The sequence below is a fragment of the Sesamum indicum genome, linkage group LG13 (assembly GCF_026168435.1).
Source record: "Sesamum indicum cultivar Baizhima isolate 11 linkage group LG13, ASM2616843v1, whole genome shotgun sequence".
NCBI lineage: Eukaryota > Viridiplantae > Streptophyta > Magnoliopsida > Lamiales > Pedaliaceae > Sesamum > Sesamum indicum.
The window spans coordinates 12602599-12746777 of NC_142669.1; the positions used below are offsets into that span (position 1 = coordinate 12602599).

Sequence of the window (144179 nt, forward strand, 5' to 3'; positions counted from 1 at the left end):
TTAAAAAAAATTGATATAATTTTTAAGTATATTTATATGTATTTAATATATTTTATAAACAAATATTTAAATATATTTAAATTAAATAACAATTTAGTAAAGTATTTAATTTAATAAAATTTTAAAATAATAAAAAAATACTAAATGTTTAATTTAAATATATATTAATAGTTTTAATATAATATTTTATATAAGTTTAAAAAATTGATATAAATTTTAGATATTTTTATATTTATTTAGTATATTTTATAAATAAATATTAAAATATATTTAAATTAAATAATAATTTAACTTAATTAATAATATAACATTTTATAAAAGTTAAAAAATCCGATATAATTTTAAGATTGTTATATTAATTTACTATATTTTATAAATAAATATGAAAATATATTAAATTAAATAATAATTTAATTTAATCAATAATATATAATATTATAAATGATTTTTATATATATTAAATAAAAGGGACAAACTGAAAATTTGCTCATTTAAAATTGTATTTTTGTGTAGTATGTAAGGGGATGTTAAGTTGTACATGTAGTGAAGGAGAAGGGCATCTTGGACAATTGCACTACCAAAAAATTTGAAATACGGCAAAAAAAAGCGCCTACTCTCATTTCCACCGTGTGTACAGCACCTTCCGTCGATTTTGGACGGATGGGGTCTTTTTTGCAGGATTTCAAAATTCACAGGGTCTTTTATGGCTATTTATTTAACACAGGTAAATTTTGTGCAATTTTAGCATAACACAGGGGCATTATACAATTTTCTCAAAAAAAAAAAAAAAAAAAAAAAACACTAGTTGGTTCTAAGATAATCATCAATATGTTAAAGATGTTGACAAGATATACAAGAATTGCAAGATTACACTGTAGTTGTGGGATTTCTTTCAATATTGCAAGGTCACACCTTTTTGGATAGAAGTTGATCAATGAACCTCCAAGATCACACAAGTACCCTCATAAACCCTTGTCCACGCCCACAAAAGGAATGAGGCTTAAACACCTCATAATAAATAAGAATTAGTTAAAATAATTAAACAAAGTTAATTCTATTTGTGAAGGAAAAACTATTCTATTAGTCATAATTTCTCTAAATTACTTATATATAATTTTCCAAGGAAGTTGAAGTTAAAATATAATAAGAAGGCAAATAATGTTCGATCCAATTAATAATTTTAAATTTTTAAGAAAATATTAAGTTTAAATGCATATATATAATGACGTCTAATGGTTAAGTTTTAAATCAACTGCATACGAATAATATGTAAAATATAAAGTTAAAACTTGAAAAAAATCACAAAATATATTTTTTAAATGCAACAATTTATCCCATATATTTTTTAAAAGGAAAAAATGCAAGCAACCCCCTTGTGATATTGTAAATGAGCAAATTACCCCCTTATGAAAAAATAAATAGCGATTTACCTCCTTGTATTTTTTAAAATACAACAATTTATCCCTATGATTTTTAAAAATGAAGCAATTTATCTCCCTGTATAAAGAGGTAAATTGCTTCATTTTAAAAAATACAAGGGCGTAAATTGAATATGTTTTTCATATGGGGGTAATGTGTTCATTTTCAATATCACAGGGGGGTAAATTACTATTCACCTGTTTTTAAAATGAAGATTACCTCTTAACGAAGGGAGGTAAATTGCTTTATTTTAAAAAGTATAGGGAAATAAATTTCTAGTTTTTTTATAATAGGAGGTAATTTGCTCATTTGCAATATTGTAGGGGCAAATTGGATTAACCCCTTTTATGAAATGGAATTAGATACAGATTTGGAAAATAATTTTTCATATTAATCTATTTACATTTCCGTCTCAAATTCAAATAATATTTATTTTGTATTTATCTATCTTTATTTCCTCATCTGAATTCAAATTTGTGAATGGAATTAGCGACGGATTTGAAAAATAATGTTTTATATTAATATATCCTTATACAATTTATTAAAAATTGAAAAAAAAAAAAAGCCCGCGCTTTCGATCTCAAAAAAACTTCCCCTTCTCCCTTCTGCATTTGTCTCTACCCACCTTACCCTCCACCGCCGAGACCAACCGCCTACCGCCGCCAACACCGCCTTCGCCATAGCGCCGTTCCTTCTATTTCATTTCCCTTATCATTTCAATAAGGTAACAAATAGGGAATAACAGGGATAGTCGAGAATATAAGTGAGAAATAGTTTAATTGTTTGGTTTTCTGTTGCAAAATAGGCGAAACTATTGTGTGTCAATGATTTGCTCTTATTAGGAAGAGTCCGATCGAAGAGTATGGGATGGGATGAGTTTTTAACTACTCAGGTTTATTTGGAATTCATTAGTCTGTTTCTTGCAATCTGTATATATTTCCGTCATCCATTTTCTCCTGTTATATGTTTGGCCTCTTGTTGGTAATGTTGGGGATGAATTAAGTCCATTCAAAAGTGAGGGCCCTTCATCCATTTCTTGGCACCTCTCGCATTTATCTTCTGCTACGTGAGATTTACTTCATGATTGTTTTGCCTTAGGTTAAGATGATGGCAGTTAATCTCTGTGAATCTGGAGAATCTTGGCCAAACAGGTCATGTATAGCCAATTTTATCATCAAATTATAGGTTATAAAATTGAGCACCAGAGGATAATTCAGAGGAGTGGGAGGAATATAATGCCAAAAAAAAAAAAACTTGTGACTGAATGATGTCCTTGTCCATGAACATGTTTGGAAGTTTACATAATCAAAGTTCTCTTTTAGTGATCACTGATGTATAATTAATTATCACTAGTGATATTGTGTTCATTTCTTAAGCTTACATCAGCTAAATGTTTCCTGATTGTTGGCAGTTCCACTCAAGCAAAGTATCTTATCTTAGATATTTTCTAAAATCAGTAATTATATCCTTATTGAACTCAGTTCTCTTGCCTAGCTTTTTCTGATTTTCCCTTTTGTCATGTAACTTCTATTTCACATCAATGAAATAAAACATTGGTAAGCAGAGTGCAGTTGTAGATGATTGTATGGTAGCGGCAGAACAACAGAGAGTTAAATGTAAGAAATGAAGGGACGAGGATCTACTGATGAAATGGTTTTCAGGATTTCATCATTACAATAGTGGCATGTATCTGCAACTAGTGGCAACTGGAAATAATAATAAGATTATTTATTTATTGGGGGTAGTGGGACATGAATCAACTATTTTACAGGGCTACTGCACAGGGATGCCGCATAGGGACATGTTCAAGGAATGGGACGATGATGCAAAAAGTTGAAAAGAAAAGCTACTACTTTGGTGCAAATTGCTTGTCTGAGAAAATATTAGAAGTGCTTCAAATTAGAAGAATCAAAGCTCACAAAGAATATACAATATGGTTGTCAAATTTGAGCACACTTTTTCCAGTTAAGAATGTATATACTTAACTTGAAGTCATTATGTTTCAGGTTCAATGTCACACTTAAGAGAAAGTAAGGAGTACTTTGGCATTTGTTGTTACTCTAAGAAAGGCTTCTAATCAGGTCTCTCTCTCTCTTTCTCTTTCTCTCTGACACACACACACATTCACTCACTCTCTTATACTGTCAATAAGATTGTTATTCTTTGGGTTCAATAAACTAAACTGATTTTGCATTCTTTTTTCCTATTGAGACAAACCAACCTTTCGCTTTTTTCTTACAGATGCAACAAGAGCAATTGGTGGAAATTTCAGTTGATTCATTTAAGTTTCTAGTTCAGGTATAAGAATGTGGAGAGTAAATATTCAACTCTTGTTTAACTCTGAATTTTTTTAAATCATTGCTTTTCTCGTCTATGTCTTGGATGTTCTAGTCAAAAATAAAAATCTGTTCTTTTATGCAATTTTGGTATCTGAGCATGTTAAACTAATTTGTATAAGTTTCTTTCAATTTTTTTTTTGGAATTGATCTTACATATGCTGATTCAAACCTCTAACTTTGAAGCGCAGTTGTCAGTTGCCGTTGGGATCAAGTCGTTCTGGCCGATGCAGCGGCGACCAGACGAACCATTATCAGCAGTTATTTTTGCCTTCATCAATGGGGAATGTGGTCGGCTCAGTTTTCTCTGGATTTGCTCAAGTTATTGGCAAAATTCTCGGTCATCCACTTGACTTCCTCTCTGGAAAATCTTGCAAGTAAATGTTCTTGCTTCCTAGTATAGTTACAGAATGCTCAATTTTTCTTGCTTATCTTTGTTCTTTCTGTAACTACCATCCACATTATTGATTATCAGTAGGTTGTAGTGGTGAAATGTAGAGACTGTTATGTTTTGTATGTTGCTGAAACTTCAATTTCATCTGATTTTTCATGCAGCTCAATATGTGGTTCAACATGGGATATCATCTGTTACATCGAGAACTTCTGTGTGGCGCATCTGCTGAAGTTGGGCATGGTGGCAACCTTGTCTTACTTCGGTTAGTGATAACATGTTTAAATTTCAATTATACAGTTGAATTTTTCGCCAAAAACATCTGTAGTTTTGATGATGTTTTACTCATTTGTTTGCTTCTGACAAGAAAATGCAGTTCTCTTATTCTTCTACCTGTTATGCAATTTGGGAATCTGCCAATGCATTTGTCGCACTCTTTGTCGAGTTGTATGGGCTTGTTTTGCTAGTTGTTTCTCAGCATTAGACTTTTGTTGCACCTACTTGTGTTTCAAGCTTCGAACAATCAAGAGAAAACGCAGGAGGAGAAAGAGAGACCTTGAAGAGTTTGCTGCCACTAGTGAGGAAGACTGTGAATTAGCGGAGAGAACTGTTATCCAACAAACTAGAAATCTTGAACATGGGAGATCACAGTTTAGTAAAAGGAGCAACTACAAAAATGTGCGTCTGAGGAGATCTTTGAGGCCTAGTAGTCATCGACCACGAATGAAGTTATCTGGGAGTTCCATTCATCAGCATAGGAGAAAGATTTTGATTAATTTTGGTGATCAGAGTAGCCCAGTTCACCATCATATTCGAGTAACCAGGAGTACAAAAGGATCTACGCATAGAACAGGGATTCGTCACAGGAGGCCGTAAATTCGAAGAATGTATGAGAGCATAGCTCTGATCTTACCCACAAAACCATATAGCTACTTCTCAAAGTATGGAGTTATAGTCGAGGTTGATGGAATAAATACTCAGCTGATGTAGATTGTTATGATACTACGTTATCTTAATTTTTATTTAACTAGTGTATGTAATATTTGTGCAAATGTGGTGCAAGAAAACCGTTGGAATTCATTCAGAAGGATTCTTAGCATACTTTCTGCCCTGTTCTTCCAGTCTATTTTCACTTGAGCAGAAGCAATAGGTGATATTTTTGTTATTTTCAGTATGTTAGTCTGGATTCTAAGATTTTCCGTACACTAAAGAACCTTTATGTCTGCTAAAACAATTTGTCATTTCTCTAAAAGTCAATTTTCTCTTAAAAAATCAAGGTTAATTAGACTTAAACTTCATTTGAAAATGTAGAATTGTATTTTCTCCCAAAAAAGTTTTAAAATTACATTTACAACCATTTAAAAAATTTTCATTTACACCCAACATTCTTCCATTAGTGTTTGGATGAAATGTTAACGCTAACAAAAAAAACTTACATAATTTTTCAATTTCTCCCCTAATTTAACGTTTTCGTGTATATTTTTTCACTTATAAAGGGATAAATATAATATATATGTATGTGTGGAGTGAGGTTAACTTAATTAATCTTTTTTTAATTATTACACAAGAATACTAAACAAGGGGTAAAATTAAACTATTATGTAACTCTTTTTTTCTAATATTAGTATTTTTCGGCAAAACACTAACGCAAGAGGGCCAGGTAGAAAACAATGAATTTCGAAGGGGGTGTAAGCATAATTGTAGAATTTATTTGGGAGAAAGTATAAGTTTATATTTTTTAAAGGGATCAAACTGTAATTAACCCAAAAATCAATGTTCAGGAAAAAGTTCTGTCCAAGCACGCTGCATGAGTTTTATCTACAATGCACGGACACTCCAAAAAATTACCTGATGAAGTGTCGGACACGTATCGGACACGGATACGGTATCGACATGTTTGAAAATAAAAAGATAAAGAAAGAGTAACATGGTGTTGGACACGCCAACAGGTGTGTCCGACACATTTTAATTTTTTTTTTTATAATTTTAAAGAATTTTGGGTTGTCTTTAAGAGAAAATGAATTTTTATGTTAATGAAAACAAAAAAGCATTAATTCACTCCTCTTAAACTAAAAATATTATGATGATATTACTAAAAGTTCAAGAGATATTCACGATAATTTAACTAATTTAAATTATTAAAAATTCTTCATTGCTTTTCTTTTAAAATAATTTGATTATGTATGTTTTTTGAAGTCACATTCAATTAATGCAGATGTAAAGGCATGCTTATTTCATATTTTATCTTTATAATTTTCATATTACATATTTTAGTTTTTATGAAAAATTAAGAATATATATAATAAAAATATATTATATATAGCCGTGTTAATGTCGTGTCGTGTCCTAATTTCTTTATTTTTTTGTATCCCCGTGTCTGTGTCATGTCGTGTCGTGTCCGTGTGCATGCATCACAGGTTTTTATAATATATTGTTCTTCTTATATCGATTGTTACAGTGATGGCTTCATATAGGGTGACATGCAACTTGTCTTTCTGTGCTAATGGAAATGAACAATTTATCTCTCTGTAAAAAATAAAATAACAATTTACCCTCTTGTGTTATAAAAAAGAGAACAATTTACCCCCCTCCCCCCCAAGCGTCTCATAAATCACATGCGTCCTTTTTCTATTATTTTAATTTAAAATTATAATAATATTTATATCCTTATAATAATCATTGGAACTTGATCAATCTATTATTTAAATTTAACTACTAAATCAACAGTGTAGATTTTATCTAATTTAGATCAATGATTTAAATTTAAATTAATAAAATTATATCTATATCTTTTGTATAATTAAATTTGAATATATATTTATACTTTTATAATAAAATTATTTATATAGACGTATTTATATATATAGAGCGGATCTGGGTGCGGGGGAAGGCCGATCTGGGTGAGGTGCAGATTTGGGTGCAGTTAGGGGGCGGAGGAAGGGGTGGTGAAGGGTAGGAGGAAGGAGGAAGGGGGAACGGGGATGGAGAGGGGCCGGTGGCGGTAGAGGCACGAGGGTAGGGAGATGGTAGCGGTAGGAGGGCACCACATAAAGACAAAGAAGAAAGGAAAAAAATATATATTATTTTTATATAACTAATATATAATATTTAATACATTAAATATTATTTTTATAATATGTATTAATATATTAAATATATATATATATAATATTCTTATCGGTTAAAAATATGCCTAGATGCACATTAGGTGCGTGTCGTGCACCGTTGGACTTGGTGGGACATTTTTCTCTATTTTTGATAACACATGGGGATAAATTATTATTTTATTTTTTACAGAGAAGTAAATTACTTATTTTTCTTAGCACAAGGATATAAATTGCATTTTTTCCACTTCATATATTTTGTGCATGCATTCTTCGTCTAACAGCTCGTTAGTTACTCTTGTCTAAACTCCAAGCAGAGGAATTTATTGTTAGAAAAAATCAGAAAATGATATTGATGTGTCGTGGAACAACTACTATCTTGAAAGCAAAATTTTTTATACGACCATGGTGCAATTGTTCCAACCTTTTGCTTTTCAAAGTTAACACAATACTGTCTAACATGTGCACTCATGCTAGAGAGTTCGAGCAACAGCAAAACACTCAAAAGAGGAAGAAGAAGAAAACTGTATTGAGGAGAGAATTGATGTTCGAGTGTGTATCTGAATTGAAGAACTGAGGCCTATTTATCGAAGGAAAGGGCTCGGTTTGTTGAGAATTAGCAGGAGAAAATCTGCACAAAAAGGCTAGAAGGCCTTGAATTTTCCTCAACAACCGCAGACTTGATTAGCTTAAAAGATTGGATAAATGTAGAATTTAAAGGTATTTTCAGCAAAAAGAAGATAAATAATCGTGCAACCTACCTTGGCCAGACCAAGATAGGAAGGAGGGTAGGCGTGCGCGCGTGGTAATTCTTCCAAAACCCACATGCTCACACTTCTCAAACCAAATGTATAAGGATGGCGTAATATAAAGTAGTTGAAAGTTCATTTTGAAAGCAATGTGGGACAACAAATATAACTTTACTAGTTGTCATTTCTAACAATTCCCCACAAGTAACTAACTCGTTTAGAAAAATGATTTTCTGAGTGAAGGAACACATACTTTAGCATTAATGTCGTAAGATCAAATTAATGCATAGTGAGGTGCGCAACAACTCATCTATTGAAAATGAAATAAATCTTGAACTTTCAATAGCTCAAGTTGAGACCCCCACAACACGTAGTATTCCTTAGAGTGTTGTTCCATGATAAATCTACAAGCACTATTAATGGTCTTGCGCTAGTACATTAGTTTTTAATGAGTGCTCTAGATGAACTAATTTCTTTGATAGGTCCAACTTCACATTCATTTTTTGGATAGTTTTATCAAGTCCATATTACTACAGACCACGCAACAACTGACCTATAAAACTACCCTCCCGACCCATACTTTGACAGGATTTTCCATCAAGTCCTTGTTTTGGACCACCCAAAGCATAACATAGGGCTATGGATACTCATATGTGTTGTTGCTATGGCCCATGACCTTAAAATCGGTAGGCCACTTCAAGCCCAAACCCCAAGCCCACCCGGCAGCCCACAGACGGCCCATGACCCGACCCACTACCGGTACTTATATTCTCTAGTATGTTGCCCTAACCCACTTTGTGTATCTTGCGCCGTCTGCCTCTCTTCTTCCCCTTTCTCTCTGATACTCACCGAGATACTCTTTCCTTCTTATGTCGCCGGTTTCCATGGAAGCTTTCCTAAACCAAGATAATGGTTTAAGGAAAGCTTCAATGGCTTTCCTTTCTCACCTGTTTTCTCAACCGTATAAATAGGAGCTCTCTCCTCTCTTTTCGGTGAACTGAAATTGAGAAATACCCGAATCATCTTAACTCTTCTTTGTGAGAATCGTGAGCCTTGAGGTGTCCTTTGCGACTGGGTGAGATAGTGATCTGAGTGATCCGGTTCGTTGAGGTCGTGTCTCCTTGTGGTGTTACCGTGGGCTTGGTGCCGTTTGGGAACGGAACTTACAGTGGCCGTGTCCCTCTCATTCTTGGATCTGGTGTTTTCTGAGCCGACTATTTTAACAAGAGTTTGTCTCTGTTGATTCTCAGTTTTATTCATTCTGTTATTTTATTATACTGCAATATTGGGTTGTATAATTTTAAGGAGTTTCGTACTCCAAATCGGTTTGTAATAGTTGATAGGATTGTTTTGATATCCACTCTACAGTGGTATCAGAGCCACTCCTTCCGATCCGACGGCACTCTGGTGGTGGTAACTTGCTGAAACCCCTCCTTTTACTTCCGCATTTTATTTCTGTTATATTATTTCTCGAACCATTAACTGAGGTGCTTGTTCCCCCTGATTACCCTCCTGGCCGGACCCTTGAGGTCGTCGGGTATCTGGACTGGGTGTTAGGCTGGAGAGGCCTCAGCTTCTATTTTATCCGTGATACTAACTGTTGCAATATCCTGAATATTATTTCGTACACTGTCTTGTGGGATTTCTGAAATATCTGTTATTTCTACCTTGTGATTAATCTCTTAAGATTGTGGATATCTCGGTTTATGATTGATATACTGCTGCGTGCTTGTTCTCGGTGAACACTATACTCTGTGAAATTTTGGACTTACCATATCTTTTAAGGCCCTGTGCGTGACTCACTGTTGATTCTTGTTTACTGATACTTTGAGGTTATAATCTGAACTGTGTGTCTGCGTCGTAATTTCTGTGTGCTCACACTTATCTGTGATATTTCATAACTGTTGGGACTTTCTGCTGTGATTTCATAATTGTTGGGATTTTTCTGCTGTGAATTTTCATAACCCACTGCAACTAGTTTTCTTTTGAAAATCCTTCCTTCTTTTCTTAAATTCGATTTTTTGAAAAGTTTTTTAAAATGGCCGGATACAATTTGCAACCTTTCGATGGAAAAGGTGACTTTTCAATTTGGCAACAGAAAATGAAGGGCATTTTAATTCAACAAAAAGTTTTCAAGGCCATTGATGGTCGGTACTCTGATTCTATTTCTGAAGAAAAGGTTTTAGAAAATGACGAATTTGCATATTCTTCTATAATTCTAAACCTGTCTGACAATGTTTTAAGAAAAGTTGGTAAACAAGACACAGCAAGAGATGTTGACTTTCTATCTTTCTCATCCGGGATAGGCCCCGAAAAAGAAAGAGCTGCGAAATTGGAAAGACTAGCACAAAGAAGCGATGACTTTCTCTTCTCGGGCCAGTCACCTTCATTCGATGCGTATAGTTTTTGCTAGAGTGGGCGGCGATGTCCTTCCCTCAAAGTGCGGTGGAGAGATGTGAAGGTGGGAATGACTAGCCACGGATTCGCAGGCGAGATAGACGAGTTGATATTGGCATCTCTAACAGAAAGAGAGAAGTGCGTAAGGATTTTTTATTAGCTTAAAGGTAGCGGGCTGCTAAAATAGTTCTCTTATGGGTCGAATACACGAAGAGGTCTTGGCTCGCTCAGAATAGAAGGGGGTTGGTTATGGGGGACCATCCCGTAGGTATCTTTGGGGAACATAGCTAAGCTATATTCCTCCTTGGAATGCGACGAACAAGTCCCTAATGCCTTCGCGTAGTTTGTACTGCTCATGGGGTTTAGTAGTTTGCCGCTGGATTATCCGAAAAAGGGCTGCTAGACTAGACGGATATAGGAATTACGGAGTAATTCGAGGAACTTTGAATAGAAAGGCTGAGACAAGGACGGGCAAATGAACGAGGCATCAACACCTAACCGTCGCCGCCTCCGGGTGAATTCCTTCTCTCTTTACCACCGTGGTATAAGGGGTGGGACTACCGGTTTGGGTCAGGAGGAGGGAATATTGATTGAGAAGGCCCGGGCCCGGATGGAACGTTCATCGATTGCTGGAACATAAGTAGGAAAGACCTTTATTAAGGAATGAGTGTTATGGGAAAAACTAGAGGATCTTTACACTGATGTTTCACTGCCTAGTAAACTATTCTTGCTTGAAAAGTTTTTTAAATACAAACTCGACTTATCCAGAACCATTGATGAAAACCTTGATGATTTCACTAAATTAGTGCAAGATATAAAACTGACTGGTGATAAGAATATTGATGAATATTCTCCTATTGTGCTCTTGAATGCTATACCTGATACATATTCTGATGTGAAAGCTGCGATTAAATACGGTAGAGATAGTGTGGGTCTTGATATTGTTGTTAATGGCTTAAAAAGCAAAGAAATTGATCTTAAAACAAATAGACCTAGCAATAATCATCATGAAGTGAACTCTGTTAGAAGTAGGTCTAAATTTAGGAACTCTAGTAACAGGTACAACAATAGGAGTAAGAGTCGGAATAAAAACAGGAGTAAATCCAGAAATAAAGATTATTCACATAAGGATGACAAAATTAGAGAAAGAAGATGTTATAATTGCGGTATAAGAGGTCACTATATCAAGGACTGCAGAAAACCTAGACGTGATAATAGGGATAACCATGGAGAAGAAAAAGAACAAGTAAATAATGTTACTGATGAATCTGGAGAAGTCTTTGTGGTTTCTGATGTGAACTCCGTGCTTCCTTTGAGTATGCATGAATGGCTTGTTGACTCTGGTTGTACTTTCCATATTAGTCCTTTTGAAAGCATTTTCTCAAATCTCAAAATTGGTGATTTTGGCTCTGTGTCTATGGCAAACGAAAAACGATGTGATATCAAAGGTATTGGTGACATTTCCTTGGTTTTTGATAATGGTTATAGAATGACTCTCAAGCATGTTAGATATGTTCCTGAACTTAGTCATAATCTTATCTCTTGTGCTGCTTTAGAAGATGATGGGCTAGAGGGTAGATGGGGAAAGGGCATTATGAAAATCATGAAAGGCTCCCTTGTCGTTTTTAAAGCTGAAAAAAGACGAAATTTATATTTATGCTCTATGACATATGATTCCTTGGCTGCTTCTGTGAACATGCATGACAAAACCGTTCTTTGGCATAAACGTTTTGGGCATATCAGCCAAAAAGGACTTGAGTTTTTTAAACAAAGAAGGCATTTTGAGTGATAACATTGATAAACTGCCATTTTGTGATGATTGTGTTATGGGAAAACAACATCGTGTACATTTTCCTGCTACACCTTCCCCGAACCCTTCTATGTCATCTTGCATTCTTGACTATGTTCATGCTGATGTATGGGGTCCCTCCAAAGAACCTACCCATGGTGGGAATCAATATTTTTTGTCTATTGTTGATAACTTTTCTAGAAAGGTGTTCGTTTTCTTGCTTAAACACAAATCTGAGGTTTTTGAAAAGTTTGAAAAATGGAAAACCTTCGTTGAAAATCAAACTGGAAAAAGGCTTAAATCTTTACGCACTGATAACGGTCTTGAGTTTTGCAATAAGCATTTTGATAATCTTTGTGATAAGTTTGGTATTAAGAGGCACAAAACAAACCCCTACACCCCCCAACAAAATGGTGTTGCTGAGCGTATGAATCGAACTTTACTTGAAAAAGTAAGATGCCTGCTGATTAGTTCAGGTTTACAAAAATCTTTTTGGGGTGAAGCCGTGTTAACTGCTACATATCTGATAAATTTATCTCCATCTGTGCCTTTGCTTGGAAAGTCTCCTGAGACTGTTTGGAGTGGTAAAAAACCTGATATCTCTTTATTGCGCACTTTTGGCTGCTCTGCTTTTGTTCATCAAACTACTGATAAACTTGAACCCCGCTCCCTAAAATGTGTTTTTATTGGTTATCCTGATGGGGTAAAAGGGTATAGGTTATGGGTTAGAAGCCAACCAGGTTTTAAGGTCATCATTAGTAGAGATGTAACTTTCAATGAATATGAGATGCCCTGCCTCCTAAAAACTGAAGTAGAACCGAAAAACTTGACCTTTAATAAGGTGGAGGATAACCAAGAAGGGGGAGAAAATGTAGTTGAGACCAATAATGATGAACAAAACTTAGAATTAGAAGTTGATCCCTTAAGAAACTCCTTAGAGAACTATCAACTAGCTCGAGATAGGAGTAGACGAGAACGAAAGATCCCTACTAAATTAAATGATTTCCAAGTGGCTTTGAACATAGAAAACATAGAACCCGCAAACGTAGACGAAGCCCTTAGGTCAAAAGAATGGCTTAGTGCAATGAATGAGGAGATGAAGTCTCTAAAAGACAACCACACTTGGGATCTAGTACCAAGACCTAAAAATTGCTCCCTAGTTGATTGCAAATGGATCTTTAAAATCAAACAAGAAAACCCTTTGAAATTTAAAGCTAGATTAGTAGCTAAGGGGTTCACTCAAAAAGAAGGGATAGATTACAATGAAATATTTTCGCCCGTTGTGAAATATACTACCGTTCGTATTATTCTTGCTCTTGTTGCTCATTTTGATTGGGAGTTGAAACAAATGGATGTTAAAACTGCTTTCTTACATGGTGACCTCGATGAATGCATATACATGCGACAACCTGTTGGTTTTATTGAGAAAAACAAACCTGATCATGTTTGCTTGCTAAAGAAATCTCTATACGGTTTGAAACAATCACCTAGACAATGGAATAAGAAGTTTGATATGTTCATGCTTTCTTTAAACTTTAAGAGGAGTGATTATGACCATTGCCTTTATTTTAAGTTTTTGGATGAAGTACCTGTCTTTCTTGTATTATATGTTGATGATATGCTCATTACTAGTCCTAGTTTAAATCTCATCGAATCTTTGCAAAATGACCTTTCCAACAACTTTGAAATGAAAAATCTTGGTGATGCAAAGAAAATCCTTGGCATGGATATTCACAGAAACAGAAAATGTTTTTCCATCCTTTTGAATCAAAAATCCTACATTCACTCTGTTCTGAAAAGATTTTCTATGGAAAATTCAAAACCTACATCGGTTCCCCTAGCTGCCCATTTTCAATTATCCAAAGATCAATGTCCTAAAACTTCTTCCGAACAGGACAAAATGAGTAAAGTTCCTTACTCAAATGTGATTGGGTCTATAATGTTTCTCATGGTATGTACTAGACCCGATATTGCATATGCTATAAGTTGTTTGAGCAGGTACATGTCCAATCCAGGACCTCCTCACTGGGAGGCATTAAAATGGCTCCTAAGGTACCTGCGAGGTACCGATAACATAGGTATAAATTTCTCTAAATTTTCTGATTCTGTTAATCTCATTGGTTATGTGGATTCAAATTATGCAAATGAAAAAGATAGTAGAAAATCCACAACCTCATACATTTTCACTTTGTGTGGATCATGCATTAGTTGGAAATCCCAACTACAACACATTGTTGCACTTTCTACAACTGAAGCCGAATACATTGCTACTACCGAAGCTTTCAAAGAAGCTATTTGGCTCGAGGGCCTTATAAAAGAAATTGGTTTTCTAAAAAATCGGCTTACTGTTTTTTCCGACAGTCAATCTTCCATTCAACTTTGCAAAAATCCAGTTTTTCATGATAGGACTAAGCACATTGACGTTAGATTCCATTTTATACGTGATATTGTCAGTAAGGAAATCATCAAATTGGAGAAGGTAAGATCTGAGGAGAATCCTGCTGACATGGGCACAAAAAGCCTTCCGGCTGAGAAATTCATAAATTGTTTAAAGATTCTAAATTTAGTCCCTGACTAACGTCAATATTTTTCTTGCAGGTACACAGGGGTAGATCCCCCTAAGGCTATGATGAGTAACCAGGTCCAAACTAAAATCTCCAGGACCCAGTACCTTTAAGGTCTGGTCCAAGGTGGAGTATGTTGTTGCTATGGCCCATGACCTTAAAATCGGTAGGCCACTTCAAGCCCAAACCCCAAGCCCACCCGGCAGCCCACAGACGGCCCATAACCCGACCCACTACCGGTACTTATATTCTCTAGTATGTTGCCCTAACCCACTTTGTGTATCTTGCGCCGTCTGCCTCTCTTCTTCCCCTTTCTCTCTGATACTCACCGAGATACTCTTTCCTTCTTATGTCGCCGGTTTCCATGGAAGCTTTCCTAAACCAAGATAATGGTTTAAGGAAAGCTTCAATGGCTTTCCTTTCTCACCTGTTTTCTCAACCGTATAAATAGGAGCTCTCTCCTCTCTTTTCGGTGAACTGAAATTGAGAAATACCCGAATCATCTTAACTCTTCTTTGTGAGAATCGTGAGCCTTGAGGTGTCCTTTGCGACTGGGTGAGATAGTGATCTGAGTGATCCGGTTTGTTGAGGTCGTGTCTCCTTGTGGTGTTACCGTGGGCTTGGTGCCGTTTGGGAACGGAACTTACAGTGGCCGTGTCCCTCTCATTCTTGGACCTGGTGTTTTCTGAGCCGACTATTTTAACAAGAGTTTGTCTCTGTTGATTCTCAGTTTTATTCATTCTGTTATTTTATTATACTGCAATATTGGGTTGTATAATTTTAAGGAGTTTCGTACTCCAAATCGGTTTGTAATAGTTGATAGGATTGTTTTGATATCCACTCTACAATATGGTTATCACCATATCACATCACTCTAGGGGTTGAGGCCCATTGCTCTAGAAGTCTCAAGAATAACTCTCCTAGTTAGTCTCTTTTTAAGAGGATCTGCTAAGTTCCTCTCGGACCTCACGTACTTCAAGGAGATTATTCCATTTCTCAAAAGCTCTTTTACAGCATCGTGTTTCGTGCAAATATGTCTCCTTTTGCTATTATCTCAATAAAGAATGTAGAAAATATCCCCACATCATACCCTAATGGCGGGTCTTGATCATAATAACTTATTATTACAAACGAGCAGGTCGTCCTGCCAAAATGTAGGCTTACCATGTAATGGTTTTATCTAGCTGCTATTTATTTTTACTATGAATTGAGCAACCTGATATGCAATGCCCTCAGCCGATCTGATTTTCGTGATATTGCCGTATATGTTACAACATCACATTGTGAACAAGAAAGAAACTCTAACGCCGTGTTTATTTAAATGGATCATGTTAGATAGGGGTGGGCGAATGGGTCGGGTTTTCTGGGTCCCGACCCGACCCATTCGGATAAAGACAAATCGGATAGGTTTTGTCGGATTTTTTTACGAGTTCAGGTTAATCCGAAACTCGACTATTCCCAACCGGGTTCGGGTATTAAATCACACCCTAAGAATCCGCTCGGGTACCCAATCAGGAGAAGGGCAAAAAGGGGGAACAGTTATTCCAAGTCAGAAAAATAGTGCACTTCGTTCCTTGGCCCTTGCTAGCTGCTGCTGCCGTTTCTATTTCTGCCCTTTCTTGCTGGGGCCGTTGCTGCTGCCGCCGACCAGACATCGCGCAGGCAACCAGTCGCTGCAGCCGCGCCACCCACCAGACGCCGACGACGACGAGCTCTCCTTGTTCGCCGACAACCAGTCGCTATTTTTGTCAATTTTCAGCATTGTGCCAGGTAATTTTTCAACGATTGGAGTTGCTTTGTTGATGTAATCATGTAATAGTGATGTATTTTTGTTGAAATTAGATTTTTGGTTAGTTGGGTTTGTTTTACATTTTGATTTTGAAGGTAAATTTCTGTGCATACTTAGTGTCTGTTGAAATGTCACATTGAAGCACAAAGCTATTTGTATACATGATATATAACCATTCACTTTGATCTTTTACATGCTTGAGTTTGGTTTCATTTGAGTTGCTTGATCTTGATGTATTAGTACAGTTTGATATGAGGTGTCATATATTATGATGCTTCTGATGTTACATGATATGCTTTATTTACAATGTTTGTGTTTTAAAACACTGCTAATTTGGTGGTTATTCAACTTGTTGGCTCACCACAGCATGTAGTAAAATCTTCAATTGTCCAAAAATTAAAACGTAGCATTGATATAAAGTACATTGGGTGATTGAGAATCCTTTCCAACAACTGTTTCCAAGTTCAAAACTTTTTAGTAATTCTCACCTAAAATTTGTGCTAATTAAAGCTAGATATCAAAATGTGGACCAATGAAGCCAAATAAATCATCATATTCAGTAACTGCAAGAATCTGGGCACTGGGCTATGCTCACAGAAAACATTACATTTCATGTGCTACAGATGAGCAAATTCCGTGGACTGAGAAATCAAATTGATTTCTGGAGTATGGTTGATGAAGCATTGCTTGAGGCAACTCTTAAGCAATGTTACTCTGATGCTTTCACAATTATGTCGTTCCTTGTCAATTGTCTAAGAAGTATCCATTTATGGATTTGCAGTACCTATTTCAGTCCTGAGAATTTTTTATCATCTATTTGCTTTCTGTTAGTGAACACCATGAGACAGAGACCTTGAGCTATTCTAGGTTGATGGACACTGTTCCACTGACTTCTAAGCTGAATACAGGCAGCTGGATGCTGTTATTTTAATGGTGGTAATTCCCTTTGCTTGCTGCCTCATGTGTTGCTTAGTAATCGTCTAAAGTTTTAAGTATTTGTGTCCGTAAATTATATTTTAGACTTACATGGATATATTTTAGTGAATGACCTCATTATGAAAAATTGACCTCTCTACATTTTTGCAAGCATACAAAACCCTAACCCGACTGTCGGTTTGGGTTCGGGTTCATTTTTTCCAAACCCGACATGTCGGGTACCCGATCCGAATAGCCCGAGCCCGAAAAATCCATCCCGGCGCCCACCCCTAATGTTAGATATTACGAGAAGAATTATAATATTTAATTCTAATGGTTAATAACAAATAGTTGTAGCAAATAGTTAATCACCACAGTCATGCAACGATTGTTGATTGTGATTTTACCATTGCTAAAATCCATACCTAATGTTTTAACCATAGCCCTTAGCCATGATAGATAATTTTTTTCATGATGGAAAAACTAATTTTTTATATAAATTTTATTTAACCGTAATTAATATTCATATTCCCATAATTTAGCATTCACTAATCTATACCATTTTAATCTCATCACATAAAGTAAACGAGGTCTTCGATCCGAGCGAAAAGTAAAGTATAAGAAAAATCAAAGTAAAAATGGATTGATAAAAAAGGTTTCATGTGCAGTTTACAATGGATGTTCAATTTAGTTTCCGTCTAAAATTAGGGAGAAAATTGAAAGTATAATGCGCAAAAGACAAAAAAGTACACACATTTTTATTTATTATATTCTCCATTTATACAATTTTCCTTAAATTGTTTTTCTCCTCCTGCCGATAATACGTGTACATAATTTTTTAAAAAAGATAACAAAATCACCGGACTAACTATGACGTAGTTGATTATTGATAGTAATTTTTATTGTATTTAACCTGAATAGTTTAGAAGAAATGCACAATGTCGTCGGATGAATGTATCTTTATCAAAAAAAAATTCTTCTTGTTTGATGAATATTTTTACTAATAAGAATGTACTAAAATTATTCAATATAATATTAACTTGTTTATTTTTTTAATATAAAATAAACAAAAATGGTTAATCAGTAATATTACAAAAATAGTCGGTTTTTTTTCTCAATTTAGTTTCTCTCGTACCAAATAAAAGAAAGTATTGAGATTTACTCCCCTTCCAAACAAACCAAATAACTTGAAGAAAAATTATCATTCTTTCACTCTCCCTTGTCTTTTCATTTCCCCTCCCTCTTTCAGTTTTTTTTTATTTGAATCAAACGAATCTTATGTCAAGATATTTCAATGCTAGCTTTAAGCAATGTTTTAAAATCCAATCCCAGACCAGCCTGTCGGACCAATTGAACCGTCACTCGATCCATAAAATTGTCTGATCCAACCATAAAAATCGAACTACCCTAAAAAATCATTCTATTTTTCATAAAACGCTCGAATCACTAGTTAAACTGGTGACCCAGTCCCAAATCATGTGAATGAAATTTTTTAAAAATTTTCAAAATATTCATACAATTTGAAACTGAAACCATGATATTTTATAAAAAAATTGAGAAAAATATCAATAAACCAACACCCACGTTATAATAATTATTTGAATTATATATTACTAATTGAACAAACTCATTAAGCCTATAAACCTATGCTGCTAATTAAATTATATTAATAGAATCATACTATCTATAATTTTAAAAATCGGAGATGCTAACTATGTATTGAAAATAAAATTTAGCTATAACTTAATTATAATTCATTATTTTTGTTGCTCATGCAATTCTTCTATTTTAATTCTTCATCTAAGAATTTTAATATGCTGATTTTACTATCAAATCTTGGGATATTTTTAATTCGAAAAATATGCAAGCAATCCCTCGTGATATCGCAAATGAGCAAATCATCCCCTTATATAAAAATAAATAGTGATTTACTTCCCTGTATTTTTTAAAATACAATAATTTATCCTTTATGTTTTTTAAAATGAAGCAATTTACCTCCCTATATAAGGGGGTAAATTATTTCATTTTGAAATAGATAAGAGGTAAATTGCTATATCTTTTCAGAGGGGGGTAATGTGCTCATTTTCAATATCATAGGGGGATAAATTGCTATTCACCCTTTTTAATTCCTATAGTAGCTTAATTTTTGTTTATTATTTTAATATATTAATTTTTATTGTAACATCAATGTCTGGCATATTTGGTGAATGTGGTCCTACAGCTGTTTGAACCTGATAAAGTATCATAGGACCTCCTGCCAATCATTTATTTATACTTTATTATTATTTTTATTTGTTTTTTAATATTTAATTTATTTATTATCTAACTCACCACTTTTTCACCATCTTTTGGTAGTAAATTCTTTTTAGTCTGCATCTTTTTTACCTCTAAAATTATATCTTTAATTTTTTAATCAATATTTTCTTATAAAAATCTAATATTTACTTGTTATTTTAATATATTTTATTAAATAATTAAAAAATTATAAATATTTTGTTTTAAATAATATTAAAAAATAACACATACATGTAGGATGTCCCACAAATTACTAGTATTATATATTATTAGAGAAAATCCTTTCGATGTCCAAATAAATTTTGGTCCGCCGTTTTCTTAAAGATTTTAAAATTAATTAATTTTTTTTTAACTTTCCAGGTCATCAGGGTTTTTCACAAGCACCTTTCGGTATTTCCTTTTTTTCTCATTCATTTTTTTCTTATCTTATATATATATATATCATATATTTTATTTTATATATTTTAGGTTATTTTTAACTATACAAAAAATGAATAATATAGTTCAAAAAATAGTTTATTTTAAATACTTTATAAAAATAATGGACATACATAAAACGTGCCACACTCATCAGTATATATATCAAGTCAACGTAAAATTTTGCATATAAAAAAGTTGTATCATGCTCTCATTTTCAGTATCAACTAATTTATCCAATCTTTCTTGTTTATCGACCTCCGTACATGGTAAATTGACCATAATGCCCCTAGCTTTCCAAGGCTTTAAGTACACATTCCTTTAATAGTTCCATTATTTCCATATTTGAGTAGTGACTGCATTAATTATGTTTTGGTAACCTGCTTTCGTTCATTTTTCGTATCATATAAACGGAAATAATGTAATGTATTAATATTTTGAGAAATTGAATAACTAAGTAATATAATTTACTTATGATTGTTTCGATTGGGATGATATTTATTGTGATCGACTTTGCATTTTTTGTATTTCATTATACAAATACATACGACTAGCGATTGGACCATCCTCAACGTATGTGCACAGTAGAAAATTTTATATACCTATTTAATGGAATAAAAAAGAAAAATAAAAAAATAGATAATTATAAAAAATAAAATAAAATTTCAGGAGGATTTAAGCGATTGCTAAATAAAAAAAATTGGTAACCTATGGGACGACAACAATCTTGGCATTGGCGAAAGAATTGTGCATGCCCACTTATGGGGAATAAAGATGAAATTTGAGATTTGAACACGCTAAACTCTTGCACTAGCTAGAAATTCATTCTCTTGTTCCGAAAGTTCCTCTTACAATGAAATTTGGGGATATTTATACTACTTGATCCGGGTCGAAATCTACGCGACCTCCTTGGTTCGATCTCCCAAGCGGTTCGAGGTCGCTCCTCTCCCAGACTAGTGATTGGGCCCTGAGAAAAGAAGCAGATCGTCAGGCTTGCTGGGGTGGCCCCCAGCTAAGGCCCTCCGATGCTTAAGTCAGTGTTTGGTTGAGGTCGAAATATGGGGTCGCTGAAAAAAATAGCGAGCTGAAGGTAAAATGCGATCAAGACGACGTACCTTTAATACACTGACTGGGAGGTATTTATAGAGAGCCAGGGGGTCTATCGACCCGCTACGCGCGTGCCACGTGTTCTAAGTCGTCGGGTCGGGTCGCGACCCGACCCAGTAAAAGTGGCGCGGGTCATGCTGGCAAACTTGCGATTTTGGGCCCCATCAAGGGCAAAGTTGTCCTTTTATGAGAGAATAGGGTTTTACCCCCATCACTACTCTAGCAATAAATGCTACGGGGTATAAAACCAATTCTACCCCTTTACCTACCACTCAATTCTGGTTACAATTCAATGCTAAGGTTAATATTGTAATAACAAAATAACTTAAATTGCAAGTAAATAAAGGGTTTATAATTAATCCAAAAAAAATTATCATTCATTTAACTAAGGTTAATTTTATTTCCCATTTAGTCAAATACTCGAAGTAAACAGGGTCTAAATAATTCGTTGTCAAATTGAAATACAGTATTGGGACATCATGCCACAACGGAGGCCCTCTGTGTTGAGGAGCTTGCCCATAAGATTAACTTGCAGACTGCTGTTGCAATGGTTGAAGATGATGATGAGAAAAATGATGACAATTTCAGCCTTGACGCTGGGTAGCTAATGGCGTGTTTTCAAATGGCGTTTTCTTTTGTTTGCTTTGTGTACAAGCTGACTCATTTATTCTGTTTTTCATTGATTCATATCATCACTCCGATGATTATTCTATTATGGTTAGTTGTGATTAGGCAACTGTGTATTTAATCTGGGGATTGAATCCAAACAAACTGATTTGTACATTTTGAAGTTTGTCAATGGAGTTCACAGATTTTTTGCACTCTGTTTCTTTGTCTTCTGTTTCTGGTTCAACCACAGACTACAACACTCTGCAGCAACAAATTTAGCAAAATATATTAAATTTGTCCTAAAATAATAATTTTAAGAAGAGAGCGTGTAAAGATAAGATATAAATTTAATTACCCACAGTATAGGACCATTCGCTCTCAATCCATAGGCAGATATAGTGGCGTTGTGTTTCCACTTCCTTCGTAACCATGAATATTTAATCTAGTGGAAACTTGATTTTTTTGGACTATTTTGCCCTCCCTCAAACGAGATGGATTCAGAGACAAAATCAGCCAAAAGATCTGAAATGGATATATAACAACACATGATAATGTTACTGATGGGTTTTGAGATGGAATTAGAGATGGATTATTTAAAAAGATTGAATTTAAAACAGATTAGAGATGGATTTAAATATAGCTTTGGTCTAACTTTGTTTGAATAGAGACACGGATTCAGCTTCTGAATCAGCCATTGACTTTTAGCTACAATTTCATATGAAAATTTTCCGTCTCTAATTTTTCAAACACTGAATTATAGGCTTTCCGTCCTTGAAACCCTGTTTTCTTGTAGAGAAGGTAACATTTTAGAATCCCTTTGCTTTGTTTAGCACGTTGCTTTTGGTGCACTACCATTTTTGCATCAACAATTATGGCAATATCAGCCGAACGAGAAACTGAATGAGACGTGGATGGTTACACAGCCAAGGAGGTCTTGATCTAGTTATAACACATAATGAGCAAGTACAAAGCTTTGGAAGAGATGAAACAAGTTCACAATCAAGAACTCTTCAAGACTTGGCACCAAGTTATAACGTTGTCCTGTCACTAAGGGTTCATAACAAGTTGAATTTGTACAAATGTCATGGCCGTTTCACATTAACCATTACAAGTTTATATAAAAGCAGAGGTATACTAGAAAAAAAAAATGATTAATGGACAACCTTAGAATTGTGACAGATCAAGTATAAACCGTGTTATTGATATAAGAAGACAAGGAGAAAACTAGGTCGAAGAACATCCTTAGCTAGTGCTACTTGGCATGAGGTCAAAGTTCCCGAAACAACAATTTCTATTACATTGTAGAATAACTTACAGCCTTTTAATCAATAAGCATATGCACTCCACATGAAATTGTGCAAACCATAAGCCCAAGCATGGCCAAGAAACCATATTTCCTGCATCAGGAAAGGTTAAGACGATGTCAAGTGTAATTGCTGTGTGCAATGATTACCAACTGAATAGTGTGAAACGATGTCATAAAACTCAAAACGGGTTGTGTCTGGACAAGATTCAATAGGCGGCGACAGTTTAGGAATCAATATATCACCAACACTTAATTAAAAAGAAAAATTGCAGTAGGAAGATGTATCTAAAAATGAAGCTTAATCACTACGGACATTGACATAAACAAGCAGAAAGCTTAAGAGGGCATGCAACCAACAAGGTCGAGCCTCATTCATTTGCCAAAAACAGAAAATTCCAATAATGAGAACTGAACTGTACAAGATGGAGGATTTAAGTAAAGTTGTAGTTCACAGTCTGGTTGCCTTGCACCAAACAAGTCAGCCAATTTTGTTCATCACTTCATCTATTGCACACATGCAACTCCGTAAACCAGAACTTATGTCTTGTTGAAAAAGGTAAATGCAGCTCTCCTCTCTCTGTAACAACTCTTTCATATTGTGGTACGTACCAGGTTATCTAAATTGTTTTGTAGGGCTGTTTGTTTGAAATATCAAGTGCGTTTCTTTACATTATTTTGTCTTGTGAGACTCAAAAGAGCGGAGAGTAGGTTCCCACGCTTTGTTCTCATTATCTCCTTATACTTCTTACAGCAAATACCATTTCTTAAAACTCATGCGTACATTGTGCTAGGATTTCTGGAAGAATAATATTGCAATGACCCAACTTCAGCTTCTTTCGTTAGATAACTCCATTTTTTGGTCGCTAAAAGAAAGAAAACACAACCCCTATCCCTCTTTCCAGCAAAAAGCACTTATTACCTACTTGATTCTAGATACTTTTATTATGTTTGAGCATAAAATAAATGTTACAGATTCGGAGTCCTTAATGGGCAAGAGAAGATAAAGGAGATGATAAGCTGAACATTCTTTTCCTGCCTCGATCATTCTCAAAAGAATTATAGGAGGATAAAACTGATGCTTATGAGGACAATGATTACTAGTAACAATAATATATGGCAAGATATCCACATCTTTTGACTGTTAAAATTCAAGTCAGAATAACTCCAAAGATCAAGAAAGTGGTAATCGATTAATGCAACAACAAATACTCACCCGATCGAAAGACGTTTCTTAGGATCACCAGTGGAGTAGCCTTTGAAATAGAAAAAACGCGTAACAGTGTAAAGAGCTCCCAGTGATGCAGCAATCACAGGGTGCCTAATTCCTCCCAATATCATCAACATGAAAAACGTGGGCATCATTTCCAGTGAATTCTGGTGCCCCCTCTGCACCCACAAGTTTTCAAATTTTAACTTTTTTTTCGAACAGCAAAACAGCAGCAGATTATAAGACCACCAATTTTACATTAAACAAAAGAAAAAATACCACCTTAAAATCAACTATGCAATCAAAACAAAGAATTCCAACATAGATAAAGGAATAACATGGAATAATTTCCAATAAATTCCATGAATACGCAATTAATAGACAGCAAACAATTGACCTGGACACAGTTAAAGAGCTTGGCGTCCTTGCTTTCAGCTTCCGTGGCGTACATGGTCGGGTAAAACACCTTATACCTGCGCTCAAGATCAAACAAAAATTACTGCTCAGAATACCAAATTCACAAAAGGGTTTCAAATTAAAACCCACCCCCCCACCCCCACCAAAAAAAAGAAACACAAAAAAAGAAAAGGAAAACAGAAACCAGAACATTACTTATTGCGGGCTCTGCCCACTTGCGAAGCCATCCAGAAATTGAGAAAGCAGTAGGCAACCAGAACAAGGACCACGTATCCGTACTCTTTTGGCAGTAATTCCACTCCAGCCATCCTGTTCTCTTGATTGATGGGGAAATTCACCCTTTCAGATTAAGGGGAAGCTGGGAAAGAAATGCTGATATTGGAGATTTTCTCGACAAACGAAGAGATTTTAATGGGTTCAGTGAGGATGATCACCACTTTGGTTTCGATGTTTATAGCGGAGCTTTCGAGCAGTAGCTACTCTTGGTTTAGCTGGCTTTAGCTTTTCTCCCAAGGCAGGATCGTAAACGGGTTATGACTTTGGTTTGTGGGCTGTTTCTAGTTTCATTGACTTTGAAACCTGTGGTTCCTGCTCCGGATGACAATCGAGTTAATTATTTTTTTATTATTAAAAAATAAACAAATTATATTAATATAATTTTTTTTAAATATAGTAGTAATAATATAACGAGTTGCGGTTAGAATTAAAACATAATTTTTTAAAGAAATAAATTGTCAAGTCATGATTTTAAATCACGACTTGAGGACTTTTTTTATTTTTTTATTTTTAATTCATTTAGTTAAATTTTGTATAAATTAATTATATAAAATTAATTTTTAACAATATATTAAAACTAAAAAATCATAATATTAAAATTATATTAATTTAAAAAATTACAATTAAGTATACAAATGTAATTATGTATAATTTTTTAAACAATTGTAAAAAGTACAATAGAGTATATAATTTCAAATGTAAAAAATGTCCACCCGTTCCACAATTGCGTCTGTAGCGTTGACGCCGAGGTTTTCTTATTTTCTAGCCCATATTTTGCATTGGCTCATTTTGCGTCTCATTATCATCACCACCGAACCGACTTGATGTTGTTGCAAAGTTAGACTCCACATTGTCACGATATGCATTAAACGATGAAAATGAAATTGGTGAAATTGGAAGATCAACAATTCCTAAAGGCATCACCTCATTTCCCCTGAACCCAACTAGTGGGGTGTGAACTTGTTGTATACTTGTGATCCCTAGATCCACCTTCCTCAACACTTCCATTAAAAGAATATGTATGGAACTACCAATATCCACAAGTACCTTATGAAATGCGAAGTTAGCAATATCAATTTTAATCAACATGGGATCATTCTGGGACCCCACTACTTGTCCCAAATGTCTCCTACCAAAGTAATCTTTTCATCTTTTACAATACTTGGACCCTATTATCCTACCTTATCCACTCTAAAACTCCTAGCATATTTTTTGTTTGCTCTACAAGAGCCTCGTCCTAATGGTCCTCAGGCTATTGTATGGTTAACTCTTGCCATAGGAGCCTTGTTATGCACTCCTTCCCTTCTCACTTCTTTCTCCTTGCTCTTGGATCTATCTCACTGCGCAACCTACTTCTTGATCTCTCCTTGAGGTTCTTCTCATAGTCCCTATCACGTTTGCCTCTAGATTCTCTCTTCACATATATTTTGAAGTATGTTTGCCTCAACAACCTCTCTATCTTGTCCTTTAATTGGTAACAATCTTTTGTATCATTCTCTTTATCCTCATGAAATTTGCAGTACTTGCTACAGTACCTTTTGGCTGGTGCATCTCGAGTTTTCTAGGCCGCAATACATTTACTTTCTACCATCATCGTTGCTCTAGTTCTAGTGATACTTAGTGGGATGTATCCATGACACTTAGGGTGGTAAAGCAGTTTTTTTTCTTTTCCAGATCTGTTTCCCCCATTCCTCTCTCTCTTATCTCTTTCCCTATCTCGACCTCTATCACGACCATGAGAGTTTAACCATTCCCCATCTTTCGTAGCATTCATTTCCTCTTCATCAAAAATATTTTTGAGCTACTTTCATTAAGTGTTCTATGTCCTCTAGAGGATCCTTATCTATGCTAAAGCAAGGGTTCCTCTTTTAGATCATGTGTTAAGATATTTACCATCATGTCTATGCGGAGGTCTTGCACTTCTAACCTTTCATTTTTGAACCTATCTATGAAGCTTTTCAATAACTCATCATTCCTTTATCATACTATGAACAAGTCGGTAGTTGATCTCTTTACTTTTTTTCTTACTTGTAAAGTGGAAAGGGATTTTTTTAATTAACCCAAATGACTGAACAGTTCCACTTGGGATGCTAGTGAACCATTCTTGGGCTTTTTCTGTCAAGGTCGTCATAAATAATTTTACATTGATAGAATCAGATTGACCATACAAAATTATTACCAATTCGTAGGTTGTTACATGTTTGTAAGGATTCTTAGTTCCATCATACTTAGGTAGGTTAGGCACCTTGAAGCTGGAATCTACTATATTGGTAAATATTTCTTTTTGAAAAAGGTGAATCCCTATTTTGTGCCAGCATCTCTCCCCATCATTTTAATTCATCAATCTGCAAACACAGACGTTCTATCTATCAGCTGAAATCATCTACCTCTACCTTTGAAACATGTTCTCTTCTCTTTCCCTTTTTACTTGACTCTGCGTCTGACACTTCTCTATCGTGGCATTTTCTATTGCTTTGCTTGTCACCTCCCTTAGGTCCTCTTCAATCTTCCTTTCCTTATCCTTGAATAGTTTTCTCCTAACTGGGTCATGTGCTGTGGGTGTAACTGTCCTCTCTACTATGGCGTGTTTGCTTGCTTCCTCTATCATGACTGCAACTTTCCTCGCTCTAAATCAACCATTTGCTCTTCTCACCTTGGGGGAGTTTTTTCTCCTTTGGCTCCCTGACTCGCTCTCTCATAGACATCTGTTCCATCTAGATACGAGTGGGCTTTTCTTAGCGTTCTCACAAACGGTGCCAAAACTGTTCTCATTAGGAGGTCGAAGTCTCTCTAAGGGTATCCCGAATGAAGTCTGGGACTTGAAAAAAAAAAAAAAACACCTTCTGAGGCTTAAGTTAACTCGAAATCAATAGAAGGTATTTAATGTTGCTGTTGTAATACATGTGCCTTTCCATAAAAAAAGTGCAATGAATGTATTTATATGGTTAAATGTATCCACTTGCCTAGGACGTGTGGGGCAATCTCCAGCTAGGAGCTGTTCGATAATCTACGACCGACATGTTGGGTCAACCAAGTTGAGTCCCTGGAGTGGATTGGGCCGACTGACTTGACCTAAATATGGAAAACGCATATCTTTGTCCTTTTGAGGTATTTTTCTTTGATGGAGGGGCATTTATGTCCTTTAACCAATAAACCTGGTGTATCTGTAGCACCCTCTAATGACACTACGATTTTATCTTTTCAAAATATCACACTTAAAGTAAATTCCGTTTAAATATATATAATATGCACATAATTTAGTCCCTGTGAAATACATACGTAATCTCGTCATCACAACAAATACAATTAACTTCTCATCCATTAGATTATATATATACAATACACATATCAAACACCACAAAATAAAACGATTATAATTAGTTCACATACCAACAACATTTTTAATTCGTATTTGTACATTCTTAAAATGTGATTTCTATTTTTACTGACAGGTGAGCAGAAAACTGCATACTGGCCTGATCTAGCTAAAATGCAGGGTTTGACCTAGCCTGATGGGTAGACACTGCAAGATATATTCCTGAAAATATAAGTAGAGGAACAAGCTGTAACTTAGTGAGTAAATAACCAATACCACCTATACGTACATCAAATATAGTCCGGACAAGATATCATGAACAACATATGTAGAATATAATTAATTTAATTGTAGCACGATTAACATTATTTCAAAATGCAATCATCTCATAACAAGACAATTAATTAAGCACCTCTTTTTTCCTATTCTACTTATCAGAAGGTGATATAGTGTTTTTCTCCATCAACTCAATCTCACTATTCATTACATAATATTTAACAAATCCCCTTGACATGCCACACATGCTCATCAATCTCATTTGTAATTATAGCATTTCATTTCGCATTAAAACTCTTTTTATTTCGCATCATAGCTCTTTTGATTTCACATCCTAGCTCTTTTATATCGCACCATAACTCTTTTCATTTTATTTTTTCATATAGGCTATTCAATAACATCCCTAGATATTCATATCACAATTATATTCAATTTTCATTATTCCCTTGGTTCCACATATCACTATTTTTATCTATAACACATCATTCAAGAAATGTAATATTTCGATGCATTTTCTCATTTAACTTTCGCAACATAATCATTCAATTTAAATGATGAACCACTCATACAACTTTAAATACATTAGTTCCAGTACGAATCATAGACTTACATAAAAGTAATATTACAAGTAAAGAAAATGCATATAGATAATACTGATTATTTACTTACCCCAAACTTACAATAAATTAATTAGTAGGTAGAGAGTTGTTCAATCCTCTGTTTTGTCCCCGAGCTCAATAATCAACGATAAGGCATATAATCAATATATTTCTCAAATACAATTCTCTAATATCTCTATCCTCATTTCATCAATTTCTCGCTATTATAGTAACTAATTAGACACTTACCCAAATAACCAAATATTCAATTAATCAATTTTGTTAAATTGAACAAATTTTTATAAAAATGATTAAATCTTCTAACTTAAGTAATTAAACTAAGGGTTAGTTACATTTTGCTATCCGAACTATGACTATTTTTACACTTTAGCATCTAAACTTTTTTTTATGTCAACTTAACGATATTTCACACTTTGCCATTTCTAACTATTTTTTCATCAAGATTTTTTTCGAAAAAACATCACATACAGTGCACATGTGATATTTAAGAGTTATGTGATGCGATATTTTTTACATATGCACAACATGTATATTTTTTCGACAAAAAAATCAGCCAGAAAAAGGTCATATATATATGGTAAAGTGCAAATTTCGTAAAATTAAGATGTTAAGTCGACATAATAAAAACGTTTAGATATGAAAGTATAAAAATTGATATAATTCGAATGGCAAAATGTAATTTACTCTTGAATTAATTAACTAGCTATAACATTCCTATTTCAATGAGATCCTTAACCAATCACTAATTTATAAATAATCAAACTCATAAAAAAATTTCTTGTTAACCATTAAATCGAATAGTATAAACTAAATTTTGATGAATAGACTAATTAAATAATATAATTGTAAAAATTAATAATAATTTAAAAAATATTTTTTTCTTACGTGTTTGTTTCTCCCGAGAGTATGTTAATTGTATGTTATATAATTAAGTGTGTGTTTGTGTTATCATAAAAGGGTGGGTGTGGCAGCACCCATCATTATCCTTCCTTTTTTTTTTTGTTTTTAAAATTTTTTTAAAATATCCATTGTGTCCCTTCTAATTCTCTTTTAATATAATTTGCTCCTAAATATTTTATAAAGCTCAAATTTACTCCATTCATGCTTATATAATCAAAACTTGAATCTATAACTTTTTACTAATTAATCTTTTTTTAAAAACACTTACTAATTAATACCATAATTATGTATTAAAATTTTTGGATGTTATAATTATCCCTTCCTAATAAAAATTTTGTCCCCGAAATTTGATTAAAGTACCAACTATGGACTATAATATCGGTACCTCTCTTTCATATTCTCCTCAACCTTCCAGGTGACATCACTTGGAGAGTGGTGACTTCACTTTACCTTCACCATTGGTATTTCTTTTTTTCTCAATTTCTCATGCTCGATAATTTTTTTTTTCTATAGGCTCCTCTACATACGTTAACCCTTCCGGTATTTCTATCTCCTGTTCATGCAAATATGGCTACAATTTGATCAGTATCGTCGTAGCATAGAAATACGGAACACCTTATGTATCTGTGATAATTTTGCTGATAATGCTAATCGATAAGATAGTTGTCTAACTCGCTCGATAATTTCATATCGTTTAGTGTACCTTGACTCAACTTTTCTTGCTTACGGATTCTTAAAATTCTCCTCTATGGTGATACCTTCAGAAGAACCTTTTCTCCCCCATGATCATCCCAATTTCCTCTAAATTATATTATGCAAGCTCTCAAATCCTCTAACGTGTAAATTGTCCTTTCTAATTGTCCATCTGTTTGAGGATGAAACATTGTATTGAAGAGAAATATTGTACATAGAGCCCTTTGCAAGCCTCCCCAAAAATGAGAAGTAAATCGAAGATCTCTATTAGAGACTATAGAAGTAGGAACAACATGTAATCTTATAATTTCTGAAACATATAATTCATCCAACTTATTCAAAGAATTATTTTGCCGTATTGCTAAGAGGTGAGCAAATTTAGTCAATTAATCCACAATCACCCAAATAGCATCATATTTCCTATACATGTGGTAGCCTAATGATAAAATCTATAGTAATGTTTTTCCACTTGCATTCAAGTATAGATAAAGGACGAAGCTTACGAGCTGGTGCTTGGTGCTATGCTTTTACCTGTTGACAAGTTAGACATCTGGCCACAAACTCTGCAACATCTTTCTTCATTGTTGACCACCAGTAGTGGGGCCTTAAATGTCGATACATCTTGGTATTGTCAGGATGCATTACATACAGTTCATAGTGCGTATTCTGCATAATCTCCGATTTTAATTCCTCTACATTCGGCATACATATACATTTCCCATAATAGCATACCATCTTCATGTACTACAAGTTGATCGCTTTTTTCTTCTTGCATATTGGCTTTCATTTTCTGCAAGTATGCCTTATTTTGTACATCCTTAATTTTGTCCTTAAGGGAGGGCTTCACTTGTATAATAGCCAATAAAATATCACCATCAATGCTAAATTGCACATCCATTGCTCTGAGGGATGTTAAATACTTCATATTATAGCTAATCATGTTTGCAACTTGGTTCACTGTCTTTCTAGTCAAAGCATCTGCCACAACATTAGCCTTTCTAGGGTGATAGTCAATAGGGCAGTCGTACTTTACCTCAAGTTAAACTCTTTCTATGTTGGAATATACTTTATGCTTTTGCGATTGTAAATATTTGAAATGTCTGTCCATATAGATAATATCCCAGATTTTTAATGCATGTACAATAGTTGCCAATTCTAAATCATAGGTTGGATAGTTTAGTTCATGCGGTCTCAACTGCCTCGAAGCATAAGCACAATAGTTGCTAATTCCATATTATGGTTTGGATTGTCTAGTTCATGTGGTCTCAACTGCCTCGACGCATAAGCTGTAACTCTTCCATGCTGCATCAAGACACACGAAAATATTTGTCTCGAGGCATCAGCATATACCATATATCCTCCATTTCCAGAAGACAAAGCAAGAACAAGTGTGGAGGTAAGTCTTTTCTTTAACTCTTCAAAACTCTGTTCACACCTGTCATTCTAGTGTAATGATGCATTCTTCTTTAACAAATTTGTCAGAGGTTTCGCGACCACAAAGAAATTCTTTACAAATATTCAGTAGTAACTAGTCAATCCCAAAAAAGCTTCGAACTTTTGATAAATATTTAGGTGGCTCCCAATCCATTACTTTTGATAAATATTTAGGTTGCACCCCTTGTTTTGAAACAACATGCCCTAAAAAGGCAATTTCCTCATCCAAAAGTGAAATTTGCTAAATTTAGCATACAATTTTTTTTTCTCTCAAAATTTATAAAGCCATCTTTAGGGGTTCATTTGGTTCAAATGATAGGAAAATGGAAGTGGAAGGGGGAGCAGAAGTGAAAGGGGGAGGAGAAGGGAAATAATAATAGTTTTCCTTCAAATTGTTTTATATGAATGGGGGAAGTAAATCTCAAATACTTCTACTTTTTTTGTACGAGTAAAACATATTGAAAAGAAAAGACTATTTTTATAATTTTGTTGAATAACCCTTATCTTCATTTTCTATTAATAAATGAATAAATTAATATTATACTAATATAATTTTAGTATATCAAAAAATTTAAAAATCTTGTTAATAAAAATATTTATCAAATAAGAATAAGAATATTTTTGTTAATAAAAATATTAATCAAAATGAGTATTGTTCATTTATTCTAAACTCTTTAGTTTAAATAAAATAAAAATTACCAACAAGATTGTTTACCTGATTGTTGACTTCGACGTAGTAGCTTTTCAATGACATTGTTATCTTTTCTATGGCAATTATGTACGGTATTATCAGCGGGAAGGAGAAAATAATTGGAGAAAAATTATGTATATAGATATATATATATGGGTAATAGAGTAAACAAAAATAAAAATTGTACTTTTTTGTCTTTTTGACCTTATACTTCCACTTTTCCACTCAATTTTGGACGGAAACAAAATTGAACTCTAGAGGGTCTTCATGTATATTGAGTTTTACTTCACCTCCATCTCTTCTCCTTGACCAAACACCAAATTATCTGTAATACATTTATTTTTACTTCGATTTCTCTTATACTCCCATTTTTCACCCCAACCAAACACATTCTAGATGTTGCTCATGTTCCTCATAACTACTAGAGTATGTCAGAAAATCATCGATAAACACAATGACAAAATTGATCGAGAAATGATTGTAATGACTAGGGGTGGGCGTTCAGGTAGGGTAGTTCGGATCCTGACTTGACTTGATCGAGTTCGGTTTCTTTTTTCTGATTTTTTTACTAAAAAATGGCTATCGAATAACCTAATACCCTAATTAAAAAATCGGATTTGGGTTCGGGTAGGATTTTCCTACAAATCCTATCCGAACTATCCGATCGGGTACCCAAAATTTAAAAAAATAAAAAATTGTGTATTCTTTTTGCCTAGCCTTTTAGGGTTTTCTCCTGGTTCTCTCTTATTCTTCTTCCTCCCTCTTCTCTCTTATTCTTCTTCTCCAAAGTCCCAAGTTCCCCCAACAACACCAAGAGCCAAAACATCCAACCCCATAAAAATTATAAAATTTTAAAATGTCACAAGAAGATGATGAATTAGTATATCAAATCCAAAGGTTAGTATTGTTTTTTTTTTTTCCTTTTGTTGTTTAGTTAATTGTATATTCAATTTCTTACTTATTGTATGTCAAAGAATAAGTATATTAAAAAACAATTGAATGATGAAATTTAAAATTGTATATTCAAAGAAATTGGAAAAAAATAAATCAAAAAATACCAAAAACAGATGCATAATGTTTGGTTTTGTTTTTAACTTGTTTTGGGGTGTTTTATGAAGATAGAGAGAGAAAAACAAAGATAAATAAAAATAAGTTAGAGATAGTGTGTATGTTTGGATTTATTTTTGGAAAATATAAAATAAGTATGGTATGTTTGATGTTGGGTAGTGGGGAGACAAAAAGTATTGTTTCATTGTCAAATTATATATCTTTTACATATATTTATATATATGTATGTGTAAAAATATATATAATTTATTTAGTTGTGAGTGATTAAAATAAATATTATTTTTTAATTAATTATTTTTTGTCCAAAAAAAATAATTAAAACTATTTTAAAATAATAAAAAATATATCCAAAACTTACAAAACCAAACAAGACAAACATACACTATATTTTGGCCCATCTCAAATATGGGCCAAAATTGAAACCAAACATACTGATCATGTTGTTCGAAACAATCTTTGTTTTTGGTAGAAGTTGTTTAGCAGCTGAAACAACTTTTGTTTTTTTTTTTTTTTAAGCTGTTTCAACTTCTATTTTACAAAAGCTTCATCTTCTATTTTACAAAATTTATGAAGCTTATTTAAAAAAAAAAAAAAGGAGAAAACTTCGGGTACCTGACTATTGGGTACTTGATTTAATCAGGTACTCGAAAAAAATTGGATTGGGTAAATTAGGTACCCTATGAAAATCGGGTCAGGATCGAGTAGCTATTTTAGCTATCGAAAAGTTTGGATACCCAACCTAAACTACCCAAACTTCCATTACCCAGACTGACGCCCACCCCTAGTAATTACTTGTTCATTAGGGACATGAAAGCGGCAGGGGTATTTGTCAACCCAAATGGTATAACATCAAATTCATAATGACCATACCTAATCCTGAAAGCTATATTTGGAATAGACCCTTTATCAATCAACAGTTGCCAATACCCTGATCTTAAATTAATTTTAAAAAACATGATTGCATCCTTTAGATAATCAAGCATATCATCTATCCGTGGTAGAGGCTACTTATTTTTAATTGTAATCCAGCTCAATTACCTATAATCAACACATAATCTCATATTTCTATTCTTCTTCTTTACAAATAATACTAATGTTCCCCGATGAAATACATGGTCATATAAAACCTTTATCTAACAACTCTTCTAATTGCTTCATCAACTCTTTCAATTCTTTGGAGCCATTTTGCATGGTGAAATTGAAATAGGTGCTGCCCCAAGACTAGTTTCAATCTCAAAATCTACTTCTAGATGAGGTGGTAACATAGGTAATTTTTTTGGGAAAGCTTCATGGAATTCTCTCACTATTGGAATGTCTATTACCCCCAAATTGACCATCTTAGTACCATGTACTTTAGTTAGATATGCTTCTTTACCATATCAATGAAATTATTATAATTAGCTCACACGCCAACCACAATTTTAATTCGTATTTATTCATTCTCAAAATATGATGTCTATTTTTACTAATTGATGAGGAGAAAATTACATATTGGATCAACCTGATTGAAATGCAAAGGTTTGACCTAGTCCTTAGTGGGTAGACACCGCAAGATCTGCTCCTAAAAAACATAAGCAGATAAATGAGCTTGCAATTTAGTAAGTAAATAATCGACACCATCTATACATGTACATCAAATATAGTTCAGACAACAAAATGAGCAACATATATAGAATATATTTATTTAATTCCAACACAATTAACTTTATTTCATAGTGCAGTCAACTCATAACAAGATAATCAGTTAAACTCCTCTTTTCCTGATCTGCTTATAGAAGGTATTATTGTATTTTTCTCCACCAACTCAACCTCGTTATTCATTACATAATATTTAAGTGAATCATCTTGATATGCCACATAGGCTCATCAATCTCATTTCGCACCATAGCTCTTTCATTTCTCGCATCAAAACTCTTTTCATTTTGCATCACAACTCTTTTCATTTCCCATCATAACTCTTTTATATAAATCATATATCTTTTTATTATATTTTCCCACACAGGCTATTCAATAATATAAAAGGGTATTCATGTCATAATTATATTCAGTTTTCTTCACTCCCACACTTCTATATATCATTGTTTTATAAGCAATTAGTCACGTAAAATCCCATATCGACATATTTTCATTCACAGGCACCAACATCATTCAACAAATGTAATATTTCATTGCATTTTCTCATTTTATTTTCACAACATATTCATGCAATTTAAATCATCAACTACTTATCAATTCAAAATTGATTAATTCCATGAGGAATCATAGATTTATATAAAAGTAATGTTACAAGGAAAGGAAGTATATATAGATATACTTATTATTTATTTACCTCGATCTTACAATAATTTAATTTGTAAGTAGAGAGTTGTTCAGTCCTTTACTTTGTCATACATCCTATAATAAGTTATATAATTAATATATTAAGAATACGGTAATTTCTAAATAAACTATTAACTATTATCCATACAATTTCCAACATTCTTTTAATATTTCAATTCTATCAACATTCAAATTTTCGTTTTGTTTCTTCTAAATAACTAGACAATTTAGGCTTTCAAAGATATATATAGTTTGTCAAATAATTCATAAGAATCTATTGTCTTTAAACCCCACATATTTTAGCTACTATAGTCAATAATAATTTTGGATTAAATTATCTCAAAATCTTATATTCTTTTTGAGTAAATTTTATATTCTCAAATATACATTTTTTAATATTTTTCAAATATAATTTTCTAATATCTCTATCATCTTTCACCTACCCATATAATTAAATATCCGATTAATCAGTCCGATTAAATTGAACAAATATTATAGAAATAATTAAATTAATTAACTATAACATCCCTAATTCAAATTGGATATTTAACCAATCACTAATTTATAAATAATCAAACTCACAAAAGCTTTCCGTTAAACATTAAACCAAATAGTATAAATTATATTCAATAACTATACTAATCAAATAATATAATTATAAAAATTAATAACAATTTAAAACACAATTTTTCCTTCTCTACTTGTCTCTCCTGAAAGTCTGTTATTCGTGTGTGTGTGTTATGTTATACTTAAGTGTGTTATCACAAAAAGGGTGCGTACGGGTACCACCCATCATTATCCTCCCTTTTTTCTTATTTTTTATTTTTAATTTTTTTTAAAATATCCATTACGTCCCTTGTGATTTCTTTTAATATAAATTTACTTTCAAATATTATAAAACTCCAATTTGCTCCATTCAAATTTTAATAATCAAAATTTGAATTTATAATTTATTTACTAATTAACTCTTCTTTTAAAAAATACTTATCAATTTAACCCCACAATTATATATTAAAATCTTTCGATGTTACAATATTCCGATTAATATATAGCTCAGCCTCAAATGCAGTCAATGGTATGATAGAGAGAGTGCAATGAAGGGGGTTGAGTTGTGGATTGTTAACACTGATACTCAGGCCATGAGGACGTCTGTCGCCAGTTCCCCTACAGCATCTTGCAAGAGCTGACCCGAGGACTTGGTGCTGGTGGTAACCCAATATGAAGAAAGCAAAGAATCTATAGAGGATACAGTTTATGGATCAGACCGTGCCAAATCTGCCAACACGACAGTTGAGAACAGAACACGGTCGCGTTCTCCGACTCCATTAGTTTTGACCTAAAATCGTAATAATTTGTAAAAATTAGCAATCAAAATCATGCCTCGAAAAATTTACAAACCAAAATCAATTTTAACTCAAAATATAGGGACCAAAGGTGTAATTTACCCAAGTTTGTGGAAATGTGTGTGACATGAGTTTTTCTAGGTCTTTTAAAAGATTATATATTTCTGGTTTTCTGTTACAATTAACATAGAAGGGAGAGCATTTTTTCACTGGCCTGCTCTTCAGCATAGAAAATCCACAAGAAGCTTCAAATTGCAGCCATCTCTCCATACACCCAAACAAAGTACAAAATGTAGGATAGACTAAAATACAGAAGTTTTCCTTTATCACAAAGGCCCCTTCATGAATGTCTAAAAGTCTTACTTTCATGTAAAAGCAGAAATGAATTTTAAGATCTTTGACTGTGCCCTTTCCTTCTCTTCCGGCCCATCAAGATCACCGATATTGTCGTGGTATTCCTGTGAAATCAGAGCGGTGTGTATTAACATGTGTATTCAATGAATACTTTGACAAAATTAGAAACAAGCACACTGCAGAACTATGATGTGAAACTGTCAGTTAAATGATTAACTTCTATACCGTCAAATGATTCATATTCAGTTTCCAAAGGTCAAAGTAAGAGGTTGCTTCCAATGACATATCAATCATTTAGCTTCTATACCATCAAATGATTCATATTCAGTTTCCAAAGGTCAAAGTAAGAAGTTGCCTCAAATGACATCTCAATCATTCAAAGAACGTACACAAACTTGGTGCGTTCCGAAATGAATGCTTTTGTTTTTTGTGAAATTTAAAAATGAAATCTGCACTTCAAAAATCAAACTTGACAAGACAATTTATTTGTTTTTCCCCTTCAAAATTTCCAATAAAGCCCCCTCCCCCTTTTCTACATTACCAATATTCACCAAATGCAGTTAGCTGTTACGTAATGGAAAAATCAGATGAGCATAAGATATCAACTCAAAAGAAACTTTAGCAACACCCAAGTGTACCATACATTTATTTAATTTCAATTGCAATACTGACGAGTTCTAAACAGTTAGCTTTTACAAAACCTTCACAACCAGCAGTAATCATGAAAGGAATAAACCACTGTACTTTTATCACTATTAAGTTGAGAGGCTAATACCTGAAGTATATCTTTAACATCCTTCTTAGTTAACTTATGCTGCTTCAATAATAGCTCAATTCTTGCTCTCATTCGGGAGTGCCTGGAGAAGACAAAAGCACCAATTAGAAATTGAGGCCAAGAAAATGGCAGCTTGAAAGATCATATCCACCAAGTCATTGATACATAAGATGGGCAGACTTACTCGGATGTCCACAAATGCCCCAGAATAACAGCAATTAACTGCAAAAATAGAGAATGATTCAACATAAGAACAGAGTAGAAAGTTAAATTGCTAAAAAACATAACCAAGAGAAAAGGGGGCGATGGAGATGCCTGAAGAGTATAGAGTCCAGAGTCTAGCTTTCTATTATATTTCTCCTCTTCATCAATCTGCAACAACAAAGAAGAATGCACATTCACAAGATATTTTCCTGAAGTTGATGCAAAGCCATAATGATCGGAAAGAAGAATCTAGATATTAACCAACCTCAAGATCGTCAAGTTCTAGTTCATTGAGCCGTTCAGTCTCTGCTTTGACTCTATCTGAATATCTAAAAATAATAGTAAAAATAAAAGTGATCAGAAGACACCATCAGACTAAAAAAAAGAAGATAACAAAATGCCCAAAGAAGAAGAAGGGCGGTTTTTTTATAAATAATTAAAGGCAGTGCAAAGTAATGACCTCACGTAGAGTTCCATAAGCCGGTCTATCTTCTCACATTCATTCTCCACAAATTTACTTAACAATCTTTCCCTTCTAGAACCCCTCAAGATCCCACCTGGAGTATGATAAGAACTGCCATGAGTACAATGACATAATTGGAGAAAACAATATGCTATGACACCATATTTTAAGTAAAAGTTGATGAAGTGCAGCATTTTGAGTGACTGAAGAACGCAAATTAACATTACAACTTTAAGCCAAGAGAACCAAAACATACAATTACAAGAAATAGATGTTGAGTACACAAACAGCATTTTAACGTAAGTTAACAACATACATGTAGACCAAAAAACATAAAAATATGATCGATTAAATATTACACTGATTTGAGGAGTAGATATGCAAGAAGTTGATGAGAACAAGATCAACCTTATGTTTAGGAAACTGAATTTCCATACAAAATCAAATGACACGAACAAGATGAAAGCCTAATAAATTCCAACAGTGTCATACAAGGATGTATTCATCTTACCTTAAAACCATGCATTTCCCAATATCAATCTCAAAGACTAAAGAAAAGCAGTCTAAACAGAACTTGCCTTCTTACCAAATAGTGACGCAATTAGTGATATCAGACGTTCCTCCAACTCTTCTTTATAGCGTTTTTTCTTGTTCTTCTTGCTCAAAGGTATCTGACAAGCAAGAGACATAAAATTTAGACATAAAGGCTAAAAAGTCTTGGATACACAACAGCTACTCCAAAATCATCAATTATATCTTATTGCTACAAATTCTGTTTACTTTTCTTTAAAACTTATCAACAGAGAACAAACACCACAAACAATACGCATACAAGAATTTTATGGCCGATATTCCAACCTGTGTGACTTTGTAGTTATTTCCGAATTCCGGTTTCAGACATCAATAACAACTATAAATGAATTTTTTCTTTCATTCATGCGATAAACCAATAAGAAGCAAAGCTTAAACCAAGCCAGTCACAAGTGATCCATGAATGAAAAGCATTCATGCGCACAATCAGTCTCAGCAGATGCCGCATAGGGAAAGGGAACTGAACTTGCCTTACCCATAAAAGCAGGGAATGCAGTCTTTAGACCCATCACATCAATAAACCGCTCGCATGCAGGCGGATAATTAGTCATGGCAAAATCCAAAGCCCTGATTGCGGACCCATAACACAATTTCTTCTGATTCATAATAATGATCATCAATTCCACCCCTTCTGCCTTCACAAACCTCTCCTTATTCTCCAATGGCATTAACAAGCAACACAAACAGTCAAACAAATTCTCCACCATCTCCTCCTCATCACCCGTCTTCGGGTCCTTAGACTTATACATAGCCACGGCCTGCAACAATGTGTCAACTCCGTTCATCTGACCAAACCTCTTCTGATTAGCAATGCTATTCTGCAACAAAATTGCCAGAATCTCAGATGCATACTGCTTATTACTATCAAATTCACGTATCTTAATCCGCGCCTGAAGCCATTTCAATAACTTGGTCTTCTCGCAAACTAGCTCAGACACAGAAGGCTTGACCTCAATGAGGTTCTCGATAGTGGACAATGTATTATAGATGGCAGCTGATTCATCGGGGTCGGAGTCATTCAACCGAGCTAAATTCTGCACAAGCAATTCGACCGCATTATTCTCTATGAGCGCGTCAACAAGCACCTGCGCCGGCTCGTCGTTGTCTTCGATGACATCAGCATCAGTGAGGTCCTGCAAGAGCGTGACGGCATCAATAGCAATGTCTGTATTGTCGTGGTTGAGGAGTCCAGTGATTGAATTAACGGTTCCGAGGCTGACAAGGTCCGGGTACAGCTCTGGTGCGCCGGCGAGGATTTTGAGCTTCTGGAGCTCGTCGTGGAGCTCGAGTTCGGATTCAGCAAACTTGTCTGGGTTGTCTGGGTACTTGAGGCGGGCGGCGGTGTTGGCGTTGAGGCGGCGCTCCAAGGATAAGGCAAGCTTTTTTAGGGTTTTAAGGTCGAGGGTTTCGACGGCGTTCTGTTGGGATTTCTCAAGTGCTTCAAGTAGTGAGAGGTCAATGGGGGCGGCGGAGGGTTGAAGCGATGGCGGCGACGGGGGAGAGGGGGAGCGTTTTCGTTTCTGAGGAGCGGGGAGGTCCATTACGTCGGCGTTCAGTGTGGCTTGGCTTTCCGGGAGGGGAGGGTAATTGAGGGAGTGATGTTTTCTGGGATGATAATAGACATTGGAAAGGTAATTGGGCCTTCACATTTTTGGCCCGCTTCATTTCATCTTTAAATGGACATTTTCAATTTTATACTATTTTACAGTGAGTTAGTACTCTCCATTGTATATTTACTTATTTTTTTTAATTAATAAAAAAGAATTGAAAATTTTAAAAAACTTCCTCCACCTTCGGATGATTTATTAAAAAAAAGAAAAATTATTTAATTAAACGTAAATAGAGCCTTCTTATTAAAACAATATATGGGTTTAATTTTATTTTAAAACATTTTCAATCTTATTGAAAATATCCAATTTTATTAAAAATTATGCCACACAAGTTCATTGAAAATGTTTACTTGTATACGTTTGTAGGGCCCTGTCAGCTCTGCCTTTTTTTTTTTTGTCTTCTTTGATTAATCTGCATAATTAAAATAGTATAATGTTTTGGGAGCTGAATATAATGGCTTAAGCCCGAGTTTGTTTACGGTAGAAGCTTCCATAAATAAAGGCAATCGGACAAAGACTTCAAATGTCTTCTTTTCACTTACAATTACCTTAACACCCCTGTTACCTGACTTTAGCTCACTAATTATCTTCGAGGCAAATGCATTTTTTGTCCTTAAATATAGTCACTAATGCGATTTTGATTCTCAAATAATTTAGAGTTGTAATTTTGATTTTCAAACTTTAACTTTTTAGGCACTTTTGGCCCTTCCGTTAATTAAACTTTACGAAAATTTCATTTAATGTGGAAAAAATTGCTATTTTCCTCCCATTTTGTGGTACTTTTAAAGTTGTAATCCAATGCATTCAATTTTTCTATTTCTCTTCAAGCTTCAAAAGAGAATAAACCAAAAAAAAGATGAATTTTTGTTAAGTTTAATGAAAAAGTTAACGGAAGGACCAAAAGTGCCAAAAAAATTAAAAATTGAGGACCAAAATTGCAATTCTAAATTGTTAGAAGACCAAAATTGCATTAGCAGAGGACCAAAAATGTATTTATCCTAATTATCTTCTTTAAGCAATTGTTGCTCACTCCAAAGGCCGAAGCTTGGGGAAAGACTGTGAGCAGAGTGCGGTTCTAGGAGCTCACAAGGTGACTCTAGCCTAATTCTTTTTTTCTCATTAATGCCTACCATTTGTCTTGTATAAGGAGTTGACTTTATAATTCTTGACGTGTTTCATGATTTTACTTAATGAGCTCAAATATGACATGTTTCATTTAATTTTTTTTATTTTTTTGGATTGAGTTTAGGAGCAATAATAGTGCCTACACCAAATATGGTAATGGGTGCAAGGTTCGAACCATTATTTTAGCTTCTTCGTTTATTTTTTTTTTGAAATTTATTTTGTGCTACTGTGCAATCAATGGTGTGGATATGTTTTCAACATTGTGAAAGATTAATTTTTTTTTACATATGCAACATTTTGAATATGTATATTGCAGTGTGATATTTTTTATTGTTTAATTTGAGAAAGTTCTTTAAAAAGAATTTATTTTGTAAAAGTATCATACAATGCATTGGTAATATATTTTAAAGTTGATATGTGGGTAAATGTGATTGTAGATATCTTGTAGAATAAAGGGTAATTTTTCATGTCAAGATATGATTCAAAGAGAAATCAAAAGTCTTGGTTGCAATTCAAGACTTTTTGATCGAAGCTTTCAAGATGCTATGGTTTTTTACCATTTGTATCGGTATCGGAGGTCTAACTAAAATATACCCGTGCACGACGTACCCTAAGCTATAGCCTTCAAACCCCAATATACCTTGACAAGTCCAATTAATGAGGAGACTAGACCAAATTAGTAACACAACATGCATTGATAATCTACGAATGAGTTAAAATACATTTTGGAGGTTGTCCCTCATCTTGCAAACTCAAGGTGGATTGAGAGATTCTAAACACATTTTTGTAAGTGAGTAACTATGTTTCTAAGCATCATAGCACATCATAAGAAAAGCCGTATTGTGAAATACGAATTCATGCAACCTCATGCATCGTAAGTCAACATTTCCATCAAGTTTTGAATGTTGTTTTGAGACTACACTCATTGTTGTTAGACAAGGCTATCCCCGTTCCATCAAACAGTGCGTATACTAGATGAAAATTGTTTGAGGACTCTCCATTGCCCTAATCTGGCCAAATAGTCATTCTTGCCCCCTGTTCGTACTTGCGTGATAGCATTATCCATGGTGTCAGTTCCTTCCATGTTCACTTCCCTCTGTTTCTCCACCCTCAAAACCATAGAGTACGCGTTGTTGACTGTAAGTACTGGATCCATTATCAGCAGCTAATCACGCAAATGATCAAAGGTCTCACTAAGTCCCATAAGGAACTGTACAAGTCTGGTAAACACAGCCCAGTCTGCAGTAGCCTTAGATGCATCACAGGTGCAACCCCTACATGTACATTATGGAGTAAGAATCAACACATTTAATTCATTCCAAACCATATATAATCGCGAGAAATACTCAACCACTGACATATTTTCCTACGCTACGGACGCGATTTCTCCCTGTAGCTGATAGAAAAGAGGTCCATTACACTCTCCATATTTCTCTTCTAAGTCTAACTACAGAGTCCTCGCAGACTTCGCGCACATGAAACTACCAACAATCTCCTTAGATATGCAATTTAAAATCCATGTTGTGACCATGCTATCAAGGCGTATTCACTATTCAAAAAATGGATCAGTTATACTCGGCTTCGTAGACTTAACATCTATGAAGCCTAGCTTCATTTTTGCTCATGAAGCTCTCTTTACAGCATAACTCCAGGTAAGGTAGTTGTTTCTGGTTAAGAGTGTGCTCACAAGGATCATACCAGGATGGTCTTGTCTGTGTAACTGCAGTGGCTCTGGTACTTGTTGTCTGCTGCCTTCGCCCATCTCTGTCGTCGCTTGTGTCGAACGTCTACTACCTCAACTGCTTCCGCCGTTGCAGTTGATCAATCACAGAGACCTTCAAACAAAAACTTTGATACCATGTGAAATATCAAATCCCTTTGAAACCAAAGCTGAAATCGTAAGGAAGAATTGGAAGAAGTTTCATTTCTATAAAACCATATCGAAGAGAAAATCTATAAACGACCTTATATACAAGAGATGATAATAATCGTCATCTAACTAACTCAACAACCCAACGGCAAAGAAAACGTATTCTAACTAATAAAAAACGTATAAAGGAAATGTGACAAAAGAACAAATAAATGTTAAAGATCTGGAGCCTCCATCTCAGCTTCAACCCCTGCATTTTGCTACATTTGTCATTTTCAATTTTTGTTTATATATATTAAAAAACAGAACAAGACTTGTGATTGTATATCACAACCAAATTGTGTTTGGTTCAAACCAATTATTTTAAAAAATTGAGTTACTTCAAAACTCTAATTTTCTTTATAATTGTTTCAACCCTTCGTTTTCTTTTCTATTTTACAAATCTTTTGCTATTACATAATAGTACAATTCTATTAGTGTAAAGAGAAACTTCATAGATTAGTGCTTAGTGCATTAACCTGACGATTGTTTCATTCTTTTCTTTCCATGTTCAACTTTATATCTCGTCCGGGACGTTCTCTTTGTTTCTTCGTTAACCTTCTTTTCTTTATGTTTTACTTCTTTTTCTGGTGAATCTACAATGAAGTGTTCTTCTTTCAAGTTTTAAGGCTTTTTAATATATGAGTATTTAATAACAATTAAACTGTGATTCTTCTCAAATATGATTTTTCTCAATTGCTCACAAGTTAAATAAATTTATTGCTTAATAATAAGAAACTTATTTTGCATAATTAGGGTACCTAAAAAGTAATTTGCAATAATCATTCTGCTTTCAATAATTTACCCCCTTATACTTTTTAAAATGAAGCAATTTACCTCATTATACAGAGAGGTAAATGCTTCATTTCAAAAATCATGGGGGGAGGGGGTAAATTATTGTATTTTAAAAAATATAGGGAGACAAATCGCTATTTATTTTTTTATAATGGGGTAATTTGCTCATTTGCGATATCACAAGAGTGTTACTTGCATTTTTCCCTATGATCAATCAACACATATTAAATTTTATTTTAGTAATATATTTAAAATATTTATTTTGCCTATATGTCATTAATTAATGTTCTTTTCTTTATTATTTATATAAAAATAATAAAAAATTAGCGTATGTATAGGATTGGAATGTGATCGGAGCTCTAGCAAACAAATTGTAGATATAGATGCGTAGATTCGATGAGCCTACAATTAGTCATCCCTTTGACATCATTAGATATATAAGATGACAAACATTTTGTGATTTGGTACAGTTGTTTTTTTCAGGGGAGCTTAAATTCCATGAAGGAAGCTGTACGTATTTAATGGAAGGGAAATGTCAAATATGCGACTTTGAAACAATCAATAAACCTACATTATTCACGACTTTTCTGAAAATCAGAGGCTTCCATGAAACATCATCCAAGAAAGTTAAACCACCTCATATTTGACATATATGCATATATCCACTTCAAATATACATATTTGCTATTATATAAACAATAACATATAATACAATAAGTTTTCTTGATATATTACATAATTGCAAATACCTTATCGTTGCTTGGAAAATTACCAATACCCCCATCCAATTTTCACAGTTGTCTAACAATTAGCACAATTCGTTAGTATCCGTTACATTTTCCTCCAACTTTTTTTGTTGAACGGATCAAAATGCCCTTGTAAATTATGAATTGTAATTCTTTTTATTTTTTAAATTTTTTTTGAAAACCTCTTGTGGACTAATTAGTGGATAATTTCTTTTTTATAAATTTTCTTTTCATCCACTTTGTTACTTAATAAAGTTCACAATTCTAGACATCCATCCAAAGATTTTCATAAAAAAAAATCAGGAAGGTATTTATAGTGTTTCAAAAAATTAAGGGGTATTCGTTCGCAACTATGTCTAACTTAAGAGAAGCTCGTCATAATATACCTTACCTTATAATTGCTATTTATTTTTGTTCATGGAAAAAAGATTACTGTTCAACAAAATACATCCGGGGGACGAGTTAAATTCAATCTAGAAATTCTTGAATTATAGTCTGGTCATAGAAAATAAAAGTCGCAGGATTTAAACTAATGATGTTCACATTCCAACTTGAAATGGCAACAAGTCTGCGCAGTTCCCCCTTTCCATATATGTTGCATTATAAATACAACTCAATGATCTGTTCCCAATACACAAACCACAATTAACATGAAGACTTCATCCATTTCCACTCTTTTCTTCATTCTTTTTGTTATCTTTTCGTGCTCGTCGGCAGCTTTTGCTGATGATCATGATGATTTTCTTGAATGTCTCTCTGAAGAGTTCCACAACTACACCTCAATTTCCAGGGTTGTTTACACCCCAACCAACTCATCTTATCCCTCCATTCTTCGATTTTCTATTCAAAACCTGAGATTCACGTCCGAATCCACCCCGAAGCCGCTGGTTATCATAACCCCGGAGCACGAATCCCACATTCCCCCTGTCATCTACTGTGCAAAAGAAAATGACATGGAAATTAGAACTAGAAGTGGGGGGCATGATTACGAGGGATTGTCTTATGTATCTCAACTCCCGTTTGTGATCATTGATTTGATCAACCTTAGTGAAGTAACAGTTGATGCTGAGCAGAAAACTGCATGGGTTGAAGCTGGTGCAACCATTGGATCATTGTATTATAGGATCGCGGAGAAAAGCCCAACGCTAGGGTTTCCAGCCGGTGTTTGCCCAACTGTTGGTGTTGGCGGGCACTTCAGTGGAGGAGGCTACGGCACATTGCTAAGAAAATACGGGCTGGCTGCAGATAATGTTATTGATGCAAGAATAATAGACGTCAATGGCAGGATTCTCGACAGAGAGTCTATGGGTGAAGACTTATTTTGGGCCATTAGGGGCGGTGGAGGTGCCAGTTTCGGTGTGATTCTTGCATGGAAAATACAATTGGTTGATGTTCCAGAAAGAGTCACTGTTTTCACAATCCACAAGACTTTGGAACAAAATGCCACTCAATTGATTCACCGCTGGCAATACATCGCGCATAGATTCGACTCGGATTTATTCATCCGAGTCCTCATCAGAAGGGTGAATTCCAGCCAGGATGGAAGGAACATGACTATTCGTGCTTCTTTCAATTCAATTTTCCTTGGCGGGATCGATAGATTGCTCCCTTTGATGCAGAAAGGTTTTCCCGAATTGGGCTTGGTGAGAGAAGACTGTACAGAGATGAGTTGGATCCAATCCATCCTGTATTTTGCTGGATTCCCCATGGAATCATATGAAGTTTTGCTGAATAGGACACAACCCAGCGTGAGATACTTCAAAGCAAAATCCGATTATGTGCAGAAACCCATTCCCGTAAACGGGCTGGAAGGTATCTGGAGACTGTTCTATGAACCCGAAGCCAAGGAGGCCGAGGTCATCTTAAGCCCATATGGTGGAAGAATGGATGAAATTTCTGAATCCGCAATTCCATTTCCTCATCGGGCTGGTAATCTGTACAAAATCCAACATCTGGTGTACTGGGAAGAAGAGGAGGCTCAAAATTCCGACAGGTACATAAGCTGGATTAGGAGGCTTTACAGCTACATGGCTCCTTACGTTTCCAGGTTTCCAAGGGCAGCATACATCAATTATAGAGATCTGGACATTGGAGTGAATAATAATGAAGGGAAGATAAGCTATGCACGAGCAAGCGTTTGGGGCATCAAGTACTTCAAAAACAATTTTGATCGATTGGTCAGGGTGAAAATTGCGATTGATCCAGAGAATTTCTTTAGGAATGAACAGAGCATTCCTCCAAGATGGACAAAGAAAGATGACTAATTAAGATACATTGTTCTACAAACATATACTTCTTATATGCTTCACTTCATTTCATTTCTTTATTTAATGTATTTGTATGTGAATAAGGCATTGTAGTAATTATTTGATGTCATTTGTAGCATAATGATTTGTCTTTCCGTCATGATATTGTACTAATAAATTGATTCATTGGTGAAAAATAAACTCTAATTTAGGCCTATTGGTTTGTGCTTTTATTTTCAATTTTCAATTTTCAATTTTTAAGCAATAATAAAAGTAAAAGCATGTTTATACATGCGTACTTTTATTGGAATTATATTAATTTGACATCGATCACAATTCAATATAAAATACAATTTTATTAACTAATCCAAACGTATTCTCATTTTAAATGAAAATCTTTACAAGATTAAAAATACATATTTTTCACTTAAAATTAAAAATAAAAACACGAACCTAAGAAAAGTTGTTCCATCTTTCTCAAACCCATAACATTTTAATATGTATGCACGAAAATTCTAATATATGAAAAATTCTTGTTTATCCTTCCTTTTTATTAATCTTTTTTTTTTTTTGAGTTGAAAAGTACTATAAGAATTTATATATCAAAGTCTTTTTCCTATGGAGGATTTCTAATTTCATCATGTACTTAAATGGGAGGGAAAAGTATTATTTTAGTTCGCTAAGTATGCCTAATTTTAATTTTAGTTCGATAACTATCTCCATTTTTGTTTAGGTCCATTAATTTACGAAATTGCTTATTTTTAGTCCTCTTGTAGATTTTCGAACAATTTTACCCCTATGAGTGCATATGGACTAAAACTCCCTTTCAAAAGTTGCATAGAGGTAAAATTGTCCGAAAATCTGCCATAGGACTAAACGTAAGCAATTTCGTAAGTTACTGGACCTAAATAAAAATGAACATAGTTAATGGACTAAAATTAAAATTAGACATACTTAGCGGACTAAAATTAAAATTAGACATACTTAGCGGACTAAAATAATACTTTTCCCATTTTTTTATTAATGTCATTTTGATAGTTAAGTAATTATAAATAATTCAATTAGTATTTGAGTTTTTAATATTAATATCACTTTTGTAATTAATTCATATTTTTTATTATCTTTTTATGTAATGACTATTTTAGCTGTAAATACTTAAATAAAAATAGTTAATATACCATTATTCATTTCTAAATCAAGATCCCTGTAATTGAAATAATTCTCATACATCTAGGGTTTCACTAGATGCTACCGACAATGCATGCCAAATTACAGGCCAGATTTGCAATTTTGGGCAAATTTTAATATTAGAGTGACAATTTTTTAAACTTGTAGAGTTCAATTGTCAAATTAATGTTAACAAGACTAAAATTCCACTTCTATAGTTATGGACCAAAATTGTAAAATTTTCCCATTTAATAAAAAAGTTAGATAATAAAACAAAGTTGATGGGCGTATGAGAAATCATTGATTGTGCTTAGGGAGATCAGAGACGACGAGAACCGGGAATGGTGTGATTTTCACGGCCATGCCCACAACTTATCACTTGGCATGATGAACCAGGATGTTGCGACTCGTATTCGGGACTATCCAGGAAAACTTTAGGATCTGGATATGGACGGAATAGGGAACACTCGGGGTTCAACGATCAGAATCAGGGTTAGCATCGATGTCTCCAAACCCTAACTAGGGCCATAAAAATCCGATAATGCTTCGGGAGGTGACCATTTGTTGTCTTTCTCATATGAGCTCCTCCCGAATTTCTTATCTTTGTGGCCGTATGGGGCATCTCGTCAGAGTGTACGAAAAACAGTTCAAGTTGGGACAATTTGTCGACCCACGGGACGATCTTCCTTTTGGCGAATGAACAAAAGCTCATGGGATACGCCTTTAAACAGGCAAAATGTCGAATTTTGTCTCAAAAACATCGTTGAGTTCCATCAAATACTCCAACTGGGGAAAAACCCAAAAGGTAACGGAGGCGTGCAAAGGTTTCCTCGGGCCGGACGGAGATTGGCCCTCGAGTGCAAAGGCAGAAGGGAGCTTGACTGCAAGATCCACCCGTCGAGCAGGGACGAAAGTCGGCCTTAGTGATCCGACGGTGCATTTTTGGAGACTTTTCTGCAGACTCGAGCTCTGAGGTTAGATGGCATCCCACATCAAACCAACTTCAGATTTAGAAGACATTATTCAATGCCTGAATTTCTTTTTTCTATCATGATGATAGAAACAGGATATATACTTTGCTCATTTTTTAAAAGGTTGGAGCGATCGATCTAAATTAGTCTTGGAACAAATCAATCGGTTGACGTTATTCTAAAAGTATGTAATAAAGCCTCTAAACACTGGCTTCTGTGTACATTCCCTTTATTATGTACATTTTTAAATTAAGATCCTAGTAATTGAAATAACTCTCATGCATCTAAGGTTTCGCGAGATGTAATGGACCATGCCAAAATACAGGCCAGATTTGCAATTTTGAGCAAATTTTAATATTAATGTGACAAGTTTTTCAAATTGTAGAGTTCAAATTAAATTCCAACAAGACTAGAATTCTACTTCTATATATAGTTATGAACCAAAGTTGTAAAATTTTCCCATATAACATGATGAATTATATTGAAAATCCTCCATAGGAAAAACGACTTTTATATATATATAAATTCTTAGAGTACTTTTCAACTAAAAACCAATTAATAAGAAGGAAGAAGATTGGGATGAACAAGAATTTTTCATATATGAGAAATTTTGTGCATAGATATTAAAAAAATTATGGGTTTGAGACTTTTCTTTCCGGTACTATTACGCATTTGGTTGTGTTCCATTTTCAATTTTAAGTGAAAAATATTTATTTTCAATTTTGTAAAGATTTTCATTTGAAATGAGAATACATTGTTTATATTGAATTGTGATATTAAATTAATATCACTCCAATAAAAGTTTGTATGCATAGACATGCTTTTACTTTTATTATTGCTTTAAAAATTGAAAATTGAAAATAAAAACACAAACAAATAGGCCTAAATTAGAGTTTATTTTTCACCAATGAATCAATTTATTAGTACAATATCATGACGGAAAGACAAATCATTATGCTACAAATGACATCAAATAATTACTACAATGCCTTATTCACATACAAATACATTAAATAAAGAAATGAAATGAAGTGAAGCATATAAGAAGTATATGTTTGTAGAACAATGTATCTTAATTAGTCATCTTTCTTTGTCCATCTTGGAGGAATGCTCTGTTCATTCCTAAAGAAATTCTCTGGATCAATCGCAGTTTTCACCCTGACCAATCGATCAAAATTGTTTTTGAAGTACTTGATGCCCCAAACGCTTGCTCGTGCATAGCTTATCTTCCCTTCATTATTATTCACTCCAATGTCCAGATCTCTATAATTGATGTATGCTGCCCTTGGAAACCTGGAAACATAAGGAGCCATGTAGCTATAAAGCCTCCTAATCCAGCTTATGTACCTGTCGGAATTTTGAGCCTCCTCTTCTTCCCAGTACACCAGATGTTGGATTTTGTACAGATTACCAGCCCGATGAGGAAATGGAATTGCGGATTCAGAAATTTCATCCATTCTTCCACCATATGGGCTTAAGATGACCTCGGCCTCCTTGGCTTCAGGTTCATAGAACAGTCTCCAGATACCTTCCAGCCCGTTTTCGGGAATGGGTTTCTGCACATAATCGGATTTTGCTTTGAAGTATCTCACGCTGGGTTGTGTCCTATTCAGCAAAACTTCATATGATTCCATGGGGAATCCAGCAAAATACAGGATGGATTGGATCCAACTCATCTCTGTACAGTCTTCTCTCACCAAGCCCAATTCGGGAAAACCTTTCTGCATCAAAGGGAGCAATCTATCGATCCCGTCAAGGAAAATTGAATTGAAAGAAGCACGAATAGTCATGTTCCTTCCATCCTGGCTGGAATTCACCCTTCTGATGAGGACTCGGATGAATAAATCCGAGTCGAATCTATGCGCGATGTATTGCCAGCGGTGAATCAATTGAGTGGCATTTTGTTCCAAAGTCTTGTGGATTGTGAAAACAGTGACTCTTTCTGGAACATCAACCAATTGTATTTTCCATGCAAGAATCACACCGAAACTGGCACCTCCACCGCCCCTAATGGCCCAAAATAAGTCTTCACCCATAGACTCTCTGTCGAGAATCCTGCCATTGACGTCTATTATTCTTGCATCAATAACATTATCTGCAGCCAGCCCGTATTTTCTTAGCAATGTGCCGTAGCCTCCTCCACTGAAGTGCCCGCCAACACCAACAGTTGGGCAAACACCGGCTGGAAACCCTAGCGTTGGGCTTTTCTCCGCGATCCTATAATACAATGATCCAATGGTTGCACCAGCTTCAACCCATGCAGTTTTCTGCTCAGCATCAACTGTTACTTCACTAAGGTTGATCAAATCAATGATCACAAACGGGAGTTGAGATACATAAGACAATCCCTCGTAATCATGCCCCCCACTTCTAGTTCTAATTTCCATGTCATTTTCTTTTGCACAGTAGATGACAGGGGGAATGTGGGATTCGTGCTCCGGGGTTATGATAACCAGCGGCTTCGGGGTGGATTCGGACGTGAATCTCAGGTTTTGAATAGAAAATCGAAGAATGGAGGGATAAGATGAGTTGGTTGGGGTGTAAACAACCCTGGAAATTGAGGTGTAGTTGTGGAACTCTTCAGAGAGACATTCAAGAAAATCATCATGATCATCAGCAAAAGCTGCCGACGAGCACGAAAAGATAACAAAAAGAATGAAGAAAAGAGTGGAAATGGATGAAGTCTTCATGTTAATTGTGGTTTGTGTATTGGGAACAGATCATTGAGTTGTATTTATAATGCAACATATATGGAAAGGGGGAACTGCGCAGACTTGTTGCCATTTCAAGTTGGAATGTGAACATCATTAGTTTAAATCCTGCGACTTTTATTTTCTATGACCAGACTATAATTCAAGAATTTCTAGATTGAATTTAACTCGTCCCCCGGATGTATTTCGTTGAACAGTAATCTTTTTTGCATGAAAAAATAAATAAATACCCCTGGATTTTTTTCATAAAATTATATAACTTTTCAACGAAGGTTAAGAATTGTGAACTTTGCCCATATTGAACTTTTTTCGTTTTTGTAAGAAAGTTAAAAAAAATCGAAGGAAGTGGATGAGAAAATTTAAAAATTTGTAAAAAATATTATCTATTAATTAGTCCATGAAAGGTTTTCAAAAAAATTTAAAAAATTAATAAAATTATAATTCATAATCCACAAGAACATTTTGGTCTGTTCAATACAAAACTTGGAGGAAAATGTAATGGATACGGCTAATTGTTAGAAAATCGTAAAAATCAAAAAAATGGGAGAATAATTAATAATTTTTCAAACAACGACAGCAAATTTGTATATTTGAAGTGGATAGATACATATATGTCAAATGTGAGGTGGTTTAATTTTCTTGGATGATGTTTCACGGAAGCCTCTGATTTTCAGAAAAGTCGTGAATAATGTAGGTTTATTGATTGTTTCAAAGTCGCATATTTGACATTTCCCTTCCATTAAATACGTACAGCTTCCTTCATGGAATTTAAGCTCCCCTGAAAAAAACAACTGTACCAAATCACAGAATGTTTGTCATCTTATATATCTAATGATGTCAAAGAGATGACTAATTGTTAAGCAATAAATTTACTTAACTTTTCAGCAATTCAGAAAATTCATGTTTGACAATATATAAGAAACACCGTTTAATTGCTATTAGATACTCAAATAAAAAAACCCTAGAGATTGAAAGACTTTAATGAAAATCATCAGGTTAATCGCACTAATTTATGAAGTTTCTCTTTACATTAATAAAAATAAAAATATACTATTACGTAATAGCAAAAGATTTGTAAAAATCCAAAAAAAAAAAAAAAGAAAAGAAAAGAATGGGTTAAAATAATTATAAAGAAAAACTTTTTTTTTTGAAGTAACTCAATTTAAAGAAAAAAATTGAAAATTATGACTTTAATTTTCAAAATAATTAATTAATTTGAACCAAACACAATTTGTTCTCACATAAAATCAGAAGTCATGTTCTATTAAAAATAAAAAATATCAACAAAATCTGAAAATAAAATACCATACATTCATACAGCATGAATATCTTTTTATATGTAATATATACAATCCTATGAAACTCATAATATATTTATGTTAAAGTTTTGATTGAGAGATAATAATAAAATCATTCCACTAAGAAAAAGAAATATTTTCATGGAAGAAGATGGCAAAATTATTTTGGATTTTGACAGTACGTAAGGAAAATTAAATTAAACAAATTGGAAGATAGCACCTCAATTTTTAAACAAAATGGTGCCATTAAATTTTACAACTTGGATAACAATAGAAGATTTAAGAAGAAAATTCGATTAGAAAAACTAAGGGAAAAAGTATGTTTATTTGCCTGAAATTATAAATTTAATGTATTAGTTTTAGTGAATTAATAAAAAGAATGGCAAAATCAAATATATAAGTTCTAGAAAAAATTATATTGTACTTGATAAGTGCACAATTTACCATATTTTGATGATGATTATACCTTCTTTTTTAGCTAAAATACTCTTAATCACATGAATTTATTGCATTTCCATCTTAAAAGATTTGATGAGGAGTAAAGATGGAAAATTTGAGCTAAAAACAGCATTCAAAAGCATTTAAAGAAAGACGGAGTAAATTGTGACATATTTGTTGATCCAACTAGACGCGCATATGCTTAGTGTTGCAGTCAACTCTGATGAAAAAGGAAAGATGCGGTTTAAGCTGAAGAAAAAGGGATGATTGCTTTATGATTTTACAAAGCTTTGGGATATTTGGCCAATGTAAATGAATGATTAGTTAACTTTTTAGGACCAATTATATACCTAAATATTTTCTATGTCTAGATTCATGGAATGTTTATAGTATAAATAGGAGGACATCTCAAATCGATTATTCTATGCACTATTCTATCTTTTGAATTCTCATTAGTTTTAATACATTACCTAATTGTTAATAGAATTCCACTTCTTTTTAGTGTGTTCTTCTATTAACATGTTAGGCTAATTTTCTTATTTTTTGATTAAGTTTAAGGTGATTGCTTGATTCCTAAATGTTGTGATATCTAATTTTGTGCTTACTACTCTCGTTAAAATAAGTATTAATGCTATTGTTTGCGTTTTTACTACAAACATCTGATTTATGAATAATGTGATTACTTCTTCATTATCAAAGAGGTTTGCTTAGCTAATTGAATTTTGTAAATTCATGTAATTATTTGTTTAGTTCAATAATTAGTAGCAACATAGCATGATTGATTATGCCACAGTAGTTAATTATGTTATGGAGAATTTTTTAGTTATAATTAGACCTTTCTAATTCTTAATACTATTGATGGATTGAATTTTGTGGGCATTCCCATGGTTGTTCATTTTTAGGGATTTAGCTAACAGTCGTACCTTAGATGATGAAAAGGTAAGAAAATGTGAGATCGTTAGGTCATACCAATGATCATAACTGGTTTATTTATTTAAACGAGTGTTATATTAGCATCAATGATCAACCACCTTAACCGGAAAAGGCTTCTCTTATATTTATCTCTTTTAATTTCATTATCTCTATAGTTTAATTTAGTTTTTTTATTTTTCAAGGACTCGACTTGAAGTCAATCTCTGAGGAATCGACCTACTCCCACTTCTACAAAAGTGTCCTTAGGAATTATTTTTGGTGGTCTTGACACCCATCAAATATTGGCGCGTTGCAGGGGATTGGTGTTTTTAAGTTTATTTCTTCTTGTTTTCTTGTTTTTGTTACTTAGTTTAATACTGTAATCTTCCCATACAGGTGAATTTGAATCTGATCCGAGATTGAGGATACTGCACAGAGATTTTAAAAGAAAATCAAGCAACAAGTTGAAAAGACATTCGCCTCTTCTAAGCTAGGGTTAGCCCTAGAGCTAGTGGACACCTCATGCGAGTTTGAATTCGAAACTATGGCACACAACCTAATTGCAATCATGGGGCCAACACTCAAAAGTTTGGTAGATACGGCAATTCACCGGTTAATGAGGAAGAAGTTAAATTTATGGTAAATTATATTTTGTCATCCGAACTATACCCAGTTTTATACTTCGCCATCGAAATATTTTTGTGTCAACTTATCATCTCAATGTTGCAAAATTTACACTTTGTCATATATAACCGTTTTTTTGTTGATTTTTTTGTTGAAAAACATCACATGCTATACATATGTAAAAGTTATCACATCACGCAACTCTTAAATATCGCATGTGTACCACATGTGATGTTTTTTCGACAGAAAAGTTGATTGAGAGATAATTGATAGACAAAATTCCGTAAAATTAAGATAATAAAGTATCGAGCCCTAAATAGAAGTTAAATGCATCTTATTTCACCATTAACTGTGCAATGCATATAATTAGGTTATAGCAATAAATACCTATTTTTAATATATTTTATGGTTTGCATTTGAACTATGTATTTGTGTGTGTGTATGTTTTTTTTTTTTTGGTGCATTATTTTATGTTTTTACAAAAAAATATGAAGTACTAAGACTCAAAGGTTTTTTGGGCCATGTACTATTTTGCAATTTGTTCCTAAAATCTATTTTTAATTCATGCACACATGTAAGGTTAGTTTGGACATTTTACAAAGTGAATTAAATTTATTCAACAAAGTAAAAACTTGCTAATATTTATTCTACAATTTGAATCACTCATAGTATCTAGCAATTAATTCTAACCTCAACAATTAGAGAGTCTTTTTACCAAATTTATTTAAAAGATGTTATAAGTTCAAAAGATGTTAGGTAAATTATATCGACACTTTTTTAGGTTAGTTTAAAAATACACATATTATATATTTTTTGCAAACATCACTTAAGGTTATAGTTGCAATTACAACTGCACCACCTATTCAAATGCAAAACTTACACAAATATCTCTTGACAAATATTACACTAACATCCATCAGGGGGTGTAACCGTAAAAAGACTACACTAACACCTCCTAGGAGGTGTAGCTGTAATTTTACAAAAGATAGGGGGTATTTATGTAATTTGATCTAATCTAAGGGGAGTCAATATAAGTTACCCTAAAATATTTTTAGAGCTCATAAGATGTAAACTTTTATTTTAAAAATAAGTTAATGAAATTTTTGAATAAAATAAGATTATAAATCTTATAAAACTTTACTAATGGCAATTTCGTAATTGATTTCAAGTAATTTCTTAAGGTTTAGAGATCAGTTGGCAACTAACTCCAATATTTTTAGTGTTACATTACACCCCTAATTTATTATCTATTTACCACGAATCATTCATATCTTTTCATAATTATAAAAACTACTTCTAACAGTCGAAAAATAAGGATAGTTTGTGCAATGATCTTAACATTTCTAGGGGCGTGTGTGTAGTTTTCAAAAAAGTAAGGGGTTGTTTGTATAAGTGATAATGATATTTTGGTGGGTGTATATGTAATTATGTAAAAAATATGAATAGTTTGTGTAAACAGGCCATAAATCAAATGGTGTAAATATAATTATTTCTTTTTTTCTTTAAGAGTTTATAAACTTGTAACATCTTATTTTTAAACTTTATAATTTTTTTTAAAAAAAATTATTAATACTTTATAGTATTTTATAAACTTTCAAGCATTTTATAAAATATTTTAATTCACCCAAACACTTTCTTAATCTCAAACTATTCTATCATTCATTTATAAGTAATTCAGTCCGACCGTATTGATCATTTATCACATACGCAAATGCCGCCAAAATTAGGATGTGGGCAAGTATTTTCTCTCCATTTTGCCAAAGTTATTTTTTTGTTTTTTTATCGCAAATTTGCATATTTGCCCTTCGGACAGGGATTTTCTGTAATATACCAGAACATTTTGCAGAATCAATTTTCAGTATCACAATCTTTTTCATATCTGTTTAAATTTTCGTAAGCTGAGCGGAGATTCATCCTCAAATTTCCTCCACAGACAGTCGAACGAGAAGACAATAATAAGAATAGAGTGGAGTGAAGAAAGTCTTCATCTTTACTTCTAAAGGAAAAGAAAATGGCAGGCCAGAAAAGGGTCCTCTTGTTGTGCGGAGACTATGTCGAGGATTACGAGGTGACGATTGTTTCTGTTGGGTTCTCAGTCTTTTCTACTGTTTGTACGAGTGTTTTTGTATTTGATTGATGGAGGAGAGTGTGATGAAGGGATTTTGATTGCTTGCTTAGGTGATGGTTCCATTCCAAGCGCTGTTGGCATATGGGCTGTCAGTCGACGCAGTTTGCCCTGGAAAGAAAGCCGGTGACATATGTCGGACTGCAATCCATGACTCTCTTGGCCACCAGGTTTTGTAGAACTATATTCAATATGGGTTTGGGTTTTGGTTGTTTGTGGCGTTTTGTGGAGTTCTGGTTGTGGGATTCTAGGAAGTTGAAATCTTGTTTTTATTGTTTGATTTGGATGCATTTCTTAAGCTTAGTAGCCTAAGATTTTTGCTTGAGATGTTGCTGTGTTCCCTTTACTCACTTGTTAGTGCTGGAGTTATTTGAGTTGGAGCATCATATTGAAAAGAAGTATGGTGGATTAAGTGTAGGGATATGAGGGATATATGTAGTCTTCTTGTCTGATGTTATTGCTATTGTCTGTATTCATCAATTTTTAGTTACTTAATTGGGAAAAGTGAAGAAGGGTATCTTTGTCTTGTTGCTGGGAGATGTTTGGTTTATAGTATGTAATTGGTACTTTTGATGTCCGTGATGCTTTGATTTCTCTCCGAAAATGTACTTTTCTCTGGAGCAATCCAATGAATTCCAAGAGGCGTTTATGCATCCTGTTTCGAATGCAAAATTTGGAGATGCTCTGCTGTGCAATTGCTGCTTTTTTGTGTATATACTATGTAATTTGCATGATTAGATAGTAAAAGGTTTGGTCTTTTGGAGGTTTGGAAAAAGCAGAGTGCAGCAGTAACAGTGGAACGGAGAGGCAATTAAGTTTGTACCTGTGGACGGAATTGATTTATGTATTTCATTTCTTCGTCCACATGCGTACTTGGTCATGTACGACTTTTTAACTCAAAAGGAAAAATGAAGCTGAGCTATTATCTTGTCTAATGGACATGATTTGCGTGCTTACACCTTATCGATGACAAAAGCATGAAGGAGGTGTAATCGGCTACAGCAACAGATTTGCATTCATTGCTGACTCCGTGTTGACGAAATTGTTTTACAAATTGAGCTAATGGCTCTGTCAAAGTACTTGTACATTCGTGAAAGTCGGTCAAATGTCTTGATGTTCTACTACAATAATGTTTTGGTATGAAATATAACTTGAACAGCTGGGGAGGTGTGTTTATTTTGTAAGTTTTGTCTATTATTGAATTATTTCCTGATGGTCTGTCTAATTGTTCTGAACCGTCAAATTGAAAGCCTGAATATGGATGGACTTACAAGGTTGAACGTTGAATGCCAAACTTTCATCATGAGAGTTTGCCTTTTTCGCTCTTTTCTTCTGGTTTAAGTTTTTATTTCAACGGATCACTGTCAATGCCCTCTTCAATGACTTATGAGCATGCTGAGAAAAATCTTTGTTTCTTTCTTGTGTTTCAATAATGTCAATGGGGGTAGAGTGGCTGTATTATCTTCTCTGTGATTTTCTAAGATAATTTCTTGTTTGACAAATGAATGTAGACATATTCTGAGTCCAGGGGACATAATTTTGCGCTCAATGCAACTTTCGACGAAGTAGATGCCAGCAAATATGATGGACTGGTCATACCAGGAGGACGTGCTCCTGAATATCTTGCAATGAATGGATCTGTTATAGATTTGGTTAAGAAATTTGAAGACTTGAGAAAGCCAATTGCATCTATCTGCCACGGACAATTGATTTTGGCTGCGGCTGGTTCAGTTAAAGGCCGGAAGTGTACTGCTTATCCTGCTGTTAAACCTGCACTCATTGCTGCAGGTGCTCATTGGGTAGAACCGGAGAGCATGGCCTTCTGCACCAGTGATGGGAACCTCATAACTGGGGCTACGTATGAAGGACATCCAGAGTTCATTCGGCTTTTTATCAAGGCACTCGGAGCCAAGATATCTGGTTCTGGCAAGCGAGTTCTGTTCCTCTGTGGGGTAAGCTTCAATGGTTTTATTTTCAAGTTCATAGCTTTAACCTAGATGAATGTTGAGACTAACTAATTTTCAGGGAATTATAATTTGTTTGTACAGTTGTGTCTAATGTGATCCTTATTGGACTTTATGTGATGTATAAAAAGTTGCCCTCTGACAATGTGTATTTACTGCTCCACACATGCAATAATTTTATTTAGCATTTCATCCCTACCTAATCATGTTGATTTTCCCCTTTATTTATTTATTTAGTCTTTGTATGTATAGTTAGATCGTGCCTATCCCCCACCAGTGTTTTGGGTGATCCTAGTCCAATTAAGAATTAGTTGGAGCTTTCCCAGAATTCACATTCCCAATGGAATAGTAAAGAAGGGATTGCTTGAAAATTTGAGATGAGGTGATATTGTCCAATTGAATATTTTTTTTTTTTTTTGGATATATCATTGGATATAAATAGAAGTGTAATGATGATGATTAAATTGATGAGGAAATGGTGTCGGGTGAGAAAAAAATAAAATGATTAAAGTTTATATGATATTGCATGAGAGCTGGAAAATGTGTTTCGATATATGTTTTAAAAGAACAAAAATCTTGCAAACATACATCTGGAGAAGACATCTTTCATATGAGATAAAATGAGATGGAAAACATTTCAAAGCAATACTAGCATAACAAAGCTACTTTTTGGCAGTTGGGGGCCATGAGGGTGGGTGGTTTACCTTGCAGTGGATCCTAGTGGTTTAAATGAGGTATTTAAAGACAAAAGTCTTTAGTTATTGGGAAAAAATCAATATATTTCCAATATCAGATCAGGTGAAAGAAAAAAGATATCCCAAGTACCTATTTCTTATGTCACTTTCTTGAAGATTTCTAAGAAGTAATTTGCATGTGATGAAAGATGATCTTTTAATGCATGATAATATGGTAAACAAATTGGATTTGGTGAAAACTCAGAAGCAATACTCGAAGACACTGCATCACCATAGAAGCTCTGACTTTCTCGTTGGAGTCTTCTTCCTCTTAACCAGATGGATGTATGCTGCAGTGCTGCTATAGATACTGTTCCATAGCGCTTTCCTAGGGTTGCAGGGAGTCCATCTTTTGTTATGATCATTTTGGAGATTTACTCTCTCATGGGTGATTCTTTTTCTCAAACTGGAGCAGGACTACATGGAAGACTATGAGGTGATGGTTCCATTTCAGTCTCTTCAAGCTCTTGAGTGTCATGTTGATGCCATTTGCCCAGGAAAAAAAACGGGTGATTTATGCCCCACAGCTGTTCATGACTTTGAAGGTGACCAGACCTATAGCGAGAAGCCAGGCCACAATTTTACCCTAACTGCTGATTTTGAAGGTGTGGATGCCTCAAGCTATGATGGACTGGTGATACCTGGGGGTCGTGCGCCGGAGTACTTGGCATTGGATGAGAAGGTTATTCAGTTGGTAAAGGAATTTATGGAATCAGCCAAGCCGGTAGCTTCCATCTGCCATGGACAACAGATTTTATCTGCTGCTGGTGTTTTGAAGGTAGCTTTTCCTTACTGCCCTTTTATTTTAGCATATTTCGTAATAACTCTTGGTGCATTTTGCCTTAATATGATTGCACCCTTTAGGGTACTGATGAGAATGAGATAAAAACTTGTCTTAACGATCTTCCAGAACTGCTAAACTGTGGTGTTTTTATGTCAACCGAAAGCAGTTCATTTCGTATTCATTGATTTTCCTGATCTTGGGATAGTAACTGAACAGTATCCTTATCCTGCTCATGATCTTTAATTGGTAATATTCTTCTCTTCTGGAAATATTCGGAACATTTCTAAGGCGGGTTCTCTTTCTCCCTCAATATACTCAAACAAACCTAAAGTTGTACTTGAAATCGTGAATCTTGAAAATGTTCATCTGCTTGATTGTTATTGCAGCCGTAGAAATAGCTGTGTTGTAGCTTTATTATTTGGTCATGCATGGCCAATTTGCTCCATTCAAACTGCAACTTTTAAACTTTCAGAAGTAAGACCGTTGTACTAGTTTTACACTGTCAAGGCTTCCTTTTATGATTTGCCTGAAAAGAACTGGTTTTGACTTTTGATTCGATGCATATTTCATTAGCTCTTTGTCCTACAATTTTATGATTGAGGGGTCCCCTACGGGCCAATTCTCAAAAAGAAAATGTAGATCCCTCATTTTGCACTTTGTTATTTCTCAAAGACCATTTGCTGGCGGAGATAATTACAATGCCCTCCTTGTACTTTGGTCTAATTATACATGGACCCGGTTTGAAAAATTACATCTACTTCCTCCTGTGATTCTAACATCCATTAGGAAACCCTAACATTCTCAATAAAATGACTCTTGCTCTTCATTACAAATTACACAAGCATTGCTTGAGGTTTATTCAAAATTACAGGCACATCCACATGAGGTTTGTCATATTACAATTGCTCCCTTAATTTTCTTTTTTATAACTAGACCCCTACAATTTAATATTTCTTCAAATAAATCATTTTAAATATTTAATGGATTTTGGTCCTAGTTCAAATTTGAGTTCATAATATTATACTTGGGTTTAAATACCAACTTATTCATTATCTTTTCTCCTTCTAAATTTTCACTTGCCTTTTTATGTTTATATATTTGCCAAATGCAAGAAAACTTCTAAAAGTGGATTTTTTGTATACAAAAAACAAATTGATTGTTTTACATGATTATCATGACTATGTAACCAAATTCATAGTTTTTTCAGAAAACAAGGTAAAAGGATAGCAAACTTAAACTATAACCGTTATATGCAACTGGATTATCAAAATTAAAAAAATAATTGAAGTATTATAGAATATATTTATTAATTTTATAGGATATGGTTTTAAAATTTGTACCACAAGTTAGAAACTTTATATTTTTAATATAAGTAGATATACATTAGATATATTTCAAATAAATTTGTATAAACATCGCCAAGCTTTGAGAGACATTTTTATGAACTTAGACTGACTATGAACTTAAAATTTATGATTTTATTAGAAGAACGATACTGATGGTATATAAAACGTTAAGATTACATGTTAGACAATAATAAATATTAGTGAAGGTATATGTAATTTTACAAACCTTAGGAAATTTGAGGAAGGTTTATGTAATTGTCAAAACATTTAAACTCGGGTAAAATTGAGTTGTCATTTAATTTTTGTGCTGGCGTTAGCGAACTCCATCAGTATCATTAAGGGTCTAGTGTATATGTTAGATAATAACAAATGATAAGTGTGTTAAAATGTAATTTCCTAAATGTGAGGTAGTCTACGTATAATTAGGCAAAATTTTAGGGGAGGATGCCGTAGTTGTCCCTTACTGTTGTTCTACGATTACCATGGGCCATCAACTTCAGTGATAGCGGGAAACTTCTTGGAGCTCATGTACTCTGTCTCAGCCTATTATTCGAAACCTTGAAGACTATAGTGACCTTGATTTTTGTGATATAGGAAACTCGGAATAAGTTTTGTGGGCATTTCTGCTCATTGTTAATCCCACCATGGAACCTAAATGCTAGGGGACCATGAGTGATGTATTTGAGAGTTGAGACGATAAGTGATTGAGCAATCAAAACATTTGAGCAGTTGTTTAACTCAACTCATATAGGTTTCTCATAGAAACAGTAGATTCATTGTTACTCATTATAATAATTTTCTGGTGACGAATCCTTTTTTTCCACGTTAACCGGACAGCCCAATTAACTCCCTGCATGCTGTTGGATGTGGGGTTGCAAGTTTTAAGCTCTGTGAACCGTGAATAGATTACTCACATTCAAGTGTAAATATATATATATATATATGTCTCTATGTATATTGGTGCGTTTCCATGTTTTGGAAATGCCAATCGCTTTACCTTCTCTTAATGCACCTTGGCATGAGAAATGCAATCTTATTGTGTTTTAGGCAGTGTGACCTTAAAGTTGTAATGTAATTATCATATGATTTTGGCAAACGTCATATTGTTCCATGGAACTTGGCTTTATCCTTTGTGAATGATACCTAAGCCACTACAAAATAGAATCTATTTTTCTTGGTATTACAACATCCGGAGTTGCCTATTTCTGTGCTCCTTTCTCTTTTCGTTCTTTTTGTTTTTCTTCCAACTTTCTGATAAGTGACAAACACTGTAGGGCAAGAAGTGTACTGCATACCCTGCTGTGAAACTTAACGTTGTTCTTGCTGGGGCAACGTGGTTGGAGCCCGACCCAATCCATCGATGCTTCACTGATGGAAACCTGGTGACAGGTGCTGCCTGGCCTGGCCACCCTGAATTCGTGGCTCAATTTATGGCGCTTCTTGGCCTGAGCGTGTCGTTTTAGTTGTGTTCTTTTTCGTTATTTTCATTACTGCAGGCGAAAGACTACATACAATCATAGATGGTGTTTGTACCTTTATCGCACTCGTTAGCACTCTCGTGTTCTACGTTTTCGACGGATGTCTTTTGTATGTATGCAGACAGTAAAAAAAATAAAAAGTAGACTTGGTTCCTGACTCGTTACTGAAGAATTTCACTTCTTGTTCCTGGAGTTTCTCAGTTACTTGAGGCTGGTGGACTTGCATAGGTTTAAAGGTGAGCATGTTGAGGGATCTGAAGTAGGATGAACAACAAATGTTGGAAAGAGGAAGTGAAAAGGCGATGGGAAGGAGAAAGAATAATAGTTTTTTTCTTAAAGTTGTTTAGTATGGTAGAAAAAGTAAATTTTGAATATTCTTCTTCGTTGCGTACATATATCGAGAAAAAAGATTAATTTTTATAATTATATTAATTAATTCTTTCTCTTAATTTCGTACTAAAAAATAAATAACTTAATATTATATTAAAATAATTATAAGTTACATAAGTTTAAAAATTTATTAATTAAATATGATCAAACAAGATTTAGAACATGGTGGTGTTATTAGTGAGAAGGAAAAAGAAATAGAGAAAAGTTATATGTATATGTAATAGAGTACACAAAAAATAAAATCACTACTTTTTTGGTGTTTTTGGCTTTATATATTCATTTATTTCTCAATTTTAGACGAAAAATCAATTTTATTTTTTCGATTTATCTGTTCGTCTTAATTAAACACTAAGTATTCTTACTTTATTTTTTCCTATTCATTGATTTTTTTGGTCCAACCAAACAAGCATTTACCCAAGATTTCATCTATAGTGAAATGTTGGGTCAAATGCTTTATTATGTGTTATTTTTAAATAATCTCTAAATTTTACATGCTTGATGTCACTTTCTATCTCTCTAAAATTTTAAATTTTGGCACTTTTTTAAATTAAATTATAGGGACAATGATGTCTTAATCCAGTGGTTAAGGTTAAATTTGAGATCCCATGAATAAGTTTGAGGTCATAGATCAAGTCTTGTAGGATGTGTGAGTATTTATTATGTTGGTGTTTGTAATTTGTCTGTTTTAAACAGTATTAATGTATTGATCGCATCAGTGTAATTTATTTATTGATCTTAGTCATCAAAACTCTTTTAAATAGGCTAATAAGAAACAAAAAGCGGGATGGGACCCTCTCTCTGTGTATCTATCTATCTATGTGGTTGTAAGTTCGAAATTTGTAGTAAGTAGTGAGAAGATGAAATGCGTAGATATATCTATCGATCAAAGGCGTTTTAATATGTGGCACCACGTATATTTCATTACATCTAATTATCATGTAAATCAATACGTAAATTTCAAAATATTATGTTTGGCAAACTTTTAATATACATAAGTACGTCGTAGTTGATATAAGAGGGAATTCTCGATAACTTATTTTTATTAAGGAATATTGGTTTGATTCACGCACTTCAAGCATTACAATATTTAGCTATGATTGATTGTCATTGTTAATAATAAATAGTCGTAGCAAATAGTTATTGATCACGATCATGCAACGTATGTTGGCACTGGTGTTTGCGAATGTAGCTAAAACATTTAGAGTTTTGGTCATGGCTTTTAGGGAGTATTTGCAAGTACTTCAGAAAAACGTTTTTCAACTTCTGGCTCCAAAAAAACACTTTTGAAGTGTTTGGGAAACCTACTTCTGCTCCTGAAACGGCTAAAAAAAGAGTTTTTAAACCAAAAGCTAGAAGCACATTGGGGGGTGCTTTTAGCTGCTTTGATTTTTTTTTTTTTTTTTTTTTGTAAATAAATCCAATTTTATTTATTATTACTTTACCCTTAACTGTAATAATCTTATTTCAACTTTACCATTTCACATTTTAAAAAATTTATATTTAAAGTTGATATCAGAGTTTTTAAATAATTTATTTTAACAATAAATAAATTTATACTTTCACATATTTAATATTTTAAGTTTTTTATATTTTATGTGCTATATCATCTAACTATATTATTTCACTCACATATTATTATTTGATATATTAATAAATTAATTCTAAATAAAGAATTCATAAATTTATTATTTTTTGCAATCATGCAAATTTAATTATTGTGTATAAATCAATAATTATATTACTTAATCGAAGTATTCTTAAATTAAACATATTTTGTAATATTTTTAAAAATATTAATATAAAATACTAATCAAAATAAAATTTGTGATTTTCTGTGAAAAATAATTAATAGCGACAAATAACAAGTGAAATAATAAGCAAAAATATAATAATTTTTTAACACATAGAAACAAAATAGTCTTTCATCAATTAATAAACCCATTTTCATCTCTCTCTCTCTCTCTCTCTCTTTTTATAGAACAAATAAATCAAAACGTTAGAAATCATCAAAATGGTTCGATTTCTTGTTGAGACGTTTTGTGAAATTAAACGTACATCCTGATCATGTATTATTTCTTATATAATTAGACCTTATATTTTCTGTAATTGTTGGTCAATTATAAATATTCTAGCTGCCGTATATTGATAATTTCAAATTAAGAGGTTGTTTGGCTAAGTTTATTTAAACGAACTTATAAGCTCATACATCATATAAAATATTTTTAATTAGAGCTTATATGATATTATATTTTATTTAAAAAAGAAGTCCATTAACTGTTCAGATAAAATAAGATTATGGAGTTCATTAAATCTGGGTAATATCAAATTTGTAATTAATTTGATGAAATTTGTTAAGATTTTATAAATAAGTTGGTAAGTGTTTAATCAACTTTTTCTGTCTATGTTTAAATCGAAAATTTTTTCTATTTTAGTTCTCATGACATTTCTTCGTCCAATAATTAACTGTGCCGTTAGCAGGTTTTTAAGGGGGATTCTGATGGTTCCTGTAATTATTGGACCGAAAATGCACGTGATGACTAAAATTGAGAATTTTTTCAACTTATGGGATACAATGTGAGAAAATCATAATAAATGGGATTAAATTGAAAAAGGCCCAAACTCATGGGATCAAAAATACAATTTTTTCATTCGAGGGGTTGGAGTATCTGAATTTTATATTAATGATATCTTAGTCTAGTGGTGATTAAGATTAAAGTCATGAACAAATTTGAGGTTGTGAGTTCGAGTCCAATTGAATGTATCGGTATTTATTTCATTTTATATGAATTAATTATAATTTATTTTGTATTTTGATTAAATTTGTGTATTATTCAATTTATTGAGATGTTGGTGTAATTAAAGTGTATATTAATCAAATCGTTGAACATATTTAGTTTTATATGAAATGAATCATTTTCTTAATTTTTTTATCAAAAATATTTTATTCATGCAAATCTAAAATTAATAAAAAGAATTATCTAAAAAAACATCTAATGTCTTTATTTTTTTTAGTGTACAAGTTTTCTTAATAAATGAAGGGTTACAACGACTTTCTCTAAAGGTTGATATAATTATGGATATCTATTTGCTATTCGAAAAATTATAAATACCTTTTCGATAGAAAATAATTATTTAGCCCACTTAAATGGAAACTACTACTTTATCTTCGTTGATATGTTTTAAAAAAATATATATTTTGAGAAAATATAAAAAGAATTAGAGGGTGGGTAAAGTAAATAATTTATAGGACATATTAGTCCATAAAGTTTTTTAAAAATATATAAAATCATAATATATAATCGAAAATAATATTTTGATCAATTTACCACAAAAATTAAATAGAAATCTATCAAAATAAGCTCATTGGTATATGGATATTAAAATTAGGAGGGCATTTAAAATTTGGGATACGTACGCTCCCTTCGCCTAAGATTTTGGTGAAATTACACTTAAAATTATATCTAGCACCCCTGAAGTTTGATTTCGTCTAACAAATAAGCCCCTTCGTAAGTCAAAATTCGCTGAATTTGCTGATATTAACAAGTAATTAAAAAAACAATCTTTATTTACCTTCAATTGACTTACTACTGATTTATTGCAAGTCACATAAATATTTTTACGATCGAATTATCCCCATACGTCTTCAAACATTAATGCATGATAGGAGGTATATCCTTCACCATTATAAGGGTAATTTAGTTGAAAAAAAAATTATTTGACCTGCAATAAGTCAGTAATAAGTCAATCGATGGTACATATCAATTTCATTCAATTTTTTTTTTAATATTAGCAAATTTGGTGAATTTTGAGCGACGGAGGATTTATTAGATAAAGCAAACTTCAGATATGTTAAATGTAATTTTGCAAACTACAAAGAATTTACGTGCAATTATACCATACCTCACGGGAATGAGCGTAATTATCCCTTAAAATTTTTAATATAACAATAAAATATTTATAATTATGGCAATTTTCGTATAAAGTAGCTATATTTACTCTTCACTTTATTATTTTATATCGTTTTAGATTATTTTTATTTATTAATCAATAAGTCATGACAAAAAAATTAACTTCACTAATAAATTTTTATAATATATTTTAAAATTGGCAACGAGTCTCTCAAAAGTCAAAACCAGCAGTACCGATAAAATACGAAAGGAGAAATTATTTTAATAATATTAAAATGAAATTACAGAAATAGAATTGTTTTGAATTTTTTTGAAGATATAGGCAGCATCGTAATTTTTAATCGAGGTGTTGCCATTTTTTATTTTAAAAAAAAATATTAGCAGCAACGCGATTTCAAATTACGGTGCTTTTTTATTTAAAAAAAAAGGAAAAATTTAGTGGCACCGCGTTCTGAAATCGCAGTACCACTTTTTATTGAAAAAAAAAAAGATTAAAGCATTTAAGCATTGTGCCTATTTCATCTTCAAATTAATAATACGGATGATTTCTCAATTTAGAAGTCACCACCACCACCATATAATTAGATGTTTTTGTCAACGTTTATTATAATGTATTTTTATAGGAAAAAAATTTAATTTAATATACATTTAATAATTATATTAATATCGCATACAAAAAAAAAATAAAAAGATTAAATTGTTAGAGAATTATTTAATAATATGGGTAAACTATATTAATATTTTTTTAGGTTAAATCAAATTACACAAATACCGCCTGTATTTTATATTAAATTAAAATTATTTTTTACTATAAAATATATTCTAATAATAATAATAATAATTTTTTGCTCGGTATCGTTACTTCAATTAAATCACGCGATATAATTGCTGTCAGTTTTAATTCATTTCTTTTAAAATATAAGTTACGAATAAATTGGCTCCTAAATATTTTAATTGGTCATTTACCTTCTTATTATATCACGTCGTATCGAATAATAATTTAATTGTGTATGTATATTATCATCTTTTATTTCTTCTTTTATTTTTATTTTTTTTGAGTAAATTACAACAAAGTCTATTAAAATTTAGTATAATTATAAATAACTTTTTATTGTTTGAAATTGACACCAATAGCTCATGATTTTGACAGCCGTCTAACAATTAATTCAATCTATTAATTTTTGTAAAAATTTCATTTATTTTCTAGTAAACTAATGCCCAAAATTTTTTTGTGGATTATAAACTATAATTTTATTTATTTTCTAATTTTTTTTAAATTCTTTTACGAATTAAAATTTACAATTTTTTTACCCACCTAATCTAATTATTTTTTTTAAAAAACAAAAATGGTACTGCAATCTACTGATTTTTTTTAAAAATAAAAAATGACACTGCAATTCAAAATCGCGGTGCTGCTATTTTTTTTAAATAAAAAATGGCAGCACCGAGTTTTAATCGCGGTGCAGTCTATATTTTTAAAAATTTCAAAATAACACTATTTCTGTATTTTTTTTTTATATTATTAAAATAATTTCTCCAATAGGAAGAGGGTAGAACTGTATGCTGCTATGGTGGGGAATAAAACGGCGCCGTAAACTGTAATTACAAAACGCTGAGCGGCGCCCCCCGTCCGGGAGAGTATTGTATTTGTATCAGACTACTGAGGAAATAATTATTAATAAAAAGATGAAAGAGTCCTTATCCTGTTATCCGCACTGCTTTCTAGATACATAGTTCCGAAGATCCACGCGCACTATATCGACGTGCAAATTACGTACTACTGCTACTTCAATTTACTTAATTTTATTATTATTATTATTATTATTTCTCATGATTAAACCAGTTTACTTTATAAATATTATTGAGTGAATTACATTTTGTCATATGAACTATGTCTGTTTTTATACCTTGGCATCTAAATTTTTTTTTATGTCAACTTGTTATCTCAACTTTGCAAAATTTGCACTTTACCATATATGATTATTTTTTTTATTCTTTTTGTTAGAAAAGCATCATATGTTGTGTATATGCGAAAAGTATAACATCACATAAAGTATCACATGTGCACTGCATTTGATATTTCATAAAGTTGAAATGGTAAGTTGATACAAAAAAAAAAATGCTAAAGTATAAAAATCGTCATAGTTTGGATGCCAAAATATAATTTATCGTCTTATTAATATTAAGATAAAACTTAAAAAAGGAGATTTAATGATAAAAACATTAATAATTAATATTATCACTAATTTGCATTAAGTGACAAAATCTTTTTAGTTACAACACAAAGTTTTATAATGTAATAGTGATAATTATTTTACAAAACGTCGGACCATCTAAGCAAGTGAATTAGTAAGAATAAGTCTTAGTTTATGACAAATATATATATATATATATATATTAGTTATTGTCGCACGCAGTTCTCGCGAGCATATAAAAAAAATCTTAACATGAGATGATAAAAGAAAAAGAAATTTGTTTAAAGAACAAATTCTAATTATGAATTATAATAAATGCAGAGAAGGTGAGAGATAAATGTGGAGTAGTGGATAGTTTAGAGAAAAAAAAATAATTGTGAGATATTAAAAAATATTAAAATTACTATTTGACTTTTTTTTTTAAGTGAGGAAATAAAGGGCAAGTTTGGAAATTCAAAAATTGGTATGACATCTATTTTTTTATAATAGTATATATATATTTATCGATGTAGATGTGTTATTGATTGTCTGTAATGACGATTTTATACAAATTACCTTCACTAATAATTAGATTTAATTGTATTTTTAGTCCTATAATTATAGTCATTTTATCACGTTATTCCTGTAATTAGGGTTGTAAAGTGGTCCTTCGAATTTTTTAACTTTATAATTTGAGAACAAAATTAACCTGAACTTTTAAAATTTGCCAAAAAGTTGCATGAGTCAACTAGCGGCAATTTGACCCTTTCCGTTAAGTATTAACGAAAAATTGAGAATGAGATCAACGCTGCAACTATTTTTAACTTTTTAAACTAAAAATAAATTCCCGTAAATCACAGGACCAAAAAGGGCATCGACCCTTCTTTGTCGGATCAAATATGCAATTTAGCCGTGATCAAGGCAATGTGGCAGTCTAATGTATTAATCATTTAATTATTTAGAGTATTAAACATTGAGGGCTCCTTTACTTCAATGGTTATGATAAAATGGGACAGCTAATAATAATAATAAAATCCACTTAATTTTTTGATAACTTATATGATAAAACATAGGACTAATATAATCTAATGTTTACTTCTAATGTCATAGGGCAAAATTTGCGAAAATTTTCCGTTTTCCATGTCTGCCCTTGCACCAAACTATTTGTTTGTTTTACCTGATAAATTGCAACAACCTCTCCTAAGATTTGTCATAATTATGAATACATTCTCGTTGTTTAAAAAGTTACAAATAAATACCCCCCTGATGTTTGAAAAAATTATGTAATTCTTGGATGGGGGTATGACATTGTCAACTTTACTCTTATTGTATTTTTTAAAAAAAATAAAAACCATATAAAAAAATCGAACATGGGTGGATGAAAATCTTAAAAATTATAAAAAAATTAGGCTTAAAGGCAATTTTCGTCCCCTAACTTCAAGTCATTCTCCTTTTAGTCCCTTAAGTTACTAGGGTTCCATTTTGGTCCCGTAAAACTGAAAAAATCTCCATTTTTGGTATAAATTTGGTCGGAAAGTTGAGCCACTTGCCAGAAAAAGTCACATGCCAGGCATGTGACTTTTTAAATTGGGGCTTGCATTGTGATTGGCTGAAAAAGAATGGAATCGACGGAGGTATCAACAGTTAGTTCGTGATGCAGTGTCCCTTACTCGAATTATTCTTGATGAGCTTAGACTCATTATACTTAGTGCTGAACTACCTCATAGCATTAGTACTGTCGCCGTATATAAAGTATAGCAGATATCATGGCCTACTTAAATTGCTATTTGATTTGTATATTTTGTACTTTTTCTTTACTTAATAAAATTTACCATTATCGAAATATTTTATAATTTCATCCCAAATAAATAGCTTGTCAATAAATATGAAATAAAATTATCATACAATAATCTAAATACGCATCTTAAATTTCATTACACAAAGTAAACAAGAATGGATAGCCCAAGTGTTGCAGGGCACGCGCCAAGCATTGAGATTGGGGATTTCGATAAGTTTCCATTTTTATCATTAACAGGTGGGTAGGATAGGTGTTGAGGCAGAGGTGGGGGAGGTGGGTGACAACTAAGGACGAAATTGGATAACTCCGAATCTCCCATCTAACCTTCCATATCTTGCAGCTTTCCATCTACAATTATTATCGAAAAATTCGGTCCAATCAAATCAATTATAATATAAATATAATATATTTATTATGTATAAGGATAGATGAAGATTGGGTATTTTGGATTTCAAGTTTTTTGGGTTAGATACTCGATTTAAATCTTGATACAATCGGGTACCCAACTAATATGATAACTGATATCGGATACCCAATTTCTTTATTAATTTAAATAGAAAAAAGTAAAAGTATATATTTAAAAGCATGCATTTCTTTTAAAAAGTTTATACTTCTAAATTGTAATCATGCCGAGTATTGATTAATCATGGTAAAACTTGAGCTTTTGGTTTGATTTTATTTGATACTAGTTAATAGTTGCTAGAAAAAAAATATGACTATCAACTATAATTTAATAGCTATGGATTAAAAACGATAGTAAACAATTTTCATACCACAGTTTGACAAAACTGATGCAAAAGTATAGATTTTCTACTAAGAAAAAGATTTTTGATATGGTTAATAGTCATGGTAAAAATATTGCCATGACTTTAACCATTGTAAATATTTTAGCCACCATCACAGATATCACGACCAATAACTGTTGTATGGCCGTGGTCAATAAATACTTACTACGATTATTTTGATTTTAACCATGTCTAGTTTTTTATAGCAATTATTTATTTATTATAATTTTTTGAATATAATTATTTGTAATGTAACGAAAGCTCAATTATATATATATATATATATGTTGTAGTGATGTCTATACTAAAGTGGGTAACATAGGAAAACAGAAATGAAAAGCATTTAAAATTGAGTGTAGTGGTGCTCATACTTATCCATTGGGCTTCCCACCTCTGTTGTCCATCTGGCCCTCCATATATATCCCTCTCTATTTTCACCCAAAAGATTATCAAATTCCACACTGTTCACACACTGTTTTACAAACTACAAAGGCTGCTATATATATATATATATCCTTTCTCCCAAGAAGAAGACTCTCCTCTCTCTTTCTTTCTCTCTCTTCATCTCTCTCTCTCTATATATATATATGTGCGTGGTGTATTGTTTGGAAGGTTTATTAATAGAGGAAAAGTATAGGTTTTGGTTTGAGGATAATGAGATTGAATATGGAGTCGAGAACGACGTCGATCTTGAACAGAGAAAGCAGGCATGGGATCATGGGTGAGCAAGTAATGGTTATGGGTCATCATCGTCATCGTCATGGTCATCATCCCAGTTCTTGCAGACAAGTAGTGTGTGATGAAGAAGTGAAGTCTTGTTATGATGATGATTCTTCACCATCATCATCATCATCATCATCACCATCACCATCACCATCACCATCACCATCACCATCACCATCATCATCATCATCATGTCCCTTGCAAGACATGTCCTCCTTACTCCAACAACTTCCTCTCAAGTATGTTCTTCTTACTTTTGTAGTTCTCTATTTGTCTTTAATTTTTCTTTTAATACTGAATTCTATGTTTTTTTTGTTAGGTTTAAATATATTTTTAACCCCATTATTTAGGTTATTTGGGTTTCGTTCGTTTATTTTTTATAATTTATTTTAGTCCTGTATTTTTTTTAATTTTCATAATTTTAATTTTTTTTCAGTAGAGTTCAAACTTTATTATCGAAAAAATACACCTGTGAGCTCCTAAAATTTTGGCTTTTTTAACTTTTTTCAATATTTTTATCTTTTAATATTTTAAACTTGTATGTATTTTTTGTGATTTTAATTAAAATTCAGCCTTCACACCTCTGGAGTTGAACCCCATGAATAAAAAAATTAAAATTATAAAAACTAGAAGGATCAAAACGCTATTCTAAAAAATTAAAGGATGAAAATATTAATTAATTTAAATTATAGTACGAAAAAAATATATCTCATGCCATTTTTTATTCTATTTCATGTATATATGTTGAGCCTATAAGAATACCTTATTTATTGCATTTAAAAATAATCATACATATAATACTTAATATTGAGTAAAATAAAAAATTGCAACGGATTGCTGTGAAGCTTTGATAGTATTTGTCAATTATGTCAATAATTGATGTCACACACATGTGATTATAACCCATTTACTTACACAAATATTGTGAATTTTTTTTTATAAAAAAAATAATAATCTGTCTTAAGTCCATTCGGATTGTTTCTTTTCCTTTTCTAGAGCACTAAACATTAATTGTTCCTCTAAAAATTTTGAAGTAATTTCAAAGATATCCCTCAATTATGCTCAAATTCCATTCTCCTCTAATAAGATATACCCTTGCAATAAAATTAATATCACTAACAAGAAAAGTTAACACTATTATTAAATAAAATATTTATAATAATTTCTCTGATTTGAGATAGTTGAGGATTGTATAAATATAGTTTTTGCGAATTTCGAGGAAGGTTAAATATTAATCCCCTCCCGACTGCCATAATTAGCAAAGTTGAGGTTTCCGTTATATGTTTGGGATGTTGTTATACTACATAGTTGGTATTATCTACATTAATAGTAAGTGTTGTTTAGATTTTATTTATCTGATATTATTGACCTATATGATTGTTGTAATTATCTTTATTAGGTATTAATTTATATCGAGTTATTTTAATTAGTAACTGTCCCATCGCTCCAAATTAAAAAAAAAAAACAAAATTGAAATCTTATTTATATAATTATAACTCGTATAATTGGACCCGAGATGTGATTTCAATATAAGTACAATCATTTAAAAAAGTTTTTCCTCGCACTCGAAATTCTAATTTATTTAATTATTTTGTAGAGTGTAAAATAATAATAATAATAATTATTATTATTGAATTATTATTATTATTTTGAGATTTTGATTTGGTGAGCAGGAGAGGGTTGTCTAAGCACTACAATGGGAAGTCACAATCGTTCACAAGTTTATCAAATGTGAGGAGCATAGAAGACCTTCCCAAGCATGATCAGATTCATGAGATTCAGATCAACAAGAAGCTCAAGACATGCAAATGCTATGGGGCTGCCTCCACGACGTCGTTTCCACGGAACAACACCACTTGTTCTAGCCTTGTTGGTTCAGCTAAGAACCCACCAATCAAGGAGTCCACTTTTTCTTCACTTGTGATTGGTGGAAGGACCAATTCCACCTTTCTTCCAATTAATAATAATAATAATAATAATAATAATAATAGGGCTCCAATTCCCCACCCACCCCATAGATCAACAAGTATGATTAGTGGCTAATTAATCTAGCTTAGTTTGTGTCTTTTTGTTTATTTTTTCATTTTTAAATTAAATGTTTTTCTATGTCGAAATATGTATGTATATGTCCCCTAATGCTTAAGAAAGTATTTTTTTTTAATTAATTCAGTTGAATTGGAAGCGAAATGGGCTCGAGTAGTTTAATATTTTCAAGGATACTTTTATTATTTTTTTAGCAATGAATGTGAATTTGATTAAATTTTGCCGAATGATAATTACATTCAAATTCAATTTATTAAATTGAAGAAATGAGCTCGAGTTGAAATTTTTTATCGGGCCAATAACATAGAACCTCCATCTATTTAAAAAACTCAATTAAAATTTTTTATTGTATTTTAAAAATAAATTAAAAATCACACCTATTTTAAAATGTAGCTCATATGTTCCTCTCTGTTAAATATAATTAATGATATTAATTTTTTGAAAAGTGATTATTATGTTTTTACTTATTATATATTATTTTTTATTTTAGTAATGGGTGGATCCTCTTCGAGTATATGAAAATTGTAAAATCTGTTCAATTAGATTCAATCTTTATATCTTGAATTTATATATGTACAATTAATTATATAAAAGATAAACTTGATAGATTGTCCAAGTGGAACATAATGATTCTCAATAGCAGAGATAGGGCATAAGGCAACCTGACGTCCAGTACTCTATGTAAAATTTGGAAATTGATGAATACAGACCACACCAAATGAATCGTCATCAACAAGTACAAGTAGTAGCTAATCTAATGTTAGAAAAAGAAATCGTGAAAGCACTACAAATAGCATGTGAGAGTAATCGACATTCAGGTATAGAATCCTATTGTGGTTCTGTACTAACATACTATCAAGGTTTCGACTATCATGTATTGCCACCTCAACCACTTCCTCAGCTTTCTTCGAATATACCATTAAGGTGTATTCTCACAAGTGCCTTACGGGTTACCATCTCAACCAGTGATGTATTTTCCTTATGGAGTACCTTCTCACCTGACCGGTGTTTACATCATGCCTTCTAATCAGAATTACTCGCCTACTTCACATGATTACTATTGGAGGAGTGATGATGATGATGGTGGTGGTGGTGGTGGTCATTTTGAGCGTCACCGGTATTTTACTTTCTTTTTTGATTATACATGTATAATCTTAAGTATTTTTGTCATTAATTTTATTGATGTTTGAAATTATAAAACTTTTGGTTTTGAAATATTATATAGTAATTTGTGATGCTTTATTATTTTTATAATTTTACAATTTTTTTAAAGTTTGTAAGCATTATATAACACATTTACTTCGTATTACCCAATAATATCCCGATACGCTGCGACCGATGTGAAGCAATGCCGTCGATATTATTGTTGATACCATAATGGAGCTACCTTTGTTGTTGCTATTTTCAGGCGTAGGAAGGTAGAAATTTCTTCAAGTTTTCCGATGTGTTTGGAAGATTTCAAAGATGAATATGACGTGATTTAGGACTGCAATTTCGCGCCACAATGTGGGGATTAGCTAACATCCCTTGGAGTGTAGTTTTCGATGGGAATTGGGCAGTTGGGGATTCAAATGGTGTCCTCATCTATTTGTTAGGTTGAGTGAAGATCACTTCTTTTTTTTTTGGGTGAAATGTAAGTTTTCATTCATCCAATAATATTTACAAAGTACTCCGAGCATACCCGCAGAGATACAAAGGGACCCTCACTAAAGTTTAAAGAGCAATTAAACCGTGTGGGAGAAGTGTCAAGAGGAGCCTATACACTGTGATCTTGACTGAGATAATAAGCCCCTCGGGATTGGGTTTAGCGCCTTCAAAGATGACTTCATTGCGATGTCTCCAAAGGGTGTGAACCGTGCATGCCAAAGCTAGGTTATGAACGGAGAGCCGGTTTTCTCCTTCTTTAACCATTTCACCGCGCTGTGCAGGGTGGACATACGTCGATTAATCCCAAGCCATTGTCGGATATGGGACCAAACATAGTTGCTGAACGGACACTCAAAGAAAAGGCGTTTGGCCGATTTCTTAATGTTGATGCAAAGTGAGCACAAATCCTCCTCATGGAGGAATCCAAGTCTGTCCCTCGTAGCTAATCTGCCGCGCAAGCCAAGCCACAAATAAACGAGTACTTCGGTGCGATGAAAGCTTTCCAGATTGATGATTTCCAAGACTGTCTTGTAAGTTTTGGCCTGAAGTACTCATATGCTTTCGACGTTTGGAAGCCCTTAGTGGTAGACCATCCCGTCATATGTTCAATTGCTGCCGCCGGTGACCCAAAAGCAGTGACTACCCTATTGCGGATATCAGCAAGCCGTTGAAGGAGTGGAGAATCCCCCTTCTTCGGTTGCCAGTCCCAAATCGAGGCACCTCTAAGGTAGACACCGTTGACCCACTGCACTCACAATGTGTCTGCCTTACGGTGGATGTTCCATAGGATGCGTGCAAGGAGCGCAACATTCCTAGATTGAATGTGCCTAATACCAAGACCACCTTCCTCCTTGGGATGGCATATTTCCTCCCAAGCAACTGGTGCCCTCCTTGAGTTCCATAGAAAATTCCTACAAAGTCGGTGAATTTTCTCGATGACCGCCGCTGAAAGAGGGAAAACTTGGAGCCAAAAACAGTCCACGCCCTGAATAACCGAAAAATAAGTTCCAATCGGCTTTCCACTTCGAAATGCAGTTGGCAATTTGATCTAGAAGCGGTGAGTAATTGTTGACTGTAAGCCTTTGTGCCGCTAGTGGAATGCCAAGGTATCGGATTGGCATCTCGCCTCTCGCAAACTCTGTCCTAGCAAGAATCTCGTCAAGCTCCTCATTCCGGATGCCCGCTGTAAAAATGCATGATTTGGAGGTATTGACGGAAAGGCCGGATGCGTCCTTAAACTCTTGCAGGCATTCCATCAAGATGTGGATAGATGGAAGGTCTCCTCGAGAGAAAAAGCATCAGGTCGTCGGCAAAGGGGAGCAACGTAATAAGAAGGTTTTTTAGGGGACGATGAAGACTCCTCCTGAAACTGTTTAGACTCCTCCCGAAACTGTTTCCTTTACAATTGGCTTTCTGTCAGGCATTTCATCGGGTTGGCTTCTGTCAGACAACTTTGGTAACACGACGGATTACGAGTGAACTTTGCTAGTGTTTATGAGTTACAATGTTCTTGTTCTATATTACTGCAGTTTGCTTAGAGGGATTGGTTTAGTTTGAATTATGTTTTGATGAATATGAATGAATTTTAATCTTTTTTAAAATAGAGTCATGTAAAATCCTTTTTCAAATTCAAATTTATCAATCCAAATGCACCCTTAGAGAAATTTGCTAAATAAAATATGAACTAATTAATATGTCCTTATTTATACGTACGTACTTAATTTCTTTCACAAAGAATTATAATCCCTTTAGTAGATTAATTATATCAATTTTTTAATTTATGTACACTCAGAGTTAATTTATTGAGTAAATATTATATTTAGTCCCTTAAGTTTTCGTTTATAATTATTTTAGTCTCTCAAATTTATTTTGCCTTTATCATCCTTAAAAATTATGTTTTTTATTTTAGATTGGTTCCTCAAAATATTTTTCGGCAAAAAATGGCAGGAACGTAGATTTTTTGGAGGTCAAAATGGTCAACTTAAGTTTTATTTTCTCTATTTAGTCCCTTAAGTTTGTAAAAAGTTCAAATTAGTCCTTTCTTAGTGTCCACATGTTGGAATTATCATCACATAATATAATTTCCCATTTACTGCACTCGACACATTCATTTATTATAAAAAGATATAATAGTATTAACCTGGCTCTCTCTCTCTCTCTCTCTATATATATATATATATATATATATATATTATATTTATCCTCTTAAGATACAAAAAATATACATGAGATGTTAAATAATGAGCAAATCTAAAAATTTATGTAATTTTTTTCCTGACTTTCAGCATTTTCCAAACAAACCCTAACAGATGGGATTTAGGTGCAAACAATAATTTTCAAATGAGGTGTAAGTGTAATTTCAAAACTTTTTTAAGAAAAAGTTTAATTTCGCATTTTCAGTAAGAATTTAAATACAGCTAACCCTACTTATTATTAAGAGCAAAAATACATAAACACCCTAAAAATTAGAGGGAAAAGTGGTCCGAATATGGGCAGAAGGACGATGTTGCAAAAATTAAAAAAAAGTTTAGGACAATCTTAAAATTAATATATAAACACAGGGATGAAAATGAAAATTACCCCTAATATTATATTTATATTTTGGAATTATAATTATGTTGGATTGTTTGAGGTAAGGAAGAAGATGGGCTTAGGAAAGTGATGGGCTATTTCTTTTCATTATATGTACAGTTCTTTTAGTAAATAAGACAGATTGGCAACTTTATATTAGACCACCATTTGGTTGCCAAAGAAGCCCAAACCATTTGATTAAGTTTAAATGTTCAATTATAATATTTTATATACTTGGATATTTTAAAATTTTGAGAATATTTAATTTCATTTTAAAAATAGACTTTCAAAGTATGGATAAATTACATATCTATACTATATAAAAAGAAGGGGTTTTCACACTCGCTAACAACGGCTATTAATACAGTTACACCAAATTTTTATGAATCCAAAAATACTCTTCAATCGAAAAGATAACTAAATTATTTTTTAAATTATACACAATAATCTCCTCTGAATCAGAATCAACAATGTTGTAATTTGCATCTCCCTTAGCCTTTTCACTTCCACCTACGATACTATATTTTCTTTTATAAGTACAAGAATACACATGAAAATATTAAATGAAAGGTAAAATTAAAAATTCATGTAATTATTTTTGTGAATGTCAATATTTTCCGTCCAAACCATAATGGAAAGTGGTCACGTGTAAATGAAAAATTTTCAAAGGGGGTGTAAGAGTAATTTCAAATTTTTTAGGGAAAAAGTATAATTTTACATTTTCAAAGGAAGTTTAAGTGTAATTAACCCAACATATATTATGCAGAAACAATAATTATATAATTAAACGAATATCAATAAACTAAAAAATGCATCGATTTGATTAATAAACTCATATTACGATGAACCCACATTAAATAGACAAATACTCAGTATAATAATAATAAATTCACATTAAATCAGATAAATACTGATACGTTGGGCAAAATCCGGACCTATAACTTTAAATTATTTATAAAATCTCAGTGGAATATACCATTCTGAGTAGATATGGGAACGCAGCAGATGAAGATGCCATGGTGTGAGTAGATATCCACGCAGCACTACGTTTTTTTGTGTTTAAAAATAATCTTTTTCTTTTTCTTTTTCTTGCAAGTTAGGTAGTTAGTTGTGCTTTTGGGATATTCCAAAACACTTTATGCACACTTTCACTACCCTCCACTCCACTATTAATTATATAGTTTCATCTATATTCTTTTATTTTGAGAAATTGAATAGAGTTTCTAATTACTTGTTTGGACCTTGGAATTAAGATTGGTTCCAAAGAAGAAAAAAAAACAGAATGGGATGATGTTGATATGGCTTGCGATTTAATTGATGTTCGTTCGTATGAGGAAAAACGCTTCACAATGGAGGAGATCTTCGCCAAGTCAATCTCATAGCGAGATATTGTTTGTTTTGACTTTAGCCCTATAGAGAAAAGTTACATGATTTTGTCCTATTAAAGCACCTTACTAGGGAGATGAGGATTTGAGCTTATATGGTAGTCGTACTCTTCATCTACAACTAATGTAAAACACTTGTATCAGACATAATTAAGTGTTTTTTTTTATTTTTTTTTATTTTTTGTGATTGGAGCAATAATTATATTATTCAATTAATATATAATTCTTAATAGCGACCAAATTTGAAAGAATAATATTTATTTAATGAATTAAAAAAAACTCAGGTAGACTTAGATAAATATCTAGCATTTTATGGGATTCAAACCTGTAATCTCATATTTGTATATATGACTTTAATTTTGAACATTAGTCAATGAGATCTCAAATTGTAAGAACTTTACTTTTAATCATAGTGAAAATTCATATTTTTTCTTGTATTTGTTGGTAGTTCATCATTGATCTATACTCTTTTGTAATTAAAAATAGAGAATTATTATCTTTATTTTATTTTTCATATTTTAATTTCCATAATATCCCAACTATCTTCAAGTGGCAAAACAGCAAAAGTAGTTTTACATATCTATTTATCTTATTTAATTTTTATTTTCCCTCTAAAAAATTATTTACTTTTATTTCAATCCCTTTTTATTATCCTTTTCCCTTATTTTTTTACTATCTCTTTTACATTATAGTCATTTCGTTCATTTATAAAAAGTGTAATCAAATAAATACATGTAATAAAAATTTTATTTAATTTTTTTTATTTATAATTTTTAAATATTTTGTGCACGAATACATATCCCACTTACAACTAGTTGCTGATAATAACGGTGAATGATTGATTTTTGGTCATGGGGTAAATAGTGTTCTTGGTATATAATTATCCATTGCGATTGACAACTTTGTGAATAGTGTTCACTTTAATCAGATCTAATAAGAGAAACAGTTTTAACGTGCATATATCAACATCAATATGCCTCCTCAAACAAGGGACTCAGAGACAGCGTGATCTCGTTTTTTCAGACGGCACCAAATAATGTAGCGTGTATCGTTCATCATGATGGAACGCCTTTGTTCAAAGTATTACCTACTTTGGGCAAAATCGTAAAGTTTCTTTCTGAAAAAGCACCCTGATAGAAGAACGAGTTTCGGGGCCTATCTGCTGTCCAAGCCCTTATTTTCAACTGAAGTAAGATGATAGTACACATCAAGTATTAGGAATTTTTTCTTGTCAGATTGTGATACGTATGCAAAAATACCAAAACAGACAATACGCTGAACAAAGACATTTGATTGGATCGTACAAGCAGGGTCGGCAAATTGGTGCGTCTGGAACAGAATAGAGTGGACCTGAAACCCGCCCGACTTTATTGACATAATTCATATTAGCCATAATAAAATTGGTAGCATTATCATAGTGTGAAAGGTGTGCATAAGTACAAAATCAAAGTAGTTGCAATAAACGAAATTTACGTGGTTCGAAGAATTTTTCTAGACCCATATTTTTTTCCACGTTTAATTTTTGTTTTTTGTACTGAAATGTTCTTTTTATGAAAATTCAATACTCGATCCAATTTTGATTTTTTTTTTTGTTTACTGAATTATACCCAACATCAAAATATTATTGTTATTTTATTTTTATGAACATGTTTTGTATATTTATCAAATATTTTTGTATCATTTTTGTTACTTTATTCATCAAATATAAAAATATACATATATAATTAAAATCAAGTATCGTAATTATTGAAATTGAATTAATTAATTGAATTAGATATTCGATATGACATTTTGACATACCAACAAAAATTGTGGTCCAATACGATTTGATTTTACAAAATAAATACCCTAAGAAGAGCACACAAATACTTATGGCCCTGACCCCATCTCTATTGTTCTTTTGGTTGATTTACCAAACACTATACCAATCATTTACACCAAAATCAACTACTTTAATCCACACTGGTCGAAATTGATTTAATTATATAAATATTCTTATTATTCGTAAAATTAGAAATACATTTATTGAAATTGTAATTATAATTAGAGTTAATTAATTTTATTATCCGAACTATGATCGTTTTTATTTTGGCATCTAAGTTTTTTTTTTTTTATCAACTTATCATTTCAACTTTACGAAATTTTGCACTTAGCTGTTTTTTGTCGAAAAAATTACATATAATACACATGTGATATTTAAGGATTATGTGATGTGATTTTTTCACATATGTATAACATGTGATTCTTGTTTGGCAGAAAAATTAATGAAAAAAGATTGAATATGACAAAGTGCAAATTTGACAAATATTGTATATATGTACTTATAATTTTACGAATAATACATAATGTAATTAAATCTAATTTCAAGAATGTTTGATTTGATTTATATCTTTAAAAAAAAAAATGAAATGTCGGTGAATTTCATCATGTAGTGATGGTGTCGTAAACACTGATGTAATAAACCTACTTATTAGTGGTTAGGGCAGCAGCAATAAATAAATGTCGAAGTGTTGACCTAACCCTACCACTCAAATCTTCTTAGTTAATGCCTATGGACCTCTCTCTCTCTCTCTCTCTCTCTCTCTCTCTCTCTCTCTCTCTCTCAATCATCAAGAATATATAATAATTTAATGGGATAATTACACTCTATTTTTTAAAGATTTGATGTAAATATGGGTGAGTTTTTTATGAATTAAAATATTATATATAGTATTTATGATATTTATTATTATTTAATAAATAAAATATTTAATTAGTTAAAAATTCATTAAATTTGATTATATTAATAAAAAAAAAACCTGAATAAAAATTGATATTTACCTTCGATTGACTTATTACTAGCTTACCGCATCTCAAATAATTCTTTTTCAACTAAATTACCCTTATAGCGATGAAAATATATGTAACCACATGCATTAGCATGTGAAGATGAATAAGGGTAATTTGGTGATAAAATGATTTATTTGCCCTGTAAGAAATCAAGATATTTATCCAATTTTTTTCTTAAGATGAGTAAATTTGGTGAATTTTTACTAATGGATGGACTTATTTGTTAAATGGAATCAAACCTCATATTAGGTGTAATTTTTAAAAGGCAAAATATCACTTTTGGTCCCACTAGATAGGGGTCTTCTCACTTTTGGTCCCACGCTTTACATGTTCAACACCTTTAGTCCCAAAATCCTATTTTTATAATAGTAATAGTCTTGTTCCGTTAACAACTAACAGAAACGGCACGTGACTTGTTAGTCAGCTGGCAGCTGGCGAAGAAAACAGTCTACTAGGCTTGTGTTCAGATTTTGGAGGGAAATAAAGGAGCCAAAAATATTTTTTTTTTGCTATTTATACATCGAAATAACCCACAAACACCACACAACATTTTTATTTTTTTTCATAGGCAAAAAAATGTCACAAACATCTCAAAATTTTTCAAATATTGAATGTTATTGTCACAAAGCTGCTCATTTGATGTTCTTATATATTACTAGATGACTTTTTAGTAATGGTCAATTATGTGTAAAAGGGCTAATGGATAGGCCTTTTTTTGCAAGTAATTGTAGTTTCTGTTGTGTTTAAATATGTAAACATAAATCCTAAAAGCAATAAAAATGAAAACTAAAATTGCACAAAAGCACTAAATTGCAAAAAAATAGAAATATACTCAAATGCACTGATTTTGATCAATAATGAAATGTGTTATAAAGTGTAACTTTACATGCTTAAAATCTGCCACATACTACCACTTTACAAACTCAAAATGTGCCAAAAGTTTTACAGTAACTAGCAACATTTTGTTCCTTTAAACTTCACAAATTTCCCTTGCCAATACAAGCCAAAAACCTACTGCTATACAAGCCAAAAACGGCTGCCAACACAATTCAAAAATCTGTTGCTATACAAGCCAAAAAACTTACTGCCAATACATTTCATTTTGCCTTCTTAGCTATTTTCTTCTTCTTTTTCTTAGTTGTGTCCAATGCTGCACTTAAGTTTGTCATTGTGACAAAATTCTTTCCTCCTTTTGTGAGACAAGGGACTCCACTAATAGACTTTTGAGCATTGTGTAAAGTTATGGAGCATGTGTTCACTTATCTACAAAAAATCAGCTTAATGAGATGAATGTGGATTAAGAAAAATGAGTTTAATGAGATGAACATCAAATAATTTTTACCATTCCAGTAGTATTGGACTGAGAAGTTGCAACATGGACCACATGCCTTTATTCTCATAAATCAAACACAACAACATCGGGGGACAACATACACAGAAAACACCATTATAGACAACAACATTGCTTTCTATTTCTGAGGATAAAATCGAAAACAACAATATTCTCATAAACCAAAAATGTGTCTCAGAAACAATATACACAACAACATATAGACGAAAACAAACACATTGTTTTACAAAACAACAGTACAAACAACTGCAAGTTGACAAAAAACAAACCCAAGCTGGAAAATCGTATTTCTCGTAAACCAATTCGCAAGTTTACTAACTGTATTTCTCGTACTTAGGGTCTGGAAAATCAACGAGCACTCGGTGCCTCAAGCTCATCTTCCTTCTGCCGCTCTTTGCCCCAAAAACTGAGATGATTTTGTTTCGTGGATTTTGGGAAAAGGGATTTGGGGGATTAAGGATTTAGGAATTTAGGGATTTTGTTCTGTGGATTTGGGAAAAAAGGGGAAAAGGTTTTTTTTTTTTTCCGTCTGAAAAGGCCCAATGTAACTTACCAGTTGACTTACCCCGCTACTTACCAGCTGACAAGTCGCGTGCTGTTTCCGTTAGTTGTTAGCGGAACAGGGCCATTACTATTAAAAAAATAAGATTTTGGGACTAAAAGTGTTGAACACGTAAAGCGTGAGACCAAAAGTGAGAAGGGCCCTATCTAATGGGACCAAAAGTAATATTTTACCTTTATTTTTATAATTAAAACCTAACGGTCATTGCGTACTTATACGTTTTAATATATTTTGTATTTCAAAATTTCACAAAGTTTATCTTTTTCATTATCATAGTTTTTTTTATCGGTGTGTTTCTTTTTCTCATTCTAACCTTTTTTATTAATATATTTAGGCTTTTAGAGAAATGCATGTTTTGTTATTTTAATAGTTGATTTATATTTTTTTTTAATTCATTCGTCTGTCTGCATATTAAATTTTCATGTTTTAAGATTTCTTTGCATCATAAAAGTTCGTTATTCTTTGATCGCTGAGGATAATGTTGCTATATTTATTATTTAATTGAACTTAGTTATTTTATTTGTATTCGTACTTTTTATTTCATTCAAGATAATTTTTACTCCTTAATTTTTTTTGCGTGTTCAATTTGATGAAATTACTTTAAATTAAGTTTTCTTTCGATCGTACATCTTTCTTTCTGTTCTTGCTTTATAAATTATTTGAGTTTATGCACTTTAATATAGTTGTCGTCATGAATTATATAAACAAACAATACATTTAGCTAATTTTTTTTAATTTTTATATAGGATTAGATATATATAAAAGATGATCTATTTATTCAAAGTGCTATATTTTACCCATTAAAAATAAAAAAAATTATTTTTTGTGTAAAAAATTCATTTATAGCACCTTATATTATAAAAAAATATTTAATTTAAGAAAATATATATTTGTGCATAGCACGAGTTCTACACTAGTACTATTGATAACAATATCAATTTTGCCGAACCCTAAATCTATCCAAACTCAAATAATAATGGGGTGGGTTTTGCCGAATCTTAGATCCGCCCCAATTCAAACTATGGATATTAAGAATAGTAGATAACTATTATTAATCAGGCGGGTTTTATTCAATTTTAAAATTTCACCCTAACTCGAACTATGGACATTAAAAAAAGTAGGTTACTATTAGTAATAAGGGTGGATTTGCACCGAATCCTAAATCCACCTACCCTAACCTGCTTTCAAGCTCGACTGGTCCATCTTGCCCGTCTCTAAATGAACTCAAAATCCACTACATCCCATCTCAAACCCGTCTCCATCTTGATCCGTCTTTGGACCCAACATGTCTAACCTGCAAAATCCGACTAAATTCCCCCCCCCCCCTATTTTATCACTATAAATTAAAATAATTTTTTTATCTAATAATCTATCATTATATAAAAAATATAAAAAAATACATCGCATAAAATTTAAAAATTTTAAAAAAATTGAACATATTTATAAATTTTATTGGGAGATGAATTCTGGTCAAGATCATAGACCCGCTCTGAACTCGGTCGGATCTTTGACAAGATCCAAGACCTGCTCCAAATCCAATCGAATTCATAAAATAAAAAATTATCCCCAAATTTAAAAATTCAAGAATATTGTAGATAAATAACACCGTTTTTTTTTAAGGTTTGATATAATTACACGTAAAATTTTTATAGTTTAATAAATTATATTTAGTACCCCTAATATTTTTATTTTATCTAACAAATAAATCACTCCATCAGTAAAAAAATCACAAAATTCATAATATTAATAAAAAATAAAATAAAAATTTATATTTAATTATAACTAATTTGTTACTTTTTTATTACAAATCAAATTAATTAATTTTTTTTTTAAATCAAACTATAAACCTCAGTCATCCCATTCAAAGTGGGTTCCACAGTAGGCCTCAGTCTATCCGCCTCATTTATTACTGATGTAAGCACATCAGCTCCACCTATTACTTTCCGTTAAAGATGCCATCATTATGTCCGGAAAGGGTAGTTTCCATCAATCAACACAAAAAAATTAAAGTTTTTATTTTAAGAAAAAAAAATGACTATTTAACTTATATGATATGAGAAATGAGTAAAAAAATTTTTATAAAAAATAAAATAATAAAATTATTTTCTGTATTTTAAAAAATAAAATAAATTATTTTCTTATTTAAACCATTAATAGCGGATAATTTATTTTATTTTAAAAAATATATAATGATAATTTACTAAATTTTTTTTATAGAGATTTTTTTTCATTTAACATATTATATAATTAAATCGCATTTAACCTTTTATTTTACCAATTGAGAAGATGTATTAAAAGTATTAGTTATTTTCGAGTCACCTCAAGACATCTTTCATTCTTTTCTTGCACTTTAAGTTCACTTTTTCCCTTTAATTTAACATTTGTTTTCAATTTTATATTATTTATAAATTGTGAGATCATGTTTGGTTATTGGCTCTTTATGAGAGATTCAATTATAAATTCTAGAAAATTTATTATATTACATTTTTTTTCATACAAAAAAATTATCATAAAAACATCCCATCTCAAATACGATTTTATTTTACAACACGGTCTAATCTGAACACATTTTCATTCTGCCACGTGCTTTCTTAAAACAGACAATCCGAAACATACTTTCATTTCTCAACGCAAAACAGCAATTTCGATTTTGTTTTATTTTCTCATACACGTTTTTTCTTTAAAAATAAATTAGAAATTTTTTTACAGAAACCGATAAATTTTCAATATGCGGTCGCAATTGTTAAGGGCCCAACATTTCGTAGTTGTGGTATTAGGTTTGAAATCCATCCGACGCGTCTGTAACTGGGAGCTTCTATGAAATTTAAAAAAAAAAAAACTCATAACATCTCAATTTTGAATTTTTTAACCTGGTTTTTGGAAAATAAATAAATTATTTATTATTTTTAAAAACTTTATAAGCTTTCAAACATCTTTTAAAATGACTTGGACAGCCATTGCGCTCGTCCAGAAACCCTCCAAGTGTGTTGTGGTCCCCACATCATAATCAAATAAAGTATGAACTAAGAAGGGTTAGGAGGAGGGGTGCACTTTTTGTTTGGTAGAAAGCCAAATGGAGAAAGAAAAAAAAAAATAAAAAGGGCAAAAAAAGAGAAGGAATTGGCCAATCATTCATCAAGTGGAGGATTTGTAGGACCATTAGCACCTATGTGTTTATCTTCTCACTTCCCTTCATCAGCCACACAAGAAGGATGCCTCCTTACAGCCCTTTCTTTTTCCTTGTAATAAATACATAAAAATAAGAAGTTGGAATAAAATTTATGAGGTGTTTGAATTGACAGTGTGGCAAATTTATGAGGTGTTTCAAACAACAAGAGAATATTCATAATTATGCCAAATTTTATGAGGGTTCGTTGTAACTTATCCTAATAATAAATTTCTATGCATTTTTTTTTTGTAATTTCAATTAAGGTAAAAAAAAATATTGTATTTTTTCTTTTTTTTTGTACATCAATTTTTTATATCAACTACACGAGTTTGCAAGTTATCTCTCCAAACACACTTTTTCGTGAAATTTTTTATCAAAAAATCATCACATACAACGAAAACATGAAATTTTCAATCAATAAAATTTCAAATTAAATTTAATATTTTAAACTACACCATGTTCTTACAACATTAAAGGAATTGCACATGGGAAGCAACAAGAATTATTGGAATTATGATGAGGGGTGATACATAGTGACAACTAGGGAAGAACAATGGAACATGCAAAGATACTCTTGTATTCTATGTCATGAATTATAGACTGTGGACCTCTCTACAAGTAGGAACACATACACTTTCACAATGATAAATACAGCCCACCACTTGTATGTATGCTAAGCTAAGGGGTTATTTGCAATAGCTTCAGCTTTTACGGTAAAAATAAAATATTTTTTTTTTATAAATTTAACTGTAGTGAGTATCAAAAGTGTCCGAAACAAACAACGAAAAGGGAAAAAAAAACGTTAAAGTGGAAAAATAACTTAATTATATTATATTTACTGAAAAGTTGCAGAAGTTGGTAGGGAGTTGCTTATAACTTTTAATTAGAATTAACTTAATTTTGGGTGTGTTTTGTAATAGATTGTGCATTTTTTTACCTTTTTTTGCCAAAATATTACAAGTGAAAAATGTTATAAAAGAGACTATTTAATTTTGATTTTTTAGTCCATATGTTGGGAAATATTATTTCAAGTGGGATCTTATCCTACTTGGACTCACATTTCTTTAAATAATTTATGAAATATGTTGTAAGCCCTTAATTTTAAGTACCACTAAAATATTGATTGAATTTATCTTTGTATAAAATAATTATTAAATTATTAATTATTTCAGAATTCACTGATACGACAGGTTAAGGTGTTTTGCATCGTTTAAGTGGTCTTAGGTTGATGAGTCAATCCAAGTGTTCTAGCAATTAAAAAGAAATTGGTAAGAATAATATTGGATTGGCATCAATTATACTCGTTCGTTGCATATTTTGGTGAGACGAGAAATAACTTGAGAGTATTAACGTAGTAAGAGAATAAACATAATTTTTTGGGCTATGTATTTGTAAAAGTATACACATTGTACTATCCAACATGGATTGCTGGTCTAGAGATGATGAGACGATTGCGGGAATTAATTATATGATTGAGTTAGCTTCTAGATAGACCAATCGGCCTTGGAGCTAAAAGCAATAAAATAATGTACACGACATCTGGAGCTATGTATTTGTACAGACGAATGCATTGTACTATTTAACATGGGCCGTTGATCTAGTGATGATCAGACGGTCATAGAATCAGGTACATCACCCCCATCAGATTCTATACATACCAGCCAACCCGAGAGAAAAGTGTCCTGATTCTTGAAGTGTTTGGCCATTCGACAGCGTTTAGGGGCATTTTAGTCATTTCGACATTCTAAATGTGGCCCCCGCATTGAAATTAATTATTATTCTAATACCATTTATTATCTATGCTTTATTATACTGAAAGAGGGGTTTTGTTGTTCAAATTTCAATCAGTTATTTTATATAGCGGACAGTGACTGACTTCCTAGTGGGAAGGCAAAAACGATTAATCAACTGAGCTGGGGGGGTTACAAGGGGGTTTTTCGTAAACTATAGACTAGTGCCTCACCTATAAAAAGGCCTCAATCCCCCTTGGCCTATGTAGCCCTATGTAGCTCTTGCTCCCTGCCTTATGTAACTATATAGCCCTGTTGCTATTGCTGCCATGTTCCCCTATCTGTCCTTTTCTAAGTAGACTATATGCTCCCTCTTTTCTTAGTCGTCAAGTTGCCTATTCTTCTCAACTCTCACATAACTTGAACTTCCTATAAATTTCTATTTTTTTTTTAACATTTTCTATTTCTTCAATTAAAATACATTTTCAAAATAAGAGTTAGTCTTTTTAAATTTTTTATTTAATAATTAAAAATAATCCATTGTAAAAGCAAAAAAAAAAAAGAAAAACAAAAGAAAAGGTAAAAAAGAGGATACGTAAAACGATTTTTAGTCCCAATAAGTAACATCAAATTGAATTTTCTATTGCAAATTATATTCCATCATCCACTCCATTTAATATACATATAACATGTATATGAAGATGTCATCACATTTTTCGTTTAGAAAAAAAAAATTAGATTAATCACACTTAGATCTTCTTTTAAAATGTGAAATTACATTTTTCCTTAAAGAAGTTCCGAAAATACAGTTACACTTCCTCTGAGAATTTACTGTTTATACCCAACTTCCTTTGGTTAGTATCTAGACAAAAAAATGCTGATGCTAGCAAAAAATCACAATTTTTTTTTAATTTTATCCATCATTTAATATTCACATATAATAAATTTATACTTATAAAGATAAAAATATAATGATGTTCGCCTCACTGCATACACACACACACACACACACATATATATATATATATATTATATTTATTCCTTTATAAGTAGAAGAATATACATGAGAATGTTGAATAAGGACTAAAATTAAAAAAATAATATAATTTTTTTCTCTAGCATAAATATTTTTCATCCAGAGCTTAACGTAAGGGGTTAGGTGTAGACGAATATTTTTTTGGAAGAGGATGTACGTATACTTTCAAAATCTTTTTAATAGAAAATATAATTTCTTATTCTTTGAGAAAATTTAAGTTAAATTAACTAAAAAAATGATACACATAGCCTCTAAATATTGAATGAATAAATATTAGGGATAATTACACTCCCCTCTCCTAAAGTTTGGTGTAATGCACATAGATCCCACATAATTTAAAAAATTATATGTAGCATCCCTGATATTTGTTTCTGTTTAACAAATAAGTCCCTCTGTTGGTTAGTCAAAATTTATTGAATTTGCTGATCTTAACAAAAGAACTGAATGAGAATTGATATTTACCCTTGATTGACTGATTACTGACTTATTGCAGGTCAAATAATTTTTTTCAAACTAAACTACCCTTACAATGGTGAAAATATACACCTCTTCTCATACATCAATGCGTGAAGACATATGAGAGTAATTTGATCATAAAAAGATTTATTTAACCTGTAACAAGTCAGTAATAAGTCAACTGGGGGTTAATATAGATTTTTTTTTCTGATTTTTTTTTGTTAATTTCAGCAAATTTTGTGAATTTTGACTAATAGAGAAATTTATTTGTTAGATAGAAATAAACTTCAAAAGTGTTAAGTCTAATTTTTTAAATTATAAATAATTCGTATATAATTATATTAATTCTCAAGAAAAGAAAATAAAATTTTCCCTAGAAAATATAATTGGATTTGCAATAGAAAATCTAATAGGGGGCAGACGTGCAAGTCTGACTAAGAAAGTTCAAGACCAACACGAAACTAGTGGGGTGGGGTGGGGTGGCTAAAAGGTCTCCAAAGCTGATACGGTTGGCAGGTGAAATACCAGATTTGCCCCCGAACACGAGAGTAAAATATCAGCAGCATTCATTCATTCATGCAAGCGCAGACACCTCTTAACAAACGCGGGTTATTTATAGGGCGGGCGTTCGGTGCCAATCCCTTTTTTTCTCCTGCCTACGAATTAATTGAGAGATTGAGAGAGAGAGGGGGGGAGAGAGAGTCAGTGCCTGTTGTGTGTTTGTGTGTGTGAGAGAGAAAGTGGGAGTGGTTTGGAGGGTGGGGAATCGATCAATCTATGCAACCGAGGAAGAGGAAGCCTTCGGTTGGTGTAGAGCAGACGAATTTGGGATTTGAGTCTTGTTTCTGTTGCTGTGGTTGTGAATGCTGCTTCGGTTGTTGTTATTATGATTATTATGAGCTTGTTTGATGATAACCTGCGCTGCGCTTCCAATCTCAGCCGCTTCATTGCCGGCCTTCTTCTCTTCCTCCTCTATCATTCCTTCCAATTGATTTCTAATTTTCCGATTCCTATACAGCCGTAATTTTTTGGTTTTTGTTTTTCTTCTCTTTTTCAAGTGTTGTTGGTGAGATCAGATTTCGTTCTCCATTGCTTTTTGGATCCCAGTTTTGGGGTGTGCTCAATCTGATAGGAAAAGGGAGAGGTAGAGAGAGAGATATTCAGTTGTTGGTTGATGGAACTCAAAGATGGAGACGATCCGCTGTTCGGCGAGGATTTTGATGGTTAGCTTTGAAACCCACCTTCCATGTTCTGAGTTATATTCTGGACTTTGCTGTTTAATTGGATTTGAATTTTGGTGGACTTTTTGTTTGATTTCTATGCAATGTTATTATGGACTGGTTTATTCAAGTTTTTAATTATTTGAGAAGTAGTTTCTTTGTACTAATCTATTGATGATGGAATGTTTTCTTAAATTATGTAACTAATTGATTATAGTTTCATTAAGGTTATAGTTATGTGAAATTGTATTTCATTAGAAGATTGTAAGAGCTGGAGTTTTAAGTTGATATCGCCATTGTTCAATTCAATGATAATATGAGACTAGGAGTTGAAAATTCATTAATCTGCATTGTTCTTCATGTGGGCTTGATGAGATTTCCACTTTTAAAATGTAGGCTGACATGTTTCTGTCAAAAATGAAATGGAAGAAATTTATGCTGCAGATTGTCAACTACTTGCCTTGTTCCTTAATTGCTAAACAAAAACAATGTCATGTTCATTATAAATAAAGTGCTATTGGTTCCCAATGACTTGTTTGCAGAAAATCCAGACATTTAAAAGCATTGCTTTGTACTGGACATCAAAGATTCGTTTAATTTGACTTGTTGAATTTAAGTTCATCTGTCTTAAGCCTCTTGCTTTTTTGCATTTTATTTCATGCCAAGAATCAATTCTTGTAGGAGGTCTTTGAAGAGCTTGGGGCTCTTCATGATTGTTAGATTTAAGTGATTTTAAGAAATGTAGTTATTATTGAAAGTTGATTGTGTAGAAACTTGATTGGAAAAAATAGTTAACAAATGTAAATAGAGTGTTTGATAGAAAAACAACTTATGCTTGGGATTATTTTGACAAATACAGAAATAACTTTAAATAGTTTCTTTTTTCCTTTTCCTTGAGAGGGTATGAGAAGTTAGAGAAGCAATGACTTTCATGCTTTTGCTTTTGTTAAAAATAAAAGCTGAAATTAGATTTAGAAAGTAGAAGTAGGCTGCGGAACATTGCAATCCAGTTCAACTTCAATCTTAAGCTTATAAGCGCTTTAATTAAGTTTTTGCGAACACCTTTTAGTTGTCAAGATGAAGTGTACGAATTAGCTGCTACTCTGTTTCTGTTTTGTGGACTTACTAGAAGTTGAAGCGAAAATGTAATACCCTTTTGATCATTGTCATGTGGTGACTAGGCATTTGTTCGTCCGTTGTTGAAAGACACCACAATGCCTTGCCTTCTGTCATTGTTATTGGTGGGGGTATATCAGGGCTGGCTGCAGCGCGCATGCTTCAAAATGCATCATTTAAGGTATAATTTCTAATAACTGACTGAAGTCTTGGAATAGTGATGTAGTTTTGTTTATGTATCCTTGATTGACATAGTACCTGTCCCCATCCAGGTGATCCTACTGGAGTCACAAGACAGAATTGGCGGGCGCATTCACACTGACTACTCATTTGGTTGCCCAGTTGACATGGGAGCTTCATGGCAAGTCTATGTTTTGTTTTTTCCAGCATATTTTTCTGGATGAGAAACATTTTTTACAATTCTCGTGTTTTGAAACTTTATACTGCTTTATTTTCTTCAGAAAACCCACCCCCAAACAGAAAAAGAAAAAGAAAAGAGTAAATTTGCCCTGTGAGCAAATGGAGCCTAACTGTTTAATATTCTCATTTATTGACAAAAAATATAGCTTCATCTGATTCACTTTGCTAGCTTATATCTTAAGGATATTTTTTCATATATACTTGCTCATATATTGTCAAGTAGTACGTCTAGTATGCTTCCACTAGGTGTTGCTGGTAAATTGCATCCGTTCAAGGTTAAACCTCTTTGTTTCTATATGGCAACAAACATTCAAAGACAAAGGGGTTCCAGTCTGACACCACTAGTGTGCGTGTGTACTACAGTTGACGTTCCGGACCTTAGGAAATGCAAGCTTAAGTGTTCTGTGGTAGTTTCTGATACTTCGATGCTGATTAACAGACTGCAATAATGTCAGAAAGTAATGATAGTACCTCTATTTCAGATTCAATATTCTTTTATTCTTTTTGAGTTCTCCAGAAAAGCTCCATTTCCTAGAAGGATAGCTTTTCCTAAAAATGCATCTGACTTGAAACTGATGATTTAACATTACTAACTTTCAACCACTTCTTTTAACTGTACTCATGTAAAGTTCATTCCACTTTTTCCAACTCTTATTTGGTTGTACCAATTGGAGCTATAAAAGATGGAATAGAGGGACTATCATTGCTCATGACTTCACATGGAACAAGCTTCAGTTTGTAGCAATAAAGTAAAGTTCGGATGCTTTGTTGTCAGAAAGACATGCAACTTTCTCACGCCGCGTTGATGAATACTGAAAAATCCAATTTTACATCATTTTGCTTGGTCTTTATGTGTTATATTTGCTTTGTTAATATGCTAACAATTATGAAGTTTTATGACTTTGTTTGAACAATACTCAGGTTACATGGTGTCTGCAATGAGAATCCATTGTCTCCCATTATACGCCGTTTGGGGCTCACTTTGTACCGTACAAGTGGTGACGACTCCATTCTATATGACCACGACTTGGAAAGGTATGGAACTTTTGTATATTTTTGCCCTCTGCTGTTATAACTATAAGCATAGGTGAAGATTAATGATTAGCAGGAAATATTCCATGTGTGGTCCTTTTTTCAATTTTTAGGAAGATGTCGTTAATCATTCTTGATTGATTGTCTATCGATTAGGAACCATTAATGGTCTCGTGATAATTTTGTTGTATGATTTTTTAATTTTGGTTTTGGTCTTTTCAGCTATGCACTATTCGACGCAAATGGACATCAAGTTCCCCAAAGTATGGTTGTTGAAGTTGGAGTTGCATTTAAGAAAATCCTTGAGGAGGTAGCATCTTAATTCTGAATGTCGCTAAATATGTGGTCCCTGGTGATATCTGTTATCAACAAGCTTATTGATAATATTTCTCTCTTCTAGACTGATAAAGTGAGGAAGGAACAGAGCAATGACATTTCTGTCAAGGAAGCAATACTGGTCGTGCTGGATAGGCATCCAGAGTTAAGGTACCACAGTCAATTGATGCTGTGGTTTCTCTTCAATTTCATGTCTAAATATGAATGCTAGTGCTTACTGTTTGTCATTTGCTTGTCATCAGACAAGAAGGGCTAGCATATGAAGTTTTGCAGTGGTACATATGTAGAATGGAGGCATGGTTTGCTGCAGATGCAGACATGATATCTCTGAAAGCCTGGGATCAGGCAAGTTTGTGTACATTTTCTTTTATGTGAACTGCTTTTACTTAAGCTATCTTTGAGCTCCCCAAAATTGATAGCATTCTTGAACTTGTAACAATTGGATGCAAATATGGACTTTTTGCTGTACTATGAAGTTTGTGGAAGGAATTTCAAACAGCTATACGTCCTCCATATAACTTTCAAGATTTCAAAATTACATGCTTTACCTGGTTTATGCAATTTAAAGTGTTATGTGGTATGTTTGGATATACATGCTTCTGCTTTTTATGGTACCTTTATTGGGCGTGAAATGTCGTAGAACTGGAAGGAAATTTTGATCCGGATAGTGCTCAAAAGCTTCCATGTGTCTTAATATATGTAATCAGATTTTTTATGCCTATGAGTAGCACACATGCAGCTGCAGTCTTGCTTATCCTATTGTTGATATTTGTGTGTGTTCAGGAGAAAGTTCTTTCTGGTGGTCATGGGCTTATGGTCCAAGGGTATGATCCTGTGATAAAGGTTCTGTCTAGAGACATTGACATTCGTCTAAATCACCGGTATGCTTGTATACTTTTTGAATGATCCTATTTAATGACATCACAATATTTAGATTATTAAGCATAATCTTGGATGCCTTATTGACAAGCTACAATTGTTATGCGAAGATTCTTGCTCTTTCTCTGACATTAACTGCATAAATATGCTGGTCAATGGTTATTCAAATGGAAAATCTTGTAAACCTTGTTGCTTGCTTTTCAAACATAAAGTTAATAGGACGGTAATATGATAAATGCAAAATGGTTGGTTGATGATCCTGATTGTTTGTATGAGAGTGCCCCACCTGGGGATAGGAATCAGAGCTAGTACCCTGAGTTCATATTTGTCTGCTGAAAAGGTTGACGTCTTTCATGTTTTGGTCAACCTAGCTGTTACAGATACGCTTCCCAGCAGCATGCCAACTTTTACTTAAGCTGTATGCTTGAAGTTGATGAAACTTTGAATAACCTGCTGTTTGTTCCATTGAACTCTCAACAGTCACTTCATTTCATTTAATTGTTTTATTTACCCTCACTCTCTGAAGATTTATTTCCTTAATCTCAATTTCAGGGTTAAAAAGATTGTCAATGGGTATAAGAAGGTGGTAGTAACAGTTGAAGATGGAAGGAATTTTATTTCAGATGCTGCGATTGTCACTGTGCCACTGGGCATTCTAAAAGCCAACTTAATTGAATTTGAGCCTAAGCTGCCAGAATGGAAACTGTCTGCAATATCAGATCTTGGTGTAGGAAACGAGAATAAAATTGCGTTAAGATTTGAGCATGTCTTTTGGCCAAATGTGGAATTTTTGGGTGTCGTTGCAACCACTTCTTATTCCTGCGGCTATTTTCTTAATCTCCATAAGGCTACAGGTCATCCTGTGCTCGTCTATATGGCGGCTGGTGCCCTTTCATATGACCTTGAGAAGCTGTCAGATGAGGCTGCTGCCAATTTTGTGATGTTACAGCTGAAGCGAATGTTTCCTGATGCAACTGAACCTGTAAGTTTATTTATTTGATAAAATATGCTGACTACTTGTTTTACCTTTATTTGGTTTTAGGATATAGAGCATTATTATAATTCTTGTCTTGATTCACTCATCTGATCAAGTAATTTCTCTTTCTGTATTAGAAATTGAGTGTCTTTATGATAAAATGGCTCTGAGTATATATATTTTAGGTTGACCAATTTGGTATCCTTGATTTGTCGACTGCCTAAGCAGTTCACACTAACTGGCATATCTTTTATCAACTACTCATGCTAGCTTTTTAGAAAGCAAAAATCTTCTCAACTGAAAGTGGTTGTGATCAGTAACCTCTGTTGGACGGTTCATCTTTCTCAGTTAATACTGCTAAGAATGGCAGGGGAATACATCACTTATCTATAAAATAGTTAACTGAATTTCATTTGAACAAGCATGTGGGGACGACTAATAAAACGAGCAGCTCGGTCAGAAGTTCTTGTTGCATCTTATTCTCTGAAGAAATAAACATGTTTTCTATTTCCTCTACATACACAAATACAAAGCACTTGCTATTTCTTCTTTTTACTTTTTGCCTGATGGTATTTGTGGTTCATAATTTTAATTCTGTTCTACAATTACATGTGCTGTTTGTTGCAAGTTCATGAAAATGCTACTTCTTTTCCCCAAGGTAGCAACCGAGAATAGATGCTTCTTTACTGACGTTGTTTTTGAATGGGGCATCGCAGGTCCAGTATCTTGTATCACGTTGGGGAACTGACCCAAACATTCTTGGATGCTATTCCTATGATGCAGTTGGGAATTCAGACGATATATATGATCGGCTTCGCGCCCCTGTGGGTAATCTTTTCTTTGGAGGTGAAGCTGTGAGCGTAGATCATCAAGGTTCTGTACATGGCGCCTATTCTGCTGGAACCATGGCAGCTGAAAGTTGTCAAAGGCATCTAATGCAGGGGCTCGGGAGTCTGGAAAGAATTCCCCTGGCTGCATGCAGGGATGAAATCGTTGAGACGACAATTCCGCTTCAGATTTCAAGGTTGTAAGCTAGGCAACTGAAGTACCGTTGACATGTTCGAACTTCGATTAAGGTTTTATACTATGGAGTGTATTTTCTTAGAACTGGGAGTGTGTTTGAAACTAAGCTGTTCTTGATCTTCTAAGTTTGTTTCGCAAGCAGCCTGAAAAAAAATCATTTGAAGTGCTGTTTTAGTACTTAATAATGGGATTACAAACAAGTTGCGAAGTAGCAGCTCTGTGAAACTAAGTCCTTTGGTTTTGTTTTCATTCAATTTTCTTATTAGTGGTAAGAAAGCAAACATATGATTTTTCCCCCTTATCTGTATTATTACAGAAAATGATTTCTCCCTCATTTTTATCTACATAATTAGTTTTATATACATATGTAATTATTTCAACCACTAATTTAATAAGTTAATAAGATGTACTTTTTACACTGCATTGGTAAGGGGAGGCATTTTTAAATTGATAAAAAATACAGTGATTGATAATCTCCAAGTATGCTAGTTGAGATTGTCATTATAATTATAAATAGGGTTGATTATCCTTAGATTCATTTGAAAATATGCAATATACTTTTACCTAAGAAGGTTTATACTCGCACCTTCTCTAAAAACACACAACTTTTTTTTTTTAAAGTATTTGAATGAAAAATATTGACGTTAATATTTTTATATAATAATTTTGTATTTATAAGGAGAAAAATCATATAATGGTTATCACCCTCTCTTGTTTAAGAGAGGAGTGGAAGACCTTTAAGGGTTCTTGGCCCCTTGGTGTATCTTCAGTTTTGCTTATCACCCTCTCTTGTTTTTTTGTACTTGCCAAAGAGTTATATCTTTCATTTTTATCTTAAGAGATTGAAATAGATTCAAGTTATTCTTGAGATATTCTATAACACTCTCTATTTTATAGAAGTGTTATTATAGTACACTTTCTTGAGTTTCTTGAATAGATACATTTGGTGTTTTGTATGGACTTGCTAGAGGACATTCTTTTGCTCTTGTGTGAATAAGCAAACAACTTCCTTGGAGGTTAGCTTTGTGAAGCTAGGACAATTCTCATTCAAGGATATCGACTAGTTGATGTGCAGGTGCACGAATAACCCGATTGATGTGGGATGTAATCTTTTCTACTGCTTTATTTATTTCTTTGCTGCTTATTTACAATTTGTACTAATATTGATTCCTTCACTGAAACCTAAGATCACGACATGTGAATTTGTACAAGTACTAACATCAAACCCTGTAAATACTTTAGAGCCAATTGGGGCCAAGATAAGTTATTTATTGAAATATTCTTTATCCTTTTTTCTTGAATCTCCAATCCAACCATCCTATGCGTCCAACTAATTTATTTATATATACATATATAAAATTTGTGTAAATGAAATTTAATTTAATTGGCGAAATTAAAAAAGTTTTATAATTATAAGGAATGAATTCATATTCCCTGAATATATGGGCAGTTATTATAATTTAACAATTATTTTTCTATTTTAATAATAATATTAATTAAACAAAATATTCGAGATCATGATGCTATTATAATCGATTTACTAAAAAAAAATATTCACCAAAGTTTTTCTTTATAAACAAAGTCAATTTTTGTTGGGAGGAAAAGTTCAAAGAGAAGGCTTCTAGAGGACCCCACTTGACCCGTCACAAGTATTTTTGTGGGTATAAAACTCACACTAAAATACAATATTTAACACAATCCCCCAAACACCACCTACCCAATTCTGAATTCTCCTTTCTTCTTCCATTTCCTCTTTGGATTCACTGCTTTTTCTTAGATCATCGCACTATCTTCTCCTCTCTGTATACACAACAAATTCTTTCAAGAGGGTTTTCCGTATTCATATGGCGAACATGGGTCATAATAATCTCAACGCTAAACTCGTCAGTGCAATTTTCTTTCATGTGTTTCTTGCGTTTTGTTGTGTTGAATATTTTTTGTTTTGTTTTTGATGATTTTGGGGTTCAAATCTTCAGGTGTTACTTGGAGATATGGGTGCTGGAAAATCAAGCCTTGTGATACGCTTTGTCAAGGGCCAGTTTCTTGAATTCCAAGTAATTTCCCTAATCTTTGATCTCACTTCATGCAAACCTGAGCTTAATCGGCTTCCTCTCTGGTAATCGTGAATTGGGTGTTCTTGTGATGATCATCCTGATGATAACAATCGTTTGGTGAATAATTTTATCACAGGAATCTACAATTGGGGCTGCGTTCTTTTCGCAAACGGTGTCTGTGAATAATGCCACGGTGAAGTTCGAGATCTGGGACACTGCTGGGCAGGAGAGGTACCATAGCTTGGCCCCCATGTATTACAGAGGCGCTGCTGCAGCGATCATAGTTTACGACATCACTAGCTCGGTAATAGCAATCCCATATGGATATGCATGTAGATATCTGATTTCATGAACTACATATGCAGGCTGATTGAATTTCCGTTTCTGAATTTATACTAGTGAGAGGTCCATTTTACACGAAAAATGTGAGTGCTCTGTTGTATGTGTTCTCGAATCCTGTAAATGGAAGTTATATGAACACTTGCCTAACTTTTCATTTCTCATTTTGATCATTGAGGGTGAAGTGATAGCATGTGCCTCTGACATAATTTAAATAAGGGCGAAATTTTTATGAGTATGTTGTTTTTTCTATCTGAATCTTCCTTTTGGTTTTGCTTGGTAATGTAGGATTCTTTTGCACGGGCTAAGAAGTGGGTGCAGGAATTGCAAAAACAAGGTGCTTTATGACTTATCGTTTCTCCTTTTCATGTGCTACATATGAAAATGACATAGATCTGGTTTTGGGAATTTGGGTTGAACATCCATTTGAAGTTAGACAAACGGATTCTAGTTGGATTGGGGTTCCAAGGAATAATTGAGGGAGAAACACCACATGTTTGATTTTTCTTATATATTTCCTTTCTGATAAGTGGGATCAAACTTGATCATAGTATGGCTTTGTGATTTTTGCAGGTAATCCTAACATGGTTATGGCACTTGCTGGAAATAAATGTGACCTTGAAGACAAGAGGAATGTGACTGCTGAAGTGAGTAGTTTTTCAATTGTATTTGGATGTATTATTTTCCATATTCTGATTTTAGGCAGTCATTAACATCTCTTCAAATTTTTTTGCTTCATCATTTTTGCGTGCTTTCTAAGATGCTTTGTTCTACATTTCAGATTGAAAATTGGAGTGGCACCTACATATTTGAAATTATGACAAATTTTTGTCTTTAGTAACTAGTTGTCTCCAAAGGAAGATGAATAAGATAATATTTTTCCAGAAGATGAATAAGATAATACTGGAAAAAGATCAAACGAAATCTTACAAGGGAGATTAAGAAGTTTGGGTTGAAGATATGGCTTTGGATTACTCTAACCTAAAGTTGTAAAACCTTAGAGTCACCAAGGAGTTCCATGTATCTCTGGTAGCAAAAAGTTAATGAAGTATCACTATTTATGATCTAAACTCTAAACTGGGAAAAGTTACAATGTATTTATGGACTTCTCAACATCAAATTATACTTGGAAATTTACCATGGAACAAAAAGGGTCCTTTCTCTGATAGGATTCAGTTTAAGGAAGTAATTCATTATGAGATCCTATCTAGAAAAGGATTATAGAATATTAAATTCTGAATGAAAGAAATAAATTAATGAAGCTAACAGATTCTACAAATCATTGAACAATTGCTAGTTGAAAAATTACTAAAATGCTTTTTGAACACCACTAGTTATTGCTAGATGCATAAATTCTTCAATTTGAGATTCCTCACTCTTGCATGGAGGCCCAAACATTTGCAACAAGGTGTTGGAGCTTAAAATGAAGCTATAGCTGTTGCCCTTTTTGATTTGGTATATCAATAGAGTAGACGCTTCTGAGAGAAGGCACAAGAGTGCGATTGCTTTGAAATAAGGCTTCTATAAATGCAACTTAAAATGCTCCAATTGCATAGAGTTGATATGTAATTTCCAAAGCTCGACTTGGAGTCTTCATATTGTTCAGCTTTAAGGAGATTATAGATCATTGTAGTTAGGAGGGAGGATTGAAAATTGTTTGCTTCCATATTTATTCAACAGTGGAGTTTTCTTGTAAATATCTGGCTCTTCTTTCTTTTGCTCAGTGTTTCTTAGTATGAGTGTTGTTGCTGAGCAGGAACTTTCTTAATCAGTTGCTGGATATATGTTGTCTTAAAGACTTTTGTCTATATTTGCTAAGCCTTACCCTTTGCTCATAATAAATTATCTATTTGAGGCTGTTACTTGGTTTCCTTCTTCCTGGAGCTCCATTTTAGCAATTGTTGTTTTCTTAATTGATTTCAATTTGAATTCCTTTATCTGATCTGACACTCAAGTTTGGATTCATATAACAATGTAAATTGATTGTTGGGTGTCTTACAAATGTGCTCCAGGAGGCGCGCGGCTATGCTGATGAAAACGGCCTCTTCTTCTTTGAAACCTCTGCCAAAACTGCTGTTAATGTCAATGATATATTCTATGACATAGGTATATTTCTTTCTTTGTTTCTAATATGAAACAATATTTACTTTTGCTGCAAACTTGGAGGAAGGTAATAGTGTGAAGCATTATGAAAGTGTAAAAAATATGGTATCACCTAACATCCTTGTTGTTTTCTTTAATTTTTCACCATATAAAAACTTCTATACTATATTAATGCCCTTTCTTTGTTTCATTTCTGTACTTTTTGACCGTATAGTTTAGTCAGATTTTTTTCTCACTCTATATCTCCATATCATCAGGTTTTTGTATTCCCTGGAATTTTTCAGTTTTACATCCTCTCTTGTAGTTGTGTCAAATTTTTATTGCTTTTGTTGATGTATATTCCTCAAAAGATAGATTTGTCTCCATCTGCGCAAAAATAATAATGAACATGTTTCGGCAGACGGAGAGTAGGGTTTGATAATTTCAATTTCACCATTCTTTCTTGTCATGCTAAAAACTTTTCAATGGATTTCTAAGATGTATTTAGAATACTTGTGAAGATTGAATTGATTTTTCACCTTTATAATATATAAGCACATGCAAACTTGTTTAAGCATCTGGAAGTAGAAGTGTGCGTAAGTACTTGGATTAGCATGCAGTTATGTCTAGTGAAGGAAGCTAATAAAAAGAAACAAATAGCCTTTTACAGCCATGGAGAGGACAACCGCGTGCTCACTAATAGGTGAGAAAATGAATAGGGTAGTTACAATGTCCTCTATCGAGGTTTGGTCTAATCATAGGTATATCCCATTAGACTTGAGATATTACATGTAGTACCTCGAATGTTTCAAACTTGTGATAAAAATTATATTCTACAATATTTTTATGTGCATTTTAAATTATTTAATTTAGAATTATTTGTATTTAAGAAAATGACTAGACATATCTCTAGCATTTTATTAAAAAGTTATTATTTAAAAAAAATTGAAATGATGTACTAGTAAATATTGAAAACATCAGCGGGCTCTTGTAATTTGGACAAATTCAGAAGAGTGTGTGTACGTGGAGGTCGAAATTTCATTTCATTAAAGACGTAGGACCTTCTAATGGTTGTTAGTGTCGAGGGAAGTGGGCTATTAATCAAATCTGAGGACTGTCTGTAATTAGTACAAACCTTGGGATAGGCTGCTCTAATTATACCAAATCAACCACATTATGAGGGAGAATGAGCTTGTTCTCCTGTTGTCTCCTAATAAACGCGTAGGAAATCCACCAGTTCATAGATTTCTCTTTGCAATATGGCTCTCAGGGGGTTATACAGGAGATCATCAATTCGTGCTACTTGTGGTTGCTAGCTTGTTTAAAATGTGGAATCATTGTTACATTCTAGATTAGAAGCTTGAATTCATTGTTAGTTGCTCACTTGTAGGCTAGTTTGATGATTCATAAATATCCTGTTTTGGGCTCAAGTTTTGAGCCTTCATGCTTCAAAAGGTGGTTTACTAATTTATGAAGTTCACTGATGTTTAGGTAGTTTAAAATGCCGAATCTTGTTTAGTTTTTCTATTGAAACGCTTGGATTGTCATTACTGGGTTCCTTCTTTTGTGGAAGAATGTTCAGATGATTCCCATTGTTATGCGTCTCTAAACTATATAGCAAAACTAACAACTCGGTCTTTTCCTCTCTTTATGTCTTCTTGGTTTTCTTTGAGAAACTTTTAAATACTTGGAGTTTATGGAAGACAATTGTTTGATGTTTGCATAATCCGATTTCCATCAGCTAGCAGGTTTATTTGCTGATCAAAATGCCAGCATGCACCTTTTGAAAGTCTTGATGAACTTATGATGTGCCATCTTTCTGACACTTAGCAATGAGCAAAATCTACTTTCCTTTCTAATATTTAATAGTGTTAATTACACTTAGACCCCCTCTGGAAATACAAATTTACAGTTTTTCCCAAAAGAAGTCTCAAAATTATACTTAAACCGCTTAAAAAATTCTCTATATACACTTGACCCCTTTTAGGGTTTGGACAGAAAATGCTCAACAAAACAAATTATATAAATTTTCAATTTTACTGCTGCAGATATAAATTGAATTCTTATAAATTGAATTCTCCTGTAATATCTTTATATTTGTAAGGGGGGAAATGTAAAGGCAAAAGGGTGTAATTGTAATAAAATAGTGCTCTCAAATTATAGTCATTGGAGAAAGTAACTGTAGATAGAATGAAAAAATTAGTCATCTTTGATGCTCTTTTTACTTCCTATATATAGGGTGAGATTAACATCATTGCCTCATATTTTTCTTAAAGATGTCTTGTTCAACTATTTTATCTAATGCTTCAGTAAATAGATGCAACAATGGTGACGGATACTTTGTATCCAATGGCTATAATTCAAGCATAATATATTTTACAACCACACCCTCTTGACTTTATATACATACATTTAGCCCCATATAAGTATAAAAATATTACAATGTTGAATGAGGGGTTGAACTGAAAGTTTGTGTATTTTTTTTTTCTTCTGACATCAACATTTTTCGTCCAAACCCTAACAGAAGGGAGTCTGATATAAACGGAGAATTCGTGGAGGTGTAAGTGTAATTTTGAAACTTTTTTCAGGGAAGTGTAATTTCAAAGGGGAGTGGTCTATCTGTAATTAACCCTTAAAAATATAACCTTTATAATTATTACTGCACATTTCCAAATTGATATTCTATGGATGGGAGCTGAAAATTCCACTTGAGCCATCTCAAAGTCCCTGCTAAGGGGTGTATACTCTTCACTCTTTTTGAGCAGTTCCTATTATCCTTTGCCAATGAGCTTGGTCCATTGATATTTCTGATGATCTGGATACACCAGAACCTGGATTTTCGACTGGAGATTGTAACCCAATTTATTTATTGCTGTTTTCATTTCCAATTATACTTCGTGGAGTATCGAAAATCTGTGTACTAAAAAAGTGTGGCTAGAGGTGTTCGACTTCTTTACGCTAAACTTATGCATCCTGACCCAGGCATCTTTAAACAGATCTAAATATCTCTGTTTTATCGTGTGCTGTTGCTGGACGGAACATTATCCCTTATGTTTCTTCTTAGTTCTTAAAGACTCTTGCTGGATCTGAAATTAGGCTAACGAAGTTCCTGATGCTTAATGATTTTGATCTATAGAAAGAACTAAAAACAATGTGCATGTTGTCTTTCTTAGCCAGTTCTGTTTTGCTTTACTTTTTCCCTGTGAACCATTATTTCCATTTACTGATCCTCTCCTGATTTTTTATTGTGATATATACAGCAAAGAGGTTACCTAGAGCTCAATCTACCCAAAACCCAGCAGGAATGGTTCTGGTTGATAGACCTGCAGAAGGATCCCGAGCTGCATCATGCTGTGCTTAAGCTTCTCCTGCCATTAAGTGTATGATTGTTTTCTTGTTTCCATGGCTTACTCTATTTTTCTGTTTGTTAATCAATTGCTCGTACTTGCATTTAGTTCATACTGAGCTGGATTATTTTGTTGATCTGGTCTAGATATATTCTTTAGCTGATTGTTATTGCCACCATCTCTGTACTTATCAATGTTTTCATGCGCCATTGTTGTGGTCTATAAATATTTATGTCTAGATGTTCAATGTCGACTCTGATGTGCTTTATGCTACATTAATCGAGCAGGTACTTTTCCTTGTATGCCCTCAATATAGGTAGACGTTGCTGAGAACTGTGCAAGTGAGACCCTTATAGTCTCTTGATGCTCTGCTTGTGTATGCCCTCATATAGGTGACGTTGCTGAGAACTGTGCAAGTCAGATTCCTTATAGTCTCTTGATGCTCTGCTTGTGGTTCGAAGCTGTAGATAATTAGTTTCTTGACCCGAGTATATTGGCTGCTGGCTAATCATGAAACTCTATATCATGATAACTATTGTACTGTCAAACTCTGATTTCAGTATGTCACATGTAAGTAGTCTTGAGGAGTTTTTGGACGCTTCAGCTCATCTAATATCTCCCCTGTTTGAAAAATCTTGTGAGTTTCTTAAAATCAAATATTCCCTACACGGATCAAGTTCACCTGCTATCAAGCTTTCTGACTAGGGTGCTTATCGTGGAAAGCACAATCTGATCTCAGTAGTTGTATATGATCTCGATTCATGATATAAATAAAAACTTGATTAGATTGGGGGTGATATTATGTTATGCATCTGGGAGACCCCATTATGTGTATGGTATTTGAGCTCTTGCACACTTCTAAATTACCAGAAACATCCAAAAAAAAAAAAAAAAAGAGTTTTCACACTTGGGCTTCCTGGTAAGCGACAGTTCTATTCTAGATCATGAAGTGTATATCCTCAAGTTTAAGATCAAACATTACTATATCCTTGTTGCTGGTTTGATGCTTTGTGAAGGCATTTGCTGGGATCGAACATACATCAGGACTCTTGTGTGTTAACTAATTCGTGTGTTTAAGTCTTGGTTCTTGATGATTGCCAATCAGTTATAAGGATAATGGATGCCCCAGAAATGCAGGTGCAATGTTTTCTCGTCTGTTCACCCATGCTTTTCTATTTTCGCGACAAAAAAGAATTGGTAAACTTGAAAGATGGCTAACTTTTGGAAATATATGGACAAATTGACTACCAGTGTACTCCTTAAGGGTTGAAGTTTTGTTCGTGGGAGAAACTCGAACCTGGTTTTAAGACTCATTACTGATATTTTATGGTTGTGATGTTTTGAGACCACAAATATTACGTCTACTTAAGACAAAAATAATGTTTAGAACCTTGACTTAGATATCCATTCATAGATCAAATGCTTGGTGTTGTGTTTTGAATCTACAATCGACAATGTTACTCAACTCTCCACAACTTGACAATATTTTTGTTTTTTTGGGAAAAGGAAACGACGAAGATTTTATTCCCAACACATAAACACCCAACCTGTCCTCAACACAACATCCAAAAACAGCACTAAAGACTCGCAACAACTACACCAGACTACCTGGAAAAACATTCACTATTACAATCAAGATGATCATCAGCTAGAAAAGCCAAAGCTTGTCTCACAACCTGTAAAGGATCCCTTTGCTTTCCCTTCATCAGCCGCTGGTTGCACTGCTGCCAGAGCGCACAACAGATCGTTGCAAAACCCTTGTGTTCCTCAGACTGAAGTTGCTCGAAGACTCCTGCCAGTCATGAAGATTCCCCTTGTCGCAAATCAGAAATAATCTGCCATGGAATATTCGATGTTGCCCAGACAAGATTGAGCGAACGAAAATCAAGCATAACGTGAAACCACATTTCATGGTTCAACCCCACATAATAGACATTGGAACCGATACCCACCTTTCGTTTTGCCAGTTTTTGCCCCGTAGCATATGCAAACACCAACATCGTTGTCATGCCACAAGCGTCACTTGTACCACAAATTGCGTTGTGAGTTTATTTCGGATGATTTTATTAGCGAATAATGGAGCAAAAATTAGTTAGATAGATGCTACGCAGAGGTGCATTGATTGTATGATAATTGATATATATCTCTTAATTTTAGAAATAAACTATTTGTCAATCGTACACCTACTTTGTGTATTGTGTATATCAGGTGTCACACGTATAATACCAAAAATATGTTGTGTTTTGAAAAGATTGATGAGACAAGTCATAGTAATGAAGGAAGGATACAACTTATGTTAGATTTATATTTGTGCTTCTTTATACTTTTTTATTGTTTTACTAAAATATTATTTTCAATATACCTACAAAGTAACTATCCATATAAGATCAATCTATAAATGAGGATAAAAACACATACTTGATTTAGTAGTTGCAACTAACTAAGATCTTACAATTGTTATAATATTTTTACTTCTATTCAATATTTAATTGAAAAATCACACTTAAAATTCTAAAGTATATATGTATGTTTTTGGCAGAAATATATAATTCTGGTACTCGAGTACATAAAAATTATTTTTTAATTGCACACACGTAGAGTAGAGTGTGTCGAATTGCTTATAATAATAATAATGCATATATTACTAAAAAAAAACTAGAAAGCAAGTACATAGAAAATTGACAAGTTAAATAACATATCATACATGAAAAATACTCATTTTAAGTTTGTGTTTGAGATGACTTGTGGGAAATAATTGTTACACTTAATTCAACATTTCCTCTAAGTTTAACTTACGTGTTCCATCTTTTTATTAAATGGAAATTTTAGAACCTACATATCCTAATATTTTTAATACGTACATGATAGTCGAAGTTTAACTCAGAAATACATGTTTTTAAATAATAATTCACGAACGTAAATTAGTAATTTTTTGAAACTATAGCTATAAAAGTACATATCTAAAAAGTTAATAACATCTTTTAGATTCTTATATATATATATATGTATAAAGTTTCGTAAAATTATATTAAAAAGATTGAACTAAGGAATATTATTATTGATGCATTTATTGTGTGCTGCAAGGCATGTGCAATAAATTTGAAATGATACATCGAGGGACAGATGAAAATGCACAAGGACATGATTTTTGTACTTCGATTTTAGTACCATTAGAAGTTTCAAGAAAATTTCATATTCACTGGAGCTGATAAGTTGCTTTTCCAAATGCACAATTGAAGATGTTGCCGACAATATCACCTCCACGAAAATTGTGGATATTTAGTTTAATTTGGACCATTAGTATGTGTCTCACTTAACATGTTATGTAAGTTTTTAGGATTAATTGCATTTTGATCTATGTAAAACAACTAATAAAGATATTTTTTTTTTGGGGAAGAATTATGCTTTTTGTCCTTAAACAATACCACTTATTTGATTTGAGTCTTTAAACAATTACTGGTTGCATTTTTGGTCCCTTAACACTATAAAAAAGATGCGAAATTTGGAATGATTAAAAAGTAAAAAAATTCTATTGGAACGAATTTTGGAACGGATGACGAACCGTCACTGTAGACGGCGTTACAAATATTTAGGAACGATTAGTGATGAACCGTTCTAACTGTAACACATTGATGATGACCGTTCAAAAAATTGTATGTGATTATAAAAATTTAGCTTTTTTAATGGAACGCAATGGATACCATTTGGAACGGTTATATAATTTATTTCGAATTATTTTTTAAACGATTTTTGTAATACCGATACTTGAATTTTGGAATTGTATTTATTTGTATTGGTGTTATATTTAGGAACAGTTTTTGAAGTTATTTGATGGACAATTTTTGAAATAGTATTAGGAACGATCAATTTTTTGTTTGGAACAGTCACTTGTAACAGTGTTAGGAATGATCAATCTTATTTTAGGAACATGTGTTTAAAAATATTTTAGCATTGATATTAAAAACGGTTATTTGGAACGACCTTTGGAATTGTTTGGTTGTCAATTTCTGAAATAGTATTAGGAACGGTCTCTTTTTTTTTTAACATTCTCTTGAACCAGTTTTACAAACGATCAATCTTATTTAGGAATACATTTTAGAATTATTTTAGCATTGTGTTTAGGAATTGTTTTTTTGTTTAGATTTGTAACATTTTCTATACAATTACTAAAATTGTTCCTAATTGTTTACTTTATAATAAAATTTTTACAAATTATTTAATTTATATATTTAATAAATTTAATAAATTTATTTTAATAAATTAAAATAAATAATTGATTTAATTAACAAAATTTTATTTAATTGTATTTATGAATTTAATTAATTGAATAAATATGAAATAATGAAATGTAATAAATATTATGACTAAATAAACATGAATAATAAAAAAAATATTATTTTAATATAAAATATTATTGGATTACAAAATTAGAAAAGATATAAAATGTAATTTAAACCCTCTTCGTCAGCGTCATACATTTCGTCGTCGTTCAGCACCGGGGGGGTCAACTGAGGCTGTGCTGGGGGGGTCGGTTGTGACGGTCCGACAGTCGAGGAGTTGGCACACATCTCCTTCATCATGGCCACCATTTTGATCATCATCCTTCTTGAGCCGGCCGATGCAATTTTCCATGGCTAGGTTTGATTGCGGCGACAGCACTGTCGATGAGGGTGGCGATGGTGATGTGTATGTCTAGCTGGAGATGTGGGTCTCACAACCAATACTGAATACACAACCTTTGTTCTTGCCCTCAACTGCAACCGACCATAGCTGCTGCTCTGTCATCGCCACCGAAACCTCCAATTAGGCCGAGGTATCGTGGTCCTTGACCGTGGGCTGAGGCTGATGATCCTCCATCAACTACTGGAATGTCTCTTGCAAAATAAATAAAATTATTAGGGCACTTACCGCCACCTTAGCCACCTCGGTCCGCTCCAGCCGCCATCCGCCTTCTTCTTGTAGCATCTGGCGAACAATTCCATCTGTTTGAGTGGTTGACCGAGCTCTACCTCTTGCAGAAGAATAAAACAGTTAGCATAATATGTATAAAATAATGATAAATCTTTAAAAATATTGTAATTTGTTTACCATCTTCCTCTTGTCCATGTCAATAGAGGAGGATCCCATATGGTACAGAGTAGAGGACGCCGCGGGGTTCATCGTCCGGTTCACCTTATTTTTCGCGGACTCCTCCTAGAAGTTCACGCTGGCCCAGTATGCTTGGAGTTGGAGCCTAACCTCGTTAGCCAACCAAAGTGGCTTGACCAGGATCACCCGAGCGACGGCAAACTTCTTTCGGATGTATTTTTGGGTCCACATGTGGAAGACCCGGAACATGAACTCATCGTCACAGTCCCACCAGTAGGCTATCTACAGTAAGAAAATTAATGATATTAGTAAAATTTATTAAACAATTTATTTTATAATATAATACTAAATTAATTTAAAGTACATTACCTTCATAGACTCGAATCAGAAATGTCGGTGTTCAGGCGGCACTTGCCTCAAACATGCCACGAGTGGGGATAGTGTTCTCGCACCACCGCATTGATGCACTCATGGAAGCGGTGGTCAAAACTAAAAGGATATGTAATTAGTGATTTTCTAGATTCAATAATACTAAAAATATTCATGGACAAATTTATCTCGCCTCATCGAGGCTGATATACTGGTGCGCTGATGGTGTGGGGACTGCTGGTGGTGTTGGTGGTGGAGCAGCCCATGGACGGGCAGGATTAGCCGTTGGTGTGGCAGACGGTTGTCTGGCCTCCTCAGCTGCCGGTGCCGCACCAAATGGTCCAATATCATCCGAAGTCTGCGGGGCGATTGACGGTTCGGCCGTGTCAGGTGGTGGGGGTGGTGGGAAGACTGCTTCAGCCTGCGAAGCATAAGACAACACAGATGGAAATGGCGGGCTACGACCACGACCACGACCACATGGTACAGGAGGCATACCACTAGACATAATCTATACAAATTATAGTAAGTATTAGTTTTTGTAATTGTTGAAAAAGTTATCCTAATTCAATAATTATTAAAAAGAAAATACTAAATCTTATACATTTGAAATATTATCATGAATTTATGATTATTGTACTCATTAATTATTTAAAAATATATAGCTCCTTTTTTCACATATATAAAGGGGTCAAGCATTGCTTTAAACTTCTTTAGCCTATCACCAGAAGTTTATTCATTTTTTTCTATAATTAATAATTAATAATTATTGAAAATATTATCCTCATTTGATGGTCATTGTAATGATTATATAAATGTATTTTAATTGAAAATATTACCCTAATTTTGTTATTGTTGACATTATTATGTAAGTAATAACATAATCGATAATATTATTATTGAAAATATTAATTAGTCTAAGGTTGTGATTATTGATTTTGTTATATAAATAATATTGTTATTGAAAATATTAATTAGTCTAAGGTTGTGATTATTGATATTATTATGTAAATAATATTATTGTTCGAAATATTAATTATTGATATTATTATGTGAATAATATTATTATGGGGAGTATTAGTCTCACTTTATGATTATCGACTTTATCACATAAATAATGTTATTATTTATAATTTTTGTCTAATTTTATGATTATTGATATTATTATGTAAATAATATTATTATTGAAATTCTTAACCTCATTTTATGAGTATTGATATTATCACGTAAATAATTAATTTTGTGATTATTGATATTATTATGTAAATATTATTATTATTGGAATTATTAGCCTCACTTTTTATTATTGTAATTATTATGTTATTAATTTTCATTATCCTTAAATGTGTACTAAATTTATTAATTTCCTAAATAATTATACAAATTTGACAATAAAATTACAGAAATTACACAATAATTGTAGAAATTACACAACGACACAATTATTACAAAAATTACATAATGACACAATAATTGCAGAAATTACACAATGACATAATTATAACCCAAATTACACAATATGATTAATCTAAATTACATAATATTTTCAGAAATTACAAATGACACAATAATTACAAAAATTATGGATTATGATATAAATTATACAATAATTACAGAAATTACACAATTATACAATTATTACATACCAATATTTTCAATAATTTCCTAAATTACACAATTATACCCTAATTACACAATATACCCTAAGCTACACAACAATATGCAAATTTCAATTTTTGAAAATATTTTAAAAAAAATTTCAGGAAAAAATATATTTTAATTTCCAGAAAGAATATTTTAGTTTTAGATTTTTTTTAAATTTTTTAAAAAATATATTTTAATTATAAAATACATATTTGGATTTCGAAAAAATATATTTTAATGTTAGGAAAAAATATATTTTAATGTCGGTTAGGATTTGGCTCCCTGGTCGGCTTGTATCTAGCTTATCCACAAAACTTTCGGTAGTTCAGATCAATATCATCCTTGTAGTACAATATGGAACCATTCTTACACGCATCAATCTTCTCAATAGATAAATTCAAGTCTCTTATCAACTTCATCGTATTATAGTAATCGAGGGGTAGGGTATGGTCACGAGACAATATACGATCAGCCCACTGGGATATTCGATCATATATTCACTCAAAAATATGACCATTGGCCTTGATATTCACTAACTCAGCAACAAATATCAATTGAAATTGGGTGCAACTGTTCCATAACGGATGCTCGACAGCATACACTATATCGTGAAATTGATCTGCCAGCCTAGACACATAATTATAGGGGCCTCGCTGTAATATGAACTAGGTCCGACATCAGTAGGACATGACCTCGTACCATCATTAGGTACACCATTCTGGTTATAATTAGAAGACCAGAAGCCTGCCTGGCAGCATTGGAAACCATCCTCTGCACCCAATCCATCTACGCTGCATTACCCCAGTGCATACTAGTACCTTCTTCATCAGGAGCCACGGGAGTTTGCTCCTCTTGCAAAGGGGGCATGGTGATGGTCTTAAAGTACTCCTGCACCCTCTCCTCGCCATGTGAAGTTCAATTATAATACTACGACATCAAATCTTTCATATACAAGTCAAAATTTACCTCATCCGGGATTTTGAAAACTTCATTTTTGCACTTTCGATAAAGATTCTTAATTTCCTTACCGTCCATATATGCATGTTGAGACTTGACCACTTCTATAAATGCAGTAACACCATCCTCAAACTTTGGAGTAAAACTCGTCCTCCTCGATAGGTTTTTCTCATACATCCATCTTCTCTACCTTCTTAGCATGATGAGTCCTACACACACACATATATATTATAACATTATATTTAATTGAAAAAAGTATAATAAATGTAATCAACTGACAAATAAAGGGTTAAAGTTGTTACCTGAATAAAATAACTTCAAATATCAACGAAAATTCGAGAGAGATTGACGAATGAGAGTATAAAAATATTAGTGGAATAGTGAGAGATCAAGAAAATTCGAGAGAGATTGAGAAAATAGAAAAAATATAAGAAGAATTGAAAAAGATAGTAAAATTAAATTTGGAACTGTCTTTGGAACGGTTCCTGGAACACATAAATGACCTTTAAAAAATAGACGTTTATTTAAATTTTATAACGGTCTTAGGATCATAAATTGGAATGATTTAATCCATTGATTTATAGCTATTGTATTCTCTTTCGAGCGATTTTAGTAATACAGTATTAATAATACACATAAACCGTTTCAATTAGAACGGTCTTAGTAATACAGTATTAATAATACACATAAATCGTTCCAAATTGAAACACATTTAGGCACTGTCTTAGTGACACAATAGTTTTCAAGTAGAAATCTAATTGAGGAACGATTTTTGTAATATTAGACCAACTATGTACTCACAACGTTCCAAATTGCACCTCATTTTGAAATATAGTTACTAACTGTCATTTTTTTGACATCAATTGTCTCACATATAAGAAAGGTCAACTCAAAACCGTCCCTAATTTTATTAATGTATTCCAAAATGAGTTTCAATTGTTTACTGTTACAAGTTTGGAATGGTTATAGGAACATAAATTGTAACTGTCATTTAGAACACAATTTCAAATGATTTTTTCGTTCCAAACAAAGTACACATAAAAAATGTGGACCATGAGTCATTGATCACTTTACGTTCCTCTTTTGAGTTCCAATATCCAATATTGCACAGGCTTTGAAACGATCGAGGGTCTGTCCCAAATCCCCCCCCCCTTTTTTGGTAGTGTTAAGATGCACTTCTTTTTCTGTTCTAGGTACTTTCGTCAATTAATCATTAAATTAAAAAAAAAATCACATACCAGGCACGTGGGACTGGGAAGGAGGCAGGAAAAGAAATAATTTTCATCTGATTTAGCAATTAATTAACAAAAATGACCAAAATTGTAGAAAAAGTACAACTTTAGGGCAAAGAATGCAAGCAACTATTGTATCGGAACTAAAATCGGATAAATAGCATTATTTCCAAAAGCGTAATTCTTCATTAAAGTCCTTGAATAAAAGACAGGCGGCATGAACTGCTTAAATAAAATCAGCGCCAAAAATCTTCTTTTTGATAGGATATAACTCATTACATCATTCAATAGATTCAAATTCAAAAAGATCGATCAAATACATCAATAACTTTAAATTAAATAATACATGAATGATTGTGACATATGCTTTCCAGCTATTCAAGATATTCAACATTGTATATCTCATTGACTAGAGGCCATGCCAGTGCAGTTACGTAGTATTCAACGGGTCTTACAATGGGCAAGAAAGACGCATTAATTAAAAAAAAAAAAAATCAGCATCGTTACACAATATGTGAGCCCTATAATGATCCTATTATTAATTGTTTTCTTGCAAAGCAATAAGAGAATATTCAAAAACTTTTTTGTGGGCAGAAAAAGGTGAGCTAGGCATCAAAGACACAAGTACGTAGTACCATAATTCTTAGAACTGTGTTGTAATTGTTAGGGCACAAGTACTATAATGTTAGGACTGTAGTTGAGTCCTTTGGAAGCTTGAAAACCCTTATTTTTTGAGTGAAAAGATGAGGTAGGATTCAAAGTATCAGACAAAGGACAACAGAGAGCCTCTCAACTTTTGAAAAAGAAAGTTCATGGTCTGGTTTAGAGGTTGTGTTGTCATTTTCTCTTAATAATTTCTTTTTACCGGTTAATATTTGTATAAAGGGGGACCTATTGCATTTAATTCATTATGGGGGGGGACTGCACAAGTTGTGCAACAAGACATTTTGTTATTGTTCTAAACTTTTGAATTATGGTCTTTTGGACGTTTGAAAACAAACTCAGAGAAGATGTGTGTATGGATGAAATATAGAGGAATAACTCAATTATTTAGTTGTTTTTCAGACAAGTATAAATAAGCTTTTAATTCTCAGAGCTTTGTTCATGTAGAATTTGCAACCTGAACTTGAATAAATTCTCAAAACATTATTGGTAGTTGAGTTTAAGTAACTCCACTGTGGGTGGCAATCGTACTTGGACTCGCCTCAAATCTCGGAGCGAAATTAAAGTTGTAACCTGAACTTTTAATAGGACAGGTTCGAGTTCAAAAATTTAAAGCGACACCAGATCCTAAAAATCAGGACTTGCTTGGGTCTGGGGTGGGTCCTTGAGAATTGTCCCGAAACCCACCCCAGTATAATTAATATATATTTTAATCTTTCTTTTATTTTTCTTCACTTATAAGTCTTGCGGAAAGTGACTGACTTCCTAGTTGGAAGGCAGGAACGGCAAATCGAAGGAGAGAGTTTCTCTCCGGGGAGAGAAACGATCGACTGATGTACGCGCACGCGCACTGTCTTTTCTCCTCCAAATTAGAATACCCTAAAGTTTAAACAATAATAAAATATTATATTAGTTGATTTGTTTATTGCTAGTACTTGTTCAAAAGTTGTTGAATTGAAAATTTGTGCCACAATACTTGACCATGAGGAAGATGAAGAAGTTGTTACTATTGTTTAATTGTTATGAATTGTTTGGATTGTTTTGTTAAGGATAATTTATTTGTACTTGACAATTTATTTTTTTGATTTAAATATTTATTAAATAATTTTATTTTTAATTGATATGTTGAATTTTTTCCTCTTTTGGTTTTCTATATACTAGGAAGAATCATGTGCAATGCACGTGTAGAAATATAGGTTTGGAGGTGAATATCTCATTTATTAGTCACAAACAATGTTAAACTCATACTTTTTTTTTTTGATATATTTCTAATATTGAATCATTAGTATACAGTTATATTATTTTAAAAAATGATACTAATTGTTTTAATTGATGAGAATACCATCTAATTTGTTATTTATAACTCACTTCTAAATTCAATTCATATTATTAAATAAAAAATTATTCCTTAAATTGATTTTTCTCATTTGGTATTTATTAATTATTATGTTTTTTCATTAGAACAAATTAATGTGAAAGTAAAATAAAAGACCCAATATTAAAATAAAATTCAAAAAATCCCCTCTTTTTGAAATTTTTATGAGAGCTTTAAGTTTAATAAAAACTGATCATTTTTCATTTGTAGTTTTTTTTTTTTTTATGCGTGCAAAAATAGCATGGGTTCGATGGGCTTGGACTATCATTTAAAGTTGGACTAGGGCGCTTATGATCCTGAGGAAAGAAGCATGTAAAGCAATATGTTAGCACTCTAATACTCAAATTAGTATTGAGTTTAAGAAAAATAAGATGAGAAAATAAATAAACAAAATAAGAGATCGAGATATGATGATCAAATTATGAGAAAAATGTGCAAGTCCACGAGAGGATGCTTGATGAGTGTTAACAAGAGTGTTTACGGAGTCCAGGAACCGTCCCCACTAGAAAACCAGAATTTGTATGGATAGGGGGTATCCCTATCAGCTGGAGGTCTATCTTTCTTCCTTCATCTTTGGGGAGAAGGATTAGGGTGGTTGTATAAGTAGCAAATCGTCTTTATCTACGGCTGGACACATCCATAATAAGTATCGTTTTGTTGGGGGAGACCCCTCACTGGCAGGGAGTCCCAGCCCCCAAGGAGTCCTAGGCTACAGAGAGACCTTCAATATCTAAGCTGCATCCTTAGAACTGACGTGGTTTGACGTGGCAATCGTCTAGCAGGCTAGCTATAGGCCATATGGAGATCACTAAGAGTGGCCTTTCGGCTAGTCACCTTTGTTGGGTCGTGCTCATTAGGCGATTGCAGGTCTTTTTGTTCTTCTTGGACTGGGCCTCCTTGGGCCATATGCATCAATCAGTCTCCTCCACTCTAAGGAGGAGGTTGTCCATCGATTTCTTCTTAGATTAGGAGATCTTCGTATATGAGATCTTCGTATATAAAGTACCATGGTGGCTTCAAACTCGCTATGGAACGACCTACAAGAACCAATTCAAAAGGGATCACCCTTGGGGATGACTTGCGAGTTGAGGGAGCATGATCCTAAGCATGCACTTAGAGTACAAGACTCTAGACCTGTAGCATGGATTTAAGTACCGAATTGCACAAAACCATCGCCAGACTCTGGTGAAATGGCAACAATTAAATCACAAAAAGTGCAAACTCCTAATGAATCAAGTCAACTCAACACCTATGGGGTAAAAGATGGAGAGATTAGCCTTAGGTCGATTACAGACACCTCTAGGACTAGTGCTAACAAATTGATATCTTCTTCTTCTGCTTAGCAGGTATACCAGCGAATGTGGGAAAAATTTTCTCGCAAAGGAGTAAATCCGAACAAGACCATAATTGAAACATTTGAAATATACAACAGAGCCTGGATGTTAGAAGGGTTCGAACCAGAAGATATCTGAGAATGGTATCATTTTAGAACCTTGGCTTCAATTCATACTATATCACCAAGTTTTTCAAAAATTTCAAAGCTTACGGAATGGATTAGTAGGGCAGCTATGACTCTTGGCAAAACAACCCCTACTTGAATTCGTATCAGCAACACTAGAAACAACAATAAAGGAGTCTCATCCAACATTCCATTTCATCAAGTTGCAGAGACCAAACATGGTAGCTTTTAACAAACTTAAACCTGCCTTAGGAGAAGCTCCATTGGTATCAGCTATTAGTGAAGACGATATCTCTACCAGAAGAGCTTCAAGATTTTGGGTCTGTTTCACTAAGACAAACAAAGTCAAGTATCTATTCAAAAATTTTCTCAAAAAAAATGAACGGATCATTCCTATTAAACTCCATGACAGGAAAAAATACTAAGTTTATAGAAAACTTATTCGAAAGAAGAGAATATTGATCTGGAAAAATAAACTACCAGCGACCCAAATAATAAGGAAGAAGACGTGCAACATGCTGCATGTTGCACAATGGCATAACCATGTATGCCTTTGCTGCGAAAAACAAGAAAAACCCCTTTTCTGGTCAAAAATTCTGGTCACCCAGAAACTCGAACCAAATCAGGATAGGGGTAAAAGAAAGAATTTTTACAAAGCAAAATAAAAACCACAGAATATAAAAATTCAAGAAGGAGACTTCGGCAGAAGATGACAAAAGCCAACAGTCAACAAACCAAGAAGCCAGCTAACAATCACATGACAAACAAGCCATCAGAATCAATAGCTGGAAAGGGTGCAGTGATGACGAATGCAATGACATCATCAAGAAAATACAAGAAGAAGACGAACATAGTGATGTCATCAAAAGCAAGTTTGAAGTCTGCGAACGTATATAAATAAGGAAGCAATGAAGCAGAGGGGAATCATCAAAAAAATTTCTCCTACTCTTCAAAGTATAAGAAATTAAGCTTTCAAGTCATTGTAGTTTTTCAAATTATTAGTTCATAGGGGTTTTCCCAAAGAGTCAAGTACTCTATCATTTGAGAGGCTAAATAGTTGTTTACTCAAATGGAGGAAGTAATATCTATGTAATATTTCATATATTTCTTCAATAAAAGCAAGACTTCTATTCAATTTGTTGTCCAAAATTTTATTAAGTACTTATATTGGAGTGTCTTCTACGCCCTAAGGTAGGAAAAGAAATAGGGTTGTGCTATTTGTTGCTGAATGAGCCAAGTACCTGCGAACCATCTACTGCGGTAGTGTGATTGGAGGAAATCGATAAAACTAATAACTTGGAATACCTAGGAACAAGGTGGTCGAAAAAATGTACGAATTTATGATGACTTAATTTTTTCGAAAGCATGTTGGGCCAATTGTTGAGCATAGGATGAAACTATAAAGCTTTTACATTAGAAGGGCAGAATGGTCATTATTTTTTCCATAGGACCAAAACTATTGAGTTTAGAAAGATACAGGGCCGAATGTGTTAGTCGGAAAAAATACAGGACCAAATGTGTTGTGTACAAAGTTAGAGGACTAAATGTACAAAACCTCTAAACATACATGACCAAAACTAAAATTTTGCCTTTTTCTAATTACAACAGACAAGACCTACTCTGCAACAGTATTTGTGATGGATATCCTATCAATAAGGCGGTCCATTTTGTTTAAAGCACAATATGATGCCATTCGTCGGATAACTGTTGAAACAATGTTGCTAATTGGGAAGGACATTTTTCTCGCAATAAAAATAAACTTTTGTAGTGTGTACATAGTTTTTTTTTGAATATTTTCGTCCCGAAGGTTTCATATTTAAAGTATTTTTCTTTTATTTATATTCAACTAATAAAGGTAGTATCTCTTATTTTTTAATATAATATCTTATTAACTATTTTGTTTTATCTAAACTTACAACATAAAGTAAATTATTGGCTACCATATCTAATTGGTTTAATTTCACGTGGCCTAAAATTCGAGCTATGTATTTTATTTGAAAAAAATAAATTATTTTCTTCTTCTTTTTTCCATAAAAAATTTAAATAGCTGTTAACATTTATTTTTAATGTGAATACTATGCGTTTGTAGTATAATATTGTATTAATCTTTTATATATTTGTTTAAATCTATATAAAATAAAGAAATCATTATATCATTATTCTGTATGTTCATATTTTAATTTTGATTTTACTGGGGACCAAATATATTATATAAACTATAATTTGAAGTAAAAAAAATTTATTTATTCAATAAGATACAAGGCTATTTTTGGTCATTTAAGCTGAATTTTTGAAATCAGGGAAATTTAATGATTTTAATAGTAAAGGGGTATTTTTACACCATCTTCATAGTACATCAGAGCAAAATGAATTTAACCCTAATTAAAAATATAAAAACTTAAAGATTAATAATTCTTGTTTAAATATTACAGTGATCGTAGTTACTAACAACGAAAACCATATTCAGTAAAAATACTAAGAAAATAAAATAAAAAATAAATATATATGCGCATCATAAGACGGAATAAAATATAGGGATACTTCCATTTACATTCCTGATAAATGATTTATTTACACAAATTATTTTTTTTTATATAACGTAGCAGAAAATGAGATAATTTATGTAATAATGTTGATCTTTCTAAGGGGATATATGTGTAATTTTTTGAAAAAATAGGGATAGTTTGTGTAAAAGTTATTGACGTTTTTGATAGATATATGTGTAAATTTTTAAAGGCAAATTGCATATTACCCCTTTGTATTTTCAAGGTTCAGCTAAATATCGCCCTGTTTTAAAAAATAGACAAAAAAAAAAAAACCCTTCGTAAATATAGCACACTTGCCCCTCACTGTTAATTGAAGCTAACGGTGTTAATTTTTTTTGCCGAAAGACCGGTATGCCCTTATTATTATATATTATTTTTTACTTTCATGGCCGTTGGATCTTTTTTATTACATAACAGTTGTAGAATCATCTCAACCTTTAGATATCAAATTATTAAAGGTTAAGATTTAATCAGTTTTGATATATATTATATTTATAATTATAAAATATAAAAAATACAAAATAATAAAACTAACACCACCACAACCTCGGGGCCCCCCTCGACCTCACCGCCCAACCCAACCCCACGGCCCGCCTGCCGTCCGACCCCAATCTAGGCGACAAAAAAAATTTGGGGTGGTGTGACATAGCAAAAAACCGCCATCACGCAAGGCAATTTTGGGCGAACCCTCCCTGCGGAGATTCAGGTGATGGCAAGGGTCCATTTTTTTTAAGGTTTTTAATAAATTAAAAAATTGATTTAAGAAAAACCAAAATTTTAAAATGACTAGAAAAAATGATATTTTAAAATTTAAAAATAATAAAAAAAGTATTAAAATTTTCATTCTAAATACATATACAAGTAATTTAAATTTAAATATGATTTATAGTAAATAATTTATTAAATAGTAATTTAAATTAATTAAAAAAATATTATTGTTATTGTTCATTAACATTTACATTGAAATAAACATTTAAATTTTAAAAAATGAATTAGTATATTATTTTTTGTATTATAAAATTTAATTAATTTTTTAATTTAAATTATAATTTTATAATAAAATATATACCTTTTTTCTTATTTTGATATTTAAATAAATATAGTTAAGAACAAAACTTTTTAGAGGGATGAAAATGCAAAAAGAAAAAGAACAAATCATTAGAGACAATGTTAAAACAAGTACATTTGTCAACTAACAGTAAAAAAAATGGTTAAAATCGGCAAAAAGATTATGCCCACCTGCACCACCAGCCAGATCACCCCACCTTCCACAGGATTTTAAAAATTATTGGGGGTTTTTTTGCTTATTTTTTAGAACACAAGAGAATTTTTAATTAAAAAATACAGCGGCACAAATGCAATTCGACCTTTTTCTAAACATCGAAGTAATTTATATAAATAAATCTTAAACTGAGGGTGCAGATGAAATTATCCCTAAAATATAAGAAAAAATTTTAATCTGTCGAAATTCTTACTTACTATTTCTCTTTATCTCCGATGGATTTGTTTAGTCCAATCTGTCAGATCAAGTTTGGTAAAATCTAATCATTTTTGGTTATGACGCTTATATCCATTTACTTGATGAGTGAACCCCGTTCGCTTCATATACTATATATACTTGACTAAATCACATATAATAGACATAGTTATAGACTATCCACATAGCACGTACCGGAACCCTTTGCTTTCATGGGATCAACTACAATTAACTACTTCATTTATGAAGTTTCATGGTACACAAGACAGGAGTTTCAGTCGATGGAAAAACAGGGCCAGGACTTGGAGTTGAGATATGGTAATTTTATGAAGCTTTTTAGAACCATTCATTAAAAAAGACAGGATAAAAGCTAGCATTAATAATCAACCCTGCGCGAAATGTAATGAGCAAATGTTGTATTAAGCAATAGATGCTTCATTACATAACACATGAGGTTGATGATCAGGCTAACAAGAAACAATACATAAATTTTCAATTTTTCTCCTCATTTAACCTTTTTATATATATTTTTGTACTTATAAAGGAATAAATGTAATATATATATAAGCAGAGTGAGGTTAATATCATTACAACTTTTCTTATAAGTACAAAATTATTACATGAGAATGTTAAATGAGGGATAAAATTGAAATTTATGTAATTTTTTTTGCTATCATCGGTATTTTTGTTGAAACCCTAACGAAAATAAATCTTTTAAGGGGTTGTAAGTGTAATTTTAAATTTCTCTAAAGAAAAGTGTAATTTTTCATTTTTAGAGGGAGTTTAAGTGTTATTAACCCTATTTTTAATGAGAATACTAATAAACAAACATGTTTTCATTTTAATTTCAGTTTCAAAAATTAAAAACTAAAAATAAAGGGTAAATTACAATGACCTCCCATGAGGTTTGACATAATTACGAATACCTCCTCATTATTTAACATGAGGGGGTAACTTGTAATTTTGCAAATAATGAGTAGGTTTCACAATTATGCTAAACCTTAGGGAAGATCATTGTAATTTACCCAAAAATAAAAACGAAAACAAGCAGATATGAACATTAATTCTATTTCTCGTATGATTTGTGTGCCTAGGGTGACCAAACCTAAAAAGACAACCTAACCCACGGTTTAATTATGCAAGGTCAGACAAGCCAGGTAACTAAGAACTAGGGAAAAGGGAGGAGGCCTAGGACATCCCTAACTTGATCCATAGTTAAAGTCCAACCAAGATGCTTGGCCCGAAAAACCTACAAACGTGGCAGCCTACTCTCCCACGTGGCACCGAGTTGCCCCAGATGTCAACAGCCACATCGGACCACATCAGCTCAAGGAATCCTGCATAAGTAAGAGGGACTCCCTGGCGGCTAGGACTCATCGCATGCCTGGGGTTTCCAAAGTTAAAGAAGATTCTTACTAATGCAAATCCAGTTGCAGATAACGATAACTTATCCCTTATCCAATCATCCCAAGCAATCTCCACAACATTCTCGGAAGTGGGATAGACCCCAACAAATGGATCACTCCCTTATAAATACTAGTTTAGTCCCTCCAGGCGGGCGACGGCTCTCTCACTCTCTAAGCTCTTTTTAAGCATTCTATAACCATACTTTTGTGTGTTTTTGCACTTTTTATTTAGGTCATTCACCATATCTCAATTTTCAATAAAATTCATTTACTATTTTATTTTAGTTCATCTCCCATCCAATACTAACTTCAGTGTCAGAGTGCTAACGTGTTTTTTGCAGGTCCTCTCCTTAGAGCCTGCATATGCTTCAATCTGAACCCTAAGCAATAGTCCACACCCATTGGACCCGTGTTATTTTTCAACACATCACCGCAGTTAATAGTATTAATTTAGGGATAATTGCACGCCCCTCTCTTCCATTAAAGTTTGGTGTAACTACATGTAGACCCCCTATGGTTTGAAAAATTATATCTAGCATCCCTGAAGTTTGTTTCTGTTAAACAAATAAGTCTTCTATTAGTTAAAATTCACCAAATTTGCTGATATTAACAAAAAAAAAATCTATATTTACCTATGATTGACTTATTATTGTCTTATTGCAGGTCAAATAATTCTTTTATGACCAAATTACCCTCATATTTCTTCATGTATTAATGCATGTGAAGAGGTATATCTCCACCGTTATAAAAGTAGTTTAGTCGGAAAAAAATATTTGACCTGCAATAAGTCAATAATATGTTAATCTATGTAATATCAATTTTTATTCAATTTTTTCTGTTAATATCAGCAAATTTCGTGAATTTTAACTAACAGATGGACTTATTTGTTAAACATAATCAAACATTAGGGGTGCTAAATATAATTTTTCAAATCACAAAAAAATCTACATATAATTACATCAAACTTAGAGAAGGAGAATATATTATCTAATTAATTTATTATAATTTTTAAATTGTGATCATCCCAAAAATCAATGTTTTGTTGCGGTAGAAACATAATTAAGCAGACACCCGCTTACGAGAACTTTATGGGGAAATTATACAATTTATCGTTAAAATAAAAAATATAATTGATTGCAGCAGCCAAAAACAACTGTTCGTACTTTCTGCGCACACACCCCTACACTCTGTTCTTATTGCTTTTAATTAGCACCTGAATTTTTATTACCGGTTAGGTGCAATGTTACAGACGAGATAAAGCAAGAATCTGCTCCTGATTCTGGTATTGGTAATGTCTTGGCATTTCCCAGCTGCTCTGTGGAGTAGTAGAAGATGATTTCTTGGCCGAACAGCTCTCATTCTCCGATGAAATCTCGAAGGTCTTAGCAATGGCTCTCAGCTGAAATTTCTGCACTTTCCCGGTTGAAGTCTTGGGCAATTCCTCCATGAATGCCACCTTCTTCGGCACCATATAATTCGGCAGGTTTCGCCGGCAGTGCTGAATGATGTCAGCCTCTTCCACGGCGGCGGAATTTCTCATTGTCACGAATGCACATGGGCTCTCCCCCCACTTGGGATGCGGCATAGCCACCACCGCCGCCTCCACCACTGATGGGTGCTTGTACAGCGCCGCCTCCACCTCCACGCTGCTTATATTTTCTCCTCCGGAGATTATCACGTCTTTCGACCTGTCCTTGATTTCCAGGTATCCGTCGGGGTGGACCACCGCAACATCCCCAGTGAAGAACCAGCCATTCCGGAAGGCTTTCGCCGTAGCCTTTTCATCCTTCAAGTACCCCTTCATTATGCTGCTTCCTCTCAGCACGATTTCCCCCATTGTTTTCCCGTCCCTGGGCACGCTTTCCATCGTCTGCGGGTCCTTCACGTCGGCGTCCGCCAGCGTCAGGATGCTGATTCCTTGCCTTGCTTTCAGTCTCGCCTGACCCTCGGCAGGCAGTTTGTTCCACCTCTTCTGCCACTCGCAGACGAGCGCTGGCCCCGTCGCTTCCGTCAGGCCGTAGGCGTGGACGACGTGGAATCCGAGGTTTTCAATTTTCTGCAACAGGGCCGCAGGCGGCGGCGCTCCGCCCGTCAGGATCTCTACCGGGGCGGTTATTTGACGTCGCTCGTGCTGCTTGGCTTCTAACAGTATATTGAAGACTATGGGCGCGCAACACATGTGAGTCACGTTGTGGGAAACGATGCTATCATAGATTTCAACAGCGGTGGTGCTGCGGATGCAGACGTTCGTGCCTCCGCGCGCCGCCACACCCCACGTGAAGGTCCAGCCGTTGCAATGGAACATTGGGAGTGACCATAGATAAACAGGCTCACTCTTCATTTCCCACCCAAGAATCAGGCTGAGAGTGCTCAAATACGCCCCCCTGTGGCTGTAAACCACTCCTTTCGGCTCTGACGTCGTGCCCGATGTATAATTCAGGGAAATTGGATCCCACTCGTTGGTGATCTCCGCTGGGACATACCCTGGATCGCCTTTCGATACGAGCTGCTCATACTCGAGTGCGCCTAGACGCGTGCCTGTCGGTTGGTCGACATCGTCGATCACCACCACGAGTGGCATCAACTTCTCAGGCCTGCCGGAGTTCTGCGAGTTGGCCATCAGAACCCGCAGGGCATCACGAGCCAGCGGCACATACTGGTAATCAATGAAGAAAACTTTGGCTTCGGAATGCTTGAGAATCGTAGCAATGTTTTGCGCATCCAGCCTCGTGTTGATGGTGTTTAGCACCGCCCCGGCCATGGGCACGGCAAAGTGCATTTCATAGAGCGCCGGAACATTTGGCGCCAAAACTGATACCTATATCCACAAAAACAAATTATCAACCAAAATCCATGACATCTTATAATATTTGAAAAGTTAGCAAAGTTACATGCATAAGTTACATAGTACTATAACGGAAGTACTTACAACATCGTTCTTGACAACATTCAACGACCGGAGAGCAGATGCAAGGCGGCAACACCGCTCGTAGGTCTGGCGCCACGTGAAATGAACGCCTCTATATATTATAGACTGACGGTTCGAGTAAACCATGGCAGCTCTCTTCAAGAAAGTGATGGGAGTAAGAGGAACATAATTAGCTCCACACTTAGGCAATTTATCCATAATTATTACTCTTCAAAAATTGATGATTCTTGAAATTGTTCGAGGGAAATAAGGTGGAGAGGGAGTTGTGAAGAGATATGAGACAAGTGAGGGTTGCGAGTGTGAGTGTAGATAGACAAAAAAACACACACCTATATATAGGAGATTTTTATTTGTAACCAACAAAGAGTTGGAAGTCATGAGATGGACAAGGGCCAGTCGGGGTCCCCGTTGTCATAACAGTGTGCCTAGTTGTGGGGAAGTTAACAGGGAAGTTGCTATGATTCTTACACATAGTCACGCACTATTCTTTATGTTTTCATCACACCATAGACTTTTGACCTTGAACACAAATATGATTTCATGTGCCCAATACAATGGGTGTTCACATTAAGATGGGCTGCTTTTGACCTCTCCACTTCATGCTATAGGTTAACATATGTCACTTTTAACCCCTTTTCTATTCTATTGTTTAGAAATTTAGCTTCAAGCCAAAATCTTTATGGTTAGATCCTTTCTTGCCACATGATTTTTGGGTTATAAGAAGATATAATACTCGCAAGTAGACGGCATATATCCGACCGAGTTTGTAAGTTTCTTAAAACATTAATTTAGTAAAATATTTGATAATTTTTTTGAAAATGGGACTTACAAGATTCAAAATTAAGATTTTATTACGGACATCTTACAAATTTTATAACAAGATTTTACCCGATTGTTCTAAAAACTTTCTTTTTTAAATAAGATATAATATTTTTAGATGTGATTTTATTTTTATTTTCTATATAAACTTAGGCAAACACATTCCCACATTCATAGTACTTTTCATGCAATTCCCCAAAGACCTTTAAGTGTTGAAGCAGCCAAACTCTTGCTTTATTTTCCAAATCCCATCATAGGATGTAGCTTGTTGCATGTTGAGTAATTTACTAGTATTTTACCAACCCAACTTGCATTTTGACTTCAAATGGTCACTACAAGAAACCATATATATAATCTTGGCCACATAAGAGTTTGGTCATATATTAAAGATAATCATAATTAATAAAGATAATCATATAGATTAATTTACAATTTTTATATTAATTTTATTTGATTATATAGATAATGTTGGTTAGCCATAGTTTTCAAAGCATAGACACTTATAATGTTATGAATTATCTTTCTTTTTTACAAAAAGAAAACGTGCTCGTAACACCTATACAGTGATTGCATAAATGTAAAAACAATTATACATATTTGTTGATATTTCACTATTTTTATACATGTATTACTAATTGTTTATCATGATTAATTATTTTGTGAAAATTACGTATTATTGTGAGAAAACCTTAAATTCTCGATACTTAATATATAATCAATGATAATTTTATTTAATAATATCATTCGACTTTTTTCTTTTTTTTTTTTATTTTGTGGAGAGAGTGAAGTAATTAAAGTAAAATAGTTGCACATTTACCCTTGTATATATTTCTTGTGGGAGTGATTTCTCTTAAATTCCCATGTCCGATACGCATGGATTCATTACACATGTGTTTGTGCATTATTTTTACATCTGTACGATGAGAGTCACATGGATTCATATTACACATGTGATTGTGCAGTATTTTATCATCTGTACGATGAGACTCAGATTTCATGTTTGATTTAAACTCACATCTGACCTCCATATCGACAGTTATGTTCTTACTGAATAAAAATTACACTTTTCGTCCTTACTAATGGGAGGTAGGACTTTTTGTTCACTTGGAATTCATTTTAACAATGAGAGAAAATGTATCTTTTTAAAATTTTTAAAATTTCATAATAAGGACATTTATCGTCAAAATATACTAATTTGATCGGAAAATATCTTCAATTTGCATCCGGCACGTAACACCTAAGTAGTATTTTTCGGCAAAATCTGTAATTTTTGGACAGATGTCTGCAATTTGCTATTTTTTTAAATTATTGTCCGTCATTGTCAAAATAAGTTCTAAGTAGACAAAAAATGTCACTACATAATTTAATACAGTAACACTAATGAATATAATCAAGTAATTACTACTAATAGAGCGTATTAATTCTTCAATAGTGAGGAAGTATGGCAATTATGCTGAATTTCATAAAAAGTAACTGTAGTTTATCATAAATTGTGTTCATGTATTGTCAAGTACTATTAGTCATGACAGGTATATACTCACTTTGCAATGATTTGGTATCCTTAAAAAATGTCATTTTCATTTTTGGTACTATAATTATTGCGGGTTTGAGTTTTGGTATTATTAAATTAAAAAATAATTCTTTTTAATCCTGTAAAGTCATGTGCGGCGCACATGACTGCTATGCTCCGTTAATTGCCGTTAACTCCACCATTTTGGAGGAAAAATGGATGTGATGCTGCGGAAATTGAGGGAAAATTAGCATATGTTAGGGCTTCCAACATCCCATTTCCACTTCATTTTCTTACCCCACTTCATTTTTTTCTCATCTTTTGACCAACTTTCACCACAAATTATAAGAAATTCTTTTTTCCTTTTACAAAATGAAAATATTAAAAAAATATTTTGTTATATATAGTAAATAGTTATAAAATTATAATTATTTTTATTTCACATAATTTCTAGGATATATTTTACTATTTTTAAAATTAAATTATTATTTCTTCTAAAAATGTATTAATATTTGAGCACAAACTATAAAAATTAAAAGTTATTTTAAATAAAGTATTAGATAAATTTTATTTTATTAAATAATAACTTAATTTTTAAATTATAGTTGTTCACATTAGACATAAGTATTAGAAATGATATTAAAATTTATTTCTTACTTTTTTTGGTCAAAGTTTATTAGAATATTTTTAGAATAAATAATAATTTAATTTTAAAAATAATTAAAATATGCTAGAATTTATCTAAAATAAATAATCATTAATTATAAACGGTTTTATTATTTATATTAAAATAAAATTTCTTTATACTTTAATTTTTTTAAAATGAAATTTTATTTCTTATAATTTTCTGGTCAAAGTTTATTAAAACATTTGCAAATAAAATAAAATTTTAATTCAAAAAATTAATAGTTGTACAATTTATCTTCAAGGTACATAATTTTAATTTAAATATTCATTTGTTATTTAATAAAAAATATATCTAATACTTGTACTCAAAAATTAAATTTTAGTTTTTATAGTTTGTGATGAATTATCAATATATTTTTAGACCAAATAATAATTTAATTTTAAAAATAGTAAAAAAGATCTTAAAAATTATTCGAAATACAAATAATTATAATTTTAGAGCTATTTTATTATATATATTAAAATAAGTTTTTCTAACATTTTTATTTTTGTAAAAAATAAAAAAAAAATCTTATAATTTGTTCCAAAATTGGTCAAAATATTTTTTTCTTTTAATGGTACCAAAAAAATACGTTTTTTTTGTTGTTTTGATACCATTACACATGACCTTTGAAGTCAAAGTCACGTGAGTGAATAGGATGAACGACTATTAACACCCACGTGCGAGGCACATGACCTTTACCGTTAACTTGGGACCAAAAAAGTGTATTTTTTAATGATACTAAAATTCGAGCCCGCAATAATTATTGTATTAAAAACTAAAACGACTTTTTTAATAGGACCAAAAAAGGATTTTGCCCATAATTAATATATTCATCCAATGTAGCAATTTTTAGGACACTACACTTTAATACCACCAACTGTAAAATACTCTCTACAATTATAATTAATCCTTCAAATAAGAAATTTTCACGAATATTAATAAGAAGTACTTTTTTTTATCAATATATTATATAAACCTCAGCAATTCGTCAAATTTTGCATTTAATTTTTAAATGAAGATTTTATGGACACAATCAGAGGAGAAAAGTGAAGTTTCTAGTCATTACAAAACTCAAAACGCATAACTAAGTGCAAGACTAATGTCTCTTGTAATTACACAGCTAGAACTTCCGACTTCGATATATCATTGTTGACCCACCTAATAAAACTGACAGCACGACTTATGATTCAATTTGACTGGTTATTATGACTTATCTCCAAAAAATTATATAATAAGGAATGAGTTGGCTACTTATAAATATAGCTAATCAATTTATATATTTGCGATATTGCAAATGAGCAAATTACATTCATATATTAAAAAATAACAATTTACCTTCCTGTTTAAGCAGGTAATTTACTTCATTTTGAAAAATACAAAGGGGTAAATTACTGTATTTTATAAAATTAAGGGAGGTGAATTGCTTTTTTTTTTTATAAGGGTAATATGCTCATTTACAATGTTACAGGGATTTTGCCTGTTTTTTCTCTTTATATATGTATATATATATATATATATATATATATGTGTGTGTGTGTGTGTGTGTACACACATATAGTAAGACAAATTTCAAGATGATTTCTTGATAAATAAAAGTTATTGCCGTCCAATATATATACACTAGGAAAAAATAAATTATTTGTTACAATATTAGAGGCTCTGACTAAAAATTATGGTAAATGACTAATTTTTACTATGATTAAATAAAATTGATACAAAAAATAACTAGTTTTTGCACCATAAAAAATTTATTTGTCATGACTAAGAGCTATGGTCATGACAAATATTTTAGCCACATTCGCAAAAAAAACCACGACCTACCACCGTTGCATGATTATGGTCAACAATTATTTACTATGACTATTTGTTGTTAACAATGACAACTAAATTATAGTTAAATGTCTTAATTTTTTTAATGATATATTTGAATAATATTTTTTATAGTATTAATTTCTTTTTAGGGTGATAAATAGTGCGTTCATTTTTCACGTTCGCACCCCTGCGGAGTAGAAAAAGAGAAATAGATGAACTTACGTGTGAAATAGCAACTTCAAATTTCCAAAGCAAAATAAACTAAAATCAGGCTGAAAATTTAGTAAACGTGAATCAGAAAATTGGAAAAAGTCGCATTTGTCTAACAACTTTCCTGATGGCTGTCCCCACCACCATCTATTTATGTATATACATTTATTTTCTGCTACTTCAAATGAGAAGACATGATAGCCACATAAATTATGAGGAGAAATCTTCTCTTCATCCTCAATGTCTGGTTAGGGTTGTGCATGATTCGAGTCTGAGTCGAACACATAATTATTAAAATTTATTTAAATTATATCGAACTTCAGAAATTATATTAATTTGATTTGATTATTAATAGAGCTCAAATGGGCTTTAATTAAATCGAACATTAGTCGAGCTCGAGTAATTTAATATTAGCATATTTCATTATTTTTTCACTAATTGAATCGGGCTCGAGTCTTTTTTGTGTATGTTTGATTTGTCAAGTTTAACAGATTGAGTTCAAATGATCTTTTATCTACCAATTTTAATCGATTATCGAATAATTTGATTTATTTTTCAATCCTATCTCAAGTAATTAATTGGATTTTCCATGTTCTATTTTATTGAAAAAAATAATAATAATTGCATTGTTAATTAAATATATCAATCAATTATTCATTATATGCACAAATTGTAATCTATTCTACTATGTATATTGACTAAAAGAATTTTATGCAAAACCCTAAACTTCGATCAATATAAGTTTCTCCATACGTCATATTTTTTTGCTCTCTGTTGTCCGATATTTTTGACATTTTCTTTTAAATTTTTCGTTCCATTTTTTCATTAATAGTAAATTCAATAAGCACAATGAAATAATTGTTGTATTATACCTCAAAAATAATAATTATTCACTTGCTTGACTCATTATGAAAGATATTAGACAGAGGATTCTTAGTGCTTCTTTAGCTCGCTCTGTTAGTTCTTGTCCGTTATATAGTCGAGGGAGACTCGACTCATTGAGCAGTGTTGTACTGTACGATTGTACTATTTATTTAATGAAAATTACATTTACCTAAAAAATAATAAATATTTCTAAATTCATATAAATTAAGAATTCAAGCACACACATCAAATGCACCACCACGACCAACGAAGACAAAAAAAAAAAAAAATCCATTTAATATTTAATGTATAAGACAAATACCTATATATTGAGATTAAATTTCAGATAAATTAATTACATAAATACTCTTTGTTTGTTGCAAAATTACAAATAAGGGGTCAATGTAAAATTTATATCGGGAGGGTACTTATAATTACAACTCACTATAAGAAAAAAATTGAATTTTCGGTCTACTATAAAGGAACACGGCTTAAAAATTATGGTAAATCAATATTATTAACCACGATTAAATAAAATCAAAGCAAAAATTTAAATTTTACCATGATTAATCAATATTCGCCATGGTTTTTAGCCATAGCCAAAAATATTTACCATGATTTTGGCCGCATTTGTGAAAACAACGACTAATAGCCGTTGCGAAACCACAATTGATTTGTATTTGTTATGATCATAGTGAAAAATTATATCTTTTCTAGTGACTTCAATCCTCCTAAAGAGAATATTTGTATATTTTAGATCTAGCCTTGAGAAGAATCATTGTAATTGAGCTTTAAATTTAAAACCTCCCATTTAAGAACTTTGGGAGCAAAAGCGTCATATCTTATGGTCTTCTTTTTATAAAAACAAAAAAAGACACTTTTTTAAAAAGTGTTTGAGCTTTCTAAAATTTCCAACAAATTTCAAGTAGTGTTCAAATATTCATACTGATTTTTGACTGGGAATTTTTATTTATTCTCAAACAATACCGAAGTTGGAAATGCCTTAACGGATCTAAAGAAATTGGGAAAAAGGACAAAAATTGTTGTTCCCTACCAAAAACTGCTTGGTCGACAAGGGAAACTAAAATTAGGTCTGAAATTGATTTGATGTGTTAGTTTCCGAGTTGCATCGCCGAAAATTTGCAACAACTTCATACGTGCAAGTATGAAATTTCGGTTTGTTTTTCAGTGTTATGTTGTTCACTTTGAGTTGAGGTTTCGCTTTCTCAACGAAGATGAGAAGAAAGTCATACAATTCATGTCCCAAAAACAATGAAATTGCCACGAAATGGAATTTATTGGAGGAGAAGAACATTTATTGCAACTTGTGGGCTTTGACCTTGTGCGTAGATGCAAAGGGTAGATCAGTTGGACCGATTTTGAGCTTAGCTTTAAGTATATAAATATTTTTGATCATTTATAAAATTATAGGTACACGTCTTGAATGAGAGAGGTATTAGTATATTATATTTCAGGGAGTGTTTGTGTAAATTTTCGTCACTAAATATGGCATATATATATGATTACAAATACTATTGGAATAGGTGACCAAAAAGCCAATTGGATTGACTATTTTTGGGAACTATTCAGCAATCTTTATTCAAGTAATATTGCCTTGATGAATATGGTAAGTATTCATTCTGGCATATATGTCTGTTGTGTTTACGCATTGGGTTAAACATCGATTTAACGTCACAACAGATACCCACAGACCATTTAGATAACCTATGTAGTGTGGGATGCGCACTGGATGACGACTATGAAACCAACTTTTGAGGGTTGGTTTAAAATGTTCCAGGTCAAGGACCTCAAGATTGGGCATCGAGAGTCCTACAAAGACTTGCACTGAATATTACATTTATTGGATTAGTTCGTATTTCATCGACGATAGACATTGGACGTCTATGTAATTTCAGTGGGTTAGTTGACTGGACTGATTCGCAGAAAATCATCATATGGAAGTCTTGGAGGATTAGTCGGTATGACTAGAATTCCTCGGCTCCAATAATAAGGAAGTAGTCCTCAACTTGAGGAATCATGACAGTCATGTGCAAACGATGGCTATATCTTGGATCTGGTGAGAAATGATTGTGTCACGGATATGATCATTATAAGCTCTGTCCAGTGCAGTCAGAATATCTAGTGAGGACAGTGGATTTCAAGAAGAGGATTTGCCCCTTGTCAATATATAACAGCGATATCTCCTATGTAATAAGTGTAATTAAATTTAACTCAATAAAATACAACCTATATTGCACTAATGATTACGCTAAATCTTTCATTGAAATTCTATTATTAGAAATGACTTTCAATTGAATAACAAAAAATAAATATAAAAAGCTCATTTAGGATCCATAGTCTATTTAAATTTACTTAAACAAAATTGTATTGGACCTACATTGAAAAATATTAAATCCATCCCTACCTAAAATTAGATGGATTAGGTTGGAACCCTGAATTTCCACCTATATGGCCACCCCTAGTAGTAAGAATACTTATTTACTGGAGCAATCAAACACTATTCTTGCACTACTGGAGGGGGGCAGGGGGCAGTTATGATACCCCCTGCATCATACTTTTCCGAAGGTCCAAAACAGAGGATGTGAGCTCCTATTTTTGTAGCCTTGCTAAACCAGCCCTGCTGGCCATGAGCAAGGTATAAAGCCCATACATCAAATATTCATAATTAGCCTGGCAAGCCTAGTCGAACAAGGTGATTCAAGCAGCAAGTATTCCACATCACATGCACTCCTAACATCTTGGGATAAGTTACATTGACAAATCTCCAATAAACTCCTCTTAAAAATCCATGGCAGTCAATCTAACAACAATATGTAAAACAAACTTTGTTGAAATCGGACTGACTGGGCATGACTCAATCAAATGGTCATATCTTCTTCCAGATAAGTTCAAGTTTCGATCTATTTTTTTATTAATTAGTTAAGTCATGACTTTCAAACAATGTATGATATGCTGCAATTACTTTCGAATTTTGCTCTCAGCCGACCAATAAATAAAGGGCCATCTTGTAGGGGACAAGTATCATTTCACTCTCATACATTCTTTTCTCACGATTTTGACCAAGTCTCTTGCTCATTTTGCACACTCCACATGATTATTATCGTTTTATTTTGATATTTTATCAAGTCATTTTGAATATTACATCATTATTCTTATATTATTTCAAATTTCTCAATTATCTCTTCAGTTAATCAATTACTAATTTAAATATCAGAGTGCCAACCTCTATTTTACAGGTTAGTCCCCAATTTTAAAATTTTACTAAAGATCATTCGGTTACTATGGTACTACTGAACTCTAGTAAATATCAAATTCACTACAGGCCTATCAGTTTTTATGTAATATAAGTTACAAGATTATTTTTAATATACTTATTAATAGAATTAGACCTTTAATAAATAAATTAATATCACCAAACCAAAATGAATTTGTCCCACAAAAAAAAAAAAAAAAAAACGAATAAACTTGATCTTGCAAAGGCTTAGGATAAAATTGACTGGAAATTTATTGAATTTGCTCTTGGTAAATACAATTTCCCCACCCAAATTATTAAGTATATCAACACTTGTATTCGAACAATTTTCTTCTCCCTTAGAATAAATTAATGGACAAAATTCAAATTATTGAAAATTCAAAAGTAGCTTATGATTTTCTGTCACCTTATTTATTTATTTATTTATTTGCATGTGGATCTTTTTTATAAAAAATCTGGTCACAATGTCAACCTCCGGAAATTCAGAGGCACTTGAACCAGCCATTGGAGGACCACCATACCAATTGTTTCCTTTGCTGAGGATTGTATTTTATTTTTTAAGTTCTTATGTTGCATATCGAATCCATAGATTTGAAATTATAAATTTTAAATTCTAGAAAAAAAATATTTGAATTTGTTTGACTATTTTTTAATTTACAGGGTCTCAAATCATTCTATTCTAATTTAAGAAAAGTGCAAGCAACCTCCTGTGATATTGCAAATGAGCAAATTACCCGTTATGAATTTTTTTTTATCAGTTTACCATTGGGGGTTAAATTGTGTCATTTTAAAAAATACAGGAGGGTAAATTGCTAGTTTTTTTCATACGGGGTAATTCCCTCATTTGCAATATTACAAAGGGGTAAATTGCATTAAATCCATTCTAATTTTAAATTATGCTTTGTTAAATTTTGATCGATTTCAAATCCTTTAATTTCATGTAGAATTAATTTAAAATCATTTCTCTAAATCCTTCCATCACATCCAAATTCATCGATCAGACATAGTTTTGAAGATTTTGAAGAGACTGCAGGTCTTATGATTAATTGATTTGATGTTAGGCCAATAAGGCTTAATTCAGTTGGCGAAGTTGAGGCCCTATTATTTTAGAGGTCATAGGCTCGAACCCCATCAGGTATGTGGGATGTCGTCTGCTGTTTAGCAAGAGTTGTTGTCTACTATAACAGTAGGTGTTATTAAGTAGGATGTGATTATTTTAATAGTCTTTGTTAAATATTGATGTCGACAGAAATGATTATATTTATAATTAATTTATTTCAATTAACAAAAAATCATCACTCTTACTTTAAAAAAAAAATAAAAATTGATTTGATGTGTTAGTTTCTGAGTTGCATCGCAGAAAATCTGCAACAATTTCGCACTTGCAGGCGTGAAATTTCTGGTTTGTTTTCCATTGTCATGTTGGTCAGTTTGAATTGAGGTTTCGTTTTCTCAAGGAAGATGAGAGGAAAGTCATACAATTTTATCTCCAAAAAACTATGAAATTGCCACAAAATGGAATTTATTGCAGGTGAAGAACATTTATTCCAAGTTGTGAGCTTTGACCTAAGTTTTGATCTATTCATACGATTATCGAAAAAAAAAATCTTTTTGACTCACAAATGGTAGTCCGAGACATCGTGATACTAATTTTTTTTGTTGTGTTGACAATGCTTTAAGGTTGTTTTTTTTTTAAATGTGATGTGTTGATTTATATATTTTGTTCGTATTTAAATAAATTTTAAAATGTAAAATATTGTTATAAACAAAATAGGTACAGCGTGCTACAACGGATAATATTATTATAAACAAAATAGGTGCTATAGACATAAAGTATCGGTTTTGACACCGCTACTTCATTTTTTTGTGATCCCAATTCTTTTTTTAAATAAGATAACTAGCTTATTTAATTTTCCAGTTATACATTAACTTAACTACCCAATTAATATATTTTATATATTTTTAAAATATAAATATTATTTCTTGAAAGAATGGAGTGCTACAACAGTTAGTATTTTGAAAAAGAAGTATCTAATACCACGTCGCTTTCTTGTGTACTTAACGCATTACAAGAAATGTAATATTTAATTATAGCTAATTTACAGGGTTAAAAATATACAGCCACAGTAAATAGTCACTAGCCACGGTCATGCAATGTTTGTTGGCTGTAGTATTTGTGAGTATAGCTAAAATATTTGTCAAATATTTTTTCATGGTGAATAAGCTAAGTTTTTTTTTTTTTTTTTTCGATTCTAGTTAATCATGAATGATTAACATTTATCATTATTTTTAGTCCACAATCAAATTAAAATATAGTCAATAGTAAATTTTCTTCTAGTGACTCGCACAATTTGCCACTTATGTTTGTGTTTCGATCTGAATATTGTCCATTTTGCCCTCTTTTACTAACTATAAGAGCTCTAGTCCTGGTAAATTACATCAAGACCTCGTACGGTCAAATTTAATTATACAAACTATCTATTGGTCTTTATAAAAGTATAAGTATACCTTCCGATGTTGTAATATTAATTTATATCAGCATCATCTAAGGTTAGGTCTAATTATACAAATACCTCTTGTGCTTTACAAAATTATAAATGAGTATACTCCCTTATATTGTAACAGTAATTTACACCAACGCTCTGGAACGAGTATATGTATAATTTTTTAATAAACAAAAGGTACTATATTTATGTAATTAAGTTTAATTTCAATAGGCTTGGATATGATTTATCTTTAGCAAACTATACTAAAATAAGATTTAAAGGATTTTGGGAATTATATATGCATGTGATAACTCTGCAATTGTCATGATTTTATAGCGATTTAATCTTTTTTTTTTTAAATCAAAACATCCCTAATTATGTGATTTTATTGAATATTCAGCAAAAAAGGAAGATATGAGGCAAAGATGACAAAACTCAAGCTAAAATCGAAATTGAAGGCATCAAAAAGGAAAAAAAGGAGATTACAAGGAAATTTCTGCAAAATTGACTAAGCGAGGAATGAAGTGTTTAGGTTTAGAAAGGATTCTTTAAAACTTATTTATTGTGATTTATTTACCATTTTAGAGTTAATCACGTATTTATCTCCCCCCTACGTCTAGATTCGTAGGAGACTTTTATTATAAATAGGGGGGTCTCTTTATTCGAAGGAGTGAGTCATTAGTTGGAACTCTATAAAATTCTTTGTTCATCTTTTCTCTTTTATTTTTATTTTATATTCGGAATTAATGGAATTCCATTTTTTAGTGTGTTCTTCCATTAACATGTTCGGCTAAACTCCTTATTTTCTAGTTAAGGTATGGTGATTGCTTGATTCGTAATATGTTGTGAGATCTAATTTGTTCTCTTTATACTTGTTATATTAATATTCATGCTATTCTCTGTGCTCTTATTACAAACGTCTGATATTTGAATAATGTGGCCAATTGTTCACTATCAATAGGTTTGCTTAGCTAATTGGACTTTATAAATTCATGTAATTGTTTAATTGTTAATTGTAAATAATTGAAATTAAATTTTTTTAGAAATTAATTGACTAAATTTACTTGTCATCTAAAATTTTTAGATTTTGTACATAGTTTGTTGACTTTTCTTTTTACGTTTTGATATTTTATTTTTAAAAAAAAAATCCATAAGAATTTTTCGCCTTTACTTTCATAATGACAACTCCAAATTATGTTTATGATAAGATTAATTTGAACATAATATGATAGTTTAGAAAATAAAAGAGTACATAAGAAATTTAAATTAATTAAACTTGACTAATATTTGAAAATGATAAAAAAAATTTCAAACTTAAAATAAGGTTTTCATATATATATATATATATATATATATATATTCCTACCGATTCTTTAATTTTTCTTTCTATGTTGAATTTATGCTGATCGTGTAATTCATTAATAACAGTCTATTATATGGACAAAGTCAAGATCATCTTTTGTGTTTTAATGTTGTTCAATTTGTACATATTAATATTTGAATAGCTTTGAATTTATTTTAATGATAGCAAGTTGATGAAGTATTTTTAATAAATTAATTAAGTTAGTAATATATCTTTGTCAAAATGCCTTTTTTAATCTACATGAAGCAAAAAAAATTTTTGGGAACGCTACATGTGTCTAGGTAGGAGGCTTGGTTGGCCCCTACCCGTTCATAAATGAGTTCATAAATGAATTTCAAAGTTACACGAAAGTTTCAAAATAAATTTGAGCACTACTCATTACATGCTTGATTCTGAGATAAGTACACCATAAAAAAAGGCAGGACTTCGGGGTGGGTTAAAAAACTTTTTTTTTTCTTTGGTACGGTTGGAAAGTGGCCGAATTAAGTTAGACCAATTTTTGAAACAGTTGGCTACCCATCTTTATAAATGGCGTTATAAATATTGATGACTACGCAAATTGTCACGATTTTATAGTGATTTAATCTTCCTTTTTAAGCCAAAACATTCATAATCATGTGAATTTATTGCATATTCAGTTAAAAAGGGATGATATGGATAAAGATGGCAAAAATCAAGCTAAAACCAGAAAATTAAAGGCATCAAAAAGGGAAGAAAAGATCTCAAACCAATTTCTGCGGGATTGACTTAACTTGCCCATGCTTAGTGATTTGGTCAACATGGATGAAGAAAAAAAAGTCGTGATTTCCAAGGAATGGTGTGCTTGGATTTGGAAAGGATTCCTTAAAATATGTTATTTGTGATTTATTTACCTTTTTAGAACTAATCATGTACTTACCTCCCCTACGTCTAGATTCCTAGGAGACTTTTATTATAAATGGGGGGGATCTCTTCATTTGAGGAGCTTGGGACTCAATAGAAAACTTTATTTTATCAGCTTTTTCACTCTCATACTCTTTCCTTTAGTTTTAATTTATTGCCGGTGTTAATGGAATTCCATTTCTTAGTGTGTTCTTCTATTAACATGTCCGGTTAAGTTCTTTATTTTCTGATTAAGGTATGATTATTGCTTAATTCATAACATGTTGTGAGATCTAATCTACACTTTTACACTTGTTAAATGAATATTCATGCTATTCTCTGTGTTTTTATCACAAATATATGATTTTTGAATGATTCGGCCGTTGTTCATTATCAAGATGGTTTGCTTAGTTAATTAGACTTTAAGAATTCGTGTAGTTGTTTGTTTAGTTCAATGCTTAGTAGCAACGTAGAATGATTAATTATGTCATAGTAATTAGTTATGTTATGGGGAATGCATGATTCAGTTTAAACGAATTATCCTCGTAGGAATTTGTTGATTAGAATCAAGCCTTTCTAATTCTTAATGTTGTTAATAGATTAAATCTTGTTTACATTCCCAGGGTTGTCTGTTAATTAGGGATCTAGCCAACGGTCGTACCTTGAT

General features: G+C 32.7%; 8 protein-coding genes and 2 pseudogenes across 12 annotated transcripts; 6 read left to right on the top strand and 4 right to left on the bottom strand.

The window, feature by feature from the left end:
* The first annotated feature begins 1984 nt into the window (after positions 1 to 1984).
* On the top strand, positions 1985 to 5289 carry LOC105175968 (uncharacterized). Of its 3 annotated transcripts, none has more exons than XM_088877009.1 (6): positions 1985 to 2143; positions 3426 to 3500; positions 3661 to 3717; positions 3942 to 4132; positions 4311 to 4411; positions 4514 to 5289. In XM_088877009.1, exons 3-6 carry the CDS (start codon positions 3661 to 3663, stop codon positions 5020 to 5022), a joined length of 858 nt encoding a protein of 285 aa, XP_088733135.1. In that variant the 5' UTR covers positions 1985 to 2143; positions 3426 to 3500; the 3' UTR covers positions 5023 to 5289. The 3 variants fall into 3 exon arrangements, with proteins under 3 accessions (XP_088733135.1, XP_088733136.1, XP_020554337.1); XM_088877010.1 differs by having other exon boundaries at positions 4523 to 5289; XM_020698678.2 differs by having other exon boundaries at positions 3947 to 4132.
* Positions 5290 to 23013: 17724 nt separating this feature from the next.
* On the bottom strand, positions 23014 to 25356 carry LOC105175969 (microsomal glutathione s-transferase). The gene is made up of 4 exons (XM_011098616.3): positions 25007 to 25356; positions 24792 to 24867; positions 24401 to 24573; positions 23014 to 23278 (listed from the first exon to the last, which is right to left on the bottom strand). Exons 1-4 carry the CDS (start codon positions 25117 to 25119, stop codon positions 23203 to 23205), a joined length of 438 nt encoding a protein of 145 aa, XP_011096918.1. The 5' UTR covers positions 25120 to 25356; the 3' UTR covers positions 23014 to 23202.
* A 12016-nt stretch (positions 25357 to 37372) lies between these two features.
* Positions 37373 to 41789, bottom strand: LOC105175970 (ARM repeat superfamily protein). Of its 2 annotated transcripts, XM_011098619.3 has the most exons (9): positions 40605 to 41789; positions 40130 to 40214; positions 39541 to 39637; positions 39346 to 39409; positions 39192 to 39248; positions 39061 to 39098; positions 38877 to 38958; positions 38111 to 38205; positions 37373 to 37740 (listed from the first exon to the last, which is right to left on the bottom strand). In XM_011098619.3, the coding sequence occupies exons 1-8, from the start codon at positions 41673 to 41675 to the stop codon at positions 38113 to 38115; spliced, it is 1587 nt and encodes a 528-aa protein (XP_011096921.1). In that variant the 5' UTR covers positions 41676 to 41789; the 3' UTR covers positions 37373 to 37740; positions 38111 to 38112. The 2 variants fall into 2 exon arrangements, with proteins under 2 accessions (XP_011096921.1, XP_011096920.1); XM_011098618.3 differs by lacking the exon at positions 37373 to 37740 and having other exon boundaries at positions 37968 to 38205; positions 40605 to 41788.
* A 5168-nt stretch (positions 41790 to 46957) lies between these two features.
* On the top strand, positions 46958 to 48782 carry LOC105176042 (tetrahydroberberine oxidase pseudogene; annotated as a pseudogene).
* Positions 48783 to 51580: 2798 nt separating this feature from the next.
* Positions 51581 to 53405, bottom strand: LOC105176041 (tetrahydroberberine oxidase pseudogene; annotated as a pseudogene).
* A 5115-nt stretch (positions 53406 to 58520) lies between these two features.
* Positions 58521 to 65274, top strand: DJ1D (Class I glutamine amidotransferase-like superfamily protein). The gene is made up of 5 exons (XM_011098620.3): positions 58521 to 58754; positions 58865 to 58981; positions 60323 to 60763; positions 61925 to 62287; positions 64914 to 65274. Exons 1-5 carry the CDS (start codon positions 58698 to 58700, stop codon positions 65100 to 65102), a joined length of 1167 nt encoding a protein of 388 aa, XP_011096922.1. The 5' UTR covers positions 58521 to 58697; the 3' UTR covers positions 65103 to 65274.
* Positions 65275 to 74519: 9245 nt separating this feature from the next.
* LOC105175972 (uncharacterized) lies at positions 74520 to 77082 on the top strand. Its single transcript, XM_011098621.3, has 2 exons — positions 74520 to 75134; positions 76569 to 77082. The coding sequence occupies exons 1-2, from the start codon at positions 74827 to 74829 to the stop codon at positions 76936 to 76938; spliced, it is 678 nt and encodes a 225-aa protein (XP_011096923.2). The 5' UTR covers positions 74520 to 74826; the 3' UTR covers positions 76939 to 77082.
* A 17184-nt stretch (positions 77083 to 94266) lies between these two features.
* On the top strand, positions 94267 to 100977 carry PAO4 (polyamine oxidase 4). Its single transcript, XM_011098622.3, has 10 exons — positions 94267 to 94897; positions 96076 to 96191; positions 96283 to 96371; positions 97352 to 97465; positions 97685 to 97772; positions 97863 to 97948; positions 98041 to 98143; positions 98582 to 98679; positions 99230 to 99659; positions 100370 to 100977. The coding sequence occupies exons 1-10, from the start codon at positions 94849 to 94851 to the stop codon at positions 100682 to 100684; spliced, it is 1488 nt and encodes a 495-aa protein (XP_011096924.1). The 5' UTR covers positions 94267 to 94848; the 3' UTR covers positions 100685 to 100977.
* Positions 100978 to 102355: 1378 nt separating this feature from the next.
* Positions 102356 to 109295, top strand: LOC105176043 (ras-related protein RHN1). Of its 2 annotated transcripts, none has more exons than XM_011098720.3 (8): positions 102356 to 102559; positions 102653 to 102730; positions 102867 to 103034; positions 103358 to 103406; positions 103643 to 103716; positions 105082 to 105175; positions 108412 to 108531; positions 108786 to 109295. In XM_011098720.3, exons 1-7 carry the CDS (start codon positions 102521 to 102523, stop codon positions 108510 to 108512), a joined length of 603 nt encoding a protein of 200 aa, XP_011097022.2. In that variant the 5' UTR covers positions 102356 to 102520; the 3' UTR covers positions 108513 to 108531; positions 108786 to 109295. The 2 variants fall into 2 exon arrangements, with proteins under 2 accessions (XP_011097022.2, XP_020554332.2); XM_020698673.2 differs by having other exon boundaries at positions 108891 to 109295.
* Positions 109296 to 127826: 18531 nt separating this feature from the next.
* On the bottom strand, positions 127827 to 129957 carry LOC105175974 (trans-cinnamate:CoA ligase, peroxisomal-like). Its single transcript, XM_011098623.3, has 2 exons — positions 129644 to 129957; positions 127827 to 129532 (listed from the first exon to the last, which is right to left on the bottom strand). The coding sequence occupies exons 1-2, from the start codon at positions 129839 to 129841 to the stop codon at positions 127958 to 127960; spliced, it is 1773 nt and encodes a 590-aa protein (XP_011096925.2). The 5' UTR covers positions 129842 to 129957; the 3' UTR covers positions 127827 to 127957.
* Positions 129958 to 144179: the final 14222 nt, after the last annotated feature.

Excerpts from the sequence above, each read along its gene's own strand:
- LOC105175970 (XM_011098619.3), bottom strand. The coding sequence starts at position 41,675 with ATGGACCTCCCCGCTCCTCAGAAACGAAAACGCTCCCCCTCTCCCCCG. Across the intron at positions 39,638-40,129 it reads ACTAATTGCGTCACTATTTG|GTGGGATCTTGAGGGGTTCT; the intron begins GTAAGAAGGCAA and ends ATCATACTCCAG. Across the intron at positions 39,099-39,191 it reads CTGGACTCTATACTCTTCAG|TTAATTGCTGTTATTCTGGG; the intron begins GCATCTCCATCG and ends CTATTTTTGCAG.
- LOC105175969 (XM_011098616.3), bottom strand. The coding sequence starts at position 25,119 with ATGGCTGGAGTGGAATTACTGCCAAAAGAGTACGGATACGTGGTCCTT. Across the intron at positions 24,868-25,006 it reads GTGGGCAGAGCCCGCAATAA|GTATAAGGTGTTTTACCCGA; the intron begins GTAATGTTCTGG and ends TCTTGAGCGCAG. Across the intron at positions 24,574-24,791 it reads AGCTCTTTAACTGTGTCCAG|AGGGGGCACCAGAATTCACT; the intron begins GTCAATTGTTTG and ends TTGTGGGTGCAG.
- DJ1D (XM_011098620.3), top strand. The coding sequence starts at position 58,698 with ATGGCAGGCCAGAAAAGGGTCCTCTTGTTGTGCGGAGACTATGTCGAG. Across the intron at positions 58,982-60,322 it reads ATGACTCTCTTGGCCACCAG|ACATATTCTGAGTCCAGGGG; the intron begins GTTTTGTAGAAC and ends AAATGAATGTAG. Across the intron at positions 62,288-64,913 it reads CTGCTGCTGGTGTTTTGAAG|GGCAAGAAGTGTACTGCATA; the intron begins GTAGCTTTTCCT and ends CAAACACTGTAG.
- LOC105175968 (XM_088877009.1), top strand. The coding sequence starts at position 3,661 with ATGCAACAAGAGCAATTGGTGGAAATTTCAGTTGATTCATTTAAGTTT. Across the intron at positions 4,133-4,310 it reads CTCTCTGGAAAATCTTGCAA|CTCAATATGTGGTTCAACAT; the intron begins GTAAATGTTCTT and ends TTTTTCATGCAG. Across the intron at positions 4,412-4,513 it reads GGCAACCTTGTCTTACTTCG|AAAATGCAGTTCTCTTATTC; the intron begins GTTAGTGATAAC and ends GCTTCTGACAAG.
- LOC105176043 (XM_011098720.3), top strand. The coding sequence starts at position 102,521 with ATGGCGAACATGGGTCATAATAATCTCAACGCTAAACTC. Across the intron at positions 102,560-102,652 it reads ATAATCTCAACGCTAAACTC|GTGTTACTTGGAGATATGGG; the intron begins GTCAGTGCAATT and ends TCAAATCTTCAG. Across the intron at positions 103,717-105,081 it reads AGAGGAATGTGACTGCTGAA|GAGGCGCGCGGCTATGCTGA; the intron begins GTGAGTAGTTTT and ends AATGTGCTCCAG.
- LOC105175974 (XM_011098623.3), bottom strand. The coding sequence starts at position 129,841 with ATGGATAAATTGCCTAAGTGTGGAGCTAATTATGTTCCTCTTACTCCC. Across the intron at positions 129,533-129,643 it reads ATGTTGTCAAGAACGATGTT|GTATCAGTTTTGGCGCCAAA; the intron begins GTAAGTACTTCC and ends TTGTGGATATAG.
- PAO4 (XM_011098622.3), top strand. The coding sequence starts at position 94,849 with ATGGAACTCAAAGATGGAGACGATCCGCTGTTCGGCGAGGATTTTGAT. Across the intron at positions 94,898-96,075 it reads GTTCGGCGAGGATTTTGATG|GCATTTGTTCGTCCGTTGTT; the intron begins GTTAGCTTTGAA and ends TGTGGTGACTAG. Across the intron at positions 99,660-100,369 it reads TTCCTGATGCAACTGAACCT|GTCCAGTATCTTGTATCACG; the intron begins GTAAGTTTATTT and ends GGGGCATCGCAG.
- LOC105175972 (XM_011098621.3), top strand. The coding sequence starts at position 74,827 with ATGAGATTGAATATGGAGTCGAGAACGACGTCGATCTTGAACAGAGAA. Across the intron at positions 75,135-76,568 it reads CTCCAACAACTTCCTCTCAA|GAGAGGGTTGTCTAAGCACT; the intron begins GTATGTTCTTCT and ends TTTGGTGAGCAG.